We start from the raw sequence: 143,642 nt of genomic DNA, 5'->3' as shown, positions 1-143,642 counted from the left end.
GACATTTACTGTTCCCTGAATGGCATGTACTTCCCCATATGACCCCGCCCCCTTACAGTTAGTCACGTGACCAATTCTGACCAATAGGTGTAAGCAGAAGCAATATGTGTCACTTCCATCTGGAGCATTTAAAACCTAGCATGTGGCTCTCCAGCTTTTTGCTTCCTCTTCTTCAGAAAGCTCTGAAGCCGTATAATGAGGCCGTGCAACCAGCACAGCCTCTATCAGCCTGAATCTTTTAGTGACCAAGTGGAGCAGATCCTCCTGCTTACTTACAAGAACTGAGCAAGAAATGAGTCCTCGTTGGTTAAGCCACTGAGATATGGGTTTTTAATGTGACTGTGCTATTGTCCAGTTTATGCTCACTAATAGAACCACTGATCTACCTTCGATCAACAGTTACTCTCCCAGGACTCTGAGTCTTGAGTGAGTGCCTCTATGCTTGAATAAATGTTTGGAGAACATTCATCATACCCACGGTTTGTTCATTAGACTGTTCCTGCAACAAAACTGATACCACAGTACCCCCTGTCCAGTCACCCAGGGCTCGGTTTATTCCTGCCGTTTCCTAGCCAAGTTCCCCAGATTTTTGTCAATTCTGTGGGTCTCTTCATATCCCTTGAGTAAGTTCCCCTTTGCTTAATTTGGCCAAGGTCTGTTTCTTTTTGCCTTGGCAAGGCTCCTCTCCTTGGCCTCAGCACCACTGATACTGGAACTTTAAAAACACCGACCAGGGGCACCTAGGCGGCTCAGTTGGTTAAGCATCTGGTTTCAGCTCAGGTCATAAACTCACCATTCGTGAGTTTGAGCCCCATGTCAGGCTCTGTGCTGACAGCTCAGAGCCTGGAGCCTGCTTCAGATTCTGTGTTTCCTTCTCTCTCTGCCCCTCCCCTGCTCACACTCTGTCTTTCGGTCTCTCTGTCTCTCAAAGATAAATAAACATTAAAAAATAAGAATAATTAAAAAAAAAAAACACCCACCAGTGGCCCCTGATGAGACCCACCACTCCTGCTATAGATACTGCCAACCTCATGCCAGAAATTATCTCAGGGACCAGGCCCAAGCAGGGGGTTATAATTAGAACTGGTTATCTTCTTCCCCTGGGAGACCATCAGGACCAATCTCATTACCTCAGATACCCCCAAAAAGTGCCAGCCTCCCAGACCATTCCTGACTCATCTGATGCCCACACAGCCCTGGGTATTTCTTAATGTGACTCAAGCTGCCAACCCTTCCCAACCCTCAGGTTCTTCCCGCATACCTCTAAAACTCATGTTTCATCAGCAACAAAATCCCCACTGTCCCCAGCCTCTTCTTTTATTACCGCCTGCCTTTCCCTGCAAATGTGGTTTCCCTAAAGCCCTCTCCAATCATCACTGGCTTTATCCTGGAGGCGCAGGGCATTGTCCTCAATTCTTCTAGACCACTACTTTCTATCCCAGCCCCGCCTCCCCATCCTGCACACCCTCCAGATCACCGGAAGCACACAGACCCACTCCTTTCCTATTGTGCATATCTACCAGCCTCCAAGGCATGTCTCCTTATTCAGGGAAGAGGAGAACTAGCTTGGCCCAGGGTGTTTTTGCTCCAGCACTCCTCGTCAGCATTCTTGGAGGCTTCAGTACCTATGTAGATGGTTCAGCCAACACTCCGGCCTCTCAGCTCCCATCCTCCATTTATCTTTTCTCTCATCCTATCTCTGCTACCTATTTCCAGAAACATATTCTAGACTCTGACATGATCAATAACTCTACTCTCTCCAGAATCTGTTTCAAAAAACATCCCACTTTCTAATTACATCCTCCCATCTTTCCATCTCATTCTTTCTATTATCCTAAGTCCAACCTAACCCTTCAGTTCCATTGGCCCTACAAAGTCTTCCCTGTCCATCACTTGCTTTGTGTCTCTACTTCCCTTCTTACCCATCTCTCTAGCCCCTCTCTTGTACAGATCATCTGGAGAAGCATTGCGTTAGCAGCACAGGCTCAGAGTCAGACTGCCAAGATCAAGTCCTGGCTCTGTCACATATTAGTGTGTGTCCTTAGACAAGCTACTCAATCTTCTGTGTCTCAGTTCATCATCTATAAAAGGGGACTGGGGGAGGGGTGTAAACAATAGTATCTGTCTTTCTCATAGGGTTGTTATAAAGATTAAATGGGTTAATATTTAATATTAATATTTAATATACAAGTGCTTACATATGTCTGGTACATAGGAGCCACTATATAAGTGCATGTGAAATAAATTTTTAATATTCCTCAAGCATTTTTTAAAAAATGCATCTCATTCTCTCCCTCTTACTTATTTGGCAAAAATCAAACTCTTGGATAAACCCTATTCCCCATGTACTCCATATATGCACCTTCACAACTACAAATAGCTAGAGAAAAACACACAGCAATATTTTACTGTAAATTTATAAATGTATAACCACATACCTCATGTGGGCTCAGAATTGTGCCTCATTCCCTAATGAATAAATTCTTCAACTCTATTTTTAAAGCATTCTCCTCTCTCTGTAAATCTTTAATATTCCTACCTAACCTTTAGCTGATGACCTTCTTTCTCCTTTCATGGAGAAACCAAAATAGTTAAAGAACTTTCTCATATTTCAACCACCATATCAACCAAGCCCTTTGCATCTCTATCTGCCTACTCTTCTGTTTCAGGCCAACCCTTCATCTTGGGCACTAGAACCCACCCTCTCTTCTCTACTCAAAGACATGCTTTATGCTAGTATTTTCCTCCTCCACTAGAATGTAAATTTGTCCCCATCAGTGTTGTGCATTCCTATCAGTGTAAAAACATGCTCTGATATTGCTCATCTTTTAAAAAAGACTTAAAACCTCCCTAACCTGCAGCCACTGCTGTCTCATTTCTCTCCTGCCTTTTTAAGCAAAAGTCTTTGCAAGAGTTGTCTATATCAGCTACCTCTGCTTTCTTATCAGTTCTCATCTCCTCTTTACTGCACTGTATTTGCTCTTGTCAAGGTTGCCCAAGACTTCTGCACTGGCCAAAGTCAATGCACCCGCATCCTTCTTGATCAACAATACCAGCAATTTGGTGAGCACTGCCTTATTCTTGAAACATCTTTCCCTGGCTTCCAGGACATCACTGCCTTTCTTGTTTCTTCTCACACTGGTCAACTCTTCTCTGTCTCTTTTGCTGGTCTCTCTTCCTGACCTCTGCAAGTTGAGAGTCCCGGGTCCTATTCAGTCTCAGGATTCTAAATACCAGCCGTACATTGATGCCTCTTAAACTTGTACTTCTATCCCCTCTCCGCTGAAATCTAGACTCCTACATTCACCGACTTAACTAAAAACTATATTTTAATTTCTAAATAGTCACCCTGAACTTAAAATATCTAAAACATAACGCTCTCTCTGTACTACCCTACCTCCAAACCCATTCTTCTTATGTCTTTTCCAGTCCAGTAAATGGTAGCACTGTTGACGCAGTGTCTGGACCAAAAATCTTGAACTCAGCCTTAATTCTGCCTTTTCTCTCACTTCTATATCCAATCTATCCCAGCAAGTCTTGCTGGGACTAACTTCAAAATATATCCAGAATCTAACATATTCTTGCATGCCCTTTGTTACTACGCCACTCTAAACCACCATCATCTCTCCCCTGGATGACTAAAGGAGTCTCCCAGCTGGTCTCTCTCCTTCCACCTAAACTACTTCTTTCCTCTCATTCATTTTTCACACAGCAGCCAGTGTGATGCTTCTGACACCTGAGCCATCTCATGTTACCCTTCTGTAAGAGCTTCTCATCACATTTGGAATAACGTGTAAAGACCTAATCATGACTTTCGAGGCCCCTGGTAATCTGACTGTATCCCTGTCTCCATCAACTGCCTCTTTATTCTATTGCTCCTTCTTCTTTAGACACGTCCCCAGCATCTGTGACCCCTTTGTTAATCTTCAGACAAGACACACTATGTGCATTACATCTTGAGGCCTCTGTCCCCATGGTTCTAGGGGGTCTGTCTCCCCCCTCCCCACACACACCCATCTTTGTCATGGCTCAACCTTTCTCATTTCAGCCTTTTTCAAATGTCACTTCCTAAGACCATTACATCTAACACAGCCCACTCCCTATTCCAGTCACTCTCTGATGCAGACAGTTTCTGACAGTGGCTGCCATCAATTCTGCCCATCAGGAGATGGAGGCTTTTTGCCCGCCCTTGAATAGCGGCTGGTCTTGTGACCTGCTTTGGCCAAGAGAACACAGAGGAAGTGATGGTGTGCCAGTTCCAGGACCCATCTTTAGCAAGCCTGGAAGCTTCTGTTTTCTCTGGGCAGGCCGTCTACCATAATGTGAAGAAGATTATGCTAGACTACTGAATGACGAGGCACAATGTAAAGAGAGAAAGGGAACACATGGAGGACCATGGTGGCATGAAACATATGAATGAATTCTTGGATTTTTCAGCTCATTCAGCCAGTGAATATGGGTCAGATTGGCTAGCTGAACCATCCCCAAATCTCTGACCCATAGAATCATGAAAAATAATAAGTCCTTGGTGTAAGACCACTAAATTTGGGGAGAGTTTGTTACCAGGCAATAGATAACTGAAATACTTTCTAATACTTTACTCTGTGCTATCTATAGACAAAATGGGTCCTCCCAAATTCATATATTGAAAGCTGTTCTCTATTATGATGGGGAGGTGAGGACCCTGGGAAGTGAATAGGTCATGAGGGCAGAGCTCTCACAAATGGGATTAGCACCCTTATAAAAGAGATCCCATGGAGCTCTCTTGTTCTCATTCCACCGTGTGAGGACACAGCAAGAAGACTGCTGTTACAAACCAGCAAGTGGGCTCTCACCAGATATTGAATCACCAGGCACCTTGATCTTGGACTTCCCAGCCTCCCTGACTGTGAAAAATAAATTTCCGTTGTTTATGAGCCACCCCATCTATGGTATTTTGCTACTCCATATTATGGTGTTTTGTTATAGTAGCCTGAACAGACTAAGACACCATTTATTTTTCTTCATAGCAATTATCTCGGTAAGAAATTACACAATTATTAGTTTTTCTGTCTGCTGTTTATTATCTGTCTCTGCCTCCAGAATATAAACCTACAAGGAAAAGGGCTTTGTCTTGTTCATCACAGCATTCCCGGTGTTTGGAACAATCTCTGGCCTATTTTAGGACTCCATAGATATTTGTTGATTAATTAATATACCAAGAACCCTAACTGTTACATGAGCCTTACTTTTCAACAAAAATCATAGCTATTCTTATGGAAACATTTTCCTTTAAATCATAACATCCAAATTACGTTGGCCTTTTATTTTTATATTTTTTTACATTTATTTTTATTTTTGAGAGAGAGAGACAGAGTGCAAGCAGGGGAGGGGCAGAGAGAGAGGGAGACAGAATCAGAAGCAGGCTCCAGGCTCTGAGCTGTCAGCACAGAGCCTGATGTGGGGCTCAAACTCACCAACTGTGAAATCATGACCTGAGCCGAAGTCAAATGCTTAAACAACTGAGCCACTCAGGTGTCCCTACATTGTCTTTTAAATCAGAGATCTCCATTAGGTTGCTAGGAAAACATCAGACTTTTTTTTTTTTTTTTTAAATTCCAGAAAATACTTTGGGTCAAGATCTACACTGCATTTGAAGATGACTTGGGCATTGTTACCACTCACTGGATAGTGCAGAGCAATCCTGTGGGCTGGTTAATGACAAAGTACTACTTAGTCCCCTTATCTTCTCAGGACAGACTTCTTGTGCCACCCAGCCCCTCCCATTTAAATACATACAAGTCTCCATTTTAGGACAGAACATCCAAGCAGGGCTGATAGTTCTTATTAATTCCTACAATCCCACCAATTTTTCCATCAGTGCAACATGAGAACAGCCCCCTCTGTGTTAGTCATCGAAGATCATTTTCTGGTATGTTTCCTCCCTGACTCACTGGCCCTCACCCCACATAAGATAGCGGACATCGCCACATTGGGCAATGCCTTTCTCAGAAATAGGTTTACTGTGACTTTCTTCATGCCTGGTTGGAACACGGAGTCATAATTAGAATGAGGCTCATTGTTCTGATGGTTCTAAATTGGTTCACACTATGCCATTTCTTTCTAAATGAATAGAACCTTTGCCTTTCTGATTGTAGACATGTGAGACTGACCACCGGGTCCCTGACACTTCCCTGTGACTATCATTTTCCCTGGTGTTTTCGGGTACTCTGTCCTATACATTTCATTTGGGGAGCCACATTGCTAGGTTGTAATTTAATTTTTCTAAATTTAGTCTGTAGAAGGCTCACGGCCAATGGAAGGGGATTATAGCTTACTAGGAATCCACATTTAAGCAGGAGAAAGTCCTCTCTGGGGATCTGGATTTATTTACAGAGTTTGGGGACTCAAGTGAAGACCAAGTAGACTTAGCAGCCACACTTCCCCAATTCAATTTAACAGTCTCTTAAGCACAAAATCAAACACAATATAAATAAAGTGGCTTGAGTCTTTCCTGAGTGTCTTACCTTAACTTCCTCTGCCGTCTGTCTTGCTATCCCCTAGATGTCCCCAAAGACCCCCGTCTATCTTCTTGAAGAACTGTAGCTTTAAGGAGAAACAATCACATCTCCTGAAATGTTTTCTGATACCTCACGAGCAATGCTGCAACACAGAAATAATTATTAAAAGATCAGATCTGTTGAAGATCTTAATTAGAAAAGGTATGCGTTGTGTGCAATATCTTACAGAAAACGTTATGTGCCTAAACCTGTACTTGGCATTATGGGAAATAAAGAAATGAATCAGTTTTATATCTTACTCTCGGCTAATAAGGAAGTTAAAAAGACAAGCCATAATATAGTAGAGTAGTTCAGAGCCTATACTGTGGAAGTAAATTGGCTGTGTTAGAAGCCTGGCTAGAATCCTGTTAGGATACTTAGCCCTTCTGTGCCTCAATTTCCTCACCTGTAAGTTGGAGACAATAAGAGGAGGTATCTCATAGGGTTATTACGAAGATTTAAGTGAGTTGATAAATTGAAATGGGTGAGTGTCTCACACGCAGTAAGTGATTTTGATAGATAGATGGATAGATAGATAGATAGATAGATAGATAGATAGATAGATAGATGTGTGTGTGTGTGTGTGTGTGTGTGTGTGTGTGTATGTGTGTTATTTTCATATAATGTGGGAAATACTATTGCAAAGGAGGGGCACATATAGTCCTATCAGAATCCAAAGGCAGGAGAAATCATTTGCAGCTGGAAAGAGCTAGGGAGGCTTCCTGGAAGAATGGTAAAGATGATCATGCTCACTAAATAGTATACTTGCTTCCCCCACTTCCCAGCTCTTTTGTCAGGGTCCAATGACAAGTTCGGGCCAGTGGGATGCATGTGAAAGTACTGGGCTTAATTGGCCCCTGCCCTTCTGCTGCAGTGAAGGAGAAGGCTCTGCATCCTGGATGGTGCAGGCACAGATGGTGAAAAGTTTATCAGCCTGGGTTCCTGAATGTCGTTGTCAAGTAGAGACACCTCCTCTGACTGAAACCCACACATTCAACCCCCAAAATGGATACATAGCATGGCCAAAGAGAAATCTTTCATATGAAAAGGCACTGGGGGTGTAGGCTTCGTTCTTCCCTGCAGTGTAACCTAGCCTGTCTTAACGATGTATATATGTCTCTCTCTTTGTATAATATTGTATGGGCATTATATAAGTAGAAAGATAAATGTAAATATATAATTAGAATTCTATAAATTTCAAAACTATATGCATAAAATAGTGATGGGACAACACAAGGAAAAGAAGGAAAGTATGACAAAGTTTACAACATGCTGAACAAATGTTTGTTTGATTAGAAAAAAGCACTGGGGACAGATTATGGAGGGCCTTACAGTTCAGATCAAAGAGTTTAGACTCTATTCCACAATGCAACAGGGCACCATTAAGTGTGTTTCCTGGGATAATTACACCAAGCAGGCAGCACCAGTGAGAGCTCTTTGAAGAGCAAGAGGCTTCCATGAGGTTCGATAGTTTCAGGTGGTACCTGCTTTAGCCAGAGAACCCCTTCCTTCCCCAGACAGTTCAGAACACTACAACTTTGTTCTACACGTCAACACCAGGAACTGGGCACCAAGAAGAACTGGGGGTTGTGATCCCTAAGGCAGAAATACTTTTATCATGATTCTTAACCCTTCTCCATAAACTCTCCCCATCCAGGGTAGCGGGATGCCCCTTCTGCATTTGCTGTTGGAAGTGGATCAATGTCTCAGTATGACAGCTTCTGGAAAGAACAACCAAAACTCTTATGCTTCCCTTCATTAAGTGAGGACTTTGCTGAGCGAGAACATTTCTGGAAGTGGAATGGTTTTAAATACCTTGGCAACCAAAATTAAAAGAGGGTATGTTTGTGTCCAAAGTGGAAAAAAAGTCAATTGCTTAAGAAAACCAAGAATTGTAGCTTTTGCACTTTTTTCAAGAAATACTAAAACCTGTAATATTGGTTAAAGTAATCATAGCTACTATAGTAGATAAACTCCACACTAGGTAATGGCTCAAACATGGTAGACATTGATTTCTTACGTAAAATCCTAAAGTGTTTCTTTTTTTTTTAACATTTTTATTTATTTCTAGGAGAGAGAGAGAGAGATAGCGTGAGCAGGGGAGGGAGCAGGGGAGGGAGATACAGACTCTGAAACAGGCTCCAGGCTCTATGCTGGCAGTCAGCACAGAGCCCGACACGGGGCTCGAACCCACGAACTGCGAGATCATGACCTAAGCGAAAGTCGAAAGTCGGACGCTTAACCGACTAAGCCACCCAGGCGCTCCCCTAAATGGTGTTTCTGATTGATAGGTGACTTCTCTTCATGCACAGCCATGCTTTGAATCTCCAAGATTCAAAGATCATGGTTCCTTCTATCTTGTGGCTTCGTCATCTTCCAGATGTAGTGCCCAAGGTTACCATGCTAACTAGCATCAAGTTGGCACAAGGGGAGAGAGAATGGAGGGTCATGCCTGGAGGTTTAACGGACCAGGTCTTAAAATGACACGCATCATTTCTACTCACTTTCTACTGGCCAGACCTCAGTTATAGGGTACCCCCACAATTGTTAAATACAGGTAAATGTACCCACCTGTCCATCCAGGAAAAAGAAAAAAGGTGTTTGGGGAATAATAGCCACACCTGGTATGGTTGCTCTGAACACCCTTTCCTCTTGATCTGTGTCTATTAGAATGAGCTGGTGAATTAAACTTCTGGTTTCTCATTCTTTGAACAGATATTTATTGAACATTTATTGTGTTCAAAGCACATGCTTGGTGGCTGGGGTTCAGGGGATGCAGACAATGTGACAGAAAGCCTCCCTGGAAGAGCACATGAGGCAGAAAATGACAGTTTCCAGGTGAGGTTCAGATGGGCTTTTCAAATGTTTGGCAGAGGGAGGGGAGAGGTGGAGGCTTCTGCAATGGTAGTGAGTGTCTCAGGCTAACATGAGCAGAGGCACATTTATGGTGATTGCGGAGTCGTCACGGCAGGAAGTGGGAGTTCGATCCGACCAGAGCGAGGGGTGTAATAAGGGGAGAGAGCAAGTATAGTTTGGACAAGTTTGTCAAGGTCCACTGCCCTCAGATGCTCACTGATCACAGGTGATGATGTGCACTCCTGAGAAAGGCCATTCAATCACCTCTCTGGTTTTCATTAAGCAGGTACCCCACTCCCTTTCCACTTGAAATAATTATAAAGATGATTATGGAAATGATAGTGGTGGTGGTGGTGCTAATGATTAGGAGGGAGAAGAGATTTTGTAAAAAATTTCCCAACCTACTCAGAAATCTCTGTCTCACTCAGAAGACTCTTTGAGATCATCATTCACGAGCTATCGTGGGTTGATTTCCACTCCCTAGGAGCTCACATGAGAAAACATCCAGCATATTCGGGACTGCTTTTGAGAATCAGCAGAGCAGGGGGTCTTGGCCATCAGTTTGGAAGTCACAGAGGAGCACATTTAGGCCACCTCTGAATGGGCCCAGACACCTTCCCCAGACCATGGGACTGAAAACCATTGATGTTGAGACTAGTTTTTTCCACCCTCAGCCTTTCAGAAAAACACCCATGGATAGGAGATAGAGCACTATGCTAATCAGGGTGCTTATTCTTCATTTATGCAGACAGACTAGCTAAGTGCATGACACGGTGGCAACCTGGCAGATGGAGTTTAGCAATAATTCAAATCATTTCGGTGGATTACAAGTGTCACCTAAAAAAGGGAGGGGGAGGGGTGTGCTTCCCAGCCTATTCTGTGGAGTGCAGTCTGCTCCTCTTATCTCCTGACTGTCTTCCTTTCTGGACTCACGGCAGCTCCCAGATGCATTAAGGGATGACAGGAATATAGCTCTATTCTGGGAAGACCACAAGACACCTGTCTGCTGGCTTGCTCGGTCAGGCTGCCACAACAATGTACCGCAAACTTGGGGGCCGAAAACAAAAGCAACGTATTCTCTCACAGTTTTGGAAGGGCATTCAAAATGGAAGACCCAAGAATTGCTAAGGCTTTGGGAATGGAAGGTGCATGGTCAGTGTGGTGGCCATTCAGAAAGTGGGAGAAATACAGAGGTCAATGCCAAGCCTTCTTCCGCTGCCTATACCATTCACTGTATTGGCATTCCTAGGCATCCTTCAAAATCAACCTGTCCCCACTTCCCTTGATTCTGCCTCCATCACTGCCTCCTCCTTCCTGGATATCTACTCTGTCTACACACACTCCTAATCTTGACGTCTTTGATGCCAAAACATCCAACATATGTATCTCCAGGAAAGCACCTAGCACGTTGCTTTGAACACAATAAGCACTGAATGGTGTTTCCCCTTTTATCTCTTAAAATCCTTACCACAACTTAAGGGGTTTTCACTGCAAATCAAATCTGAACTGAGTTTTTAGAGAAGACCTGGTTTATGTGCAAAGACACAAAGGTACAATAGAATCTTTTCAAACAGCTCTCTTGCTAATGCTAAATCATATGGAATGGTGCATTTCCTGACATTTTCGGATTCCCAGACCAGAGGTAAAATATGATCAAGTGGGGAATAGGGGTGAGCAGTTTTATAAAAGTTCTTTTGTCCCATCCTTCTTCTAGACTATATCTTTATTTGTGATGCAAAAGGAAGGAATTCACTTAGCGTTCATGGATGTGCACAGGGGTGTGTGCCCTGACTTTGGTCCAAGCCAAGTCTTACCTAAGGAAAATATACCTGCCCTGTAAAGAATCTAAGGAACTCTAAAGAACTCCAGGGGGATAGAGGATAGTCTGTGTATGCATATGTGTGTGACTGTGAGTGTGTGGTGAGAGAGAGAGACACAGAGCGAGAGAGCACGCAAGCTTGAATTTGGGTATGTCGAAGAGGGGAGCAAGTGGTGGATCAAGTTTACGTAAGGAAATTTAATCCGCATTTACCACTTAGCCAAATATATAAGCAGTACCTGGAGAATGACATCATTATAGGGGAAGGGGATGGTCTGTAAGTGGAATACTTTAGGCTTCGAGAAGTTTCCAGCACCTGCTTTAATCAACCTTAAAACTATTTTTATGAAGATTTATACTTACAGAAGTTTGAGTAGTTTTCTTGAGTTCCTTCCTTTTGCTTATAGTTTGGAACTTTTCCATGTTTTTGGACGCAAATAAATGCAGCTGTTTGCTCTGCGAGAGCAAGGGAAAACATATATTTATGCTGCATTTGTAATATAGAGAATGTTCAATTGAGACTGGATTTGGCTTCTTGCCTTATGTTTCAACTTTTCTTTTTAATAACATAAGATCCTTTATTCATGCAAATGATGCTATTGACTCATCAGCATGGAAAAGCAAAAAGAACAGGGGTCTGGGCATAAAAACAACTGAGCTTCAGTTCTGCTGTGGCAGTAATGACCTTCCTGGATGTGGCACATTATAGTTTCCAAAAATGGCCCCTAAACCTCACATCTGTGAGTCTGTGTCCCGTCTTCTACAATCCGAATGGGCTTGCCACTTCCCTGTAACCAAAAGAATGCCATGGAAGTGACCACCACGTGCCACTTCCGAGGCTGGATCATAAAAGTCAGTGCAGCCTCTGCCTTATTCCTAGAACGTGAACATCAGGAGCTGGATGGCCATGTGGAAAGTTTGCCTCTCCTGAAGTCGTTATGCTGTGAGGAAGGTAAGCAGTGTGGAGTAACCACGGATAGGCACTCCAGTCAAGAGTCCTGTTCTTTGGGGTGCCTGGGTGGCTCAGTTGGTTGAGTGTCCAACTTTGGCTCGGGTCATGATCTCACAGTTCATGGGTTCAAGCCCCGCATTGGGCTCTGTGCTGACAGCCAGCTCAGAGCCTGGAGCCTGTTTCTGATTCTGTGTGTGTCTCTCTCTCTGGCCCTCTCCTGCTCACACTGTCTCTCTCTCTCTCAGAAATAAATAAAACAGTAAAAAAAACATTTTTTTTTAATTTTTTTTTTTTAAAATTTCTGAGAAGAGACAGACAGCATGAGCACGGGAGGGTCAGAGAGAGAGGGAGACACAGAATCCGAAGCAGGCTCCTAGCTAGCTGTCAGCACAGAGCCCGACAGCACAGGCTCGAACCCACGAACCGTGAGATCATGACCTGAGCCAAAGTCGGATGCTTAACCAACTGAGCCACCCAGGCGCCCCTAAAAAAACATTTTTTTAAAAGTCCTGGTCTTTGATGCCTGATACGTGGAATTGTTGAAGCACTATATTGTACACCTGAAACAAATAAAACATCGTATGTTAACTAACTGGAGTTAAAGACTTATGGGGCACCTGGGTGGCTCAGTTGGTTAAGCGTCCAACTTTGGCTGAAGTCATGATCTTGCAGTTCATGAGTTTGAGCCTTGAATCAGGCTCTGTGCTGACAGCCTGGAGTGTGCCTCAGATTCTCTGCTTCCCTCTCTCTCTGCCCTTCCCCCACTAGTGCTCTGTCTTTCTCTCAAAAATAAATAAACATTTTTTTAAAAACTTGAAAAGAGTCCTGGTCTTTGAAAAAGACAAACACCATATAATTTCACTCATATATAGACTCTAAAAAACAAAACAAACGAATAAACAGAGCAGAATCAGACCAATAAATAAAGAGAACAGATGGTTACCAGAGGAAAGGGGTTGGGGGGTGAGCGAAATGGGTGAAGGGGAGCAGGAGATGCAGGCTTCCAGTTATGAAATGAATAAGTCATGGGGCCAAAAGGCACAGCATAGGGAATACAGTCAATGACATTGTGATAGTGTTGGATGGTGGCAGGGTAGAGACACTCGTGGTGAACATAGTGGAATGCACAGAGAAGTTGAAACACTAAGTTGTACCCTTAAAACTAATGTAACATTGTGTGTCAACTATGCTCACATAAAAACTTGTTTTTGAAGCCCTGGTCTTTGAGCTCTTGCAGCCCAGGTGCCAGACACATGATTGAAGAAGCCTTGGGATGATACTAACTCTCAGTCATGAAGCTCTGCAAAACCTTCAAGTATTTCCAGCTGAGGAACCAGGCAGGCCAGAGACCAGCAGCCCTCTGTCATGCCCTTTCTGCCCTAGCAGGCTGTCATGGGAAGGAGAAATTAAATTCCTTCTTATTTGAGTCCCTGTATATTTGGCTCTCAATTACTCAATTACTCAAGTACTCAATTACTTTAATCTTAATACACCCTTTAAAGGCTGCTGGTACTTGTATGATAAAGTCCCACTTCCAGAACGTGGCTAGGGCTCTGGTGCCTTCCTCCAGCCCTATCTCTTCCCTCCGCTCTGTGCTTGGGTTCAGTTAGTCTTCATAAAGTTTCTTTGTTTTTGTACAGTTCTTTCTGCCTGGGTGGCTCTGCTTCTCAACTTGTCCTCTTGCGTAGTTAACCAAGTCTTCAGTGTTACATGACACTTAACATGGATTCTCTATTATCTACTCTTACAGCGACCCTGTATTTCTCTTTCACGATATTTATCACTTTGGTGATTAAACAGTCATTTGCATAACTGTTCGCACCACTACACTGTAGATATTATGGGGACAGGGCTCATGTCCCTCATGTTTCCTGCTCTTTTCCCAGCACCCAAACAGTGCCTGGCACATAGTAGCTACTCAAAGAGTATTTGCTGAGTTTTATTGAATGAACTTGCAAAATAGCTGACCAAAGTTTACAGGATAGGTTTGTAGCCATGGAAGTAAGCAAAAGATGAACCTGCCCACATTGGGATCAATCTACGACCTTGACTTCATAGTTATTATGCTCACAAATCAACTGAACTCACCCCACCAGGCTGTGGGCCTCCTGAGTTTGTTCCCCATAGGCTATCTTGGGTGTCATCAGGGACACCTCTGATAATAGAATCTCTCTCTTTAAAAAATTGGTTTATGGATGAAAAAGCCCCAAGTATATAGGATGCTGAGTTTAGCAGAATCTGTATGTAAATTGGTATTTTGCTGGTGATCAATCTTGTGCTAAAAATGGAAAATCAATAAAAAAAAGAAAATCTAAGGGGAAAAATAAGTTGGAGACATTTTTGGTCCAATGAGTTTCCAAGTCCGAGGACACTGCATCTGAGACCAAGGTTACTGTCTATTTCGAACGAGTGTGCAAGAAAACCGGACAACCATCTTGTATACACAGAATATGGCTGAAGCTCTCAGTGAAAGAAAAGTTCCAAAGACAATGCTTCCTATCGCACTTCCCAGGAAAGGCCTTGGCAGTATCTCCTTGAGACTGAGAAGGAATTCATCATACATGAACAGCAGTTCTGGAATCTCTTGAGCTGTAGAGTTCACACAACTGTTGAAGGACAAGAGCTGACCTCATGTACCACGTAGTGGCTGCAAAAGCAGCAGTGAACTTAAGGACACTGAAGTCGCACCAAAAAAAAGTGATAAAAAATCAGTAAAAACATTTCTTCTCAGATCTTTCAACTAGATGCTAAAATGGATTGGCACAATGGAAAGATATGGATGGCACTGAGCAAGGGCAAATGTTGCCGAGTAGCATCAATTCAAGCCAATTCTGACTGAAGTAAAGGGGAAAACTTTGGGGCTGGTTGAGCATTAATGGGGGAGCTGGTAGACTTTCAGGAGCTTTCATGAACTTTCTCCAGATAATTTATGTAGACACCTAATTAACTTTGTTCTACAGACATGGGGAAAGTCTCAACAACAACAAAAATAGTTGTTATGAACTGAACTGTGCCTCGTCCCCCAAATCATATTTTGGAGTCCTAACCGTCAGTACCCCAGAATGGGACTTTATTTGGAAACAAGGTCATTGCAGATGTAATTAGTTTTTAAAAAATGAGGTCATTCTGGAACAGAGTGGGTCCCTAATCCAATATGACTGGTCTCCTATTGAAAGAATTTGGATGTAGGGAGGGACATGTGTAGAAGGAAGACGATGTGAAGAGACACAGAGAGAATTGGTCACCTACAAGCCACCGAGAGAAGCCTGGAACAGATCCTTCATGGCCAATTTTTATTTCACACCTCCTGACTCCACAAATGTAAGGCAGTAAATTTCTGTCATTAAAACTCCCCATTCTGTGGTCTGTGGTTATAGTATCTCTAGCTAACTAATATAGTAGCATAGCACCATAGCAGAATGCACGGAGCTAAGAAAAGGTTCTGGATCCACCTTTACTGGCTATATGATCTTGGTCAATCATTTAAAAATTCTTTAAAATTCTTGGCTTCCTCTTCTTTCAAATGTACACGATCAGAAATGATAGTCAAAATATTTAGCAACCCAGAAGGTACACTGCAGAGGATGCCACTCCCACAGGTGGCCACGGGAAAGCGACTTCAGATGCATTCATTCGCTCTTGAAGACTCATTCCAGTCTTGGACAACTAGATGGACACCAAGCACTTACTGCCACCAGGGCTCAGTCTACCCTTGGTCAACTCTGGCCAGGGAAACACACGGGGATTGGAGCCACTGTGGGGAGCCACACAGGGCTCTCAGAACATGATGAGAGCTCCCTGGCAGTGCCCACCTGGGTCTCTGCGGGGCTAGGCTATCTGGTGAGGGGGAAGTGTAAGGTACCCACCTGGATGGAAGTATTTTACAATTTCAAGAAATGATAGGACCTCCCTGGCTTTTACCTGCTGCATATCAGATCTGGGATAATTAAAGATATTATATGGTTTGTGAAATTTAGGTGAAGGGACATGTGTCAAGTGCTCAGCAAAGTGCCAAGCATATGGCAAATGCTCAATAAATGCTAGTTTACATTATCATTGAGAAGGATGGTATTTAAATAGAACTCAAGGAATGTTTATTTAGCACCTACTATGTGCTGTGTTCTGTTCTGGGCACTAGGGTTACAGAAATGAATATGGTCCAGTCCCTGTCCTCAAGGAATTTATTTTTATTTTTTTAACTTAAAAAACTGTTTATTTATTTTGAGAGAGTGAGAGAGATCATGAGCAGGGGAGAGGCAAAGAGTGAGAGGGAGAGAATCCCAAGCTGGCTCCACACGCTCAGCCCAGAGCCTGATGCAGGGCTTGAACTCATGAACCATGGGATCATGACCTGAGCCAAAACAAAGAGCTGGATGCTTAACTCACTAAGCCACCCAGGTGCCCCTCAAGGAATTTATTATATTCTTTTCTACTTCCCTGCTCTTCATAATGAAAGGAGATGAGTCTTTCAACGTTTCAGTACCTGTCTTTGTAGATTTCACCTTCCTTTCCACACAAGATGTACTCATACCTTTAACATTTGAGTATTTCTTTAGGGACTCTCCTATGCCATGGTTTGGCTTAAGAGATTCCTGAACTGATAGAATCTCAACAAAACGAAACAAAGCAAAAAATTTATATTGAGGTGTCTGAACTCAACTGATTTTGTTTCCATTAAGGTAAAAAGAAAAAAAGTCAAGCTTGGGTAATACGTGCCCACTATTGTTTTTTCAGACAGGGCATCAAAGGATCATTTGTGATAAAAATCAGAATTGCTACCGTGTTTCCAAAGATGATGGAGTTCTTTGGAATTCTTCCATCCCTATAAACACATGGATGGCTCCATCCCATCTTTATCTAGACACGGGGTCTATTACTCTACTCTCTTGAAACTGGGTTGATTTGTGACTACTTTGGCCAAAAGGTTGTGGTGAGTGTGATTCTCTCCCAATTCCAGGACTGGCCTTTTATAGGACCAGCAGTTTTCACCTTGCTATGGTCTGGATGTTTGTGTCCCCTCAAAATTCACCCCAAGGTGATGGTGTTAGGAGGTGGGGCCATTTGGGAGGTAATTAGACCATAAACACTCAGCCCTAATGACTGGGATTAATGTTCTTATAAAAGAGACCTCAAAGGCCCAAAGCCCCACAGTGTTACATCACAGTGAAAAGATGGTCATCTAAGAGCTGGCCCTCTCCAGACACTGAACCTGTCTGCACCATGATCTTGGACTTCCCAGCTTCCAGATCTGTGAGAAATAAATGTCTGTGGCTTTTAAGCTACTCAGTTTATATTGTTCTGCTATAGTGTCCTGGATGAACTAAGACATACTTCTTCCTTGGAGCACTTGCTCTTGAGAAGCTCCTTCTGGGAACCTGGCTGGCATGTAATGAAAAGCTCACCATGGAGAGAGAGGAGTGGGTGTTCAATTTGCCAGCTTCAGCTGAGTTCTCGGCTGACAGGCAGCACCGATTGCCAACATCAACTGCTGGCCACGTTAATGAGCTGTCTTGGACATCCAGTCCAGTTGAGCCTTCGGGGAACCACAGTCCCAGCCTCCATCTGACCTACACACAGGAGACTCCATGTAAGAACAACCCAGCTGAGCCCAGTCAACCCACAAAACCCCAGGAGACAATAATCAATCAGTGTTGGAACCACCTGGGTTTGGGGTGTTCTGTTGCATAGCAATAGGTGACCAGAATTTCAGTCTTCATTTCAAATATCCTCAACTTCAAAGCATTGTGAAGAAGCCAGAGCATGGGAATCTGAAGCTGGACTGTGGGCACAGCTCTTTCTCTACAAGTTCTGTGACCTTGAACAAGGTACTTTATCACTTTGGGTCTATTTCTTCTCTTGTAAAATAAAGGGTCCAGATCTCTGAGATTCCTCATACTTCTCTCTATGGGGCTGTAATCTTTCTTGGATGATGTTAAAACAGCACCTTCACTAACCTTTTGTACAGAGTCCCACCCAAATATAAAGTTCTGCTTCATCTCATAGAACTGTAGACCCTCAAGGTCATCTGGCTTAATCTGCTCATTGTATAGATGAGGACACCAACTCACAGATGGTGAAAGTGTCCCAACTCTCACACTCATTGCTCTCCTTTTCCTGCTTTAGTCCAATAACGACTTCCTTAACCTTGGAAAGGAGTCACTGCTTCATCTTTTTCAAAATGATCTGGGATTTGGTGAGTAAACTCGCCCACTCATGTTTTCCGTAGTCTTTGAAACTGCCCTCTCACAGTTTTCCAAATGGACCTAGTTTTTCTTTTTTGCATGTTTTTAGGGGTTTTTTTTTTTTACTTATTTTTATTAGAGTAGAATATATAGAACACAAAATTTGCTGTATTAACCATTTTTAAGTGTACCAAATGGATCTAGTTTTCATGATTCATTCCCAGTTCCTGAAAAGGGTGACTATGTGACATAACATAGCCGTGAAGGACGATTCTGGAACATTCCTCCATGTTTTTGCAGTTTCAGCTGCTGGGGGAACTTGGCCACTAGACTAAGAGCCTTGAGGACAGAAGACAGGGTCTTAACCTGGTTGTTAGAAGATCCTCCTAAGATCTCTTATATCACCTTACGACTGCTTTTCCTGTCTCATGAGAACAAACAGGGTCAATAAATGGCAACTCCTATGTCACATGAGGGTATGTATGTCCCTTTTCCCCCAAAGATAAGCTACTCAATTGAATAGCAAGGACATGGTAAGCTCATAAATACCCTTGTTGACAGTCTCTCTTTAGAAATTGCATCTCCTTGCCAAGTTGTGTTTCTGCTAGAGAACAAAGAGGAATCTGCCCTTTGGTGACTGAATGAGGTCAAAGCATTATAATCAGTGTCACCAAGGGCTGACAGTTTCTGCCCCGCGGATGTAATAAAAGTGAGCAGATCACTGCCATTCTTGGCAACATTTGCTCAAGTATACCCACACACCGTGGCTGTGGGACCGCAGGCAAACACCTCTTTGTCTGCCCCCAGACCAGGGAGGCACAGCAGCTCAACCGTTCGGACTCTGAAAGGAATCACAGCTTTGGTGGAAAGCAGGAACCGGGGCTGGTACTATTTGTCACCGACGGGAATGGAAGGGTGATAAAACCCTTTGCTTGGCCTTGTATCTTGGCGTCTTGAATCTCCTTGTCTCACTGCTATTGCAAGTTGAAGAGGAAGGCTGGGCTCAGAGAAGCTATTCTCAAACTGTGAAGGGTTCTCTTTGGGGTCACGGTCATGTCCAGGCTGGGGAGGCTTCTACCAATTGGGAGAGGCACATCATTAGATAAATGTCATGACCCCGTATGAAGGGAAAAGATAAAAATCAACATCCAGGGTTCTGAAGGACAGCCTAATGGGCAATAAATATTTTACCAGCTCCAGCCATTTATAGGGAAGGCCACCTTTTCACCCTGTCAAATTGTTTTCTCTGCGGGTTTTTTTCCCCCTCCCCGACGTCCCATTACTCTTCCGTAGTGGGGAAGGAAGAACAACATTGTTGTAACTTGACTTGTGAATTCTGCACACACAGTAGGTTCTAGATAATGTTAGCTTTTCCTTTGGTGTCTCTCTGCATTGAAACAAGACTGCTCATCTCTACCGGGTAAAAACTCCCCCCCCCCCCCCAGCAAAATCAGACCTGAGGACAATGTAGGTGATCCTATTTTAGACAATCATCAGACTTTTTTTTTTTTTTTTAAATAAGCCTTGCAGAGCGACAAGGTCACTGCCTGTTTTGGCCTGCAGGAGAGGCCAGTGGCCCCCAAGTCAGACGTTTCTATTTTCGGCTCCCCAAGTCCAGAGAGCACTAACCTCCAGTGCGCTGAGGGCCAAGCAGCCAACCCGCCCCGCGGCTCAGGCCTGCAGCCTCTCTGCATTCACATTTCCATAAATTTACATCGAATTTGTGCTGAATCATATCCCCCCCACGCAGAAGAAATGAAATACATTATCAATAAGTACAACAAATTTGAATAATCTGAGAGCAGAGTGACTCTCCCTGTCCCTTTTCGATTTAACTCCTTCCTTGGGCCACGTCTCACACCACAACCAGCCAGGGCCATTTTTCTCCCTACCCAGCCCTGCGCCCGTTTTCCGCCCTTCTGCCCCACCTTTCTGGTTTTCTGGCCTCCCATCAGGCGCCCACTGGGCCCTGAATCTCCCTTGGTCCCTCCTTTCCTCCTTCGCCTCCTCCAGGCCTGGGCCCTTTCCCTGGACCGACTTCTCAGTACCCCTTCTCAGAACCCTTCCCTCGCAGGAGCCGCCCCTCTGCCTCAGCTCAGCCCCACTCCCTGCCCCGCGGCGCCCCAGCCAATCACGCCCACGCCCGCGCCCCTCCACGATGGCAATTGCGGGGTCCTGGCCTGCCAGGTCGTCATCAATCCCACTCAGTCATTTGAGCACCTCAGCGGTGGTTCAGCGGGGAGTGGAACTTCCTTCCACCCCCTGCGGCCCGGCTGATTGGCAGCCAGCGGGGCTGGGAGGGGGAGGGAGCGGCGAGCGTCTGATTGTTTGCTGCTGGGCTAGCAGGGCTGAGTGGTGGCTGAATGAGGACCCAGGAGCTCAGAAGGCTAACAGCAGAGGATGCTCAGAGTCAGGAACCCCCGGACAGAATCCAGGTCTGTCTGGCGTCTGGCTGCTGGCCCTGCTGGGGAAATGATGGATGGGGTGCTTTGCAGAGAATCCCCAGGTAGGAGAAGAGAGGAGGCTTATCTTTTGTAGACTTGAGGCCAGTGGCCCAGGGGACCTCAGGTCTCACGGCTCTGTAGGAGGCCTGAATGCCTTAGACACTAAGACCTGCAGTCCTCTGTCCTTTCCCGTGAAAATCAAGAACAAAGAAATGCACTCAGCAACAGGGTCGGGGGGGTGGGGTGGGGTGGGGGGGTGGAGGGTCCTGGCAAGATCTAAATGTCTGTCCTTTGATAAAGGCCAGAATTGGGGACCTTCGCTCATAGGGAGCTAAGTTTTAAATTATATAAATATATAATGCATATATATGTGTGTAAAATACATCACTGTAAATCACTATCGTTATGAATCATTTTCTTCCCAGGCTCATCAGACTGGGTTTCCTAATTCAGGCCAGAGAAAGGTAACAGGGGGAAGGAGTGGTCGTGAATATTGCCCCAATTGTGTGGTTCAGAGAAAAGCTAGCCAAAAATGTCAACTGGAGACTTGCTGAGTTTCCTTCAATGAGAACACTGACATTTTTGCTTGGGCAGCCGGAATTTGAATTGAAAATACTGTCTGGGGTAGTTGTATCAAAAGCTTTAGGGCCTTCCCGTGTGTCTGGGGCTGTGGGGACTTGGCCAAAGTCATCCTGCAAGTCAGTAGAGATGCTGTGACGAGAGGCTAGGTTTCTAACAATAAATTCAAGTCGTCCTTTCTTTCCCAGTCTCTCCAGAGATTTTTGTTTTGTTTTGTTCTGTTTGCATCAGAATCTGCTGGCTCCGTTTCTCAGATTAAGGTATCCTGGAATTGCCATATCTACAACCCCCTCAAACTTTTGAAAGTGAGAAGCATCACTCAGAAGCATCCAAAGCACTCTCTTCTAACACTCCGCGTACATATAAATAAATAAAGACAACTGGCCCTGGGGCTATGAATAAATATGGAAAGATTGGGACCCTGGAGATTTTCAGAGCTAGAGGAAATAGAAGCTGAAGCCATCGTTTCATTCCTTAGTGCCAGGGTGGCGAATTTAAGACAAGGGCACCTGGTTTTAAATGGGTCCCTTGCAAATGGACTGTGGGATGGAACATTTAATGTACTGCTTTTTATCAGATATGAGGATGGTTGGTGAGCAGGGTTTTTTTTTCCGTTGACCAAAGTTAACCACAATATAATTAGCTTTGTTTTCATCAGCCTGGGCTGCTGTTGATGAGGTATCTAGAGGCCTTCTGGTATAGGTGCCTAACAGCTTAAACTGCATTTAATTATTATTATTACTCAATGTCAGGCTACATAAATGAAAAGAGATAAAAAAAGAATCGCTTGCAGCTACATTGCCTTGGTTTGTGATTTCATCACATCTCACAAGCTAAGCAGGTTCGCGCTGGCACTTGGGGCACCAGACCTCTAAGGAAAACCCAGGCAACTGCCATTTCAACTGAGCCGGAAGTTTCTCCACACGCTGGGGAGGGTAGAGGCTTGCCGCTCTTTGATTTTCCTCCTCAATGTTATTTTTAACTACCTCAATACCTGGCTGACTTTCTGCAGAGAAGAAAAGTACATAGGGGAAACAGAGTCACACAGAGAGTTGTCTTAAAGGTACATGGTCTCTCATGTGAAGATTCCTGGGCTCCGAACTGCTTACTGATTATTCTGCCGCCTGAAATACCAGCGTAAGATGCCCAGGCAGCAGTGGGACTGTAAGCCTCCGCTGCACATGGTAACTGGAAGGGAAGGGCTGCTTTCCTACCTGAATGCGCAGACCAGGAGACAGTGGAAGGCAGATGGACCACATTATGCCTGCTCTTCCTACAGTTTATTTCATCGACAGGTTGGATGAAACCAGATGGTTTGCCAGAGGGCAATATATTGGCAGCCAGTACCTTGATACGTGGCGTGAGGCATTGATCAATGCTGTTGGGAAGAAGTGTTTGGCACTGAGTTAACCCTGGACATTCAACTCAGGGCTGAACCTTCTTTCTATCTCCTTGGATTAAAAAAGAGAATGGATTAGGTTGCCCAGCATGGTCAGAAAACCAGAAGCCTTAGGCTACATTCCAGTCTCTCTCTCTCTCTCTTTTTTTTTTTTTCTCTTCTTGTTCCCTAGAACATTTGCCTGCAAAGCCTCTACGGTAAGGCTTACAAACCCTCCAGGCCAGGGGCCATGGTCGGCAATGTCACTGAACATTCCCAGGATGTGTCCAGTATTTGTACACAAAAGGCACTGAATAAATGTGCTACCCGGTAAACTGGCTCCTTCTCATAGCCCCTGGCCTGTGGGAATCTGTTGTAGAATCGTTTTTAGATGAAAGCCCAACAGGTCATGACGCCAGAGGCTGCTGCTTTCTAAGGGCTGCCAGGGAGAGTTCAGAACATCTGGGCTCCTCATCGGGAGTATCACCATCCATGTCAGTTACCTCTTGATATGTAGCAAACCACCCCAACCTCAGTGGCTTAAAACACAACAGCCATGTGTCTCGCCAAGTGATCTGTGGGTCAGCAGATGGGGCAAGGCTCCAGCTGGGTACTTCGTCCGCTGGTTTCAGCTGGGATCATGCCTGGATATCTCATCTGCGGCAGCTGGGGGTCACTGGCTTTGCTCACAAATGTGGCGCTTGGCTGGTTGATGGTCGTGAGTCCATCATCCAGCGAGCTCTTCAGGGCTCATTTCCGTGGTAGTGATCACAGGTTCCCAAGAGCATAAGCAAGGAGAAGCCCCACTACACAAGCCTCTTCGTGTGCACGGTCGCAAACACTGCATTAGCTGAAGCTAGTCACAGGCTTAGCCTGGAGTCAAAGTTATAAGACAATGGCTGGAACACCAGCAGGGAATTATTAACGCCGTTTTCCAAACAATCTACCCTGCCAACAAAACAAGGCCGACAATAAAATGCAATATTTCCATCTCCCAGGTGTAGTGCTTCATTTTCAGGTTTCCAAGGTGCTGAAGAGGCCCTTGGGGAGCCAGAAGTCCTAGCTGAGTCTCTGTTTCTCCATTTTTTATATGTCGGTTTCCACATCTGATAAATGAAGATGGCATCCATCTCACAGGTTGACCCAGGATCCACAGGGGGCTTAAAACAGCAAGTCAGCGCTAGCAGTGATGCTTCTAGAACTGTACAATGGGTTCACAACTCCTCAGCCCACCTGCTCATTTCCACAGGTAGTGCTGCTGCGACTGGAAAGCTCACCATTGGTGGTGGTCCATGAGAGGATTTTAGGAGACCTGGGAAAAATATCTTGAATAATAATGACTCGTTTGTTGAAAATTCCCCGCCTTCTATAAATTCTCTTCAGTCCTTCCTCTCAGAAGAAAGTCTCCGTTTGATGCCAGTAGGTTTTTTTTTTTTTAAGTTCATTTATTTATTTTGAGAAAGAGAGAGGGGCGCACTGGGAGAGAAAGGGAGAGAGAGAGAGAGAGAGAGAGAGAGAGAGAGAGAGAATCCCAAGCAGGCTCCACAGTGTCGTTGCAGAGCTCCTTGCGGCCCGAACCCACCAACTGTGAAATCATGACCTGAGCCAAAAACCAAGAGTCTGAGGCCATGAGGCCCGTAGGTCTTTACACACCTCTGCTGACACCTGCGCAGCATCGTGCTCAGAGCTTTTGGTCCTATTTAGAATTCAATATTGTTTTATTTCCAATTTTTTCGTTTGCTTCCTATTTATGACAGCTGATAATTTGAGAAATAAATATAAGTAAACATTAGTAGCTTTAAAAACAATGTTAAATATATAATAACACGTGGGTTTGCTCATCCTTGGGACCAACACGTATTTGCAGAGCACCTACTATGCGCCAGGCCCCTATACCTAACATTCATTAGAAAACAAGGCCACTAATCTGCCCGGGTGAGGCTTACTTTTTGGAAGTGGGTCAGGGGCTGGTTAGACCGGGGTGGGGTAGGGGGGCCGGGCCTGGTTCTTGCAGGGGACACACAGGTGTCTGTTGAGCCCGCCTCCCGCCCAGGGAGAGCCCGAATCCAGGAGACAGGCGCGACCCGCAGGCGGGGACACCCCCCCCACCCCCCGGCCTCCGCCCCTTCCCTTCGAGGCTGGGCACGAGCCCAGGGGCTGGCTCAGGAGCCAGGGGTCCCGGCGCGGGGATCAGGGGTCGGGGGCTGGGGCCCGGCGGGGGCTTAGGGAACCAGACGCAGGAGTGCGGGGTCCCGGCGCGGGGGGCGGGCCGGGGCCGGCGGGACCCTGGCTGCGGGCGGGGAGGCCGCGGCTCCTCCTCCCCTTCCTCCCGCGGAGGCGGACGTTGAGTCCACAGCGCGGGCGGCCGCAGGCGGCGGCGGCGGCGGCGGCGCGGCGGCTCGGAGGCGCCCGGCCCTCTCGGGGCCGCGCGGGGCGCGGGCGGCGGCGGCGGCGCGGCGGGAGGAGGCGGAGGCGGAGGAGGGCGGCGGCCACGGAGCCGGCCCGCGCCTGCAGGAGGAGGCCATGAACGGCGACCGGACCGAGAGCGACTGGCAGGGGCTGGTGAGCGAGGTGAGGCCGAGGCGCCCGCCAGGCGGGAAGGGCCGGGCCGAGCGGCCGCCCGCCCCGCGCCCGCGGCACCCCTCTCCCCGCGCCCCCCAGGGGGGCCGAGCGCGGCGGGGACGCGCAGGGGACGCGCTGCCCGCCGCCCCCGCCAGGTGCGCCGCTCCTCCCGCGCTCCCCCGGCTGGCCCGGCGCCGCTTCCCCGCCATCTGGTGCCAGCTTCGGGGGAGGGGCCTTCCCCCTCCCGCAGGGTTTGGCCCCGGATTGGAGAGCGGAGCGCGGGGGATCCGGGAGGAGAGGAGCCAAGCCCCACCTGCCTCCCTGGCCACCACCGCTGTGGAGCCCAGCGATTGGACGGCCAGTGCTGGAGCGGAAAGGTGGTGTCCGGGGCGAATCCGGGCCCGGGGGGTTCCAGGTGGAATTACCTTCAGCGGAGGTGTGGGTGGGGGCAGTTCCGGGGTCCTCCGTAGCCTTCATTCACTCAGTCACTTAATTCTGTCAACCCGTGCGGTTTGCGGGCCTACTCTGTGTAAGGTGGAGAGCCGTTTGTCAAAGTCAAAGACAGGTGCGGAAGGCACTCGATTTGTGCAAGCAGAAAACACCAGCCCTCTCCCCCCCACCTCCTCCGTCCCAAGCACCCCTGGGTGGGCTGTTAATCTCCCGGGCCTCTTCAGCCCAGCCTGCCTTGTTTGGCCTGGGAGGGGGTGTCCGGCTTCCCCAGGTGACAGTGAGGGCTGATGTCTCCCCGTCACAGGTAGGTCGCTTGTCCTGACTCACCACCATATGTGATGGCAGTTGCCCACGCTACCTAGCCTTGCCGAGCACCCCCAGCTTTCCATTCTCTCCTTCCTGAGAACCATCCCCTTTGCCCAAAGCCAACTGGGGCCTCTTTGACTTTACTTCTGGGCACCCAGGTCCGGGTGTGGTGGTTTGCTCCTTCCTTCCCTTGTGGGATGTTGGAAGAGAAACCGTTATACTGTCTTTCTCCTGTAATCGTTTTCAGGGCCCCCAGGTCAGTCGGATAACAGTACTTAACATCAGTTGTGTGCAAAGCATTGCGTTTCTGAAGAGGAATAAGATGTCCTAAGTTCTCCCTGGTTTAGTTTGTTTACTCTTAGTCTAGTAGTTGTAAGCTCCTAACCAGACCGTGTTCTGACGCATTGTTTTGTGGCCTGCGCCCGACTGTCTCCTCTAACTATCCGGCTTTATGTCAAGGGACAGATCCCCCAGGGAACTTTCAAGAATCAAGAATCATACCCAGTAGTCAAGGATCCCGGGGGTGGGGCTCTCAAATGGCGGCAGAATGCTCTCTACTCTAACAAATATGCATCGAATGTCTGTTAGCAGCCAGGTACCTCGCTGGGTGCTTGGGATTCAGTGGCGAAGAAGACAGGCAACCCTTTCTGCCCTCAGAGTATTTCTGGAACATATGGTACAGTTTGGGAGAGTCACACGATAACCATGAAGAGAATGCTAAAGGGTGGAAAACCAGAGGAAGGAAGTGCTGGATTGCACTTGTCTCTACATCTCCGAGGTGGGCTTCCTCCTGCCTTGCACAGACCACACTGTACTGTAGCCTGGTGGGCTCCCCACTGGGACGTGCGTTTTACTTGGCTTTGATCCGGGTTCCTATACACTGAGCTCCATACACAGCAGGGGCTCCAAAAAGGGTTATAGAATAAATCCAGATCCTCCTGTGCCTTTCAGGAGTTACCTTGCCTTTGCCAGCTGGATTTTTTCAGGGTAATTCATTCTTGCCTTCCACAGACCCTCATTAAAGGCTTTAGGGTATGGAAGGCGCCCCGCAAGGAGCCCTCTCCTAATAGCTCATGGCTGTTTCTTGAGTCCTTCATCAATGCTAAGTGTTTTACATAGCCTCATTCTCATAATGTTATAAAGTAGGAATTCTTCCTTATTTGACAGATAAGGAGATCATGGCTAAGAGAGGCTACGATATTACAGCTGGAGTGGGTAGAATTTGAACCCGAGTTTGTCTGACTCCAGAGCTTGGAATCGTTAGGCCATACTTTGTATTTTAATCATTGGTTCATCTCTAGTATATCTTCACCTAGATACAGCTTTTCCAAGAGTGAGGACCATGTTTTGTTTCCCTTGAATCCCCAGTAAATCAGTGTTTCTCTGAGTATGATCTACCATCACCTGCACCACAGTCATTTGGGGAGCAAAGAGTGCAGAGTCACTCTGCATTTTGGGGGGAAAGTGCAAGTTTTATTTATTTATTTTTTTTAAATGTTTTATTTATTTCTAGGAGAGAGAGAGAGAGACAGCGTGAGCAGGGGAGGGTTAGAGAGAGAGGGAGTCACAGACTGAAACAGGCTCCAGGAAAGTGCAAGTTTTAAAGTCTCTCCCCAAGTCTACTGGGCACTTCCTCCTCCTCACCATGGACACATCTAAGTCCTAACTCCCCAGTAGCTGTGAATGGGACCTTATTTAGAGATCGGGTCTTTGCAGATATAATCACGTTAAAGACTGTGAGGTGAAATCATCCTGGATTTATGGTGAGCCCTAAATCTAATGACTGGAATCCTTATAAAAGAAAGTAAAGATAGATTTCATACACAGAGATACGAGGGAGAAGGCAATGGGAAGACAGACACACAGAGAGGGAGGCCATTTCAAGACAGAGGTAGAGACTGGAGTTGCACATTGAATATCCCAGAACATCATGGTTTGCCAGCTGCCACCAGAAGCCGGAAGAGGCACAGAACAGATTCTCCCTTAGAGCCTCCAGAAGGAATCAGTTCTGCTGACACCTTGACTGTGGACATCTGGTCTCCACAGCTGTGAGAGAATACATTTCTGTGTTTTAAGCCACCCAGTTTGTGGTAACTGGTTACGGCAGCCACAAGAAACTGATGCACCAATGTCATGAAAATGCCCAAGGGTAGAGCCTAAAATCTGCTCTTCTCAGAAACTGAGCCACCCAGGGGATTCCTCTGCCCACTCAAGTTTAGCCAGCCGGGTGTGGACTGGCTCTGGTGTGGAGATGTCTGATACACAGCCGATAGGAGTCAAGGAAGAGAGCGGTCAGTGGCTGGTGGTGTTTCAAAGTGATTTTGGAATCCAGCCGAAGGAACTGGGGAAGACAGTCACCAGACATCTGACCTGAGCTGAATGGGCCATTTGACAGCTCACATTGATTTCTGCACAGGACTTGGTTTCTGCCTCCCGCCCTGGACGTGCACTCCATTACCTTCCTGCCTAGAGCCTGTGGTCTCTTTCCATCCGTCTGCTTCCTCGGCTTGCCTCTACGAAACACTCTTCACTTAAAATGATCCTACAGAGAGACGTTTTATTTTCATATTTTAAGTATAACAAGCTGAAGTTACAGCCTACTCACAGGCCCCGAAGTAAACACGGCCATGCATGTGAAAGAAGCCTGGCTGGTGTTCTATTTTAGAAATTAAATGTCTGGGGAGGGGGAAATGATCTTCCTAGCAACACCTGAGGTGATCTTTCAAAATCAGGGAGAGATCTTGAAGTGTAGCCGTGCAGACAATCAATACTTTTTTATTTCTAAAATAAAAATGCTGGCCACCTCTCAGCCTGCTGCCTAATGATAACCCAAGCCTTGTTCAATTTCACTATTTGAAGTTTGGTTAATTAATTAGATAGTGATCAGTGTCGTCTTCCTTGAGCGTGTTGTGTATCCCCGGGTCTCCCCCCGGAGCAGAGCCGCTGACATTGGAAAGAGAGAGATTTAATAGGCCCTGTGGTTAACGGTGTGGCTTTGGGTCTCCGTTGTTGACTGAGATCTGGGGGTGAATCTTGGCTCTACTCTTCTCTGGGTGCAAATGATCAAAAACCCAACCCAAAGTGGTTCAGCTCGAGGAACTTATTGGCTGGCATTTTGAGTTGAATTGTGCTTCCCAAAAACATATGCTTCAAATCCTAACCTCCCAAAGCTGTGAACATAACCTTGTTTGGACATAGGCTCTCTGAAGATGGAATCAAGTTAAGGCGAGGTCATTAGAGTGGGTTCTTAATCCAATGACTAGTGTCCTTACGAGGAGAGGAGAATTTGGGATCTAGGGACGCACAGAGGGAAGACAGTGTGAGGTCACAGAGGGAAGAAGGCCATGTGGTGACAGAGGCAGAGACAGTTCTGCAGCTAAGGAGTGCCAGAGATGCCTGGAAACTACCGGAAGCTAGGAAGAGGCAAGCAACAGTCCTCCCCTGGAGCCTTATTAGGGAGCGTGGCCCTGCTGACGCCTTCATTTTGGACGTTCAACCCCCAGGAGTAACAGATAATTAATTTCTGTTGTTTGAAGCCACCCAGTTCATGGCAATTTGTGACAGCAGCTCTAGCGAGCCAACACGGCTGACCTGCCCAGTAATTCCAGGAGAGGAGTGGCTTGGGCCACGGCTGGATCCCACACTCAGACAGACACATTCTCTCTATCCATGGGTCTCCTTGCTGTTCGTCTTCAGTCTCAGCCTCCCATCCTTTCAAGTTCAGAGAGGAAGACAGCAACTCTCATACGGTACATCCCATAAAACCACAGGCGTCCCTCTGTTTGAACCCACTTAGATCACTCAGCTGCCCTGGAGAAAAATTGCTCAGGAGTGTGGTGATCTGCTTGTCTTAGGCCCTGCCCAGGAGGCCCCATGGCCTGAGAGTGGGTCAGGGCAGCAGAAGCTATTTGCCTGAAGCAGAAGGCACTTAAAAGAACCCCTGCACCGTGCAACCTCTCTGAGCCTTGTTTTCCTCATCTTCAAAGAGAGTGATAAAGTACCTACCCTGTAGGTGGTGTGAGGGTCAAGTTGAAGTAATGCTTGTTAGTCTTTAGCCCTCTGCCTGGCAAGTGTAAGTGTTTAGTGAACGTTAGTACAGTGAGCATGAACCTCAGGACAGAAACTTAGGTGTTCAAGAAATGAAGGCGTCTGTGTTCTGCTACAACGCGTGACTTTTGATTACACATGGTCAGGGTGGTGGAAATGTAATTTGGATTGGACTCATGCGACTCCCTTTCTGCCAGCTGTGATTAAGTCGTTGGGGGCTTAAGTGGCTCTCAGCTGCTAGCAGGGGTGATGGGTAAGGGTTATGCATCCGGTCTGGGCTACTCTCATGTAGTCACAATGTCCTCATTTTTAGTCTAGTATCTGGTCATAGGTCACTGTGGTGTGTCTCCTTGTCCCCCTTTCAACAACGGCTTACCCCACCCACTCCACTTTGGGTGAATGCAGAACAACTTGATATATTTGCTCCTTCACAGCTCTGAGCATGGGGGACCTCACTCTCTTGCCCAGGGTAAAGGCAAGGGATTCATATTCCACTGTCCCGGAATCACTCCTGAGCTGATGGAAACTTTTGGAAACCATTGTGCGGTTGTCTGCATAGATTGGAAACCATTGTGCGGTTGTCTGCACTACACGGCACCAGGCTGGGTCTTACATGCTTGGGATTAGTGTCTACTTCCTCTTTTTTTTTTTTTTAATATTTTATTTATTTCTAGGAGAGAGAGAGAGAGACAGTGTGAGCAGGGGAGGGTCAGAGAGAGAAGGAGTCACAGACTGAAACAGGCTCCAGGCTCCGAGCCGGCAGTCAGCACAGAGCCCGATGCGGGGCCCGAACCCACGAACCTCGAGATCATGACCTAAGTGAAAGTCAGACGCTTAACCGACTAAGCCACCCAGGCGCCCCAGTGTCTACTTCCTCTTAAAGAAGCGTACATCTCTTAGGGTAAAGTTTAAGCTCCTTTAACAATGATACCTCCCCTCAAAATATGTTGTTTTAAATAAGGTGGATACGTTGGTCTCTCTCATGTTACAGTGTGGAGGTCCAACCTGGGATGAGGCCCTCCTCCTTGAGTCATTTAAGAACTCAGATTTTTTTACACCTTCTTACTCCAGTGTGTTTTAGGGGGTGGTCTCCAACTGTGTGTGTGAAGCTGAGTTGTTGCAATGTTTTTGTCCCAGCCCATAAGAATGGGGGGATACAAAGGCAGGGGGGTTCCAAGGTGAGGGGCTTTTTTTAAAAATTAGGGGTGACTTCTCATATCCCATAGGTCTGGCATAGTCACGTGGCCTCCCCTAGCTGCTAGGGAGGCTAGGGAATGGAACCTTACCTGTCTGTGCCCAGCTTGTACCTGGGAGGGTTCTCTTATCATCACCTGAGATGGTTTGTCACCGTTTGGGAGGTTCAAGAGTAAGACGGGTACACAGGACACGAGAAACATAACCATGAAAGGAAAAAAGGCTAAATTGGATTTTATCAAAATTTAAAATTTCTGCTCTTTGAAAAACTCCTTTAAAGAAAATGAAAAGATAAGCCACGGACTGGGAGAAAACTTGTGCAGAACATATGTCTTATAGCTAGAACATATAAAGAGCTCTGACAACTCAATAATAAGAAAACAAGCAGCCTAATTTTTAAGATGCCGAAAGAGGGGCACCTGGATGGCTCAGTTGGTTAAGCTTCAGACTCTAGAATTTGGCTCAAGTCATGATCTTCGGGTTCGCGGTTCGTTAGTTTGAGACTTGCGTCAGGCTCCATGCTGGTAGTGTGGAGCCTGCTTGGGATTCTCTCTCTCTGTGTCTCTTCCCAGCTCTCTCTGTCTCCAAGTAAATAAATAAACTTTTGTTTAAAAAAGAAAAGAAAATGACAAAAGAGTTAAACAGATATTACACGCAAGAGATTTGGATGTTGGGGCACCTGGATGGCTCAGTCGGTTAAGTGTCTTGACTGTTGGTTTTGGCTCAGGTCATGATCTCACAGTTTCATAAGTTCGTGCTCCACAAGTTCGAGCCTGGGATTCTCTCTTTCTCTCTCTGCTCCTCTGCCACTCACATTATCTCGGTCTCTCTCAAAATAAATAAAATAAACTTAAAAATTTTTAAAAAGATTTGGATGGAAAATAAGCACTTGAGGGGCGCCTGGGTGGCTCAGTTGGCTGAGCGTCCGACTTCGGCTCAGGTCATGATCTCACGGTTCGCGGATTCAAGCCCCACGTCGGGCTCTGTGCTAAGAGCTAGCTTGGAGCCTGGAGCCTGCTTCAGATTCTGTATCTCCATCTTTCTCTGACCGTCCCCTGCTCACGCTGTTTCTCTCTCAGAAATAAATAAAACATTAAAAAATTTTTTTTAAAAAAGAAAAGAAGCACATAAACATATATTCAACAGTATCAGTCATTAGAAAAATGTACATTAAAATCACAATAAGGTTCCCCAACACACCTATCAGAAGGGAAATGCAAACAAATAAAAAAACGGATACACCGAGTGTTGCCAAGGATGCAGGGAACTGGAAGCCCCATGCGTTGCTGGAGGAATAGAAAATGGTTGTGGCCACTTTTGAAAACAGTTTTGCAATTTCTTATAAAGTCAGGCATACGCTTAACCAAACAACCCAGCAGCCCTGCCCCTAGGTGTTTAGCCACGAGAATTAAGGACACACGTCAACAGCAAAACCTGTATGTGAATGCTTATAGCCGTTTTATTTATAATCACTGAGAATGGAAACAGTCCAGCGTCCATGAGCTGAGGAGTGGATAAACCGTTGTGCGTCCATGTAATGGAATCCTGCTCAGCATTATGGTGGCTCAGGGTACTGATCCATGCAAAAACATGAATGAATCCTCAAAACATTTGGTACACCTGAAGCTATATAACATTGTGTGCCAACTATACTAAAAAATGGGAAAAAAAATTGGCAAGAGATAGAAACCAGAGGCTTGAGCCAAGTGTACCTACTGTAAGATTCCATTTATATGAAATTTCTGGGGAGGCACAGCTAAAAGGGCAGGAAACAGATCAGTGGTTGCCAGAGCCTGGGAGTGGGGTGAGCAGATTGGCAGAGGGCACAGGGGAACTTTGTGGAGTGATGGGCATATTCTGTGCCTCAACTGTGATGATGGCTGTGTGACTGTACAAGTATGCTAAAATTCATAGAGCTGTATACCCAAAAAAGATGAACCTTTCTCTGTGTGAATTGTGCCTCAAGAAATTGAGTTTTTAAAAACTCTTTTTTAATGTTTATTTTTGAGAGAAACTGAGAGACAGAGTATGAGTGGGAGAAGGGCACACAGAGAGAGAGAGGGGGAGACACAGAATCCAAAGCAGGCTCAAGGTTCTGAGCTGTCAGCACAGAGCCTGACACAGGGCTTGAACTCATGAACTGTGAGATCATGACTCAAGCTAAAGTTGGATGCTTAACCGACAGAGCCACCCAGGTGCCCCGAAATCTAATTTTTTTTTTTTAAAGGGGAGGGATGGATATTTGAGATAGCCAATGCTCTGGAGAGCTTTATTCCTTACTTCTACACATCCCGTCTCATCAGGTTTCCAGCACGACTAGCCACGTTCCCTACCCTGGTCTTGGGTTCCTCTTCCACCGGCCTCACCCAGGAGGATTAGGCAGGGGCTCCGTGCTCATTCTTGGAGACTCACTGATAACCAAGCTGTCCTTCCTTGCACTCTGATTCTACCCTTTCCTCAACTTTGGACTTTCCTTAGTCTTTTGGGGAGCCATGGGGGAGGGAGCTACTCGGGAGACTCTTCCATGCCCTGATGTCTTAAAGTCCAGACACCGAACAAACAATCGATTCGTTACCTATGTTTTGCTGGGTGCTCCCTTCCTTGGAACACAAAGGCAGAATGTCTGGCTTCTTAAAAAGGGAGAGAGATATGTAGGGAGAAACAAGGTAGGAGTTATAGGAAATGGAGGCAAGGTGGGTAGATAGGACATCAGTTAATATTTCAAAGTAGTATTTATATTAATACTTTTATTAAATGAAAAAAAACCCTGCACAATAATGGGCACATATGTAGATGGTCCGGCTTGAGAAACGGGGGAAAAGCTTCCTAGCGGCAATGGAACTTGAATTGGGTCCCTCCCCTTTGGTTGAAGAGAGCATGGGTGATCATGACAAGCAGGCATGAGCACTGGGCTGGCAGTTGACCTTCGAGGAAATGCTTCCGACCTTTGAGGAAAGGCTGGGTCTAGTCGGTTGAAATATAGCTGACATTAAGGTTGGAAGAGCCATGGTGGACCAGATGGTGAATGCCTTCAAAAGCAAGACATAGGGTGTACTCTAATATAGCTAATATACTCTAATATAGGTAGTAGAGAGGCACCGAATGCTTTTATAGCTGGAGTACACATTGATGAAAATATTTAGGACCGATTTATTTCCACTGAACTCAGGGATCACTGAGCCTTTAACAGAGTCTGCGAGGCACTATGCCAGGCAGCGAGGCACTGTGCCAGTCAGTGGGGATATATTTGGTAAATTTGCCAGGAATCAGGGAAAGACAAGATGAGAGACTAGTGATCTAGTGTTTTCTATCACCATCAACATTTCCGATTACTCCTTTGGCACCTAAATCATACCACTTACGTGGTTTTCTAACTAACTGTAACTTGTCTGTGTCTCCACTGAACCCAAATAATCTTGAACTCCTTGAGAGTAGGGACCATGTGTTGTTAATTTGTGGCCTTACCTTTCTTTGCACTGTCCTTTGCCCTTTGTAGGAATTAGGTAATTGTAGGACATATGAATCTGGATGTATGAATAAATGAAGTGGTAAGGAGATAACAGCGTCCGTGGGAATAGAGGATAAAGGATGGCTAAGAGAAAGATGTTTTAAAATGACCCTGACAGGATTTCATAACCAACTGGATTGGGAAGATGAAATAGAATGAGTCCGAGATGATCTGTGATGGGTGGCTAGAGAGAGGCCATGCTGGGCATGATAGAGGGTTGGGAGTGGCCGAGTCTAGTGATAAGAGGAGTTCCATTTAGAATTGTGCGTTGTTCAGAGTTTCCTGGGAGCACTTGAACTCTTGCAAGGCAAGCTTAGTGCTTACTGGGAACATTTTGGATGAGCAGCTATCTGCATAGTGGCAGGCTAATTTCAGAGTAAGTTTATTAAAATTAGCATGTGGGGGAAAGTGAGCACAACTGCTATTTTTAACTAATAGGATTCATGTTCTCTCCTGTGCAGGGAAATTCGCATATGTGCTTCTAAAATTGACAATTTCTACTCTTATTATGTTAAAAAATTAATTTAGTGACTTTCACATTGAAGAAAATACATTGGCTGAAGATTAGAAGAGGACTTTGGCTAGTCCCTGAATGAAAATGACCAGAGTGAATGACATTTCTTACTCACTGCCTGGTTTTCCACTAACAAAGCCCCCTGGAGCTTCGGGTACCTCATGGCAGAGGACTTTGCTTAGTGGAGAATCTTGATCTCTCTGTAGCCCATCAGGTAACATGGCATCCGTGGGAGGGGATACCTGGTTCCCAAGGAATGCCAGCCTTTGGTTGGTTTTTGTTTTGAAGGCTTCCCATTTTCATTTTCTGTATAAGTTTGTTCAATAGTCTACTCTGTTTCCATTGCCTTATGCTGTTTTATTGTAACAAACATCTTAGTTATGTTCAGAATATCAGATCTTTTTTTTTTTTAACTTTTAACTTTTATTTATTTTTGAGAGACAGAGCATGAGCAGGGGAGGGGCAGAGAGAGGGAGACACAGAATCTGAAGCAGGCTCCAGGCTCTGAGCTGTCAGCACAGAGCCCAATGTGGGACTCGAACTCATGAACCATGAGATCATGCCCTGAGCCGAAGTCAGACGCTTAAGCGACCGAGCCACCCAGGTGCCCCAGAATATCAGATCTTTTTCAAGCGGGTCTACCCTCTATACAGGTAACCTATTATGCCACCTTAAAAGGAAAAGCACTTTTCACTTGGTCTTCTTACCCAGAAACCTTCTGTGGCTCCCCATTATCTGGTATTGAAAGGCTCCCCTCAAACTGGCCTTGACCTTTCCAGTTTTATGTCCCATTGCTCCCCTCAGAAACTGAGTGTTCCAGACAAACTGATCTGTCCTGCATCCTGGCTTCTACCTTATTCTCACATCCTGATCTCATCTGGATGAGGCTTCTACCTCTTCCCAGACCACAGCCTTTGCTAGTCCTCCAAAGTGGAAAAGAAGCCCACATCCCTCATAAAATCATCCATAACTACCCAAGTTTGAAGTGAGCTCTTTGGCCTGTTGCCTTATGTAGCTTGGATTCCAAGCCACTTGTACAGCATGAAAATACTCCCAGAGAAAGGAAGGGACCTTCTCTGTGTGTGGATCTCAACTCCTATACAAGTTAGTGAGCTTCTAAGAGAAGGGAGTGTGGCCAGCTATGTCGGGTAGGTAGGAGATAGGAATGAATTTCATGCTTTGACTCAAGAGGAGCAGGAACTGAGTGAGATACTGAATAATACCCAAGAACCAGCCTAGTTCTGACCCGTATATAGGACCTCTACTTTGGTTCCATGTTCTCACTTATGGAAAGTGACTCATCAATGTGCCTGCCCTCCTATAGCTTTATTAATGATCGACACACAAGTAGAGTGTGAACTGATGACATGATTATACACTTTGAGCAGGGGAGAAATTACCTGGATATGGTGGGAAGGTAGCTGATCCGCCGGGAGTAAGTGTGAGAGGGATGAGGGTTGAGCAGAACACAGGAGCCCACCTGAGCCTCCTCCTCTGGCGCCTTGCTCTGATCCGCTCTCAACCCACCCGAGTCTGCCTTCTGCCCCTTCTTTGCTCCCGCAATGCTCTTGCCAAGGCCATCCAAGACCAGACTCATCTCTGCCATGTGCAGTGGTCTGTCCTCAGGTTTCAGCCTATGTGGTCCTGACTGTGCAGCCTCTGACACTCCACTCTTCTTTCCCCACCTGCTGGGCTTCTGCAGGCAGAAGCTGCTGGACATGTCTCCAGGCACCCCACATTCAATATGCCCTAACCTGAATCAGTCCCCTCTGCCTTCCACCTTTCCTATCTCTCTTACCTTCTTCCATCCTATCTCCATTAATGACGTCACTCCAGTCTTCTTTGATCCTTCTTGCCTGCTGAACCCAATCTAATTATTCATCAAGACCCATATTTTCTGCTCTTGAACAAGTCTTTAATAAGGGCTGTAAGGTTGCCATTTCCACTGTCCCTCCACAGCTCAGATTCTCATCCATTGTCCTCAGAATGATCTGCCACATCCTGCAAGATCTTTCTTCTGTGTCCCGTCATCCAGCTGGAGTTGTTACAGGCACTGAAATGATTTACCACTCCTTTGCCTCAAGCTCTCTGATGGCCCTTAGGGGCCTGCAGAATGAAGGCCAGTCTCTCAAGTGGCCTTCAGGGGCCCTGCTCCCTCCTCACCTCAGTGACTCCCTGGGCCCCTTCTGTCTATCCCCTCCCTCACTCTCCACAGAACTCCTAACAGATACCAGATTATTCCATGTCCTGAGGCATCTCTAGGTCTTTGTTTCTGTCCAAGGCACCCTCCTATGCATGGTTTAAGGCCCATATCAAATATCACATCACATGAGCATCCTACCTCCCCTGGGCCTGATATGTTTTACTTGGGAAGTAGATGGTATACTTCAGTTGGGAAGATGGTGTGGGGAATTGTCCGTAGCATCACAAGGAAAGGTAATGGGGTTCCTGATAATGGGGGCCCTCAGAGTGGTGGAGGCCAACAATATCTAGTACAATTCCAGGCACATGGTACTTGGCAGGCACTCGTAGCAGGAAGGAAAGAAGGGAGGAAGGAAGGGAATCACGAGAGGGAAAGAAGGAAATATAGTTCACATTGCCATTTCTGATATTGTCTTTGAAGCCAGCCCTGCTCAGCTGCTAGGGGGCCCCACTTCCAGCCTCTCCCCCAGACTGATCGTGGCCCTGAAGAAGCTGAGAGGGAGTGTCCACATGGCTCAGCACACGATGGTATCCTCCCTAGCTGAGTCTTCAAGCTCCACCAGTAGGTAGCTACTTAGTGTTGGGCGAATCTCATGACTTCTCCTCAAGTTTCTCTGGACTTTATGCAATGAGGATGACAATATCCATCTTGCATTTCTCACCTGAGATGAGACTAGAGTGAGGTGATATGTCTGAAAGTGTGTTTTTTAGTCCCCGACCCTCTGCAGCCTAGGTGGGTGGTCCTGTGCTTGCCTGGCCTTGAGGAAAACCCTTCCCACCGCTTCCAAGATGCTCCTGCAGAGAGAGGTGATGTGTCAGCTGCTGGTTGTCAACATGATGGCATTGAAAATTCATATTGATGGGGTGCTGATTGACATGCCTGCTCACTCTGTCATCTGCAGGCCCACAACCAAGGCTGTATTGGAGGTGGCAAGGATGGACCTCCCCCTCCCTTTTTTTTTTTTTTTAAGCCAGTACCAATTTGTTGTTTAATTTGCTCCAGTCTGGTGAGTGCCATTGGGGTGAGTCTATAACCTTTTGTTCTTTCCCAGTATCTCCAGCTTTGCCAGACCTTCCTGCACATTTGCAGGCTTACTCAATCAGTTCCTGGGCAACTTCCACTTCCTTGGCCTCTTCTGGGCTCCCCTTATTCACCCTCTGGCTTTGTACCCTTCCTGTTCTCCCTAAGTCCGGTGTCTTGCTCCTTCCCCTCTCTGGTCTTCAGAGCCATCTGCTGACTACTTCCCACGTTTGTTGGGGTCCTGAATAAACCTCTTAGTAAGCTGACGTCAGTTCTCAGGACATAGCACTTGCTCACAGAGAACTAACAGTAACCTCCTCCCTGGAAGATGTGCATCCCCCATCAGCCTCCCTGCCCCCCTTTCTGCCTTTCCACCTCCTCCCTCACTGCCTGGTCAAGTGCCTGGAAGCAAAACAGGGACCTGACCCTTCCTTGATCAAAAGCCTCCATAGCCCCTGCTGGCTCTCACTTTGTCTCAGACTTTATTTTCCTTTAAGACCTTTCTTACTTTCATCCAAACCAAATGATCCAGCCTTATTTTGAATGTCTCCATTTCATGTGTCCTATGCTCTTGTTAAACAGAAGCTCTCTGAGTCTTTGCTAGAAGCCAGTGTTTCCACACACCTGGCATTTGCTCAGGCTGTGCCCTCTGGCAAAACCATGGTTCTCTTCCTTCTTCTCCTCCTTTGAGGCTCAGTCGTACCCACCTTAACCTCCAACTGGAAGGTCTGTGGCCTTCTGTGATTGCGTAGCATCCAGGTGCACCTGTGTGACCAGGTTGGAATTATTTATGTGTGTGCCTCATCTCCAGTCCAGAGCAGGAATAGGTGGCTACTTTTATGAATCTGCCATTATACCTAGCACAAAGTCCTGCTTGTAGTAGACAAATTTGAAAGCGATGACAAACGTATCTGGTTCTCAGTTAACACTTGCATTGAAAAACTACTGAATTAAAACAAGGACATTCTTTTTTTTTTGCTTGTCAGAACAACATTCTCATTTGTTTCTCTTCCCGAAGTCCCCTTGTATCCATTTGATCTCGCAGACCTTCTGACTTTCAAAATACAGATTGTGATCTTTTAAAGGTAGTAAGTCAAATCTCCTTTTAATAAGCTTCAAGAGATTCATGAATTCACCAGAAGTCATTCTCTCTCTCTCTCTCTCTCTCTCTCCCTCTCCCAACCTCCCCTTCTTTCCCTTCTTTTCTTCCAAACTAAAATTTTATCGTATCGGATATATTGCTTGAAAAAAGGCAGAAGCTGTGGGTGGGAAATCATTTGGTTATAAAGAGCTGCTTTCTGTAATGGGACCTGACCTGTGTTCTCATGCGTCATACCCAGCCTCTGCCTTCGCTTTGGACTAGAAGCGAGGTTCGCACCAGCGTTGTTTTTGCCCACCGTTGACTCTCATGCAAAGAAGTTATGCAACTGCTTTGGCCTCTGTGGTCATCTCATCACAGGAAATAATAAATAAAAACAGTACCTTACACCTGTCCTTCTTCTACTGTTGCTTAAAAGGATTAACTCGGCCTCAGGCACTTGGCTAAAAGTTGGGGGTCAGATGCCAATGGAATGTTGTCACCTTCTTCCCCTTTCCCTTATTCTCATAATTGCCTTGTCGGTTAGAATGAGTAGGGGGTACTTCCTTTTATAAACGAAGACTTGGAACTTCAGAGTCCTTATTGATGGTCACTTGGCAAGAAACGAGTACATGGAGCCAGGCCTTTTAACTTTAAGTTAGATGTTTTTTTCCCACTGGAAGGCTTGGGTTCATATCTTCTGCACATTTGTGCCAACTGACCTAGATCTAAGTCCAAGAACTTGAGCTGAGGTGGAGACTTCTGGGGTCTGGCTCCACATCCCTGCCCAGACTTCAGTAGAGGCTGGAAGTTGAGCAAAAGTGGTGTTGGGGATACCTGCAGATGTGGCCCTAACTGGAGGACAGTCAGGATACCACCTCTGTGACGTAGGCTGAAGACAGATGCACCAGGTGACCCAGTCCTGTCTAAGCAGGGGCTGCACAGGAGTGATAGAATCTAATAATCCCCCGGATCCATCTCTCCACACCCTGCCTACTTGACTCCTTCACAGAGAGTTCCCTTGGGCAGCTGTGGGGGCCCTCCCCTCAACGGCCCAAGTCTGTGAATGGAGAAAGGGTGGGTACGAAAGGTGAGTGGCTGAAAGTATTACCTAGAGATGGCAAAACTTTGGATCATGATGGATTTGACTTTAAATATCTGAATAAATTGAAGTGGTCCCCAAATTTAGAAAATATAGGTATATTTCTTTAATGTTTATTATTTTTATTTTGAGAGAGACAGGGAATGGGGAAGAGGCAGAGAGCGAGGGAGAGAGAGAATCCTAAGTAGGCTCTGTACTGTGAGCACAGAGCCCAGCGCAGGACTCGATCCCATGAACCATGAGATCATGACCTGAGCCAAAATCAAGAGTCAAACGCTCAACCGACTGAGCCACCCAGGTATCCCTAGAAAATATAGGTATGTTTAAAAGAAAATAATTATAATTCTGGTACCCAGAGCTGACTACTGTTAATATTTTAGTGTATAATCTTTCAGATATTTTTCCAGGCCTTTATTTCTTAAAAAAAGGAGTTTATATCATATGCTACACATGTACAGTGAACACACAGAATGAATGCTTGACATTTTTGCATGTGCACCATCCCAGTTCAAGATATAGAACATTCTCAGGTCCCCAGAAGGCTCTGTATGCCTTTCCCAGTCAACTCAACCCCCCACCCCCCATTAACCATTATTTTTAATTCTGTCACTGTATTGCTGTTTTTATGACGTGTTCTTTTCCTTACTCAGCAAGAAGTCGTGAATAGTTTCCACGTTACTAACTCATCTGCATCGCCATCAGTATTGTGGCAGCGTGGGATTCCACAGTATTGACAAACTATACATTTGCTGGACTTGGAGCCTATGTCTTAGAAATTCTTAACTACATTGTTTCCCACTGTTGGGATGCCCAGATGTCTGATATCAGGGTTCTATTAAACTCTAGAGCAGACTGCAGGGACAGTGACTTCGAGGTTCTCCTGTGCTTTTTCATGGCCGGCTTGTACCTTCCCTCGCTTATGTAGTTTCTGTGAATGCACACAATTCTGCTGAATGTCCTAATAACTCCCCCTCCCCCCCTGCATTGGGCAAGGGCATCTCACATCTTACAACGTGTTGTAAAGGTTTGTACAGGAGAGCAAACCTGTACAGGAGAGAGTAGGGTTTTCGTTCATCCTATCCATCAACTTCTTTTTAAAAATTCATTTTTGAAGGAGGAGAGGAATTTAGTGGACAATTTAAACACCTGGGTTTTAGAGATTCTTTTAAGATGATAAGATTGCTTGGTGAGCAAGGAAAATAGCTGTTTTGATAACTGGAAACATTCGTGAGGATTCATGAGAAAAAATCCACACTTCTCCCAGAAACAGTCTCCGACCTAGTGCTGAACAGTTAAGTTTTGATCATATAGGCATTAACCACACACATTTGGGGATCTTCTTTGTTTTCACCCTGTCTGTTTAGCTTTTGATTATTTTACTACCGCTGTTTCTACAACCACTGCTGTGATTGCTACTACTCTCTCAGTATCATTATTATTACTAACAGCAGTACGATTATTCTTTTCATTGTTTTGTTTTTAAGCAGGCTCCACACCCAGCAGGGAGCCCAGTACAGGGCTTGAACTCACAACCTTGAGATCAAGACCTAAGCTGAGATCAAGAATTGGATTTATAACTGAATGAGTCACCCAGGTGCCCCAGTGAAGTTATTCTTATATTGCTTCCATTTATTAAACCTGTGTGCCATACATATAAAAGGTTCATCCAAAGTTTGGCTCAGGCACATATTTGAAGGAAAAAGGAAACATTTATTGGTTACTCATGCCAAGTCCTGAACACTTTATATATGCATTTCATTTATTCCTCACAACAGCCTTGAGAGGCAACTAGAATTACTACCATTTCATTTGCTGTGATCAATATGGCTAAGAGTTGATAAGGAAACATAAGGGAATATGCCGTTAATGCAAGAGCTGGGATTTGAACTTGGGTTCTTTTCATTACAAAGTCTATGTTTCCCTCCCCTTCTACCATAGCCTCACCAAATGGATGAGTGAATGAATGAATGAAAACACAAGTAAGCAAGCCTGTTCTAGCATAGTGCTCATTTTTAGGTGCGTAGTTTGAATCATCAAGCTGAAAGAGAAGTAGTCTTTCATTTAAACTCTATTAAAACCTTAATATAGTACTTACACAGTTTTGTGTCATGGATATCCAGTGACACCTGTCAGTGGTGATATAGGGCTCTCTTATGAACTCAGTTACATATCTTACATTAGAAGGTGCCAAATTTCCTCAGTATTGGTTGTTTGGGTGTGTTGGCGTATTATTTAGGATTAATTTTAATCTAATACCAGAAACAGCAGTGGTTTGGATAAGATAGAGTTATCTATTTCTCTCTCAAGTACAGTGAATTTAGAAGAAGACAGTTTAAGGCTGATACGGTGGCTTACAGTTTGTCAGGGACCCAGGCACCTTCTGTTTCTTTTATCCACCGTTCCAACAGGGGAGCTTTCCATGTTCAGGATGACTATTTTGCAGGAGGAAGAAGACATGAAGATGAATATGTGCCTTCCTTTAAGGAAACTTTCCGGAAGTCTCCTGGAACAATTCTGCTTCCCTCTTATTGGCCAGCACTTTATATAAGATGCAAGGGATCGTAGTAATTACTACCTCCTAGGGCCTCATTGTGAGGACCAAATGAACTGATGATGAGTGTGAAGTGTCTGGAACAGAACCTGGCATACTGTCAGTGGTAGTGGAGGTCTGCCATCGGTGTTTGGTCTGATACATCCATGGTCATATCCAGGGTCTAGGCCCATCAGGCTTCATAGGTCTTTCCCAAGGACTTGTTTTAACTCCTTTGGACTTTCCATCTTCCCACACAGTATGGATAGCAATGGTCCTAATGATAGCATGAACATGATGATGGTGGATGGACCTTGTTCCATTATCTCCTTTATGTCACAGACCCTATAAAGGACACACTACCATGGTCCCCATTTTACAACTAAGGGGTCTTTGGCTCAGCAAGAGATGGATTAACTTGCTCAAGGTGATTCCGCTACAAGTGGCAAGGCAAAGACTGGAATCCAGGGAAGTCTGACCCCCCCCCCCCCCCACAACTTACTTGGGATACCCACAGCTATCCATATCCTTTTAGATCTCTCTGCCTCTGAAATTTCATCTCCTTTCGGAATGGTTAGCCTGGTCACATATTTATTCAGTCCTATTGATGCTACTGTCTATAGTGAACTTGATTATCATTGAGTTTCCTTACTGAAAGAGAAATGTCCAGGCCTTGACACTGCCTGTGTAGTGTCAAGACTATCAGCGAGGTCTTCTCCAAAGGAATCCTTTACCTTAAGTGCTGGGTCTTGTTTCTGTACTTGCAGAGGAATAAACTGAAACAATCTATTTTATTGTCATTTAAATGTTTTTCTGACGAACCATGATTGTGGTGGACAAATGGGCTGTCAAGAGAAGGCATAAAATTATGCCCAGTATTGGCTGGTGGCTCATTGGTGATGTGGAGCCAGTGAGGATTTTGCCATCCTCCCTGAAAGCCATAGTGAATTCAGGTCATCCATAGGAGCCCTTTGCTGGCATAATTGACCCATTGGCATCATTCCAGCCAGGGAAACAGACGTGGGCAGAGAGCCCTCACCTTAAGAAAGGTTTATAGTTTAGTCTGTCCTCTGAAAAAGCCTGTGATTTGAATCACCAGAATTGCACATCCACCCATGTTCCAGAATGAATCTCCACCTAACTTGTTGCTGTGGGGCTGAGTGCTGAACTGACAGTTCTTGTTGAGGAAAATTTCTAACTAATCAGCAGTGCCTGGAGGTGGTGGGAAGGCACTAATAATGACAAGCACAGGAGCAAATTGACAGTGCTCAGGAAAGTATGAGCTAGGCGTAGAGAGAAGGCAAAAACACTCCCAGTCACAAGCTTCAGCTGGGGACACCTTCATCCTGTAGGTGGAAATTGGGGCCCAAGTAGCCTTTTAATGGTGACTCCATGGTTCTGCAGAGAGAACCTCTGGGGGAGCCGTGATGATCACAATTGGTTGGCATCTTGGCAGATGGTGGTAAGAGCTCTATTTCCTTGGATAATGAAAATAGTGATGGATTTGCAGGTCTGATTTCAAGATCTCTAGTCTGCAGATGACTGCCTTTGGGGGCAGACAGGGACGGAGCACCTCCCTTGCCTTGGAGCATCTGCACCTGACTCAAGTATCAAAACGCTGGGAGCCGGGGAGTATTCCCACAAATGCTCCATCTTGAGTTGAATCTTCATCTTCAGCACTCTGACCCTCTTATAGAACCCTTCATCCCGGCAGGGAGATGCTATTTTTCACAAAGGCATGATCTACTGACAAACTTAGGAATGGAGATTTGCTTTCTTTCTTTGAATAGGACAAACTCAGTTCTTCGGATTATTGTGATTATTAATAATCACAATTGTGATTGGTGCCTTTGGAATTTATTGAGTGCTTTTTTTTTTTTTTTTGAACATGCATTGTCTTACAGAGCCCTTATGACTCTTCTGTGAGGGAGGTGGGGCAGGCCTGGGTTTAAATGCCACCATTGCCAGGGTGCCTGGGTGCCTTAGTCAGTTAAGGGTCCAACTCTTTTCTTTTTTTTAATGTTTTATTTACTTCTGAGAGAGAGAGAGAGACAGCGTGAGCAGGGGAGGGTCAGAAAGAGAGGGAGACACAGAATCTGACACCGGCTTCAGGCTCTGAGCTAGCTGTCAGCACAGACCCCTACATGGGGCTCGAACCCACGAACCACAAGATCATGACCTGAGCTGAAGTCAGACGCTTAACTGACTGAGCCACCCAGGTACCCCTAGTGTCCAACTCTTGATTTCAGCTCAGGTCATGATCTCACATTTCATTGGTTCAAGCCCCTCATCAGGCTCTGTGAGGCTTTCAGCACAGAGCCTGCTTGGGATTCCCTCCCTCTCTCTCTGCCCCTGCCCTGCCCTGCTCTTTCTCTCTCTCTCCCTTTCTCCAAATAAATAAACATTAAAAAATAAATAAATCCCACCATTGCCACTTACAAGTCGCATGACTTTTTTCTTAAGTTGATTTATTTATTTTGAGAGAAACAGAAATGGCACAAGTTGGGTAGGGGCAGAGAGACAGAGAGGATCCCAAGCAGGCTCTGCGCTGAGAGGGACTTGAACCCACGGGACTCAAACCCACAAAATGTGAGATCATGAACTGATATCAAGGATTGGACGCTTAACTAACTGAGCCACCCAGGCGCCCCACAAGTTGCATGACTAAAAAAAAAAAAGTCTCCTAAGGCCTCTGTATCTTCATCTGTAAAAGGGAGTAATGTCTACTTTTTGTCATTCTGATAAGGATTAATGACATATATGCAAAATACCGAATCACTTTTGGACACTGAGTAAACTCCACGGTGGTGACCGTCATTCACACAGCATTTTTTAAGAAGAAGCTGAGATAGAGAGGGGGTGAGTGGCTTCTCATGGCCAGTGGTAGGTGATGGCCATGAAAGCCACATAATTTCACTCTAAATCCCAGGTGCTATGTTGTGTCTATCAATAGTGCCTTTGTCTCTGTGCCTTCCAAATTCCCTTTTGTTAAAGGATCCGTAGGAGTTCTGAAAATGACTTGAGTCTCATCTGTAAAGTGGAGGCACTGCTATAGGTCCCCACTGCTTCATGGTGTTTGGAGGCAGATCTGAGAAGTCAGGAGCAGATAGATATACAGTGGTCACTATGGCTCATCAGTAGGTAGGATTTTAGGTGTTTTTTTTTTTTTTCTTAAATTTTTTTAAGTGTTTATTTATTTTGAGAGAGAGAGAGAGTTCGAGCAGGGGAGGGGTAGAGAGAGAGGGAGACACAGAATCTGAAGCAGGCTTCAGGCTCTGAGCTAGCGGTCAGCACAGAGCCTGATGTGGGGCTTAACCTCACGGATTACGAGATCATGACCTGAGCCAAAGTCAGAAGCTTAGCTGACTGAGCACCCAAGCGCCCCAGTTTCTTTCTTTTTTTTTTTTTAATGACTTCTTTTTGAGACAGGGGAGGATGAACCACAGCAATTTTACAGCTTTCAAAGACATTTTGACCAAAATGTTGTCCATGCTTTGTTGGCTTTTTATTGCTAACCAGCCCACAAGAAAAGCTTTCTGCAACTGAATTGAATTATCCTATAATGAAGTGACTAGTGGATCTATCATTACATTCCACGCGTGACTGTTATATGTTATAATACGTCATGGCATATGTGAGTGCTGTAGCTAGTGCACCCCAGGCCCCTGGCAGCCTGGCTGGAAAAGGGCGAGCCTCAGATGCATGGGTGATTTTAGTGCCCCATCCCCAATCCTGGATCTCCGTCTGTGAAACAAACCAGAATCGCTCGCCTTGCCATCAGCATCTTGGCCAGAGGCAAGGTTGCATCAGCCTAGCACTGGGGAGAGAGCAAACTCACTCTAGGCAAGCAATAGATTTTAAAAATATATGCTGTCTTCAGCAGGTGAGAGGGATTTCCTAGCCCATTTATGGCCAACTAGAAGGAAAGCAGTCTTTTTTCCTTGCATCGCCTCCTGATCTTTATTGGCCTGAAAAGAACAGGGGCACACTCAGACGGTGCAGAGACTGAGAAGGGGAGGAGACGGAGGAAGAGAGAAATAGCAGGAGGGAAGGATTGAAATAGATACTCAGGCAAACCCTCCTTATCCCTAACTTCAGTTAACCAAGACTGTCAGTGAATGTCACATACCCCTCAGCTACTATAGTTCACATTATAAACTCTTCCAATTACCTGAAATCTCACTTAACTTAAATTTCAGCACATCCCCTGGGGCTCTCAAATCATCAAAGTTTGCCTGTCGAAAGTAATACTGAAGAACGGGAAGCCGCCATGGTGACTTGGAGAAAGCTAGATCATAAAAAAAAAAAAAGTCACCTTAGAGAATGGCATTAGAGTCATTAAGTTACCAACTTGGAATTGCTGAAATGGTATCTAAAAATCACAGAGGCGAACACAGATTTGGAACAGGGCTGTGGAAATGCTTAGGAGGCACAGGGCGTGATCGTGGCCAGCAAAGGCTGCTTCCGTGGGTGAGTGAGTGTGGTGTGGTCTGGGTGGCCATGGGCTGGAGGACCTCCGTGAAAGGACTGTCCACATGGGGTTGGCCTCACTTGGCTTCTTACTCCATACATGCCGAAACTCTGTCTGACAAGGTTCAGTGTGTCTCTAAGTGATAATCCTGTATATCTGGAGCGGTCAATCTGCAAGATTTCAGAGAATGAAGGTGTAAAGGAAGTTTGTGCCCCTCTGATGTGGGGAAGCGCTCATTTTAAGCAATAAAAAAAATGAGGTGCAATACAAATGCCGTTATGGTGATTCTATAGGAACTCTCTTGTGACCTCTCCACATGTATCAAGTTTTCACAACCAGATTTCTTTTTCTAAAATTTTTTTTTAATGTTTACTTTTTATTTTTGAGAGAGACAGAGTGCAAGTCGGGGAGGGGCAAAGAGAGAGGGAGACACAGAATGTGAAGCAGCCCAGGCTCTGAGCTGTCAGCATAGAGCCTGATGCAGGGCTTGAACCCCTGATCTGTGAGACCATGACCTGAGCTAAAGTTGGACACTTAACCAACTGAGCCACCCTGGCGCCCCACCAGACTTCTTTTTCTAAATGATGCTAAAATGGACTTTAGAAAATTAAGCTTAACAATAATTAATAATTGATTAGCTTACTAAATATAAATTACAAATAAGTAAATAGATATATATTTATGCTTAGTGGGAAACAAAATTCATCTACATCCCAAATATTTATCGAGCACTCACTCTCGGTCAGGAGCTTAGCTCTGGACACGCAGAGGTGAGTGAGTCAGACCTTGGCTGCAGGGAGGCCTCAGTCTGTGGGGAGGCAGATGGTGGGCTGGTGGCTGTGATGCTCTACTTAAGGTGTACTTGGAATGTCACTTGGCTACAAGGAGTCAGGCAAAGGGCAGGGGGGTGGGAAGGGGTCTATGGTGGACCGTGGCCAGGTGTCACAGAGCTCTTGTTCGCCAACCTCCTTCACAGAGATATTTTTTAAAGACGAGGGAGTGACAGGACCTGATTTATGGTTTTCAAAGGGATTGGCATCCGGGCCAGACAGGTAGGGAGATGAGAGGAGGCTGTCGTGATGGTCCCGGCCGGACATCACCGTGGAGAAGGACCAGAGGGGTAAATCCCTCTAAGAAAAGAGGGAGCCTATGGTTGAGAAGTTTCTAAATTATTCGTGGACATGAACCCTTCAGCCGCATGAGTTTATCAGCACTTTGTGAAGCCTTTGGGGATTAGCAGGTTATATTCTTGCAGCGGCTAATGAGAGCTAGCCTGAACCCATCGGTAAAAATCACCAAGGACCACGAGTCGCTGTGTAGGGGAGGGAGTCACTCAGTGGAGAGGTTCCCTCCCTGACACTCTGGCTACCTTTAACTCACATCACATTTATCTAGCGGTAAAGCCACCTAAACAGTAATGTAGTATGTCAGATCATCGTTTAATTATTATGATCTTCCTTGTAGCAAATTATGATTTGCTTTATTGCAGATAACAGTGAGTGGGTAGATAAAAGCCACTCAGTAGTGAAAACTGTAGGTCTGGGTTCTTAGGGTGAGAAGCACAAGGCTACCTAGGTGGTGTTTGCACGCAGGTGTGAGTTAACATCGACAAATGGCTTGTGAGTTGTGCTTTAAAAATATAATTGAAATGCAATTCAAAAGAAGCCTATCTTTGGGAGGATAATAAAAATATTTCATGATGTCTAGTATACATGCTGAAAACTGGGCATATTTTACTGTTTATTCCATTCATGTTCACCAACTACCCTGTATATGGTGTGTGGTTTTCTCCTTTCTCCAGATGGTGGGTGTATACCCCACGGCAGGCTGTACACTCCACCACCGTATATGTGTTTCTCGGTGTGATTAATAGAGTCTCAGAGATTAATCAGAATAAAAGGAATAGTTATTAAATGCCCACTGTTTCTTTTTCAACCTTTATTCATAAGCCACCAGAAGAGGGCCCTTAGCAAAGTGGAGGAGTAAGCTCAATGGGATGGATCTACCCAGGTTCATGTGGTGAACAGTCATTGTTTTCTCCCTCCCCAGCGTTCATGTCTCTTTGCATCAGCACCCTGGGTTGCAGGGCATTACCATGGGGTATGATCTGCAGGGACAGAGCACAGGACTGTAATCTGGGTGTCCTGTGCTCCCCCAGGCAAAGGACGCACAGGATCTACTTGAGGCCAGCTGGAGACCCCCTTGAGGTGAGAGATAAAGAGGCTGAAACGTAATGGAGTTCAGTTCTACCCTGATCGGTGGCCTCTGACCTCATCTCTCCTGCACTGAGACCCGGTGCTTCCTTGTCCTGCCTCTAACCTCCAGAGTCACCTCACTGCTTACCCGTTTCTAAGTCGATGTCTCTGTCCTTCCGCCAGTTCTGTGAGTGCCAGTACCCTTCCAGTACGTTCCTACGTTAGAGTATCAGTTACTGCCACTTACAGCCAAAGGGTCCTGTTGCTTAGAACCAAATGCAAGAGTCGTCTGGCTCTGCTACCGACTACTTTAGGAATGAAGGCTAAATTGACCCATTGAGCTCCACTGTTTTCTCCTCCCTGAAATGGGGGCTAATCTTACAAACTACTTCATAGGGCAGCTGTATGGATTGAATATGTTTCAAGGTGATCATTTAGTACAGTTTAGGAAGTAACAATTACTATTGTAATTAAATAAAGGTCTATTTCTCATTACTATTACACCTAACAGTGCCTGGCACATAGTAGATGTTCAAAAAATACTAATTTGTTTTCTCCTTTTCCTTTACTGAAGACAAACCAAAACCCTCTTTTTCTTGGGCAGGGAAAAGAGCAAATATCCCTGGCCCCTACACCACCGGTGAACTTAACAGGCAGAACTACACCTGGGCTGGGGAGCGGAAATGGAAGCGTAAGGAGAACGAAGTGCGTGTCCCCTGGCCAGAGTGGCGCGTTTTCATGCGGTTTGTCCTGCTCGGCTCGCCTTTGACCTGCGGCTGGGCGGCCACGTGACCCATCCACCCACTGATCAGCTTCCGATCCCAGCTTCCATGGCCGAGGCTAACCCCATGCATGCGTCTGGTTGCCTGGGTAGCACCGTGCCTAACAGAACTGCGTTAGACAAGGTGATAACAGAATCCACATTAAGAAACAGCAGAGCCAGTGTGTTCTTTATAAGCCTGACAGATCAGATCAAACTGCAGGATCCAGAGGTGTGTCTGCTAAGCGGGCCCTGAACCCCAGCTGCCTTCCCCTCCCCCTGCGAGCCCGGCAGCAAATCTTACCCAAGCTGTATAGTCAAAGGTAATTTACACCGCATGATATCAGGCCGAAATTGTCTTCCTCAAAGGATTCTTAATGTCACCCCCCCTATTCAGAGACCCTCGGGGCTCCTGCTTGCTGGAAGAATAAAATCTGAACTCCTCAGCACCACTTCCAGGCCCCTTCTGACCTGACCCCTCATTTGTCTCTCTTTCCAGCTTTATCTTTTGCAGCTTTCCTTCGCTCTCCTCCGCCCAAGACAGCCCAGCATGTTGCTCGCTATGAGGACCGCACGTCTTCTGGCGTCTCACCTTTGAGCTTTGCTGGGGCCGTTTCCCTGCCAGGAATACTGTTTTCCCATCACCACTACCTGTCACGACCTCAGCTCCCCCCCAACAAAACGAATCCCTCCACCCGTCCTTTGGGATCCATTTCAAACGTTCACATCTTCCTCTGACTCTCTGAGCACCTTCTTTGCTGAGCTGTGATCCTCTCCTTGTGATGAAAAATAGAATAGCATTGCACATATGGCACTTACTATTGTAAGTATTTCACACATACTAATTCTTTTAGTTCTCACATTCACCCTGTGAAGGTACTGTAATCATACCCATTGAACAGATAGAGATACTGAGGCAATTGATCGCATAGCTAGTGAGTGGTAAAGCCAAGATCTGACTGCAGTATCCCAGCTCTTCTGCCATGCTCTCAACCATTGCTTTAAGCTGCCTTTCCCTGTGTTTCTGGGAACTTTGTTCGTATGTCTTTATAGCATTTGGCATACTCTAGTTTGTGACTATTAGCGAATGATGATCCCACTGCTTACTATCATCTATTACTGTCTCTTTTATTTTAATAATTTTTATTGCTGTGAAAAGTACCAGGCACCGTTCTACATTTATAGGCATTTATATCTCACCAGGGATGCATACCTTAATTTGATGTGTGGAGAGAAACGCACTGGGCTGACGGGAACCCCAGCTTAGGGTTTGGCTCTGGGTCCCACTAGCCAGCCCTGGGTAAGTCAGTGCACCATTCTGAGTTCCTGTTTCCGCATCTGTATACTTAGGGGTCTGGTTAGATGATTCCTGAGGTCTTTACCAGCTGCGAGTTTGAGAATCTGTAAAACGGGGACAAAAGCACATGTGACACAGACTTTTGAGGCTATAGTAGGGCAATGCATGGCATTTTCTCATTCGTTATATGCATGTATTGAGCACCAGCTACATACCATGCATCATTCTAAATGTGGGGCATCTGGAATGCAAAAGCAAAGCACTTGTGGCTACAGAGAGGGAGATGTTGAAAATAAGCCAATAGTTATATAATTCAAGATCAAGGATTACGTGCAATAAAGGGAAGTAACACAGTGTAAGAGGATTGAGAGTCTGGGTGTTTACAGACAGGGATGAACTTCCTGAGAAGGAAACGTTACAACAGAGATCTGAAGGAAGCCAGGGAACAAGCCTTGCAATCCAAGCAGAGGAAGCAGCAGTGCTTCCTGAGGTTGGAGTGGGCTTGATGTGGTCATAGACCAGCAAGGAGGCCAGTGAGGATGAAGTGCAGGGAGCAAGGGTAAGTGAGAGGACTTGGGGTTTTGTTTGAATAAATGTGATAGGAGGCCATGGGGACTTTGAGTCACTGCATGTCACCATCTGTCTTCCTTTAAGAAGCATCATTCTCATTACTGCATGGAACATAGACTGTAGGTGGGTAGAAGCAGACTGTTTGAAGGAAGAGGCTGGGACCACAGTCTAAGCAAGAGAGGATGGTGGGGGGGCCTCGGTGGCTCAGTCGGTTAAGTGTTTGACTCTCGATTTTGGCTCAGGCCATCATCTCCTGGTTCATGAGTTCGAGCCCCACATGGGGCTCCATGCTGACAGCATGGAGTCTGCTCGGAATTCTCTCTTTCTCCTTCTCTCTGTTCACTTCCCCAACTTGTGCATGCGCTCTCTCGCGCGCGCGTGCTCTCTCTCTCTCTCTCTCTCTCTCTCTCATACTAAATAAATAAATAGATGATGGTAGCTGGAGCAAGAGTGAGAGTGGGGGAAGTGGGTGAGCAGTACCTGATTCAATATATCCCGTAGAGGTGGAGCCCAGGGCATTAGCTGATGAATTAAATGAGGGCTGGGAGCAAAAGAAAGGCATCAAGGATGACTCCAAGGTTAATAGAAAACCAAACATGGTTTGTACCACTTACCAAGGGGGAAGATTCAGGGCAGGGCAGGTGCAAGGGGATAGTGAGGGTTCAGTTTAAGCTGCCTCTCCGATGTTGAGATGGAGACACACAGTTAGAGATGAGAGTGAGTGCAGGTGACACCAATTTGGTGAAATCAGCAAGAGGTGATGGGAAAGCCATTGGACTGAAGGAGATCCCCTTGGTTGAGGGGAGTGAGGTTTTGAGTTTGTGAAGAGCAGAGGGTCGGGGTCCCGAGTCACAGCTTACATAACTGTGTGCAAATGCCATTTGAAAAACTACATGTCCATCTCGTACACATGATTCAGCCGGTGAAGAGCCCAGTGTGGTCGTCAACACGGAGGCAGCCAGAACTCTTGGGGACGGAGTTGGCTGATGATTGTGCAGACAGCCGGGTGACCTCTTGCACCTCAGTTCTTCCCCATGGAATATGATCAGAAAGGGTCCCAGGAAGGCTGCCTGTCTTCCAAACGAGGCCTCCACACAGTGTGAGTCAAAATGCACGACTCTCAGTACACAATTATCTAAAAGAGTGTTTTGTTAAAAATGTGGTCAGACCCTAGGGTGCCTGGGTGGCTCAGTCAGTTAAGTGTCCGACTCTTGATTTCAGCTCAGGTGATGATCTCACGGTTTCAGAGTTCGAGCCCCATGTTGGGCTCTGCACTGTCAGTGCTAAGGATTCTCTGTCTCCCCCAATCTCTCTCTGCCCCTCCCCTGCTCGCTCTCTCTCAAAAATAAATAAATAAATAAATAGACATTTTTAAAAAATGTGGTTAGATCCAAGAGAGGTAATATGTGGACCTGCTAATAATTTATCCAAGACCAATATAGAATAGTAAATAGAGCCTGGAATTTGTACTTCAGAGTCCTGGTTTGAGGTGACAGTAGTTAGATTTGTTACTCTGGGAAAGACCATTTCAGCCTTTTTTTAAAATTAAAAAAACAATTTTTGTTCCCACGTGTCATATAATGTTGATCCTCACATGATAGAATGTTTGTGAAAGTGGTTTACTTTAAATGCTATAAACATAGGACCTTTAAATTTGAAAAAGTTTACAAAGTCCAGTTTTAGCATAGCACCTTCCGTGTCAAGCTCAGTGAGGTGGGCAGAGCAGGTATTAATTAATCAGGTTGTGCCTCAGTCCTGAAGAACTGACTAGTTATCTCCATGACATAATGGCCTTTATTTGGACACCACGATGCCCACTCAACTCAGAAGTCCTCAAGCGCCGTCTCCTCTATGTAGTTTTCCTCCCCTGCCCATAAACCCAGCTCCCTCCCACTCTGGCCTCACTTGTGACCTTCCTGAAATATCTGTCCATTGAATGAATACATGTGCAGAGTGGCTTTTTACAGAATAGTGGTTTGCAGGCTTTTAGAGTGACAGTCTGCACTAAATGTGTGAAAATATGCAGATATGTGTGTTTATTCCTATATACATGTTCAAAAAGAAAAGTTTGGTGAAACAATACTTTCCTTCACTACATGGATGCACGCTGATATCGTCTGTTCTATTCTGCATCTTTTTTATTTTTTAAGAAAAAGAGGGTTGCAAGTGAATAAATTTTGCTACCCAGCCTAATGTGTCATGACCCACCACTTGGAAAACACTAATAGGGACTCTATGGCAGCCAGGACCCTTGTTCTTTGCAACTGGGCAAGTTGCTTGGGTTACCTGTGAGGTTTATCCCAGCTCCAGAATTCAATGCTAATTCTAAATAATAAAGAAAATCGGAGGCTATGGGAATATACACATAGCATTATGGCAGCTTGGAGATTTTCTGCATGTAATGTACTTTTAGTTTTTCCTAGCTTATGTGAGGAAGTCAATATCTAGTAAACGCTTGGGTTTAGGACAATTACTGTTCGAGAAAGATTGGATTTTAGTCACACGCATGCCATCAATTCTATGTAGAGATTTGGAAGGGTGACTTTCTTTTAAAAAAAATTTTTTTTAATGTTTTATTTATTTCTGAGAAAGAGACAGGCAGCGTGAGCAGGGGAGGGTCAGAGAGAGAGAGAGAGACACAGAATTGGAAGCAGGCTTCAGGCTCTGAGCTAGCTGTCAGCACAGAGCCCGACGCGGGGCTCGAACCCACTAACCGTGAGATCATGACCTGAGCCGAAGTTGGACAGTTAACCAACTGAGCCACCCAGGCGCCCCTGCAAGGGTGACTTTCAAATAAAAGTCAGGTTCCCTAATCTGAACTCCTTGGGCCCCAGTGGCGCTTCAGATCCTGGAGTTATTGGAATCTGAGGGGAAATACCTTAAGCTTATGATACATTATGTATCGGCCCCAGCAGACTCCAGAGCAGTGACTAGTCAATAATCAAACACATTGATTTGTCTTTAGCAAATGTACGAATATTCACATTTAGTGGCATAGAGACCATAAACACCCTCACGTCTGGGATGCCTGGGTGGGTTCATGAGTTTCAGCCCCGCATCGGGTTCCACACTGACAGTGTGGAGCCTGCTTGGGATTCTCTCTCCCCTCGTCTCTCCCTCCTCCCACCCTCTCTCTGCCTCTTGTGTACATGTGCTCTCTCTTTTTCTCTCAGAATAAATAAAACTAAAAAAAAAAAAAAAAAAAAAAACCACCAAAAAAACCCCACCATCCTCAAATCAGCTGAGGTCACTAATGGGATGTGAACATGTTTTCAGTTTTCAGAACGTCGGGGGATTCAGAAAAACCCGTAAGGGATTGTGGAAATAAGATTTGTTATCCAGGTACCATGTTCTTCATTTTCAAAATCAACAAGACTATCGATCCCTTTGGGAGACCGGTGTTTGACTCAGTGCCTCCCACAGAAAAGGCACCTAGAAAATGTTTGTTGAATGAGCTATGGCTTATAGGAGACTGTTCCGACCAAGCCTCTTCGGAGGAAACAGCCCTCTGGTTCTTTTCTGACACCCTTAGTTTATCCCATTTCTCGTAAGTGGATAGAAAACTTACTGCTTCTACTTGGTTCCGTCTCTAGAAGCACAGGGGGGAGACGCCTGTGGATCCTCTTGGTTTTTTCCCCCTTCTTCCTTCAGGCTCCGAATCTGAGGAAAGAAGAGGAAGGCCTCCTAGATCTAGAGGGAAGTGGGTAAAGACATAAAGGTTCCACTCATTTGTTCCAGGTCTAAAAAGTAGCCAAATTCAGAATTGCCCTTCCGTAGCTTCCTTGTGCTGGAAATACCAACTCAACATAGTAAGTTAATAGTGATAATAACAGCAATGTTGTGCCCTCATCCTGTGGTGACTCAGCAGCAGCTGGTTCGGGTAGGGGTGGAAATATAATGTCCACCAGGCTCCCTGTGCTCATGTTCTGTGATCTGGACTGTATGAGTCAGGATGGGCTAAGTTATGCTGTGGTAACAAACACGTCCCCCAAATCTCTGTACCTCAACAACCACAAAGTTTTATTTCTTGATCATGTAAATTCTCTGTGGACCCAGACGACTCACCAGGGCAGTTGTCTGCCACATCGGTGCCACACTCCTGGTTCCTTGGTTCTTGTGTCATCTCCATAGCAATATGTGTTGTGTTGGAGGGTGGGGAGAAGGCGTGGCGATTCTTACCTCGACTCTTCAGTACTTTCACCCTGGGAGTCCCTCATGTCCCTTTCTGGCCCACTTTGCTGGATAAAGCAAGTTACATGGCTCTAGCTCACTCCAGAGCATGACAAGGGACAGGACTGCCATGTGCCTGGAAGGAAAGGAGACCTGAACGTCAGAGGGGAGACTCTAACTTCGACCACATAGACCTTGGCCTTTTCTCATTTTATCGTAAGTCGTTATTGTATCGTAAATCATTATTGCAAACACAGCTTCAGCCCAGCACCTGGTATCCTGTAGCCCCTGCTCTACAGAGCTTCTGGAACTGCCACTGTCATGGACGATCTCGGGAAATCATTGAGCCAGCTCTGTCCTAAGAGCTGGCAGAGAAGAGATTTCTGGGTGCTTGCATGAGTCATACTTACTGGACTGGAGCCCCTCACTCCCAGGGTTTTCTCAGACACTCTTTACCCCTGATGTTATTGGATGGTGGCGTTAAAATCGTGGGTTGCTCAAGTTGCAGGGCACCTGGGAACCCCTCTCATTTTCCAAGGGAGGAAACTGAGGCCCAGGCAGTGTGTGTTTGTTCTGTGGCTCTCCCAGGGTCCCCATAGTTCATGAGTTGCTCCTCGCTAGACCTTCTTCTGGATGGAGCCCTTCTGGCTCTGCCTGGTGATTTTCTATTGTCTACACTTACCTCTCCTCCTTTGGAGCTGAAGTCTCAAGGACAGTAACCTGTCTTGTCTGGCTTTCTGTTCTGATTTTGGTTCCCATACACTCCCTCCCACCACCACCCCCAACCCCGGCCATGCACTTGCTGGATGTTCAGAGCTGCCAACAAGGAGTCTCTTCAGGACCTTTTCCTTTCCTTTCATTTGTTGTTGTTGTTGTTTGTTTCCAATTAGAGGGATAAGAAATGGGTCATTTCAACAGCTGTCATCACAGGGACTAAAAACTACCACCATTTTTGAATGAGTACAAGAAATTCCATCCTATTCCCCAATGTCGTCCCCTCCACCCACAGACCCCTCCCAGGGTTTTCTATTGTTATTTTTTCTTAAGTGTTTATTTATTTCTGAGAGAGAGAAAGAGAGTGGGGGCAGGGAGGGCAGAGAGAGAGAGGGAGACACAGAATCCAAAGCAGGCTCCAGGCTCTGAGCTGTCAGCACACAGCTCAATGCAGAGCTTGAACTCGGGAACAATGAGATCATGACCTGAGCTGAAGTTGGATGCTTAACCGACTGAGCCACCCAGGAACCCCTCTATTGTTATTTTAATAATATATTTAGGCTCTTTGATCAGATGCAATAAAACACAGTCCATGCTTGTACTTGTTCAGAACCCCTCTGTGCTGAGGTATGTGGCTCAGATGTCCCCAGAACAGTCCTGAGACCATGCCTTGCCCTTGGATCTGTGGGCTGCTGCTGGCCTCTCAGGCTCCCCAGACTGCTGTAGTTAGGGCTCTAACTTTTGAGACACCATGAGACTGGAGGTCCCTAGAGCCTGTGTTTTCCAAGCGTAGATGGACTCAGAATCATCTGTGCCATGTGCTAACAATGCAGATTCCTGAGCCAGTATCAGATTCCAACTCAGCGAGTCTAAGCTGGGGCCAGGAATGGGCATTTTCACGAGCATCCCAGGGTGACGGAGAGCAGCGTTTTCTGGTGTTCCTTCTCGACGCTGCCACACCAGGGTCAGGGGACTTGGGGGGGGGTCCCCACCTTTGCCAGGGCAGCACCACTTTGAACTGCTTTAGAAATGAGGCTGAGGGTCCTATTGATCAAAATAAGTGACACAGAACACAACCTTTGCAGTTTGTTGTTCTAGACCATAGTCAGCAGGAGGAAGTGGTCCAGCAGTGGCTTCCTAAAAACCGCCCTTCTGTTGCTGTGGCTCTAAGTTCCATACAGAATGTGTTTGTATTCTGGAATAACTGTCCTGTTTTCCATGCCCTGAAGGGACTAGAACTGCAGGATTCTGCTCATAAAATCCCAGGTTACTGGGTCTTGGCGGAGGCTCTGTGCCTGCCTCCTACTGGCACCTTAGACTCAAGCGAAGGGAGTCCTCTTACTGCCTTACACAGCTTCCAAGGCCATTTGGACCATGCCTTGGGAGAGAAACAACTTCTCTCTTGGATCCTAACAGACTGCAGTTCAAGGTCAGGAAACTTGAATTTCTACTTTGCCATTAGGTGGTGGCCCTTCCCTGTTCTCATTCAGTAGACGGGACGTTACAGCTAATCTTGCCTTCAGCACCTTACAGTGTCTCCAAGCATTTGGGATTTTCTTCCCCAAAGTTGGAAGACTGAGTATCTTTGGGGCCTCAGATTTGGATCTGATCAATTGAAGGGACAAAGGTGGCCATGGTTGTGCCACCAGTACTAATAGCACTGATACCCTAGGATGCTGATCTCGGCCAAAGAAGCGGAGGCTCAGGGCAGATCTGCTAAATTGTGTGTAAATGGGATTTTTTCCTGTGAAATCTCAATACCTCCCTTAGGACATTGCAGTTTAGGGTTTTCGAGCCTCTCTCCTCTGATATTTACTTGTTGGGGGTTTTACTCTTGAGAAATCACAGTGGCAACACAACCATTTTGCTTCCATGAAGGTGATGTCAAAGTCTTAAAAATCCAGGACATTTTAAGGCAGGATTCCAACCTCATTACTGCCAGGAATAAGATTCACCCAAGGTGGAAGTGTCCTCTCTTAGAACGCAAATCCGTCTCAGAATGGCTTTTCTTTCCCCTTTGTTTTTAAAGCTAAGCAATTACTTTTTTTTTTTAAGGAAAAAAAAATTGTGCTAATGCACAAAACTCTCTTTTTCCTCTTTCATTTATTTGAAATTGAACTTAACAAAGTCAGTTCCAAGCAAGCACTATATATGAGTAATGCTTTTTGTCCGTAAAAGAGCATTGACTCCAATGGTACGGGAGCGCTGATTCTCTCCCTGCTTTGTGTGAGCATCCATAATGACAAAGTGCTCATGTCAGAGTGTATAATGAAACTATAAATTGTTTTCATGAATGCTCTGAATTTGGTCTTTTACGGGGCAAATTCAAAAGGTATTTAATGCCACATTTCACATATGTGAATAACGCCAGACGGTGCAATATATCCAATAAAAGTAAAGAGTCCCAGTCCGGCTCACAGTGGCCCCGGGTGGTGGATGATTATCAGGTGAGGGTGGTGCATGGTCAGGGTTGGTTGGGAGGGGCGGGGGGCAGGTGATGGGGAAAAGGAGGGACAAAGATATCCTGTATCTCTGAGGAAGAGGTCCGGCTAGGTACACTCAACTGTTTGGGGGTAGTTCAAAGTATGGCTAAAATACTTAGGTCACAAGGTGGGTCTCTGGGTAGTGGATCTCTGGTAGTGGGTGCTTGCATTGGAATCATGGAAGTTGTACATATCTTGGTAGAGTTAGTGAACAAAGGTTCTCAGGTGAGAAAATATCTGCCGGGCTGAATGGGCAAGTGAAATCTATTGCAGTGATGTATAGTTCAATTAAATTTTAATAGGGGTGTCTCGGTGCCTCAGTCGGTTGGGCGGCTGACTTCACCTCAGGTCATGATCTCACGGTTTGTGGGTTTGAGCCCCGCATCGGGCTCTGTGCTGACAGCTAGCTCAGAGCCTGGAGCCTCTTTCAGATGCTGTGTCTCCCTCTCTCTCTGACCCTCCCCTGCTCACGCTGTCTCTCTCTCTCAGAAATAAATAAAACGTTAAAAAAAATTTAATTATTTTTAATAACCATTTTTGTATTTTTTTAAATTACAGAATAGTCATATGGGCTTAGTCTAGAAAATTTAGAGAACACAGAAAAGCATAAAGAATAAAATCTTTAAAAACACATGCAAATAATTTTGTTACCAGGAGTTATTAATAATATTTTTACAAAATTTGTATTGAATAGTCTGTGTATATCATTCCATTACGTCTTAATATGATTTTACATACTCTTATCTGGATATATAAATCCCTTGAAAATAAAATTTGGGCCTAACTATCTATCTGTGTCATTCTTAAAAAAATATTTTGCTTTTTTTTCTTTATATGTCAGTTAAATTATCTTATCTGTTTATCCGTTTGCCAAAGTTCGTGAACTTTAAGGTTTTTTGGGTCTGTCGCAAGGGGAGTACATCATGTACCGAAGCTGTCTTTAGGTGCACACGTCATTCACTGACTGACATCTCTGGGTGTATCATCTCTAAAAATAAAAAAGGTGACAAAACAAAACCAGCCCTGCAGGGTGTGTTAAATACAGCGTGTGTCAAATGGGGGTCTATTGACGTTATTGACCAATGGCTTGGATTTGTTTGTTTGGCAGTACCTGGTGTGTAAAAGAAAGCTGGAGAGTAAAAAGGAAGCCCTGTTGATCCTCTCCAAGGAGCTGGACACATGTCAGCAAGAAAGGGACCAGTATAAACTCATGGCCAATCAGCTTCGAGAGCGCCACCAGTCCCTGAAGAAGAAATACCGAGAGCTGATCGTACGTGTTACGTCACAATGACGTCCTTATTTCCTCATTAAGACACAAATAAAATGTCTGGAATGAAAATAAAATAAAATGATAAAATAAGATAAAATAAAATAAAAGTGGGGATTTTGACATGCTTTTCTTAAAAAAAAAAAGGGGGGGGATTGCATTCAAATAGTTCCAAAGTGGCAAAATTAAGAAGTGGAAGTTGTCACCCTTATTTCATCCACAGCCCGGCCCGAGTCGCTAGCTGATGTGTATGTGGTTCCAGATGGCGTGCTCTAGCACCCGTGAGATAGCCACACAAACATATGTGTTTATATGTACTTACTTATTAATTTATTTGTATGGGGGTTTTTATCTGTTTTTCCCCTAGTAATCTGTATACCAAAGGTGGTACTCAGACTCACCACCTGGAGATCAATAGTTGCATGCTCTGACTCAGCCAGCCAAACACCCTTGTATGGAGCTTTTAAAATAGGATTCATATTATAAACCTGCACTAATCCAGAAGCCACTAGTAACATGTGATTATTTAAATTTCATTTCACATTAATTAAGATTCAATAGAATTGAAAATTCCCTTTGTCAGTCTCACTCATCACACTGCATGGGCCCAATCACCATAGGTGGCCAATGGCTGCCATATTGGATTATGGCAATATAGAAGATTTCCATGGTGGCCACTTTATTGGACAGTTGGATCCAGGGCATTTCCATCATTGCAGAGCACTTTTGGACAGCGGCGTGTGAATCTTCCGGCATTTGCTCTTTTCACTCAATACTTTATTTGGGACATCTCTCTAGGCTATACATACAGATTTAATTCATTTTTAAAGAACAGTTGCATAGTAAACTTTCCGTAATTTCTTTAGCCTTTCCTTTATCCTGGACATTTAAATTCTCTCTGGGTTTTCATGTGGCAAGATTTTTAAGGATATGTATCATTCTGAAATGGAGGATACCAACTGCAGAGTCGTATTTTGGATCCTGCTTTTTCCTCTCACAGATACAATCTCTGTTTTTGGGTGCTAACACTATTGCTAACGTTTAGCTGTCTGCACTGGGATCATTGTCCCAGAACATAAATAGAATAGAAAGATTCTGCAGGTTGAGGTAATGTCAACTTCCATATGGGCAGCACCAGATAGAAGAGTTTACTGAGCATTCACATGTTCACCTGAACTTGAATTCTTTTTATTCCCAGGTGACACAAGAGGGAGAGGCATCAAATCCTTTTAAGACAGAAAGTCTGTTGGGCTGGAAGATCACAGTTAATTCTTGTTTATTTTGAGCATATTGTATCCCTTCTTCCCTTCCCCCTGGAAGTGATCCACCAGTAGAGAAAATTCAAGTATGTGTGGGTCCACTACTAATCTTTGGATCTAACTATTTAAAAGAGGAATTCGGGCACCTACATGGCTCAGTCAGTTAAGCATCCGGCTTTGTCTCAGGCCATGATTTCAGCGTTCGTGAGTTTGAGCCCTGTGTTGGGCTCTGTGCTGACAGCTCAGAGCCTGGAGCCTGCTTCAGATTCTGTGTCTCCCTCTCTCTCTGCCTCTCCCCCAATTGTGCCCTCGCTTTCTCTCTCTCTCTCTCAAAAATAAATATAATAAAAACATTAAAAAAAAAAAAAAGAAAGTATATAGGTTTGGTCCTAGTTGGAACTGATTTCCTAGAGGTTTTTCCAAAATAACTGGTTCAATTTATACTTTTTAAAAAAAGTATATTTGAATTTGGTTCAGCACACTGTTGATTGCAAAGGGCAGGAGTGGGTGGGTCTGAATTTAGTTCATAGTTTGGTTTAGTTCTTTGAGCCTAAGCACATCTATTGTTTTTAAGTAAAATGTAACATTTGTTCCTTTGTAGGATGGAGATCCGTCACTTCCCCCTGAAAAGAGGAAACAGGTAAGACTTATTCCTGAAGTTTAGTAGCTCTTGGATTTTTCATACTGATGCCTCACAATGATTGGGGGAACCAGGGAATCCCAAAAATGTGTAGAGAGCTTCCTTCCCAGCAAAACTCCCAAGCCACTTATGTTCTTTTCTCCTAAATGGTAGTCAACATTGTTTATTGATGAATTCATTTCCCCCCCACAGATTTTAGGTGCTTACTTTTGTCATTGAACGAATCCTTATATATTTGTGGATCTGTTTATGAACTTCCTGCTCTGTTCCGTTGAGGTGGCTGGGTAGTCCCGGGGTCATACCACATGACTCTAGTTGTTTTGGCTTTATAATATTTGTGACATCTGTTTGGGTTAGCCTCCTTCCCTTTGCGCTTGCTTTTCACAAGTTTCTTATTTGCTGCTTTTTCAGGATAAAGCTTACATTTTATCACGCCTTCCTCTGATCCCACCAAAGCAAACAGACCTACTGGTATTTTGACTGGGGCTTTGTTCAATGTATAGATTGATTTGGGGACAGTTAAGATTTTCATAACATTATGTTCAGGAATATTATAAATCACATTTCTTTTAATCCAGTCACATACATCCATATATATATGTATATGTATATATACACACACACATATATATATACATACATATATATACATACATATACATACATGTGTTGTTTCCCAAACGTCCTGTTTTTGTTTGATGATATTCTTGGCATCACATATAAATGCATTGGTTTCATTTCTTTGAGATTTTTGGTGCTGAGTAAATTGTATGCCCAAGACACACGTGTGCGCACGCACGCGCGCGCGCACACACACACACACACACACACATACACACACGACATTTACCCTTAAACATCAGCTCAGTCCTATGGTTACCCATTTGGTTATTTGGTTCTGCTCACTCCTATACTCTCTTCTTATTTTATTTGATTATTCTAAAATGCTCCAGGTTTGGTTTAAAGGCAAATTTTGCTATGGAGTTAATGGACTTTTTTTTTTTTTTCCTAAATAAAATTACAAGGAGATTTGTCATGAATGGTTTAAAATCGGGATCCTCAATCTGGAATTGCTAGATTTTTTTGTGTTTTTGGTGTCTACGATCAGTCATCTTTGTTGAGATTCTAAGTGTTTGTTAGTATTCATGAAGGGGTTTTACAGTTTAAGTAAAGGCGCATTCCATGACTTTATAATAAAAAATTTACATTGACCGAGGAGAATCTGATGAATTCCAGTAAGTCTGTCAAGCTGCATTCTTACGGCTCTGAAAAAAAAAAAAACAGTTCAAGTCCTCAGCACTGGCCTTTTTAGATTTGCATATGGCATTCAGTTTCTGTCCCTTGAGGATTTGTGTGGTGGCATGACTTTGGCCATGCATCCTTCCCGCCTGGCTTAGGGCCTCTGACTTGCTGCATGGGATAGAATGCGTTGGGGCACAAGCGATGGAAATTCCAAAGTGTTCAGACTGTAAAGAAACTGATGACCTCACATAACCAGAAGTTCGGTAGTGTAGTTTGGGAGGTAGTTCGTGCTACTTCTTTTCCGTTGCATGGACACCTTCTCTCCATTGCGCCACACTTAGCAGACAAAAATACAAATAAAAAGACAAGACACCTGGGAAATTTGAATTTCAGATAGACAATTAATACTTTTTTAGTATAAAAGTATGACCCCCTGCAGTATCAGGGACAAATTTATGCTAAACATTATTCATCGTTTATCTCAAATTCAAATCGAACAGGGCTCCTATATTTTTCTGATCACTCTACCACTGGGCCAATTTTAATATCAGCTTTCTCTTGACCTTAGTATCAGCTTTCTTCTCAGGAAGGTTTCCCTAAGGAAGAGAGGCAGAAACCCCAGCCATGGAATAGACGTCCTTCTCTCCAGGCTGACTGGGCGAGTTTAGAGCATGCTATCATTCCTGGTCTACTAACATTCGCTAGGAGAGTCTCATATGTTTTTTTTGTTTTTTGGTTTGTTTAATTTTTTTAATTTATTTTTTGAGAGAGAGCACAAGCAGAGGAGGGCCAGAGAGAGAGAGGGAGAAAGAGAATCCCAAGCAGCCTCCACACTGTCCACGCAAAGCCTTACGCGGAGCTCGAATTCACAAACTGTGAGATCACGACCTGGGCCGAAACCAAGAGTCGGACGCTTAACCGACTGAGCCACCCAGGTGCCCTGAGAGTATCATATGTTAATTGGCTTAGATTGATCACCTAGTATAGAGGGCTGCTAGGAAGCCAGCAGTGACACCCACTAAACTCATTGTGTGGGCTTGAGAAGGTTCCTTTACATGTCCAACTCTCAGCTTTCTCATCCACAAAATGGGAATACACATGGTACCCACCACACAGTGTGGCCATTAGGGACAAATGAGAGAATGCAAGCAGAGTCCTCACCACAGTGCCTGGCACCGAGTGAGGACTAATAAACATTTATCATCCTTTCCTCTTCCTTATCCTCTTTACTTAATCAGTTGTATACTAGTGTGTTGAATCTATCTACCACTGCCGTTGCCGGGACCCTTTTGTTTACACTTGACAGCTTGAAGTAGCTTGGGCCACAGAGGAGGCTCCTGGCTCATAGGACCTCAGAGGGGTTGGTAATTAACTGGTGTTGGAGCCAGAGTTTGAACCCCTGCAGTTTGCTCAGAGCTCGTGCTCAGAGCCACCGTGACTCAGTACCTATTTATTGAGCATCTCATGGGTGTCTTGTGCTAATTTAGACAGTGGGGACACAGATGTGAAAAATCAGATGCAAATCCCTGAGCCTATGGAACTTGCATTGTAGTTAGAGTGAGCATACCTTTGTTTTCCCAGGGACGGCTCCAGTTTGTCCCGGCGTAATCTGTATCAGCGCTCCTTTTCCTCTCCCCCAAATCTCTCAGTTTGGATGACACATAATGTCATCACCTTAATCCTAGTATGGATGCTGTGAACAAACAGTACAAAAAATAATTCAAATATATTGGATATTAATGGCCATTGATGCAATGGGGTGCAATGAAATGTACCGCCTAAAGCAAGAGTACTTTAGTACTGGCTTAGTACTGCAAAAAATGTCTTGATAAATAGTAGGGGGTGAGGGGTGGGGATAGTTCCAGTATTTGGAAAAATAAAGAATTTTACCCATTCAAAATATATTTTGTTAATTTTATTTACTTTTGCTTACTTTTTTTTATGAAAGTGTGCGACTGGTCTTTGGGGAGTGGGTGTTAAGATGCCTTCTTCATTAGCTGGGGAAGAGAAGGCACCATTAAATGTTTAGTCACCGAGGACAGTGAAACTTCCCATTTAGCTGGAAGCAAACAGCTTTGGCATACATGTGACAGGATTAGAAGGAGAGGCACAATGATTTTCTTAACTTTCTCCTCTGGCAGGAAGGGGGTAGAAGCGTGCACTCTGAGGCAAACCAGTGGGTCAAGTATTTACCCCTCTATCTGCAAAGCGAGCGCACCTTACATAGGCAGGAGACACTGAGACAAGAACAGGCTGTCGGGTTAACAGGTAGGACATGGAGGTCAAGACATCCGCGTCTCGGAAAAGGAGGAGATGCCACATTGACCACTCATCGCCCATCAGCCCTGGTTCTTGATTCAGGAGGAAGAATCTCTCTGGCCTCTACTTACCGCTGTTCGTTGCTCAACTCAGAGGGACAGATGGCTTGATCCTTTTGTTACGGACAAGACGTTTGTATCCCCCCCCCCAAATTCATATATTGAAATTCTACTCCCCGGTGTGACAGTATTAGAAGCTGGGGCCCCTGAAAGGTAGTTGGGATGAGATGAGGTCCTGAAGGTGGAGGTGTCACTAATGGGATTAGTGCCCTTACCCGAGTCATGACAGAGCTTGCTTTCTCTGCTCTGCTCCCCACCCTGTGAAGATCCAATAAGGAGTCACAACCAAAGCGGGCCCTCGCCAGAACCTGACCGTGCTGGCACTCCAGCCTCAGCCTGTCAGCCTGTAGAACTCTGAAAAAATAAATTTCTGTTGTTTTCAAGCCACCCAGACTATGGCATTTTGTTATCACATCTTGAGCTGCCTATAACTGTATTCGAGGGTTCTTCTCAGATGTAGGTAGAAACAGTACCACATCCTTGGCCTTTGTAGTGCTTTGTGCTTTTCAGAGAGACCATACAGGCTCGCGCTTTTGTACCGACGTGATCTCCTGGCTCTCTCCTGAAGTCACACTGGCCAGTTAGGTCTTCCACAAAGTTGCAAGGTCGCATCATTGTGTAGCAGTAGGTGATGAGAGCCCGAGTTCTGGTGTCCACTTGTACACCCTTCCGCTTGCAGGCTGGGTGATCTCAGGCAAGCTGCCCAACTTTTCTGAGACTCAAATTCCTCCTCTCCAAGATGAATGTAGTAATGAGGTGTATTCGCAAAGTTCTTCTGAGGCATCGATACGATAACGCTTATAACGCTCGTTGCCTGGTACTTGGTGAGGGCTCGGTGAGTGCTGGCTGATTTTTATTTTTCCTGTGACTCGTCCAAGGTCACACGACCAGTTAACAGAGCAGAACTAAAGTCCACATCCGCTAACTTGTAGTTCAGTGCTCTTGTTGAGGTCTTTTTGTTCCAGATTCGACTCTTAGACTGAGTGGGGAGGAAGCATAGTCAATTTATTCCAACCCATTTTGGAAGTCCATACGTGAAGGTGCTTTCATCAAAGCCCCCTCCTTAGAGGTGGTGGAGAACCAGAAGCAGCTAAGAATTTCTGCCTGATAAGCCAGTGTTCTTCCTTGGGGCAGCCAGTGTCTGGGTGTAGATACTTGCCTGCTTCATCTCCTCCTCAGAGGACAGACCAGAACTTTCATGTTTGTAGTTCTAGAAATATAGCTGTCGAGGCTAAAGAAAGCCTTAGAACTTAGACTCCTTTTTAAAACCACTCAACTTCTGGGGTGCCTGGGTGGCTTAGTCGGTTAAGCGTCCTACTTTCGCTTTGGTCATGATCTCTCGGTTTGTGGGTTTGAGCCCTGCGTCGGGCTCTGTGCTGACTGCCAGCTCTGAGCCTGGAGCCTGTTTCAGTCTGTGACTCCCTCTCTCTCTGGCCCTCCCCTGCTCACGCTGTCTCTCTCTCTCTCTCTCTCTCTCCTAGAAATAAATAAAATATTTTTTAAAAAAAAAACTATAAATAAAATCACTCAATTTCCAACAGCAGACTCCTCGCTTCTCCTGGGATGTTGAAATGGAAACTTCTTGATACCCCAGGCAGATCTGTACACAGATCACCTATCTGCACTGCAGTGAGAGATCACCAGACGATCTCAAACAGCCTTTTAAATATTTTTCTTTTGTTAAACAAGCAGTTCCTCCGAAAGAGACAAAGAGAATTTAAATTATCTTGGGTTAATATTCTTAGAAGATGGGATTCTTTGGGGTCACTGCAGCACATTTTCCCCATTCGAACTCCTCCTTGAATAAACAACCAAACACATCTTTGTCTTCCCCTGTTTTGATTTCAAGCTGACACATCAGGGGAGGTATTCCTCCTGGTTTAAGAGGGAGCCTCTGCTTTCTTCCCTTGTAGAGTGATGGCTTCCTTAGACAGTGACATGTGCCAGAACGCCGACCCTGGAGAAATCAGAGCACAGAGTGGCCCTCTGTGGGATGGGAGGGAGTCTTTTACTTCAGTAGAACAGTCTTCTTGGTCAATCTTATTTTTGTTCCCCGGTGACTGTACCTCAGAGCAGCTTTGTATATGCATCCTGGTTTGATGCTCAGAACCTAAAACTTCCTTCAGAGATCTTGAGGGCTTTGAGATGTTTCTTTTCATGACTCTTTGAACACCATGACTTTCCTGTTCACCGGGGAAACTGGGAAGAAAGGCAGATCCAGCCTGTGGAAGCCTTCCCAAATCTTAGTAACTGGCAACTGCATTCTGAGCACCAGTGCATCCTTGCAAGGAGCTTGGGAGGAAGGAGAAAGCGCCCCTCCCCAACCCCCCAGTTTATAGATGAGGAAATTTAGGCTCGGCGAGTCTAGAGAACTTGAGAGTTATTAAGAGGGGGCACTACGTGGCAGTTGCAGAATCCTAATGGCCAAGATGAAGCAAACGTTTATTTTAACAGCAGCCTTCAGGATCTATTGATGAGTTTGCCTGTGGGCCAGGAAATGCATTCATTCGCAAGTGTGTGCTTTGAGATTATGAGGTGGGAGTAGGCTGCTGAGGGCTCCTTGCACAGCCAGAAAATATGTATGGAGTGAGCCCTGGCTGGTTTTTTTTTTTTTTTCTTCTGTAAATAAGAAAACTGTCACTGCAGTGGAGGTCATCGCTTTGGCAGTTGCTATGAATAGGGGGCCCTTGCTCAGCAAAGCACGGTTCAGTCTGTTATGTTAACACAGGAGCCTTCATAGACCAAAGCAGCAGAGTAGAAATTGCAATTAAATTCGCTATCAATCACACTGCTCAAGTATACTTGATGTTTCATCAAACTTTTTTTTTTTTTTAACATATTCTTCTTTAACCTAGTACTTTCCCCTACCAGAGGTGTGGGTGTAAGGAGTCCAGAGCCTCAGACTTTTTAACAACTCGTGTTAAACACCAGCAGTGTTTTCTAAGTCTGGTCTCAGTCTCTTTCCATTCACCCACTCTTTCCCTTACTGTTCTCCGGGAAGTACATAGGTCAAGGTTTTACCTCTCTGTCTTTTACTTATTTTTTCCCCCTCCCACTTTTATTTTTTTTTTTTTACAAATAGTTTATTGTCAAATTAGTTTCTACATAACACTCAGTGCTCATCCCCAAAGTGCCCTCCTTCATGCCCATCCCCCCCTCCCCCCCACATCCATCCCCCTCCCACTTTTAAATTGCCGTTTTGATATGTCAGCCAACTGAGAAGTGAGTTTGAGGACTTTCCGGTATACATCATTTTTACATTATGATGTAGACTAACTTTTCCACGGCTAGGTTACTGCAACACTGGATAGCTAATAAATTACAGAGATTGAGGATGGCTGAGGGATTGTGCCTGGAATGTTGCCACTTCTCCTTGTTGCTGATCTGAATCACTTAAGGACTCAGTTGGAAACATGTGGCCCTCCCCTTTTTCTGCTCTTCCCAGCGTGTGGGCTAGCGCAAGGTTAGATGGTTAACCTCAAGCTCTTTATCACTTTCTTTTATTTTGTGTTGCTTTTCCTCTATCTTAGGCTCAGTGCATGAGGGCCTGCAAATTCAACTAACAAAAGACAGAAGAACAGAAGTATACAATGTTATGAATTTTGCATGACTGGGAGAGTTCACAGAAGAAGTGAGACTCAAAGAAGTGGTTGGTTCGGGGGCTTATATACTATTTTAATAAAAGAAAGGGTGTTTGGGCTTCCAGGGATGAAAAACTGTGGGAAAGTGACTAGGAAATATACAAGGAAGCTAATGGAAGCTAAGGGTTATTTTAGTAAGGTTGGTTTATGCAGACTCATCTGTGTCATAAGTTGCTCTCTGGTGATGAGTAGCTTTCTTCTTCCTGGTATGGAAGAAGATGGGACATTTCACAAAGGGAAATTTATGCCCTGCATTTAGGCGGACATGGGGAGGAGGGTAGAGAACTGTCTATATCTGTTGACTCTCAATTGCCTTCAGCTCACAATACCCTTATGGCCAAGTAGAATATTTTGGAATGGCACATTCTGATTCCCTTCATATACATCTTTTCTTTTCTTACCTTAAGAAAAATGGTATATAGTGGATCCTTTTTTTCCCTGTTTAAAAGATCCAAGGCTGTTTCTTACAACTAGTATCCTAAAATCCCTTCCTTGGGCACCAGTGTTAATCACTTGATTATTGAAAACAAGAGTCCTTAACAGTGATTGTCTTTGCCAAATGATACAGCAAAATTACTTTTTAAAAAATCTCCCTCCCATCACTTCTTATAAGTGTAAAAAAAAGTGTATTACATCTAGAGTGTAAACTGTTCTGATGTATTTTATGGCATATACAGGGGAATTGAGACCTAGTGGTAGAGGCCCCACACTAAGCTAGAGCTTAGGATACAGGGGACTTGAAGAAAGCCAGAAGGATGACTCCCCCTAACCATGGGACTCTCTGCCTTGGTGAAAATTTCTGCCCCCCAAAGGCGGAAAGGTTGGGGTGAGATGCACACTGCTCGTTGCCTTCATAATAACTGTCAGGATTAGTGGCTTTCATCTCTGTGCAGAAAGAGTTTCCACGAGCGTCATGGCGGCCACACCAAGGACTGGCTTTGGAGCACGCCTCTCCAGATGTTGCTTGTGATTGGGCATTGACTTGTTCGCTGACGCAGGTGTGTCAGAATGTCCCGGCTGTGTTCTCACCAAATCTTGCTCTCCTCTCTTCTCCATCACTATTTTACTAAACTTCCAGCCAGAAAGGGTGACTTCAGTATATGGGTCCTACCATACATTCTGCTGTATTCATTCCCCTATTATCAGAGCTAAAATGTCAACCTTTCACATCGGCCCTGGCGAGATCTGAATATTTAAAAGGAGCTTCTCTTTAAACCTTTTTATGGTTTGCTATTTATGCTACCTCCTGCCCCAGAGATTTAGAGGAAATAATTTCTCAGTTTGGTTTTCCTTCCCACTGTTAGCCTGTCTGCCACGCTTTCTCTGACATTTCCTTTCTGTACAGCTGCTGTTGCAAACTGATGGTCACAGAGTCCTTCTCAATAACACGGAGACAGAATGCTCTGCATAGCTGATAAATTAGAAGCAGGAGCCACGTGTTAGCTTGATGGATTGTTATAGTGAGTGTGTGTGAGTCATGGGTGTTATTTTTGGTCAAAAGAATCGTGTGAACTTTTCTCCTCTATTTTGAGTGCCTTGAAATGTACTACTTTTCTATCTTTTCTTTTCTTTTTTTCCCTCTTTAAGGTATATGTCAAGGAATTAGGTACCATATCAGAGCAGTCATGTTCTGGTTCCCAAAGTTATTGTTTTGGAGTTAAAGAGGTAGCAGGACTAAATAGACTGAACAGGAAAAAAAAAAGTGTGTTGACAAGAAACTCAGCCTGTGAAATGTAAGATTACAGTCCCCAGCTTTGAAGCAGGTGCCTCCCCCACCCGGCCCTCCCACAGTCAGTTGCAAAGCTGGGGTAACGTTACTAGAACCTAGCTGGGGGTGCTTGGGTGGCTCGGTCAGTTGAGCTTCTGACTCTTTATTTCCGATCAGGTCGCCATCTCAGGGTTGTGAGATCAAGCCCCGAATTGGGCTCTGTGCTGGGCATAGAGCCTGCTTGAGATTCTCTCTGTCTGTCTTTCTCTCTCTCTCTCTCTCTGTCTCTCTCTCTCCCTCTCTCAAATAAAAAAATAAATTAAACATTAAAAACCTAGCTTGCAAACTGTGTGCTCCTAATTAACCACTGTTCTGCCCAACTGTAGAATTGCATGGCTTCATTTTAGTAGATTTCTTTTCAGCTGCTACAGGGTAAATAACTGTCCCCTCACTGGCTGTGCCAGTCACTGCTTCCTAAAGCAGCCCTGTCCTCTGCTTCCTGTAGCACTGGAACCTCTCATGTGTGTACTGGGCGTTTGCCCTGTGCTAATGAGAGCTGGTGGGGCTCAGTGCTTTTCAAAACGAGGCTCGGGGACCAGGCCAGACTGCTGGCTTCAGGTCCCCGATAAGCACAGAGATTGAGAAAGTGTTCAGAAACTCTTAGGGTGATTTGGCAGCATGATTTTATGTCCGTTGAATCCCACAAACACTTGGACTTTTATCCTGACGTCTTCTGAAGTTGATTTTCCTAGCAATTGATTGATTGTTATTGTATTTTACAAAAGTCCTGGTCTGTGTCAGGTTGGAGGTTGAGACGCGGCCGTTCGCCACTGATGGATCGGGCTGTACTGGCGTAACTGCTACATCAGGCTGCCGAGGGGACATCAGGGTCTTCCCACTCCCAGAGGAGCTCCAGCTGCTGTTGATCCAAAAAGGAAAGACTTTTTTGATGGTGGTGGGAGGGGGGGATGGTCTTTTTTTATGTTGCCACTGATACTCTTTTTTTATTCTTAATTCTAATTTTTAAAACTTTTAATGCTTGTATAATTAACATGGAGTGTGATATTAGTTTCGGGTGTTACAGGAGTGATTCAGCAATTCCATACATTACTCCGTGTTCATCATGATAAGCGTACCCCTGATCTCCTTCACCGGCCCTCTTACCAGCATTTTTTTCCCATCACCTCTTCCGCCCTTAAGAGGAGGCAGGTCCTGTGAAGGTGAATTCTGCTGTGTCTCCTGCAGAGGGGGTGGGAGACACCACTTCCCTGCCCCTCCCCCGGGGCCTGTCTTTCCTGCCGGGTGGCAGAGGGATTATGCTTGCTGAGCTCATGTCTAGGAGACGTTCTGGGGTTCTGTGGAGGGGAAGCAGAGGCAGTGCACCCCGGGTACCCTTGCTGGAAGGAAGGAGAGCTGTGGGCGGAGGGGAGGAGCCAGCAAAGGAAAATCAGCAATTGAATCATCACTTCACTGCCGGCCCCTGGGGTCAGCCTGCCCTTGTGGCCTTGAACTGCCCACCAAAATGGAAGTCTTTGGGGCGTCTGAGTGGTTCAGTCGGTTGGGCATCCGACTTCAGCTCAGGTCGTGATCTCACGGTTCCTGACTTCCAGCCCTACGTCAGGCTCTGCTGACAGCTTGGAGCGTGGAACCTGCTTCAGATTCTGTGTCTCCCTTTCTTTCTCTGCCCCTCCGCTCTCACACTCTGTCTCGCTCAAAAAATACACATTAAAAAAATTTTTTTTTAAATGGAGATCTTTGATATGATGGGAGAGGGAGAGAGAGAAGCCAGTACCCTTCCCCTATCTGGGACTTTCCTCTTCCTGTCCACAAGGCCCTCGCTTTCTCTCTCTGCTCGTTTAAGTCTTGGTTTAAACGTAGCCCTTTCCTCAGACCCAGTCTGTTCTGTCTGCCTACCTCATTTGTCTCCATAGCACTCCTCATCCAACCCCTGGGTCATTATGTATTTTATTACAATATAATATAATTAATATCATCTATTAAAATGTACATTTACAAGGGGAAAGTGTTTTGTCCTTACTGCTCACTGCTGTATCTTGAGAGTCCAAAACAGTGAGTGGTACATGGTAGGTACTCAATAAATACTTATTGTATAAGTAAACGGATAGACAAGGAACAATGAAGGGGCAGGATCGCAAAGGACCCAGTTGTGTCCAAAGAGCCATTTGGCCACGTCTACCCAGCTGTCCACTGAGTGGCTGAGTAGGAGCCACTGGACAGGCACAGTGAGGGGGAGCTGACCACCCTTTACCCAGCACCTACTCTACCAAGCACTGCGGTAGGTGTCCTGTGTTCATTATTCATTGTAGGGATCACATGAATGTATGGTCAGCTGCATTTACAAATAGTTCATTGTCAAATTGGTTTCCATATAACGCCCAGTGCTCATCCCCACAAGTGCCCTCCTCCATGCCCATCTCTCCTCCCCCCCACATCCATCAGTCCTCAGTTTGTTTCTCAGCATTCAAGAGTCTCTCATGGTTTGCCTCTCTCCCTTTCCCCCACCATTTCCCCCCTTCTTCTCCCCCTTGTTCCTCCGTCAAGTTCCTCCTAATCCTCCTATACGTGCAAACATATGATATTTGTCCTTCTCTGCCTGACTTATTTCGCTCAGCATAACACCCTCAAGGTCCATCCATGTTGCTACACATGGCCAGATTTCATTGTTTCTCATTGCCATGTAGTATTCCATGGTATAGATAAACCACATCTTCTTGATCCATTCGTCCATTGATGGGACACTTAGGCTCTTTCCATGTTTTAGCTATTGTTGAGAGTGCTGCTATGAACATTGGGGTACATGTGCTCCTATGCATCAGGTCAGCTGCATTTACAGACGGGAGACTCGAGGCTGAGGGACTCACCCAGGGCCACTCAGCCAGGTAAGTGGCAGAACTGGGATCCAACTTAATCTGTCTGATTTCCACAAATTTCCAAAAGTAGCCCATTGGTCATAGTACCTCTTGTCTTTTTGCCTTTTTACCTATAATATGGGAATCAATTTTCCTGGTAAGAATGGAAATCTGGGAAAATCAGAATGCAATTATAAAATATGAACTTTGCACACATGCGGTTGAAAATTAGACCACATTGTGGAGTGACATGGGGCTTGGTTAGATCCAGCCAGTGGGGACAAGTCCAGTTTTCACATGGGACTCTGTGCTTAGCACTGGCTTCAGTGTTGGTACGTATTGTTGTTATTCTAGACTCCACCCTAGGCCGAGACCACAACCTCCAGACTCAGCCTACTGTCTCTCATTTAGAAAATATTTATGGAGCACACCTACTAGGTGCTTGGGGGTAGATCCGCCCAGAGAACCAGGTTCCTTGTCCTTCATTGATTTTTTTAAAATTTTTATAGTTTATTGAAAAAGTTGGTTTCCATATAACACCCAATGCTCATCCTAACAAGTGCCCTCCTCCATGCCCATCATCCATTTTCCCCTCCCCCCACCCCCATCAACCCTCACTTTGTTCTCAGTATTCAAGAGTCTTTCATGGTTTGCCTCCCTCCCCCTTCTTAACTGTTTTTTACCTTTCCCCTCCCCTATGCTCCTCTGTTAAGTTTCTCCTGCTCCACATATGAGTGAAAACATATGGTATCTGTCCTCTGCCTGACTTACTTTGCTCAGCTAACGCCCTCGAGTTCCATCCATGTTTCTACAAATGGCCAGATTTCATTCTTTCTCATTGCCATGTAGTATTCCATCATATAGATAAACCACATCTTTCTTGATCCATTCGTCAGTTGATGGACATTTAGGCTCTTTCCATGATTTGGCTATTGTTGAGAATGCTGCTATGAACATTGGGGTACATGTGCCACTGTGCATCAGCACTCCTGTATCCCTTGGTAAATTCCTAGCAGTGCTGTTGCTGGGTCATAGGGGAGTTCTACTGTTAATTTTTTGAGGAACCTCCACACTGTTTTCCAGAGGGACTGCACCAGTTTACATTCCCATCAACAGTGTAGGAGGGTGCCCGTTTCTCCACATCTTTGCCAGCATCTATAAGTGTCGGAGGCCACGCCGGCTGCGACAGGTCCAGGGGTCCCTGAAGGATGGACGGTGTCGGTGAAAGAGAGTGAGAGAGCCCCGAGATTCTTTCTGATCACCAGGCAGGCATCTCTGTCCTGTCGGTTTTTTTGTGTCTTTATTTAAAGGTTCAGCAACAACATGAAGTCAGAGAAAGGAATTTCTACAATGGGAGGCCTTTTGCGATAACAAGTTTTTGATATTTTGCAGAATTATCTCAGTCATAGTGAATTTACAACCAAGGAATTAACAGGATGCTCTTAGTGATCAACAGGATAATATATAGGTTAGGTTGTATATAGATAAGCTAGGAGTCATTCTGTCTGGCTCTTAAGAGGATGAATGTTTCTGAATTGGTTTGTGTGTGGAAGTCCTCATGGGGGCCCTAAATGTGTCCATCTTGGCACCTGGGTTTATGTTTTAGCTACTCTTATCTATCCTCATCCCAGTTGCCAGTGTAAGGGAGGGTGTTTGTGGAATGTAGGCCTTGAGGAAGGGACTGCCATACATCACCAATTAGTAAGTTATGTTCTGTACTTATCTGTACCTTAACTATAAATCAGGCTCTTCTGATGTGGGACCAGGCTCAATAGTAACTCTTGTGTTCTTAACCCCCTTTATTATCTAAGTCTTGGATCTGCAAGGCCCATAGGAAGAGCCTTTTGACAATCGCCCATAGAGCTTTCATCTAAAGTCTCTTTCATAAAGGCAGGAATATGCTTTTCCTTATGAGGTATCTGTATTCAGAATACGGGTCTGATATGGAATATTGGGAGGCCTGGTCAATACCAGCAGGCTTATATCCAACATGAGCTAATGGTAGCAGAAGGAGATACCAGTTTTCATTTCTCATGGGAGGAGCTGCAAACATTGTCACTTCCTTGCCGTGATTGCCATCCAGAGAGGCCGGCGCGGCTCCCGGCATATAAGTCTCCTGATTTGTTCATTTTAGCCACTCTCACTGGCATGAGGTGGTATCTCAGTGTGGTTTTGATTTGTATTTCCCTGATGATGAGTGATGTTGAGCATTATTTCATGTGTCTTTGGCCATCTGGATGTCCTCTTTGGAGAAGTGTCTGTGGAACTTCTATTTTTGTAGAGAGAAGGAGGCAGGAAATAAGTAGTCGGCAATAATCCATGAAATAAATTACATGGTGTGTTAAAAAGTGGCGTGGGCTATGAATGAAAAAAAATAGTGTAGGGGGAGGGGCTTGGGAGATCAGGGTGGAGGTGAGCAGATTGCAGTGTTAGATCACTGGTCTAGGCGGCTTTTGAACAAAGGCCTGAAGAAGGTGAGAGAGGGAGGAGCCAAGTGGTGTTCTGGAGAGAGAGCGTTCTCATCAGAGAGTACAGAGCAACAATGCAGGGATGGGAGCAGTCCTGATATGCTTGGGGAACAGCGAGGAGGGGAGCTTGGCGGGGAGCTGGAGTGGGGGAGACCCTGAGGGTAGAGACAACCTGATACCCCAACAGATGGGACATGGGAGATGAGCTAGAGGGCAGACACGGGTGAGCCAAGCCAAGGATTAATCTTCATATTCTCTCACGTTCATTCCTTTTTTCTAAAGTACCTGACATAATTGAGTATTCTCAAAAGTATTAGCATTTTTATAAACCAACCTTCCTTCCTTCCTTCCTTCCTCCCTTCCTTTCTCTCTCTCTCTCTCTTTCTTTCTCTCTTTCTTTCTTTCTTTCTTTCTTTCTTTCTTTCTTTCTTTCTCTTTCTCTCTTTCTCTTTCCTTCTTCCCTTCCCTTCCTGTTTCCCTTCCCTTCCCTTCCTTCTCTCTCTCTCTCTCTCTTTCTTTTTCTCTTTCTCTTCCCCAACCCCTCTTTCTTTCTTTTTTAAGTAGGCTTCACACCCAGTGTAGGTCTTGAACTCACAACCCTGAGATCAAGAGTCGCATGTACTAACTGAGCGAGCCAGGGGCCCCTCAAAAGTATTAGCACTGAGCTTTTTGGAGATTTGGCCACTGAAGTTATACCAGTCCCCTAATGCCTCTGGGTGTGGGTTTCATCAGCCATAACATGAGAGGAATTTTCTAGATAATCTTTCAAATCCCCTGTACGACCATTGCTGAATGATTCCCTTCCAGGAGTCACGTTCTCCTTACTTGCTTCTTTCCTTCCTTCCTTCATTTACTCATCATGAGTCTTTAAAACATTTGCTGGAACACAAGCCCTTCCTGGATGCTGAGGAAGTAGAGAACCAAATCTCTGTCTTCCCACAGCTTGAGATCTTCTTGCTGAGGTTAGGTAAGGACACTATAAGCAAGGCGAGAATCACAGCAAGTTGCAACCAGCCACGTACATACAGTGCTGTAGAACAAGCAGCCACGTGACATTACCTCCAGGTTCGGGCCCCCTGTGAAAGGGGTAAGTGGTGCTCACGTGCTCCGGGAAAGGGGGCAGTGATGGTGTGAGGTGAGGCTGGCTTGAGAGGGAGAAGCTGGTGAGTAGAGAGCCATCCACATGGGCCAAAAGGATCTGAGTCCGTGCTGGAGACACATCCTAGGGAAGGGGTGACATCCCGAAGCTGGTACTATGGGAGTAGAAGAGGAGAATAAGGAGGTGAGAAAACCAGCCTAGGATGCTGGTGGGTGACCTCTGGACCCCACTTTCTGAAGTGGTTGCTCACCCCTCGTCTCCTGTCTGGCTGCCTCATTTCATGATTGAAATCCTAGACATTGAGGTAGCAAAGAAAATCTCATTAAGTTCTATTTGAAGGGGAAGAAAACTACCTGAATAAGGAAGTGAAGCTTTTCCTGTATCGTTGGTTGGCTCAACTTTTAGAACTGACTTCTGTGGCCATTGCAAGATTTTTGGTGCAAGAGCTCTTAAAATTGTCCTCTAAAAAGTCGAATATGATTGACTCCTCTGTTATTTGTCTGTGAAGCCCTTCTGGGACAAAGCATGTCCCCATGCCAAGGTTCACGGCCAACTTCATTTCCCTCCATGCAGCTGTAGCGGTGTGATTTGTACACTCGCTGCATTCACGTATGCATGTACCCTAATGGGCTTTGTGTGGCTATGTTGGTCCCGGACGCCAGCCTCGGTGAGGCTCGCCGAGGCCCACGTTGATCTAGTCCTGTGTTTCTGAACGTATTTCATGATATGTTGATATTTCCAGGCTAATCTTGCACAGCTACTGAGAGATTCTCAGGACCGAAATAAACATCTGGGAGAAGAAATTAAAGAACTTCAGCAAAGGCTTGCAGAAGTCCAGGGTGACAATAAGGTACCGTGAATATTTAACAGGAAAAAGCTGTGCCGTGTAATCGTGCACTAGAGGTTTATGTAGAGCACATCAGAAAAATGTAATGCAGCATTTGCTGAAAAATTTGTTATAGATTTTTACATTTGCAATGAAAATTCACAGTTTAGCATTTCTTATCTTTATTACATTGCCTTTGTGTGTGTGCGCACGCGTACATGCGTGCTTCTGGGTTGCTGTAAAATATTGCCACGACCCATTATGGAAGTTTCATTATGTTCAGCTTGGTGGTGAATAACATTGCAGTTGAGGGCAAAATAAAACCCCAAACGCTATACTTTCCCCCTTCTACACAAATAATGGATTTGTGGCTCAGATGATTTGGAATTATTCACATTCAGTTTTGAATTTTAAGTAGTCATCCTACTAATTATGTTCACATAACCAATTTATTTTATTGCTAAATTTGGCAATTTGTATGGAACATTGCTCAAAATCCACTGCGTGGTATTAATCAAACTCCCCTGTTGGCAACGTTAATTATAAAATATGAACTCATAAACTCCAAACTGAATGTCTGCACTCTCTCTCCCAGCTGAAGCTATGAACAAAAGTACAATGGAGAGAAAGGAAGAGAAACTATTGAAGTTTAATTCTGTCCCCCCTCCCAGCCCACAAATAATTTTCTGTTTTGCCACAATAGATTGATTTTCAACTCCTTGCCAGAGGCAGCTTTCCTGATAGAGATGGCCACTGGAGTTTCACTCAAGAAAACTGTGTGGCAGGGAGGAGGTCCTTTCTTGGGAAATGTCTTTTAAATATTACCAAATTTCCTTGACACATGGTGGTGGCATTCACTGTTTCTGGGAGTTGTTGGTTATTGGAAGATGCCATTTTGAAAGATGCTGGCTTGTTAAAAAAAGCATGAAGTGTCTGGGTTATCCAGAGTTTTCTTTTCTTTCTTTTTTTTTTTTTTTTTGGTTTATTTATTTATTTTGAGAGGGAGAGAGAAAGAGAGAGAGACGGAGCTATCAGGACAGGGACAGAGTGTGAGAGAATCTCAGGCAGGCTCTAAGGCTCTATCTATCAGTGCAGAGCCCAATATGGGGCTCAAACTCATGAACCATGAGATTATGACCTGAGCCAAAGTCAGATGCTTAACTGACTGAGGCACCCAGGCACCCCTCTGGAGAATTCTTCATAACAAAACAGAGAGGGTTTTATGTTACTGCTGGTTTGAGAGGCTCAGTCTGAGGGCCAAGTAGGAAGTCTTCCTCTGTAGCCTCTTCTCCACTTAATCTGCCTTTAAGTTTTTCTTTTTCTGAAACTTCTTGGATTTAACATATATTTGAAAAATTAGGTTTTACTATTCTGGGTCATGAAATTGGGGGTGGGAGAGAATGCCTAAGGAAGGGTTCTAATTAACACTGGACAGGCTAATCAGGCCTCTAGTGTGGTTTTATTCACCATTAAAAGGATTTAAGTTCTGTAACCTAGGTGTTTGGTCCATAATTAAAGGCCAGACCTTCTTAGTCACTTCCTCAAGTGGTAACAGCAGGACAAGGTTTTCTAGAGAATAAAGTGAGATGTGTTTAATCGTTTCCTTTAAACCCATAAGAATACTACAGGACTTTTGGAGACATCATAAACCCACAGAATACTAAAACATTTTGAAGATGTGATTTTTGGATTCGTAGTCCTTCTTGATTGATTTTTTGTCTTATTTTATTTCTTCCCCCCCCCCTTACATTACCCAACCCCTCCCCCAACTTTCCTAAATATACTTCTACTTATCTTTTGGTCACTTTTAATTCTGTCACCTTTTAGACACATGGTATTTTAAGGGTTTATGTTTGCAGCCGGTATTTCAAGGAAAGGGAGGGCCTGTGTGTGTGTGAGTGTGTGTGCACGTGTGAGTGTGTACAGGGCTCAGCATGTGTATGTGCATGTGTGTGCAACACTGAGCACAGGACCGGTGCCCCTTCTGCGTTGGCACAATCTGAACTTCGTGATTTGTTTGTGCTCTGGGCCTTTATTCCAGTAGCTGGACACATTCATCAAACTTTGCTTTCTTGCCCAAGGTTTGGAGTTTAGTGACTCATATTCATGGCCTCTGAAGTAATCCACCTGCCAAAAGGTCCAGGAAAGATGTTATAATGTTCAGCAGACCCCCATCTCAGTATCTAGCCTCTCTGCCTCCAAAAAAGACCAACTGCAGTGAGCCCCAGAGACTCCATTTATTCTCATTTGCATCTAAAGTTATAGGGCTGATTTATTTTCAGATCCCTGTGAGTCATAGCCACCTTCCCCCCACCCCCACCCCCAGTCGTCAACATTAAGGCCAGATTACTCATTCGATAATGACACCAGGCATCTTGGGAAAGTCAGAGGCCCCTGTTTTTAGGTGTGTGGTGAAGAATGGGTTAACCATTTGTTTTTGGTTTTGTTTTGTTTTTGTTTTTAATTCATTATGTCACTAGCTGCTCCAAGCTTTCTATTGCCTTCCAGATCCAGTCAAACCTTCTTGCCATGGCGGTCTAGGCCCTCCAGTATTTGGCCCCTACTGATTTCCCCAGCCACATCTCTTGCCACTAGTCACCCCGTGCTTCAGCTCAGCAGCACTAATTTCCGTCCCTTTGTTGAGCTATACTGCCTTGTGCCTCAGGGCCTTCACACCTGCTTTTTGCTCTGTCTGGGATGCTCTTCCGTTTTACTTCCCTCGCAAACTCATGCTCATCTTTTAGGTCTTAGGTCAAATGTAGCCTTCTTTGACTCTTAGGGGCAGGTCCTGTGCATCCTGCAGTGCTCTGCTTTTTCCTTTCTGCTTGTTCTTGTGTGGCACCCTCACCCCCAAGGGTAAGTAAGCTCTTTGCAGGCTCAGTTCCTGACTGGTATACTGCAGTAGTGCTAAGAATTAGCGCTCTTAGTTCCTGGTACATAAACATTATTTAATAAATCTTTATTGAAGGAATGGAGTGGAATAAATGAATGAGTGAATGAATAAAATGAATGAGGGGAACGAAAAGAAGAGCAGAAAGGTTCAAGAAAGAGGAAAAGGAAGACAAAAAGGAAAAAGAATACAAGAAAATATGCATACTGAGAAAACAAGCCCTGGTTGTCATCAGTAACTCTGTGGGGTGGGAAGTAGTTTAGACATTTGGAGAAAAGCGTAAAAGCAACACCAAACCAAACCCCAGGTACGAGACCTTGGGAAGCCCTTGTGGAGAGAGCAGAGGGTCTGAGGCTGAGCCATGGTGGGCTCAGGGTGAGAATCCTGCTCAGAGGCTGGCTCTTGCCCGTTAAAATCAAGAACACGTAGTAACTGCCGTTGGACTCCTGACTCCTCCCCCAACCCTATTCCAAACAGAAGGGCCCATGGCATCATTTTATGAGCGACTGTTAAAGTAGAGAATTTTTATCTCCAAGTTGCCATTTTAACTGATGACCCTTATCCATATTTTGGGAAGCTCAGATTCTAGATGTTAAGTACATTTGGGAAACAAGGTGATAGGAAATTACTTGCCTTGGATATTTTAAGGTAGACTAATTTTTCCATTTGTTCAGCTAGAGCCTTGTAACCCTATGTGCCATAAAGCATTTTCAAACAGCCTCTTGAAAGATTTGTTGCTACCCTGGCTTATAAGCAGCTTAGCCCTCCCATGGGGCTGAGAGGGTGGGGGGGTTTGTGAGAGGGTGGGGGTCCCATGATCAAATACCACCTGCCGTCTCTCTGAACTGTGCCCAAGAATTTCTCAGGGCTCCTAGATAGATGCAAACCCCTCATCCAAGCTTGAAGAGAGGTGTGAAAAGGGAAACCTAGCAGACACCCTCCATTTCCCTGATAATTCTAGTTCTGAAAGGTTAATGAGGAAAGAGGAGACACGTGGGGAAGGGAGGCCTCACACTTCCACAGATCACTGTGGGAAAAGCTTTTCATGGGTGGTGGATTGCCCTCGGCTCCCAGTGTGTCAGTTTGTCTCCTGATGAGGAAAAACCCAGACAATGCTGGGGCCCCCCGTCTAAAAAAGCAGCCTGCTGAGAGAACCATAGCTTTCTTTCTCGCCTCAGAAGTCGGCCTGCCCCTCTTCTAGACATTAAGAAAAGAGTGGATTCAGAGAGAGGGGACCAGGAGGAAGAAGGGGTTCTCTGAGAATTTAAGGATTAGTAAGAGGCAGTCAGCAAAACTAGCAGAGCACATTTGGATCGGAGAGCTGGTAGACCAGCTCTCTAAGAGAGGAAGCCTGCCTAATAGTGCTTTGCCGATTTCCAGGGCAAATAACGAGGCCACCAAAGTGAAGGCACTGAGCTGGCAGTGGGAAAGATTGGCACTCCCAGAAAGGCCAGCTCCAGCCTCACCACTGTCAAGTGGTGTCAAGAAATTCAGTCCAAGGGGTCCAACTTTGGAAATTATGAGGCCCAGATTTATTCTCTGGCTCTGCCGGTTTTTGTTTTTATAGCCTCAAGCAAGTCGGTTTTCTCTCCTAGCCTCAGTTGCCTCATCTGGAAAATGGGAGTAATCATACCTCTCATAGAACTGTTGTTAGGTTCTATCTTTTATTCAACAGTGCATGATTGGAGAATTCCTACGTCCTGCTTAATGTTCCAGCAGCTGTGGGTACATCAAGGAATGAAAAAGACAAAGTACCCATTCTTGTAGAGATTATATTCTAGTTGGGGAGACATACAGTAAGAAATAAAATACGCAAGACCATCAGACAGTGGTTAGTGCTGGGAAGAAAAGAAAGCAGGGCAGTGAGATTTAACGTGTGTGCCTGCGTGCAGGTGCGATACCCAGTGTTTGTAAAGGGGGCGGCACCCAGTAAATGTTCCAAGAAAGGTAAGTGTTGCTGGTAGTTTAGCATGACCCATGGCCAGATAGGCTTACAGTTTTTTGTGCAAGTTTTCTACCAGGAAGCTCAAGGTCTTCCTTCCTGTTGATCAGCTGTTTCCAGTGCACTGGGTACATGCCTCCCAGTAGAGACAGAATCCGTGGTAAGGAGCATGGCATCTGGAAGGTGGATCCCCAAAACTCAGCCCTCCTTGTGGCCACCCCAGACTTGGCCAGCACCAAGCAGGTGCAGAGCTCCTAGAAGCTTCCTTGGGGTTTTTGTGCTCCTTGTAGAGTAAACACCTGACAGAATATGCCAGGAAGAGGAAATCAGGTTCCGGTGAGGACTTGGTTTTCTTATTTTTCTTCATTTTACAGAGATGACACTCGGATGCAGAAGAGCAGTAACGCAGTGCGAGTGTGCACAGGCAAGGAGGTGCAGGTGGACAGCTGCGCCCAGCCGTGTCCCGCATCCGCGTTTCCTGGGCCCCCGGCGGCCGCTTTAAATGTAGCTGTTTGTATATTGCATAGACACGAGGTTTTGCCCTTAATAATGAGCTTTATGTTACACCAGCTGACGGCCTTTAAGCACCTCTGGTTTTTTTTGTTTTTTTTTTTTAATTTTTTTTTTATGTTTTATTTATTTCTAGGAGAGAGAGAGAGAGAGAGAGAGACAGCATGAGCAGGGGAGGGTCAGAGAGGGAGTCACAGACTGAAACAGGCTCCAGGCTCTGAGCTAGCAGTCAGCACAGAGCCCGACGCGGGGCTCGAACCCATGAACTGTGAGATCATGACCTAAGTGAAAGTCAGACGCTTAACCCACTAAGCCACCCAGGCGCCCCTAAGCACCTCTGTTTTATCTGGTGTTTGGCACCATAAAAAGATAGAGCCCTTCTGTGAACATACCTCTATTGACGTGGGACTTTTGGATGGATTCGGAGAGCAAACCAATTAAGTCAAAGCCACGAGCCAATAAAGACAGATCAGTGAGCATGCAGGTGACTAATTAAAGTATACTTTGTTTTAAAACAACAACAACAAACGAGTGCTCATCTGTGGCTGTTTGTAACGGTCCGGGATGAGGAATCAGAGAGCCCTTTGTCACCTGTTCCTCTTTAAGCTTCAGAGGGCCAGAGAGATGTCCTAGTCCGTAGAAACCCAAACGAAGAGAGCACGCTAATGAAAAGCTCTTGCCTTGGGACATTATAGAAATTAATTACAAAGAATTAAAATGAGTAATAAGAGCCCTTCACCTGCTTCAGCCCCAGCATATCATGCTGTAACTGGGATCTTGATTGCGCACCATAGGCAACGCTCAGTTCAGCAAGCAGCTGATTCCCCCATGTTCAGGGTTCCCTCATGTTTTGCTGCCAGATGAATTAGACACATTTGGTCTCAGAGACTGTATTTGAGCCCCTGCTGCCGTATATGAGCGTGTAGCTTGGGGGGCCCATGAGACCAGTGGTTTTGAACAGTCATCCCATAGACTGTGCATTTGTAGTTACTTTTTAGTAGATGGCTGGTTCTGAGAGATGTCTCATTTTCCAGCCCACCATATCCAAACTACACTAAACTACAAAGAAATTGAAGCAGCCTTAAAACTGCCTTGTGGGACCCTATAAAGATGGGGGCTCCAAGGTTAATGTGTGCGGAACTGTCTGAAGGTAATTCAGGGGCTTCCTAACTGTGTGATTTTGGGCCAGTCACTTGACTTCTCTGTGTGTCACAGTTATTCTCATCTGTACAGTGAAGATACTAGTAATACTGAGCTTACAGTGGATGGCTCAGGTCGAGTCATTTCAACACATCGTTACTGAGGACCCAACTATAAGCTCTATAGATAGGGCAGCAAATAGGGATTCCCTGCTTCACGGGCCTTCCATTCTAGTAGGGAGAGATGAACAGTAACCAAATAAAAAAATATATTGTATTTCACAGATTCTGAGATGCAGTTTTTCACATTTGAACATCTCTGATGTACACTCAGTGGTATCGTGTTGTTACGACTGACAGTTTTAATTCTTTTTAGAGGCACATCATGGTGGGTCTTAAAAGTTGATAGTGTTTTATATTTGATGAAATATGGAATGAGATGTCAGAGGAATCTGCTATGGAATGCAGCCAGGGCAGAAGGGGGACACTGTTTATATCAGGTGGGGCAGGGGGGAGGCGTATCTGTCCACATGCCCTTTGCCCAGAAACCTGAAGGGTGTGTGGTGGGAGGTGGTCAAGTAGCCGAGGGAGGAGGTGCAGAACCCTGAGGAAGGAACAAGCTTGGGATGATAGAGTCATAGTGGGGAGACCATTGCACCTCTTATGAGAATTAAGTATGAAAAGTCATAGAAACACTTGACATGAAACAGGCTCCGTTGGGGGAACGCTGTGCAGTGGCTGCCGTAGTTGTCGTGGAGAGAGCCAGCGCCGCATAAACTCCAGAACCCTGGGCTGCCAGCCAGGCTTGACCCCCCGGACCTGCCGTTTACAAGGCTGGCAGTGTGGGCAGGCCCCTTCACCTCATCTGAAGATGGGGACATCACAGTACCTCCCCGGGGGCCTGTTGGAGTTAACTGGGTGCATGAGTGTAAGCACCGAGGCTGGGAAGAGCTGCTCGTGTGTTTGCTGTAAGTCTTAGGAGACTAAAATCTTTGGAGAGGGGACTCTGTGGCCCACCAAACTGAGCATGGACTCTGGGCAGGGACCTCGGCTTCACAGCCTGCATCAGCCTCTCTGGTGGGGGAATGTCTCCTTAGAGGATGCGACAGTGTCTGTCTTCTGGAGTTGTGAGAGGCATTGAATGAGAGGCTTCCTGTGTTGAAGAATTATTCAAGGAACCCCACGGTTAGCCAGACACCGCCATGGGATGCTGGGTATTCCAGTGCGTGTGATAAGGGAGGTTCCTGGTGGGGTGGAGCTGACAGTGTGGAAGGCGCGAGATAATTTCTGGTTAAGTACGATAAAGACAGTGGGGCAGGGAGGTGTGAGGAAGAGCCATGTAGGGGTGAAGGGCTCCAGCAGTGGTATTCATGGAAGACTTCCCAGAGGGTATGACATTTGACCTGAGACCTGAAAGAGGTTAAAGAAGTGGGTTTTGGACAGACCAAGAGGATGTGCAAAGGCCTGGAGGCAGGCCCAGCCCTGTGTGTTTGAGGCATTGAAAGGAAGCCAGCCAGGCTAGAGAGCAGAGCAAAGGCACGTGGCTAGAGACAGAGTCAGGAGGTAGATCAGAGCGGCTCAGGTCCTCATGTTGTGCCTCATCAGCCCAACTAAAAAGTTCAGTGTCTATTCCAGTGCAGTGAAAAGCCACTGAAGATAGGATGTGTGAGGAAAGTTTCTAGCACATTGTTGGGTACTGAACTTGGGTGCTGGTTGGGTGGGAGACACTGATATACATAACCTTGGAAGGAAGACAGTGAAAACTGTATTTTTTTTAAGTGACAGAGTCTTTTGTTTAAAGCTAGAACTGGATTGTCATACAGATCTAGGAATTTGGGCTCTGGTAATACATAAAAGAGTTGCCTACTGGAGCCTTTTTAAGAGATTATGTCCAGTTTTATCGAGGGTATTTCAAAAGGTCAGGGGGCAGGTGGAGAGCTATGGAGAAAATCAACAGGAAAAGTAAAGACAGGCAGGGCCTTGTTTACTAGGTCGCCCTGCACAGCACCATGCCAGATGAATGTTTAATAAATACCTTTTGGCTCTGACCTCTCCCTAGGTGTGTTATTTGCAGCAATCATGAGAGCTGGGGGTGAGGGAGGGCCAGCATTTACTTCCTGTGAGCCGTTCTTTCATCTGACCCTCCCAGTAACCCGGGCAAACAGAGGGTCACTACCTAAGAACTGTAACCATCCCAGCTGGGACTGGGGATTGTACTCTTGAAGCTCTTTGGAGAGTTACATCAGCTGTGATCATTGCATTATATCTTCACATTGTGGGGATAGAGACCGCCCCCCACCCAGAGTTGGCATTGTGCAGTACGCAGGATGGGCAGACATATGGAGCCGTCCTATCTACAAAATGGCTTTTATCCTTATTATAAATTGAAGGTGCCCCCCTACCCAAATTCGTATTTTGAAACCTAACCCTCAGTGTGACCGTCTCTGGGGGTGGGGCCTTTGGGGGGTGATCAGGTCGTGACAGCACTCATGGATGGGATTAATGCCCTCATAAAAGCTCCAGAGAGCTCTTTTTGCCTCGTGCAGACACAGGAAGAGGATGGTCGTCTGTGAATGAGGAAGCAGGCTCCCACCAGAAACTAAATCCCCTCATGCCTTGAGCTTGGACTTCCTGGCCTCCATAACTATGAGAAATGCATTCTTGTTGTTCACAGGCCACCCAGACCGTGGCATCTGTTATAGCAGCGCGAACAGACCAAGGCAGGAATTTGTACCAAGAAGTAGGATGTTGCTATGACAAAGACCTAGAAATGTGGAAGTGAATTTGGAGCTGTGTAGTGGGCAGGGCTGGGAGAGTTTGAAGGTGATGAAGGTGAATGCTACATAGAGCCTATGTTGCTGCAAATGGACGACCAAGGGCGATTCTGGTGAGAGCTCAGGAAGAAAAGGGGAGAGCTGCAGAGAAAGCCTACGTCTTCTTGGCGAATACCGAAGGAATCCTGGGCAGAATGTTGGTGGACCTGTAGACAATAAAGGCCACGGAAAACATACTGGAAACTGGGGGGAGGGCCTTCTTTGTTATGAAGTAGCCAAGAACTTGGCTGAATGGTGTTCAAATCCGTTGTTTTATGGAAGGTAGAACTTGTGAGCAATGAAATTGGATAGTTAGCTGAGATCTGTAAGCAAAGTATTGGGGACATGGCTTGGTTTCTCCTGATTGCTTATAAAATACAAGAAGAGAGAAATGATTTGAAGACGAAATTGTTAAGCAAAAAGGAACCAGAACTTAAAAGATTTGGACAGTCCTCAGGCTGTCTGTATTACCAAAGACAGAGAGAGAGAGAGACCACCAAGCGTGTGGCCAGGTGACCATTTGATAAGGAGCTTAGTCCTGATCGGCCGTCTTGGGCAGAAACCAGATGCCGTTCTCCACGGCAATGGAAGAATGACCATGAAGGCAAATCAGAGGTCACCAATTCTGCCTGGTGTTCAGGGGCCTGGAAGTCATAGCAGCCTACACCTGTGGATAGAAGATGGGGCCTCCCAGAACTACAGGGCCAGCAGACAGACACTGTGGGGCAGTCCCGCCAAGTCAATGCATCACGGGGGTGAGGTTGCCATCCCAGTGGGTCCAAAGGCAAAGCATCAAGCTAGAGAGAATTATCCTTGAGCCTTAATCTTTAATGTTGTTTGCTCTGTTGGGTCACCTGGGACCTGCCACCCCTTTCTTCTTTCCTATTTCCCCCTTTTGGAATGGGAACATCTATCCTGTGCCTGTCCCTCCTTTGTATCTGGAAGCACATAGCTTGTCTGGTTTCCTGGGCTCACAGCTGGAGGAGTCTGCCTCATGTCACATCATACCTAGGGTCTCACCCGCATCTGACTTAGATGCCATTTCATTGAGGCGTTGGACTTTAGAGTTCATGGCTGAATGAGTTAAGACTTTGGGGGCTGTTGGGATGGAATCAATATACTATATAAGTGAGAAGAACATGAATTTTAAGGGGTCAGGGATGGGATGTTATAGACTGAATATTTGTGTCCCCCCCATCCCAAATGTATATGTTGAGATTCTAACCCCCAATGGGATGGCTTTTGAGACACCCCTCGTGACCGGAATCAGTGTCCTTATAAAAGAGGCCCCCACAGCTCTGTCATCTCCACCACCATGTGAGGACACAGCAAGAAGATGGCCATCTGTGAACCAGGAAACAGACACCAAGCCTGCCTCCACCTTGATCTAGGACTCGTGGTCTCTAGAACCACAAGAAATAAATGTTGTTCATACGCCACCAGTCTATGGTAGTCTGTTACAGCAACCTGGATGCCTGAGACAATCCCCATTTCAAAAAAAAAAAAAAAAAAAACAGATGTCCCCTGGGGCCCAGCAAAGGTTGGGTGACTTGCTAAGGATGTATGATGAGGATTAGCAGCATCAGGATCTGAACACAGGTGACACCCAGGAAACAGCAGCCATGCCTCCTTCTGGCTACCTCTTCCTGTCTTTTGGGAAAAATGGATTCGGGCCAAGTGAAAACTAGGCGAGGAGAGGATTTAAAGGGCCATGAAGGCCGAAGCCTGAGAAGAGATCACAGAAAGGAGTGAGTCATTCCAACGGGGGGAAGGACGACCAGAGTCTGAAGGGGACCTTGGCTGGCGGAGGAATCGGACTCAGTGGGCAGAGTGGGGGAAGGGCACCCAAGAGTCATTTTGCCGCATGGTTTTGTGGCCATGTCCCCCAGCCACATCCCTGCTGCAGCTGCCCCTCATCCACAAGCTGACGACTCACACCCATAATTCATTCATGAATGTTTATTTCCATCTAAATCAGCAAATGAATATACATCTTTTGGTGGCAGGCATGTGCCTCGCAGGCCTGCGATCCACTTCAGGGACTGGCTCAGGGAGGCTGGCCATGGGTTTGGGGGAATTAAGTGCCCTGAGCAGTTGCAACAAAATAGCCATTTCCAAAGTGGGAAATCAGCATCATTGCCTGCCGTGTACAGATAAAATTGGCTCCCGAGCCCTGCTTCCTCCAGCTTTGGGGAAAGATTGGACTTCCCCAGCCGATGAGTGTGTGGGGGATACTCACCTGGAGGATGACAAAGATGACCCTCGTAACAATAATCGTAATAGCAGCTAACACTTCTTGCACACTTCTGATGTTCCGGGGGCTGTGCTAAGCATCACAGAGAAATCCCATCCTCTCTTAGGATTAGATTCCGAAGTCAGCATGCGAGTGGCAACAACTTGTGTCTAGCCACAGCACCCCCTGCTGGTCCCTGAAATTGTCCATCAAGTTCAGGGCACATGGCATTTATGTTCCCAAAGGGTGTTATGTATTCATAGGAACAATGCGATTGTACCTGAATGTATTATCAGCCACTCCCCCACCACCTCTGTCCCGGACATTGAAAGCAAGAGGTGGGTAGTCCCCCAGCTTAAAAAAAAAAATTATTTCTCTCTCATCCTGTCATCCTTCTCTTTTTTTCTTCCCCTTCTCTTTTCGCCAAGGACGTGTGTTTGAGCCTCTAAGTGAAGTGCTTACTTAAAGCAATTCCGTTCCTTCTCACTGCATGCTTATAGCAACCCTCCAAGAAAGCTATACTATTACTCTTGTGTTGCTTCGGTGCAAGATACTGCAGCCCAGGGAAGTTGGGCCATGTGCCCGGTTGCACAGCTAGCAGACTGTGAAGCCAGGACTCAGACCCCAACCAAGTCAGGCTCCAGAGCCTGCGAGGCTAGCACCCTGGAAGACGGGAGAATTCTTCCCTCTGCATCCCTATCACAGCCCCCTCCTCGGACCCCATGCACTTGAGTTTCAGACCAGCTAAGGATCCAGCTGGTAACAGTTTGGACCTCACTTTTAAAAAAAACAAATGTTTCAACCAGTCTAGCCCTGCCATTTAATAGACAATATTGTATGCATATTAAACACCAAATGGTTGTTAGCATATTTATTGAAGCTTAACAGGCATCCAGCGTATAAAAGATGACTCTCTTATACGGCTGTCAGACCTCAATAAACATGCTTAATAATTAATTGGCATTAAGCAAACATAATTGTGTGATTCTAAATTAGGTGTTCAGTGAAGCGTCCTGCGAGTGGAAAACCACCGTAGTGTTTTATTACTTAAAGTTCTGGCTGTCAGTCTGGCTTTTCACATATCAAGAGAAGTGCCCTGCGTTCAAAGCCGGGTCAAAGGCCACCTGTTGCCTGGGGCCAAAAAAGGCACAAGCCTTCTTGCCCCTAGACTCTTTGCTCTGAGAAATGGTTCTCATTTGGTTCGCTGTTTGTCTTTCTGTATGCCCACCTGGGGTTCCTGACGTTTGAGGCGGGGAGTTATGCCATGGTTTCACATGTCAGCTTTCAGCTGAGGTAACCGATTCTGCCGGAAACTCCTGCTTCCCCTAATACTGGCGATTCTCATTACCTGCTGTCGTTCTGCTCTCTAAATTCTCCACGAACAGTGAATTTGCAAATACTGAAGCATCGCTCCTAGGGGAGACACAAGACTATGTTCCTTTGAGCCTCCGACCACAATATTTTTTTTATCAATTAACACGTAACTTTGTTTTCTGTGTGATTCTGTTTGAAGCCACCTTATCTAATGTATAGTCTTGATTCTTTAACATTGAACTCCGGGCCTGTCACCTGGATGTAACTCATGCTTGACACATAGTCTCCGCAAGGCACCTCACAGCCTTTTGGTGCATAAGGATGCTAGACAGCCCTTCAGCACTATGCATCTTAAATAGCAAAACACCAACAAAACCCCACGACGGGATGAACAGTCACGGCACTAAATAGACCATGAAAGGGCTATTTGTTCGCCGTACGAGAACTGAAATAAGAAGGGAATATGTGTTGCCTTGTTCTTCCGCAACTGGGAATGCGCCTGTTGGATGATTCACGTTTTCTGCAACTCTGTTCTCATCTGCACATGTCTGCCCATGATGCGAAAGCACCGTGCATGTTGATTTTGAGATTACAAATAAATTTGCAGTAGGCAAATTCACAAATGCAGAATCCTCAAGGAATGAGGATCCACTGGAAGCAGATTCCATTAAGTACAGCCATCTGGATACCTAAGGGCCATACGTCCTCTGCCAGCTCTCTGTACAAACTGCCTGGAACATTGCTCTGTATTGGTGATGCTTTAGCTTGTAGTAGGTGCACAATAAATATCTGTCACATTCAATTGAGTGGTTTTCAAATAAGGACCCAAAATAGATGTCACTTGAAAATATTCTTTGCAGGGCACCTGGGCGGCTCAGTAGGTTCAGCACCCAACTTTGACTCAGGTCATGATTTCATGATTTGTGGGTTCAAGACCCATGCTGGGCTTCTCACTGACAGTGCGGAACCTGCTTTGGATTATCTGTCTCCCTCTCTCTCTGCTCTTCCCCTGCTTGTGCTCTCTCTCTTTCTGTCTCTCTCTCTCTCTCTCTCTCAAAAATAAATAAAACATTAAAAAAAAAGAAAATGCTCTTTGCTTTTCTTTGGGCATCATTACTTTCAACTTTCCTGCTAGTGTATCTTGTTTCAATCTTGTTAATACTCTACCTTGGCTTTTACCTTTCTATCTCTCACCTTGCCCCCAAACCCTTTAGGGACTCAAACATCCATTTCTTCACCAGCAGCGATGCCCTTAAGATCCATGCTGGAACAAGGAAGAGCATGCCCCAAGCAGCCCCTGATGGCTGGGTTGTACAAACCTGTTTCCAGTATCTCATCCATTGATGAAGGCCACCCACGCACAGCCCACTGGGAGGTGGGGCGACCGGGCTTACTAGCCTTTCAGAAGAAGCATCAGGAAGCAGGGCCATAACTTGAAAAACTCACTCTAATAGCAATGTGTTTGGCACTGAGATAGGTACCTAAAGGGTGTTCTGGCACCATCAGATCATCCTGGGATCACCGTTCCCATTGTGGCTTTCCCGGAAGGTTTGTGGCTGCACGTGGAGCTAGTCTCCAGATGCTGGGGCCACTCTAGGTTCCCTAGGGATCCTTTGGAAAATGACATTTTGAAGACTGGAATTTTATCTCTAGGGATTTTAGAGCAGGTAAAGAAAAGTCTGTTGGGAAAGGTGTGCGTGCTTATTCGAAAAGTTAGAAAACAGAGACCCGAACAGAGAACGTACACAGCCTCACCATTACCTAGACATACACATTGAAAAATTTTGGTGTATTTGGTCATTTTTTCTTTTGTGCGTGGGTTGTTAGTATCATTTCAATTATGCCGCAAATGGAAGTTAGTCTTCTGCTTTTTGTTCCCCGCATAGCATGCGATCATAAGCGTGTTCTGTGTTATTACACAGTTCATCACCCTTTTTTCAGACAGCTGCAAACTAGCCCACTGACGGGTTGCACCACAGTTTGCTAGCCATTCTACTCTTGTTAGACTCTGTTTCCCGTTTTTTAGATCTTTCTGTGAAGGACTGTGCCAGCTACTTTTTCTTTCTTTTTTTTTTTCCTAGAGCATGTTGCCTGTGTGCGATTGTTGTTAGCCCAGGTTTTCAGAAGCAGGGCTACTGGGTCATCAGTGAGAGCCTTCTTAAGGCCCTTGATGATGTAGGCTCAGTGTTCAGAGTGTGGGAGCATGCCCGACTTACCAGACACTTCCTAACCTTGTGTTACCATTTTTTAATCTTTGATCTCCGACCCAGGGTGTTTTCCTCACTGTGGCAGTGCTACAAAAGACGTCCACCTTCAAATGCCCAGGACTGTGCTCTGTTAGACTTATACTGTGTATGCGTGCACATGCGTGTGTGTACAAAATACAATACATATTATATTTAATTTTGTTAAATTCATGATACTGTCAAGAAATTTCTTTGTCTTGCACCTTTCCTTAGTATTTCTTGAAGAGTCTTACGTTCTAAAACTTTCTGCCTAATATGCTTGGGTATTTGTTTGGATGTATTCATTTTAACACACATACACACCTATTCATTCTCATTCTCTCACTCTCTCTCTTTCTTTTCCTACTAATGGAAAATGCAGCTCTTGAGAATGACAATTGCCAAACAGAGGCTCGGAGATGAAGAAATCGGCGTGCGGCACTTTGCAGCTCACGAGCGTGAAGACTTGGTTCAGCAGCTGGAGAGAGCTAAGGAGCAGGCTAGTGCTGACATGTGTTGAGAGTGGGGGATGCATCTGTACCGTTGGACTCTGCCCCCTGTTTCTCAGAGAGGGTGACATGCCTGGGATGCTAGTCAGAGGCAGAAGGAGGGTGTAATGGATGCTTAACTTCCTCTGTGCTCTGCGAGTTCCCGGGCCACTTCTCAGGGTCCTGGCTTCCTGCACATGTGCCCTCCCACTTTGGATACCAGTGTCCTGAACACAAGAAACATTCTCCCCCTCCCCCCAGCTCAGGATAGACAGGGAAGGAACAAAATGTGACAACCTGGCCTTAGTTTGCAAGTTTCCTGAAATGCTGAGCGATGCTTTTCAGGTAGAATCTCAATGGTTACAGAGCCCTAGTTAGGGAACGAGGAAGAGAGCCTTGACTTCCTTTCTTTTTTTGCTCATTGGTTTTGAAGAACAGAACTAGATTTCTGGGTCTCGAGAAGCTTGAAGAAGTATGTGTGTGGAAGACCCAGCTGCGGTTCTCAGCATCTGGATCCGCCCACCTTGAGCCTCTGGCTTGGGGGCAGGCTGCCCTTGGGAGGGGATGGGTGCTGCTCCCAGCTTGCTGCACCCATCCTGACTTAGACATAATGAGTGTCTGGCAGGAAATCTCTCCCTTCCCTTAAGCTCTTATCCCGTGGGGTGCTTGCAGTTTAGTAGCATGTGGGTGGCAGGAATATGCTCTGTAAAAGTCAGCCAAGCAGAAGGCTCCATCTCCAGCCTTAAAATGACATCTGAAGACCGTCTGAAGTAAGGACCCTTCCTTGGTTTCAGATTGAGTCTCTGGAGCATGATCTGCAGGCCTCGGTGGATGAGCTTCAGGACATTAAAGAGGAGCGGTCTTCCTACCAGGACAAAGTGGAGAGGCTCAACCAGGAGCTAAACCATATCCTGGGCGGACATGAGAACCGCATCATTGACGTGGATGCCCTCTGCATGGAGAACAGGCAGGTGGCCGCACCCACGCATGCCCTCTGGGGCCATCTGAGCCTTGTTGACGTTTGAGGGAGTTGCCTTTCAATGGAAGGAAAGTCTCAGTGGTGATATTAATGTCATGTATGGGTTCTAAAAGTCAGAAAGGAAGCACCACACACCTATATATATACTGACTATATATATACTGACATACCCCTTTCTCTCTCTTCTCTCTCTCCCCCTAGCCTCCCCACTCTGCAGTGGGCAAGAAGGGTAGGGAGCCAGCAAAAGCTGCTTGGTATTTCTATCCAGGAGGGGGAAACGAATAAGAAAATAAATCAAGAAATTCCCATAGCTGTTTCTTTTTCCCCGAGGCAAATTTCAGTGTGTGTGTGTGTGTGTGTGTGTGTGTGTGTCTAACAATGTTATATCTGGTGTCGCCTCTTTCTGCCTGTCTTCCCAGTGGAATCATCTTAATGAGAATTATGTGGAAACTGTGTTGATATCCCTTAGGGGATCTCTGCAGAAGGCTGTTCTGAAGTGGGGTTTCTGTGATTTGGGCATATTTGACCTTGATCGCATCCATTTAAGAAGAGGTCACAGAGATGCATTTTTCTCCTCCTTTTGGTGGTGAGAAGGCATTATATGTAAAAGATGGCTCTTGGGATGTGTCCTTTTCTTTTTTTTCTTCCCCCTCTCCTACTTGAGTTTATTTTTTTTTTATCTTGTCCCCAAACACTCCCTAGTTGGATGTTTTCTTTTCTAGGTACCTTCAAGAGAGACTAAAGCAGCTTCATGAAGAGGTCAACCTCCTGAAATCAAACATTGCCAAGTACAAGGTAGAAAGTCATCATGACAGTAGTGATGATTCACTATCGTGCATCTAAATGCCGTTCTATTTTAATTCCCTTTTATGTGCCAAAGACGTTTGAGTACTTGCCTGTCCTTCCGGATAGAGTAAGAGCTTTAACAGAGGTAACCAGGAAGAATTATACCCCGAACGACAAACATGACAGAAATGGCTTTTGCAAGAGTCCCTTCTGTTGCTGTTAACCTGGACAGGGCATGCAGAGACCACCCGAATCTGGACAGGGCCACTTTACAGCCTCGGTCCACATAGAATTAGCTTTCTTTTCCAGCTTTTCTATGCAATATTCTGCCATCAGACGCTGTTTGTCTCATAATCATCCCTAACAAAATGGTTTCCGAGCGAGAACGAAACAGAGATTGGGAAATCACAATCTGAGAGAGAATGTTCACGTCACACTCAAAGGACCAAATGTTTAAATTCTCCCACTGTTGTTTAGACTAATTCCGGCACCATTAGTTTGATAATATCTATTTCTGCAGATGTTCGTTGTGAGCGTTATAATTAGAAACATCTCCTGGGCTTCTCTGCTTTGAAAATAGATTGATTTCTCTTCCTGAGGGTGAAGTTTTACAGCAGTCTAGATGCTTGGGAGAACCTTCTCGTTTTCCTGGCTTTTGACGTTAGCTGTTTTCCTCCGAAGTCTCTACCTTGTTCTTCCTTTTCCATTCTGGGGGGTGAGGGGGACCCTTTACGTCAGTCTATATATACACATGGAGCCAAAGAAGAAGACAGTTCTGAATGTTGTATAATTAATACATACATTTAAAAAATGTGTGTATGCATTCATTTAACAGCCTTTATTCGGTTCTTCTATGTGCTAAGCATTGGCTAGACAGTGCATATCGATTTTAATGTAAGGGTTTATGGTAGGAATGGCACTCTGGTGCACATTGACACCTCCTAGGCTTGTATCCGTGACAGATATCATTCACTGGTCATGCCTTCTTCTAGCCCAGCCATGGAAGTCTTGCAAATACTAATGACGATCTTTTGGCATTGCTGTGTGGAAGTAAACCTGTTCTCCATCTCATGTCTATTCAGAAGGGGTTTCCATAACTAGTGACTTCACACATTAGATGGAATTCTTGTTTCAGATTTGGTTTAATTTAGCAAATATGCATGGAGTGCCTTTATATATAGGAGAAGGTAGTTGCTATCATTCTGCAGGGCACCAACTTTAAAAAAAAAAAACCTCTTTACCAGATCCATACATTTCATAACTCTTCGGCAGAGACTCAGAATTTTAAAGTTGGGTCATCCTCTGGAGTTTGCCAAGCATTCTTCTTACGTGCCATAAGAATGTGAGGATGCATCTTCTCTAAGGAGGTATTTTTCTATTCTTTGGCTTTTTTGATAGAGATCTGTATTTTCTTCTCATGCTGCTTTAGAATGCTCTCGAGAGACGGAAAAACTCAAAAGGCCAGAGTAAATCTAGCAGCAGTGCGCTGACCGGAGTCTTGTCTGCAAAGCAAGGTAGGGTTCAACCTCTTCTGACCATCCGGTGCCGGCGCCGCGGGTCCACATCTCAGCGTGTGGATTGGGAACCGAGTGGTTCTTAAAACAGCCTTCGCACACCTCCATCTGCATCAGCATTGCCTGGAAGGCTTGTGAGAACACAGATTACTGTCCCTTCCACACACGGAGATTTCGATTCAGTGGGTCTGGGGTTGGGGGGGGTGGCAGGCAGAGAATGTGCATTTCTTAAGTGTTCCCAGGTGATGCTGATGCCGGTCCCAGGACCCTGCTTTGAGAACCTCTACATTAGACGCTTTTCTAATGACGGGACCCTATTTGCATCTGTCCCCTACACGGTGCTCTTCTTTCAAGAATCCTTTCCCTCCTCTCATCACCAGCTTAGCATCACTGAGTACATTTTCCAGCCTCGTCGAGTCTCTCCTTTTCCTGGCCTCTGTGACCAGAATAGAAAAGTCTCATAGCTGTCGAAATCATTTTTATCATGGAACATGTGCCTTTCTCCAAGAAGCGTTTATTGATTGCAATTTTGTTCCTCCTCCTTGTCGATTCTGATGAAAAATAATGATCTTCCAGGAACAGTCCGGGGGAATAAATAGCAGAGAGCTTGCTTCTGACACTTAATATTTGGGAATTCAGTTCTCAGCGTAAGCCTCGGGTTGAACACGCTCGACTGGCCCACTTTTGGGCTGTCGGCTGTGCAGACCAACAACGATCAGGTGGCAGTCTTAATCAGAGCTACAGTGGCTGGGACAAAAAAAAAAAAGTGCTGAATCTCCAACCCACCTAATAACCAAGGCACTTGTCCAAGCAACTTCTGCTTTTCCACTCAACTAAAAAAAGGATACCGTAGAATTGTTTTTAAGCAGAAAACCACAGTACTCCACAGAAATATGAAGTAGCCATGTGAGTTTGGCCCTGGATAGCCTTGACAACCAAACATCTTTGAATGGCGAGAGCCAGCCTTGTCACTGATGCGGGCAACGCCAGCCACGGCCAACTGGTAAACCTGGCACAGCCTTTATCTAGAAAAGCTTTGGCAACCTATATCGAGAAGCCTTGACTTCATCCCCTTTGAGCAGTAATAAACAATGTAAAGACGTCATACAGATGTATGAAAAAGTTATTGCTTGAAGAAAGCTCTTCCTATGTTACTTTTAATGAAAAAACATAGGAAATAACATAAATGTCCAGGAGTAATTAAATAAGTTATTCTATATTTTACATAAGGGCCACCAGGAAGCCACTCTATTTTATGTTTTAAAAAATATTAATGATGAGGAATAGGGGTAAGTGCAAAAAGAAGAGCTTTTTCCCATTTTCAAAGAAAAATGTATGAATTTGTGTATCTCCATATAAGCATATAGGGAATGATGTTCAAAGGTAGGCAGTGAGATTTCTTTCTTTCTGTCTGGTAGGCAAGTACAAGTGGTGCCTCTTTTGTGGTAACTCTTAGTTCCTAAAAACATGCATACACAAAATATATTTTGTATTTTAAATAATGCCCTATATGATCTTGCCACCCACCAGGCATACCACATCACAGGAAACTTTGTCACAAAGTGAGGAGCTCAGGACCAGACTCCTTGCCATTTGCATGGCTGTGTGACCTTTAGCTAATATTTTTAACCCATTAGCACCTTGCATCCCTGTCTGCGAAACGGGAATACGTAATACTTACCAGGTGAGGGCTGTTTTTTTTGTTATTAATTTTCAGCCTCAGATGAGTTAGTGTGAAAGTGTTTTGAAAGGGTAAAAGGCTGGACAAACACATAAGATAATTATTATCCTTTTAAAAAAATTGTTGGTAAAAGTCCATGAGAACTGCCTCCTTTCTGTTTACCCCTCATGCTGAATTTTATCTTGTTTTACTTTCGACACTTGATGTGGATTCTTCAATACAGCGTCATAGCATTTAGAGCCTGGGAACCTATCCCAGCTTTGTTATCCAGGAAGAATGGACATTGGTTTGCATTCCAGAGTTCCAGAAGGACTGAAGACTGAGTTGTAAACCTTAATCCTCCCTAGTTCAGGATCTGTTATCTGAGGATCACGGGTGCAGTCTCCCAGCGACTCCACAGTCCATCTCTGATCTGAAATCTCTGGCAACGGCCCTACTGGAGACAATCCACGAGAAAAACATGGTCATCCAGCACCAGAGACAGACCAACAAGTAAATAGATGGGCCCTTGGGGGGGCGGTGGGCGGTGGGCTGGAGAGATGTGGGACGCGGGCTACCTACCAGCGGTGGGTGGCGGCCAGGCGGGTCTGCGGGCCTTTAGGGGAAGCGGTGGGAGCCCTCAAGTCTGGAAGGAAGCTTACTAACCTGGAATGGTCCATCCGTACCATGACAGCATCTTGGCCATTCGCCGAAGTTGGGTGAGGAAATACTACTACCTATCGTTACATATTGAACATTTACTCCGAGGAGCCACTCACTGAGAAATGCATAGTACAAGGGCAATTTGGGGAGTGCAGTTGCTGGGGTAAGGTTACCTACCTCCCCTGCAAGGTTTCCTTCACTGGCAGGGAGGAGCACCTCCTCATTACCATCTTAACCTCCAGCATGACTCTGAGGGGTTCTGAGATCAAACATCAATTTCCATAGGCAGCCAGACTCAGAAGGGAGTGTCATGTCACTCTTCCAGATAAGCAAAGAAGGTGGTGTGACAGAGGTACAGTTAAAATAGAGTGTCTCACTTGGTTTTTGTAAGCATATTGACTATGAGGGGCACCATCAAGCAAGTTAAAAGAGCAATTAGAGACGCATGAGAAATTGGAGGTGCTCAGACAATGGCGAATACACAATAAATTAAAGCAACAAACGTTGCAAACAGAGCTGGCTCCAAGGGCAAGGACCAAGCTCGGAAAGGCCCCACGCTTGGTCCGAGGCTCCACTTCTTGAAATCCTTCATCGTTTTCTAACAAAGAAGCCTGCATTTCCATTTTGCACTGGACCCCAAAATTACATAGCGGGTCCCTCTTATAAAACCTGCTTGCAGAACCAAAATGAGGGTGTGGAAGGAGTGAGCAGGCACCGAAAACCTGAGCTTCCAGCAAGGAGGAGACGGATGAGGGAATTGGAGTCCTGGCAAGGGTGGGGGACGCAGGGAGAGAGGCAACCGGAAAATGATTGAGAGTATTGTAAAAACAAAATAGAAAAAAAGAGAGCGAGAGAGAAGCAGGGAATGAAGGGAAGATCGCGCAGGAGATGAAGATATATATAAAAGAAGGCAGAGAGCAGTGGAGGGAGTCTGGGCAATCTCAGAGGGATGACAAGGGTAATTTATTGACAGAAGAAGTTTTTAAAATTCTTTTAAAAGAAATCTTAACCAAGGAATGAAGCAGTCAGGTGCTAACAGGCAGATACTTCTCAGGGGAGGGAGAAGAAATGGAAATCTCCCCAGAATAGGCATCAGGTCTGTTTTATTCAGGAAGAATCCCCTGCAGCCGCCAGTGTTCACATGAGCCTTCTTTGTCCTCACTGACTTCCTATAAAGCACCCACTGGGCCTCTTTCAAACCTTCTCAGGTCTTCTAAGCCCTAGTCTATTCTCAGCAGGCAACCTCAGCTTCTCTTTTACTGAGAAAATAGACGCTACTCACCATGAACCTCCAGACTTCTCTCACTTGGGACCAGTGCCTTCCACCCTCCCCCTCCCGTCCCAGGGAAGCACATTGGCCCAGCCTCCTGTGGGTCCACACCCGCTCCTGTGCGCCCCTCCTCCCACCTGTGCAACTTCTGCCCCTCCTCTGGCTTCTCGCTCTTCACCCAGAAACCCCACAGCTCCCTGAACCCCCAAAGCCTTTCCGCAGCTCTGCAGCTCCCCTCCTAACTCCACTCACCTAGCGTCCTTGTGAACAAAATAAGATACTTTTCGTTCTCTAACAGCCACCCACTCAAAGTGTGTTCTGGGTGGGGGAGGGTTGGGGAGGGAGGCACCTATGTCAGAATTACCTGGTCTGCAGGGAGAGGGCACGTCAGGGTTCTGGATCTTAGGAGGCTTCGGGGGGCTGCCGTGCGTGGAGAAGAAGGAGCACCTCGGCTTCAACGCCTCCCAAGGACTCTTCCCAAATTTTCCACAGCAGGGTCTCTAGTACCCGTCAGGCCCCACTTTCTGAGTCTGGTTCTTTTCTAACTTCTCTGCCTCCCAATTCCTGTCTTGCACTCCTCTCTCAGAATTCCTCTGACTTTCTCTGCTGCCTCATCTCCTTTATTCACTCCCACCCTTCCCTTCCCCCTCAGGCCCCTGCCAGGTCTTCTACTCTCCTTCCCTACCTGGGAAGCATCCCGCCCCCATTTTTGCCTCTCACTCTCACAAGCTCTTCTCAGAAGTCATATCCCCACCTTGCCTTCAAGAGCAAAACCCACATGTCTAGCTGCTAGGTTGAACGCCTCCCCCTGATACCTTTCAGCTCTTCACATTCACCAAGTCCAGACTCTGGGCCATCCATTCCTTAGTACACTTCAAGACCCTTCAGGGACGCCTGGGTGGCTCAGTCGGTTAAGCACCTGCCTCATGATTTCCAATTAGGTCATGATCTCGCAGTTTGTGAGTTTAAGCCCCACATGGGGGCTCTGTGCCAACAGTGTAGAACCTGCTTGGGATTCTCTCTCTCCCTATCTCTCTCTCCCTCTCTCTTTCTGCCCCTCCCCTTCTCTCTCTCTCTCTCTCAAATAAATAAATAAGCTTAAAAAAAAAAGAACCTTCAAAATGCTTGTGCCCTTTTACCTACATGGTCTGCATGTAGGAAATTATCCTAAAGGAAAAAAGAATTGTAATGATTCCCTAAGATGCATAAGGTGTTCACCATGGATTCGTTTATAAGAAGGGAAAAAAACCCAGAAACAACCCAAATGTTTTTTAAGTTGGACACTGGTTAGGCCTAAGAGGAAATATTACCCGGCCGTTTACAGCATGATTGGAAGAATATTTAATGGACTCTTCCCACCATCTTGATATCCTGATTCAACAAACCTCCACATCATGCAGGTTGAAGCATTCCCAAGACCAGAATGTTTATCCATTAGAATCACTGGTCTCCCCCAGGACGTAGGACAGTGCTGGGCTCACAGTAGATGCTTATGATTATTTAATGAATGGACGATTGAACCATCTTCTAATCCTTTGCTCCCATTCTCTTAATACTCTTTATGGTTTTCATGCATTCAATATGTATTTCAAGTCCTTGCCGTGGGCTTCAGTGCGCACCTCCTCCCTGCCCCACTGCTTAGTTCCCACCAGACCATCACCTCTTCCTTGGGAAGATCTTCCCATCCATCTTCCAACCTCAGACCCCAGATCTTCCTCCATGGCCCCCAACCCCAGCACTCTCATACCTGCCTGCCAGCTACAGTTCTGAACACATCACAAGCCTCCACTAAAAAGCTGGTCTTTGATTATTTTGCCTGTTTGTTTCAAGTTTTTATTTAAATTCTACTTAGTTAACATATAGTGTAATCCTGGTTTCAGGAAAAAACTGGACTTTTAGCTTAACGATAACCCACAACCCTCGGACCAATGAAAACTGGACTTTTAAAGCAGAGTCCCGCTGCCTGCCAAACTCAGGGACCCCAAGCCTGACACTCCTGCCTCTTGGGACAGACTGATTCCCTAACACGTTCCTTCCAGATCCCATGCAGCTGACATCCCCCCAGGCTCTGTGAGCTCTCACCCTCCGTTGAGAAACAGACAGGTTCATTTTGCCAGATTTGAGGTTGTTGTAATGTGCCTTTTCCTTTTTAACTATTACTTAATAATTTTGTGCCATCTCATGGTTCAAATTTTAAAAGGTTAAATAACAATATGTCTCTAAACCACTACTATCTCTCAGCCACCCAACTCCCTTCCTGGAAGAAACCACCATCTCTCTGTTTCTTATGTATCCTTTTCAAGGATACACATATAAGTAAATGTGTATTTAGACACATATAAATACTTGTGTATATTTATATAAATAGAGATATTCTTTCCTTCCCTCCTTCATTCCTTCCTTTTTACAAATGGTAGCCAGTATTCATCAAAAAATGGTTTTTTCCACTGTTTTGCACCTTGCCTTTTCCCCCCATAACAATAGATCTTGAAGATTGCTTCATACCAGTACATAAAGTACCTAATGTGCCATTTTTAATACTTAGAAGGTCTTAAGTTTCTACTTTCAATAAATGTTTTATTTGGGGGCATGTAAAGGAGCTAATTATACAGCAAATGGAGTGGGTACCAAGAATAGAATCCAAATTTGGTCTGCTTGTTTTTATCCCCCTTGATTGAGCCTTTTGTAACTAAAATATGTGTTGGTGGAGCATTGTGAGAATAAAGGTATCTGTTCGGTAAGCGTGTACGCCCCCTACTGGCTTTCCACTGCCTGACAGTTTCCCCCCACCTTGAGAAGGCCCAGTGGGAGCCATCTTGAAGAACTGATGAATCCAATTTTGCCAGAGGTACTTATCACCAAAGAGCTGGCAGTTGTCTGACTATTGCTACAGAAGGGATGAGGTTCATGTGACCTATCAACAGGTAGCAAAGCAGGAATAGAAAGGGCAGGTGTTGAAGTCCTGTTTTCCTGAATACAACATTTAGTTTTCCAGTCAGCTCTTTGCCAGTGGTTGTGTGGTGGTGTTGAATAAATGAGGACGTGCTGGTCTTTCGCTATCCTTCCTGCTGTGCTAACACTGTTTACTGCTCTTCCCCTTCCCTGGCCAATGGCAAGTAGCTTGGAATCAAGATATTAGTAGCAGTGTGAGCTCTCATGGATCAGAGTAGAGATTCAGGAGGCTACCTGAGGTGGAGGTGGGGGCAGGGATATCTCCAGGTGTGTGTAGAGTCTTCCTCTTTGGACCAGGCTCTCCCCAGGGACCCTCACTCAGGGATTTCTGCTCCCTGTGTTGTCTGGAGATTAAGAGCAGATGCATGGTGGCGGTCAGCTCCAGAGCTAGTTCTGTCTTTGTTGATCCCCTATGATGTTGTTACTGTCAGAAAGTACTACTGAAAATCTGTCCAGAGGCCTGGCATCTTGGGGAATTTCCTAGACTACTAGGTGAACATATGCCAAAATCCCTCCTAAAACAAACCATGGCTAAATAAAAACCATATGGTAAAATCTCCCCTATCCTACAAAAAAAAAAAAACCCACGAACCCCACCTCTCTCAAACCTGTTTATGCCTCAAGCTACTGCCCTAGCTGCCTCCTTCGATTCCCTGCTAAACTACTTGAAGAGTCATCTGTATTCATTGCCTAAAGTTTCTCCTAGCCTGCTTCTCTCAACGCTGTCACTTGGATTCTGGGTTTCACCCCCTCCACCGTCCTAAAACATCTCTCCCAAGGGTCAGGCACATCTCCTAGGTGGACTTCTTTTTATCCAATGTGACCACTTTCTAGAATAAGACGATCCTGACCACACCGTCCCAGCCAGAACTCTCTCTCCTCTTGGCTTCCAGGTCCCACATTGCCTGGTTCTCCTCTTCCCTGTCTAACTTTGTCTGTCTAGTCCTTTCTTCCTGTTGTGCAGGAGGTACTCAAGACCCCTATTCTTCTCGCTTCTCACACTCTGCTGGTGAGCAGGCCCACTCCCCGGCCTACATGCTCCTCTCTGCCCTCCCAGACTTTCCTTCTCCCACTTGGCCAGCTGTCTACATGGATATCCTGTCGGCCCATTCAAATTCCTCACTCACCTCCATGTTATCACTCCATTCGGTTGACTTCCCACGTCCCCACGGGCTTGTTTGGGCCGCCACCATCACTGACTTGAGCAACACCCTTCTGTCTGGTCTTCCTGCTCCCACTCATACTGGTTCCAGTCCATTCTCAACTCTGCATCAAGAATACTTCTCCTCAACTTCATTCTACTGCTTCTATGCTTAAAACCTTCCAGTGTCTCACTGTTGCCAATGTATAAAAGTCTCACCGTTCTCAGTATGGCCACAAGACCGTTCATGAGCTGGGTCCCTAAAAACCACTCCGGGTCCATCTTTCATTGACTCCACTGCCTGTCTACACTTCTACATAACTGCTTGTGTAACTTCAGGCCCACATTCCGATTCTGGACCTTCCCCTTACCAGCTGTGTCACCCTGGGCAAGGTAGTTGACATCTCTGAATCTCAGTTCCCTCACGTACAAACTAAACGTATTAAGAGCTGCCTCACCGGTCGTTGCAAAGGGCTCAGGGAGGTAATAGCTGTGCAGTGCTTAGAGTAGTACTACTGGAAGAGAATAAGTGATTGATAAATGTTATGCCAGCCTGCAACAGGCTCTGTACATGTGTGTGTTTCTCTGTGTACACGGCTCCCACCAGACTTTTAGTCCCTCAAATACAGGGACAGAGGCTGCTTGTCTTCATTATCCCCTACGGCCTCAGTAATCGTGTGTTGAATTGGTCTAATTGAATCCAGGGGACCCTGTTCCTACTTTTACTGTCTTCATCTATGCACACGGCCACCTCTCCCCCTGGGCTGCCCCACAACATGGTCAGCGGACCCCCTGAAGAGGGAAGTCAGTCAGGAAGAGCCTTTTTGTCATTTGAGGAATCTTGTGTTATATTGTTCGAGTCAGGCCAGCTGCATCCATATTTGAATTATGAACAGGTTTTAAGATTTTTTGCTTTTTTATGTTTGTTTATTTTTTGAGAGTAGGGGATGGGCAGAGAGAGAGAGGAAGACAGAGAATCCCAAGCAGGCTCCACGTTGTTAGTACAGAGCCTGATGCGGGGCTTGATCTCACCATCCATGAGATCATGGCCTGAGCTGAGACCAAGAGTCAGATGCTTGACCAGCTGAGCCACCCAGGTTCCCTGTGAACAGTTTTTAAAGAGTCCGAGTTCCAGACACAAGAATGCCTATTTTAGATTTTTTTTAAATGTTTTATTTATTTCTAGGAGAGAGAGAGAGAGAGAGACAGCATGAGCAGGGGAGGGTCAGAGAGAGAGGGAGTCACAGACTCCGAAACAGGCTCCAGGCTCTGAGCTGGCAGTCAGCACAGAGCCCAATGTGGGGCTCAAACCCATGAATCGCGAGATCATGACCTAAGCGAAAGTCGGATGCTTAACCGACTAAGCCACCCAGGCGCCCCAAGAATGCTTATTTTAAAGTGCCCTTATTAGGTGTTGGTTAAGAGCCTGCACTTTGCCAGCAAACTGAGTTGTGGATTCAAATCTAGATTCATCACCAGCTGATTCTTGCTTCTGCTTTTGGTCACAGTAACTAACTTCTGCACCTCTATTTCCCAATGGGAGTAGTAGAATGGGCTGGATGAGAGCACTGGGGGTTGGCAAAAGTTACACTTTGGAGATAAACTGTGTTCTTGGGCAAGTGGCTTAACCTCTCTGTTCCTTAGGTTCAACATGTGTAAAAAGAAGGTAATAACACTACGTACACTGCAGGGTTTTTGTCAGGTCAGATGAGATCATATAAGTTCAGTAGGTGTTCAGCATGGGCTCTGACTCATACCCAGGACTCGGGAAAGATTAGTTTTGCTGTTCATGCTCACGGTAGTGTGGTTGTTATTGTTATTGATGATGTTATTGTTACTGTTACTACCAGCACGGTTTCCATTTGGTCCATTTTATTACCTCTAGCTCTGTATCAGATGCTTATGTCAGGCCAAAGAGAACAGTCACTGCTGACAAATGGGCAGGGTCCCTCAAAGTAGGGGACACCAACAAATTCACCCCAGTCCATTTCTGGGAGACAGGTCTGTGTTATCCGGGAACATCAGTAAAAAAAGAACCAAATGTCTCTTCGCCACGCCTTCAAACGTTGCTCTGACAGCATCCTTCAGTATACACAGAAGAGTTAAGCCTTGTCTTTTGTTTCCAAGAGACAGCCACATACAGATGATCTGATCTTGATAAGAAACAGGCATCAACTTGAACTCTGCTGTGATTGCATCTCAAACCCATCAGCTGGTGAAAAGGGAGCTTGGATCAGAAGGTCTGAGCAAAATATTGAAGGCGAGATTACGAAGAATGGTGTTTATTGAGGGGTCAGTGGCACGAAAGCAGAATAGACCCAACAAATAGGGTGAAAATGATAATTGATAAAGACTATGCAGAATATAAGACTTAAGGAAAAGAAGAAAAGCTCCAGGTACCTCGGTGAAGAAAACCACATATAGTAATGTCAGAGTTTTCTGTGGACTCAAAGGGAATATTAATTAAGATGCTGCAAGTCAATTCAGGTAAAATAAAGATGGATCCGAAGCCATATATATATGTGCAGATATATACATATTCATGTCTCTGTATGTATGTGGGTGTGTGCAGCTATCTCTGGAATATAAAGAGAGGTAGGAGAACAATTCTGGCATTCTGATTTCTCCTGCTGAAAGGAATCGAAACATTGCTATGAAGGTGATTTCTGCATCACTTTAGCACAGCAATGCCAAGAAAATCCCCCAAATAATATAAAGACTGGTTTTTCAATTTCCAGGCCCATGGCAAGTGATCAGAGTTTTAGATGACTGTGAAATCATTTCCCAACTATGTTTAATTTTGCATAGAGTGAAACATGGGAAATATATGCTCACGTTCATGTCTTTCCATGCATGTAGACAAAGTCTGGCCTCCAAGTAAACAGCATAATCTTTTCAGATCGACATTCCAGAACTTATATGTCACAATGAGCCAGCATGGTCACCTTGGAAAGCAATATAATTAATTATTCTAGTGATTCTGCAATTGCAGAATCTTTGAAATGCCTGTTCTTTTGAAATGCCTATTAATTCCTTCCATAGATAATTACAAGCCTTGAAAAAAGGAAAGCATTTTATGTAATCAAATATGTTTATCGAACACCTGCCATCAACCAGGCATTATGCTAGGTATCGAGAATAGGGATATCAGTAAGATGTAGGTTAGGTAATAAGAAGGCAGATCTTACTGTTTTATTGACTCAAAGCAACTTTACCGAGCATGTTCACCTATCTTATTTGTTAGACTTGGTTGTTTCCAGAACTCAGATCCATCCTCAAAGAATCAGGTGTGATAGTACTAAGGATATTCAAAATGAATTGTAATCTTTAGCAATGAGAAATTCCCATATAGAAATTGTGTTAAAAAAAAATTGGGGCCATGATGAAATAATTGTTTAGCTTCCCAGGGGAACTACCTATGTGGGAGAGGACTCACTTGAATGGCAACATTTTAGTATTTTTTTAATCACTCATTTTATGTTTTCATATGTACTTTCAATAGAGTGTGTATGTAAATAATATATATTCTTTACACACACACACACATACACACACACACACACACATTTTTTTTTTTTTGCATATATCTTAAATCTCAAAACATTTTCTATCAGGGCACTACTGGGTTTCTTAAGTAGCTTACTCACAGCCCTGAGAGCTGATAAGATACTCATTAATCTGTCTGTTGCCATTTTCTCCTGTTTTCCAGAATCCTAGGGAACCGGGTGGCTGAATTGGAGAAAAAGTTAAGAACTCTGGAAGTTTCTGGTTTGTGGAGTCTTCCAGGTAAGCAGATCTTCATGAAAATTCTTTTCTTTTTTTTAAGGAAGCCCTCACATAATTTGCAAAGAAGATTCCACTTTTTAAATGTCCTTTTATTTGAAGATCATTGTGGAGAAATCTACAGGCACTTTAAACTTCGAGCCATCAGGGTGCCTGAGTGGATCAGTTGGTTGAGCATCTGACTTCGGCTCAGGTCATGATCTCACGGTTTGTGGGTTTGAGCCCTGTGCCAGGCTCTGTGCTGAATGCTTGCTCAGAGCCTGGAGCCTGTTTTGGATTCTGTGTCTCCTTCTCTCTCTGCCCCTCCCCCACTCACACTGTGTCTTACTCTGTCTCTCAAAAATAAATAAATGTAAAAAAATTTTTAAAAATAAACTTAGAAGCAATCAATTTTGAAAAAATCTGAAAACCTCAATAAATATGCAAGTTTCCATCTGTGGAACTATGAAGTTTTACTAACCTAAATTCAGAAATTGTCGTTGTATGTGTCTGTATATGCTTTATTTTTCACCTTTGTGAATATAGTAAATTGTTTCATTTTTTTAACTCATAGGTACCTTATAAAGATTTGTTCTTTTTATTTTATTTTTTTTAGCATATTTATTTTGAGAGATACAGGGCATGAGAGCAAGCAGGAGAGGAGCAGAGAGAGCGGTATAGAGAGAACCCCAAGCAGGTTCTGCGCTGTCAGCGCAGAGCCCGACACAGGGCTCTAGCTCACGAACTGTGAGATCATGACCCAAGTGAAAGTCAAGAGTCGGGTGTTTAACCAGCTGAGCCACTTAGGCACTCCAAGATTTGTTCATTTTAAGTATGATCCCTAAAATGAATATAAGAATGTACACTGATTTGTACAATTTAATCATCAATCCTACAAATGAATGTAAGAACTGACAAAAGTTTGTTCTGTTTATCATTCCTAAAAATGCAAAGAAGGGCTAACAGTTGTTCTAACCCTAATGCGCTATACAGCCTTCTTCCTCTCTCTTCCTCTATCCCATTTTTTGTGCAGCTTGAAAATCAAAATTTTCTTTGGAGATCTTTCTTCCACAGTTGTACTCTGCATGAGGAAACTGATGTTTCACTTTAATTAGCTATACTTATCCTGTTTTCTTGGTAAAATACCCCCTTCGTGAGACCCCCATCAGCTATTCCCCCTTTCTTTAAACTCTCCAGAAACTTGTATTTATCATTTCCCACCACCTCCTCTTTCCCTGGAAGCAACATTGTACACATATTTTTAGTTACTTAACCTTTCTGCACAAACCAGCCTCCTCTACCCTTGAATCATATCAGTTGCTTCCCGGTAACATACAAGAAATGAAAATTGCTATAGGGACTTGGGCAACAACACGTTTTCTTAATGTAAATCTGAATAGCTGCCTTAGGTTGTCTGCAAGTGCGTTTCATAAATTGGAATTTTTAGCAGAGATTCCTTGAACTTGATGTCAAAAGACCTAACAGAGCTAATTAGTGGCAATTGCCATTCTGGGGATTTGAATGATCCATTTTGCACAAGAACCTTTTGATGCAGTTAAAACCTTATCTTCTTTGAAGGACTTTCTTGCATTGCATTGAATTTCAACACAGGCAAATTTATTGTTTATTTTGTGCAGTCAGATTGCTATTTCTGTGCCTGTACTGGAGTTTTGATTTTTTTTCTCCAAATGATTTAGTGAAATTTCACAGTGTTTTATTTCTACTATTTATGTAAAAGGAATGCTGAGAACTTCCTCTCTCTGGTGTTGTTTGGTCTGGGTTAAATGCCATATTATGCATTAACAATTCTTTCTTTCCTCCTTTTTGCTGCCTGAAGGCCTGAGCTACAATGTTTCAGTAGGATTCGGCAGTACGTTCTATTTAAAATATCTGTGTTTGTGGCTAGTATCAGCAATGCATTAATAACATCCCTGCATGTAAATAAATAGGAATGCATTTTCTATGTATCATTGCACTTTTCTGATTAGAACAGTCAATTGAAATAGAGAATTCAATTAGTACAAAGCAAATATTGAATGGTAAAATTAGTTTTGAGGGACCCAGCTAAATGGATTTTATGCCATGGCCATGTTCGTTCTAATATCCAGCCCCCACATAGACACAAAGTTGGGGTGGGGGGGACAAACAGTGGGGATTCCCCAGATCCAATACAGTTTAATGTAAGGGAAAGAGCATTGCTCTGGTACACTTATGAAGGGTGTTACAATGAGACATGGCTTGCGATCATTTCTAAACCTTGGTGAAAAAATAGTAAGGGAAGGGCCTCTTGTAGTATAAAGCCAATCAGCTCCTTCCATCTGCTCAGCATTGGTGATCAGCATTTAACACACTAAAGAGCGGAGGAAGGGTCACCCTCTGCATCCCTCCCTCCTTTTCTCCTCTTCCTCCACCTCCACCTCCACTTCCTTCTCATCTTTTCTCTTTCTCCACCCCTTCCTCTTCCATTTTTTCCTCCTCTTCTTCCTCTTCCTCTCCCCAGGGAGAAGCTGTATCAGTGTTTCAGCCCCTTGGAGGGGACTGAGCCCCAGTAGTTTCAGAGAATTGCTAGCTCTCTCTCATTTACTAGCATCTTGAAAGGATCAGTGTCTTCTCCAACATATCAGCCCATCAAGGTGTTGATACCTTTTTGAGCATCACCTTTGTGAGTTCAGTTCTGTATGGGGCATTCTAGACATGCCCCTTGTCCCCTCCAAGAATCCAGAGTCCCATCAGGGAAGCAAGATGCACACGCATCTAGCAATGAGAAGAAAGCACGCAGTGATATATAAACTAAGTGCTGAGTGATAAAGGTGTTAGTGTGTGAGTGAACAATGTGAAGAGTCGTCAAATGCCAGGCCTGGAAGGACAGCTGAGAGCGAAGGGTTCAAGGATGGCAAATACTTGGTGTGTATTAGAAAACACCCATCCCCACGGCAGTGGCAGACATTACTAATTGATCACATGGCTCTTCCATACTAATCTCGTATGTGGCCTTCAGAACAGACATCTACCCTGGCTTCCCAGGAAGCCACCTCTTCGTGAGAGTTGACATGTGAGAGAAAACACTTCCCCTTTCCTGATCTAGTCCAATCCCCTCCATTTTAGATGAGAAAACAAAGGCTCAGAAAATTACAGGACACTTAAAGCCACCGAGGCTGGTATTAGAACTCAGGAGTTTCCACCTGTACTGGGAAACTGCAGTTCAGAGAAGAGAAGAATGGGGTGAATCAGATCACCTGGGGACTGGATTTCAAAGCAAAGTGGATCCAAGAAGAGGCGTTCAGAGCCAGAACAGTCTGCCCTGAGACTCCGAAGGGCAGTGGTGAATTCCGCCTCACTCCATGCCAGAATCGTTGTTGGACTTTGAGCATGAAATGGGTTTTCTTTGAGTCTCTTCTCCCTCCCTCCTCACTCTCTAGCCAACAAGATGCAGATCTTGATGTTGTTTGATAGAATTGGGGAAGGTTTGTGATCTTGCTGGGAAGTAGGCAAGTTTGACAAATGTCACAGCCCGCATGGAGAAATGATCTGGATAGCAGAGAGTATTCCAGATTGTTTCATCAGTTCCTGAGGGGTGAAAAGACATGGGGCTTCTGTGAGAAGGAGGAGGGTGCGGACCTGATCCCCCAGGTGGGAATGACACCCCAGCCCTCCAGCCCTTTGCTGGCCTCCTCAGGGAGAGTGGGGTCCTTATGTTTCCTGGACAAGCTCTTACTCTAAAAAGGAACACTGAAAGACAAAACAAAACAAAAAACTGGCAAAAGTCGAGCCTGGCTCCTTGAGTTTTTTATTTTACTTCCCTCTTCTCCGCTCTAAGCATCAGCCTGAGGAGGAAAATGTGCATTTTGAAACTACTTGGCACATTTTGGAGAAGGGCAGGAGGGATGTTGTGTTACAGGGAATCAAGAAGGCTTCCAGACACTCATGCCCGGTGAATGGAGGTGCCTCCGTGGCCTTCCACACTGCCTGCAGCTTGACTCCTTGTGGGTCACCTCGCCTTACTCCTCCTCCTCCAGGTAGATGCACCATAATGAGATAATGAGATAGGAGACCATCAGAGTAGAGCTCAAATTCATCAGCATAGATGGAATTCAGACTTAGAAATGATAGGACCACGTTCTAATAAGCCTTTGAATCCTTCAAACACTGCAAGAATGACAAAATCGCGGCATTTTACCTTCAGATTAGGAAATGATCTCTCCAGGCAGGAATTTCAGAAAGTATTTATCTTCTCCCCAACCCCCACCTCGGTTGGCCATGGAGAGCAATAGCTTCAGTTTCTCTTCGCTAATGCTTGTTGCTCAGATCCTTGGAGAGGTTTAATGGTGCTGGCTCCACATTTTCGAGGAGTCACTATGGAAAGGATGATGTTCTGTGGCTGGAGAGGGCCATGGAGGCATTGCACCCTAGAGAATTCCTCATGACAGGAGGAGCTGAGAGCCTCCCTCAGGCCACCGTAGCCACTTGGCTGCACCCAGCTCCCAGCTCTGTCCATAATTCTGATTCTTCAGCCACCAGGGCAGTGGGGACTTGGAAGACTGGTCAGGACACAGAGTGGCAGGGTGTCTCTTCCAGGAAGAAGAACTGGTCTACCTGCTAGAGAAAGACAGTTCAAGAAACGCCCTTCTGCTCCTGACGTGAAGACGGTAACTGTTGCCTTGATGGAGAGAAACAAAAGTTCACCCTGAGGCGTCTGCTGTGGGTTCATAGTACCCATTACTCCCTCAGATTGGATATTTGCAGCCCAAAGGGAGACCTGATGGTCTTTATTTCATTTGAGAGCTTCCTAATAATAATATCCGAACCTGTAGATCTACAGTTCTCTTTGGGACACGTCTCCAGACCGTGTCCCTATAGAGTTTGGAGGTTTTCCCACGTGAGATGCTACCTGTGCTGGTGGAGAGCTTCAGGATTGGCTTCCATCAGGTTTCTGTTCTTCTGGGATGACCCTCAGCGGGAAGCAGAGTGCTGTGGCCGCTAAGAACATGTGCCATCTGCCTGAGGCAGGAGCAAACACCTGTGCCCACCGAGACATCAGAAGTCCCAAGAACCCATTTATCTAGACACTTATCAGCTATTTATTAAGCACCTACCGTATGCTGGACTCTCTACTACAGTCTTGGAAATGAAGTTCCCACCTGGGAAGATAGTATTGTAAACAAACTGAGGGCTCAGAGGTACAGTCCAGGGTTCATCTGGTTCTCCAAAGGAGGGACCATCTTTACAGAAATACCATTCTATATCTGCTGAACCTGAAGCAGAGTAAAAGCACAGAGCTTTAGGGCCCCTGATGTGAGCTGCAGAGAGTGGCTTGGCTTTAGCAAAGGTCTTGCTCAAAGTTGGACTGCTCAGCTGGAGCATTGGCTGTATCCGAAGCCCTGGGGTTTTCATTTGTGGCACTGCGGTTCCCACAGAGGGAGTCACAAGGCCTCGTGGACAGAAGTCTGGGATCAAAGCCTGCTTGGTGTGCCCTCCTGACCCCTGGGCAACATCCCTTTATGTCCATGTGTTTTGTGTCTGTGCGTCTCTGTTCATGATGCTCGTGTTTCAAAGCCACACTTCCATACTCCTAATTTCCAGAACTTTCCATGACCTTAACATTAATAGAGTTGTGATGGTCTTGTTTTCCTCAAACTTTCTCTATCCACTTAGGGAGTTCATACTAGAAGTTCATAAGAGATGAAAGGGTTTGGCTAGTATGGGACTAGATATTCTAAGAGAAAGTTTAGCTGTGATAATTTGGGGCACTGGATACTACCTTCCATGTGACAGATTAGTACTCAGTCTAAATGACCAAATTGAATTAAGTCCAATATAGTGTATATGGCGAGTATAGTGTAAGTGTGTAGAGTGTATGTACATAGCTCCCTACACTGTAAAGTAATAATTTCAATATGTGACATTTCAGTGAGAGCTGATGAAATGCTTCAGTGCTTTACGTGAATCAGTTCATTCCATCACAAGCACCCAGTGAGGCGGGTTCTTCCTTATTTTACAGAGGAAGGCTCCGAGGCTTAAGTTGCTTGCCCGAAGTCAGCCAGCTAGCAAGTGATGGGGTCCAGGACACAAACCCTGTAGAGCGTGGTTGCAAGCTTGCCCTCCCGAGCACCCTGCAGTGGTTATCCGTGCTCTCCTCTCACCCAGATCAAAGCCATTCGGTTTGTGGCCAACATAACAAATGGTGGCATTTGTTGGCAGCCATGTCCCAGCAGACTCTCAGGACCGTTAGAGAGCTCACCCTGGACCTCCCTGCCTGATCCTCATGCTACAGAAGGGGCCTGCTGGCCATTTCCCTTCCACGGCATGACCTGTGATTAAAGACAGTGCCTTGTTCACCTAAACAGCCAGGCCATTGTGTGGGGTGAATGGAGCCATAACTGCACTGGTGACGTACGGTGTCCATTATTCCCTTTTCTGCAACAGGGGGCAAGGACACCATACTGTTCAGCGACCCCGCTCTTCCCACCATACAGAGATCAAGATCTCCCCTGCTGAAGTTCATCGAGCAGCCCGCTGAGAACAAAGCGAATTCCAAGGACGGTCAGTAAGCACACCTTGATTTCCCTGTCTGCCTGACGTACGCCTGGCACAGAGGAGGGGCTCGGTGGGCATCAGTTCTTCCCCTTCCTACATCTTCTGTGGCACCGTGGGGTCTTTCCTTACATTTCCTCTTGTTGCTTATATGGGTTTGTCTTGTTTGGGGCTTCCAGCAGAAGATTGCAGGCCTCTGGACTCAGCACAGTGGCATCGAGGTTAAGAGCAAGGGCTCAGGATATGAACAGTCCAGGCTCATATTCCAGCCCCATATTGTGTTGGCTCTGAGACGTTGGAATGGTAACCTCTGCCTGTCTCCTTACCTCTAAAATGGTGAGATGATGGTGCTAACCTCAGGGAAATTTTGGCCCATTGTCTGGCACCAGGTAAATGTCCTGGGAATCCTTTAGATGGGGAATGAAAGCTTCTCCTTTACCAGAGACACTTCCCTGAGGCAGAGTGTTTTGAAGGCACCGTTGAGGACGCCAGAGGAGCCCCCAAGTGTGAGATGCAGCCGTCTTCCTGCGTGGCAGACTTGTTTCCCCAGCTAAACTATCTCTCCTTCGTACCTTTCCACATTTTGTTTGTCTTCCCTTTTTATTCCTCGTGTGATTGCCCACTTCTGAGATGGCCCCCAGTGATCCCCATGTCCTGGTATTTATGCCTTTGAATATTCCTCTCCACATCATATCCGGGTTAATCTGGGTGACTAATGGAATACAAGCACAAGTGACCTTATGTGACTTCCTAGGTAGGCCAGGTCATAAAAGACATATGGCGTCTTCCTTGCTCTCTTTGTCTCGGGCCATCCTCCCTGGAGGAAGCCGGCTGCCATGTCTTGAGGATACCCAAGCAATCCTACATGCTGTTCATGCGGCCTGGCACTGAGGCCTTCCAGCCACCAGCCATGGGGGTGCACCATCTTGGAAGCAGATTCTGCAGCCCCAGTCAAGCATTCAGATGACAACAACCCTTGTTAACATTTTGATGACAACGTCATGAGACACTGCAAGTGAGAGCCACCCAGATCAGTTGCTCCAGGTTCCTAAGTCTCTAGCTGCTAAGTTTTGAGTTAACCTGTGGCCCAGCAGCACATAACTTATATACCCAGCATGCAGGAGCCAAGGCACTTTCCTCGAATTCTGTACGTTCTCTCCATCTCCTCTTGCTCTGAGTCATGCCTGCAACCATCACCTCTATGAAAACATTCTTGAAATATTTTCCCCCCACTGGGTCCCATCTGCAGAGTTATAGTCCCTTATTTCCCCAAAGTACAAACTTTACCTCTTAAACAGTATGTGGACTTCTCGAGTATGACATCACCAGCTCTCCACACTTCCTCCTTTTTTTTGTCACCTTCTCAGCTCCCCAGCTACCTTTGGAGTCATCATTGACCCCTGTTAGCTTTGCTTCCTCATCCATATCTGGCCTGTGGCCACTCTTCTTCAGAGCTTTTCATGCCTCCGTTCCTCCCACTTCTGGCTTGGCTCGACCCTCTTTACTTCCTGCACAGGGCTTCCTTCCCAGTTTCCCTGTCTTCTAGACCCTTCCCACTTCATTCCCACCCTCCCCCCTGCTGCTGTAGGGTAAAGCCTTTGGAGCACTGCTCCCCAACACCCGTGTACCTGCTCAGCAACCTTTGGTTTCCACTTAAAATCGGAACCCTGCAAACTGGCCTACCCAGTCTGATGATTATCTGACATAAAAACCATGCTTTTATCAAGCCGTACTAACCAGTTCGAAACAGTTGCTACCATTGTGTAACAAACCACCCCAAAGCTTAGAACTGGAAGCAAATAATCACTGGTCTTTGGGTCAGACCAGCAGTTCTGCTAATCTGAGCTGGGCTCGGCAAGGCTCACTCGGTACAGCTGTATTTTGAAGCTTGTCTCAATCACTCGTAATAGTGCATGGAATGGTCTGGTATTTCAACAAAGAGGATCCCCAAGCATACGCAGGGAGATTCTTGGAGAGAATCCCCAACTCAGGTGGGTTTCATACTGGCCAGAAGGCAAGACCGGGTCTTTCCAGCCAGCAGCACATGGCTGTTTGCAAATCTGGCCTGTAGCACATGACGGTCCACGGTGCAGTCTGGAACGTGCCTCGGCTGATGGTCACCCCGTGCCAGCATCCGGTGTCCCCATGGAGACCCGAAGCCCCCTATCTGCTCTGAGCTTGTTTAGCCCCTGGGTGGGTCCAGGCCTGCTAAACTGAAATGGAACATGAGACCGGCTTGATTTTCACAAGGGTAGCGTTAGTAATGGCCTGATTCAAAATGATAGCCTCCAGAGTTCCATCATTACCTCTCATTGTTCCAAACCTGTCCTCCACCAGTGCGGTGGGAACAAGGAAGCATTTACACAGGGGCTGTCAGCGTCTGGGTAGGTCTCGTCATCACCGCATCTCTGATTAATTCCAACTGAAAGAATCCCACGCTTGTGAGGACAAAGCCCGTCAGAGATCAGTTAACGAAGGAAGACGAATATCCCCTTTGGGCCAATGTGGGAGGGTGACACTTTTTTTAGGAGACTAACGGGCTTTCTATGAAGAGCTACTATTTCTTCGTCTTTCTGAGAAAATATTTTTTTCTTTCCTTACTATTGATATCATAAAGCAATTCTACTGGCTGATTGCCTCATCACTATTGATATTTGTTTTGTTATTAGAAAGGATTAAGGATACTAATGCTGTGTGCTAAAACAGCACAGAGGAACTGCTATTCTTTTCCAATCATATTTTCCCATGCTGAGGTAGTTCAAAAATCCTTTTTTTTTTTTTAATATTTTTATTTATTTCTAGGAGAGAGAGAGAGAGACAGCGTGAGCAGGGGAGGGTCAGAGAGAGAGGGAGACACAGACTCTGAAACAGGCTGCAGGCTCTGAGCTGGCAGTCAGCACAGAGCCCAATGCGGGGCTCGAACCCACGAACCGCAAGATCATGACCTAAGCGAAAGTCGGACGCTTAACCGACTAAGCCACCCAGGTGCCCCTCCCTTTTTTTTTTAATGGAAAGGGCAATGCTACGTGTCAGTTCTCAAGGGAAAACCCAAACTCTCACAGCATAGGAGTTAACATTCCAGAATCACAGGGTTAAGGGCAGATTCCTCACCTCCAGCAAGGAGCAGAGGTCCTTGCCATGCAGCATCCTTGGGAACTTTTCTTTGTCTCCTGACGATGACTCGCACATTGTCAGATATCTTTTAGATAACCAAAGGGAGGAGAGGATTGAAAAATCTTGCTGTTGACCCATAATCTAATCCTGGATGAAGCCTGGCCCCTATATTTTTATGGTTCCTGAGGCTCTGAAAATCCACTTTCTCAGGGGGGGAAAATAAAAGGAAGTCCCTGATCGGACCAAACAGTAGAACCATAATCTGGTCCATCTCCCGTTTACAGCTCTGTTTTGACCTCTAAGGGTGACAGCAGTGTGGCTCCCCACCCCCTCCCCCAGCCAAAAAAAGGTTGAAAAGTTCTCCCTGGTAATCTCAGAGGTTTGCCATTTAAAAAAGATTCATGCATTTGGACACGAGCAGAATGTCATCTAAAGAAATGGCACAAGGTAAAGTAGCGGCGACCAAAAGGCCCCCGTGTAATTTAGACCACCCTCACTTAGATGTAAATTAAGGGAGAGAAGATTAACCTGACCCACAGTAAAAACACCGCAAATGGTTTAGGGGTTAGGTTGTCACGGGTAAGGTTAATTAATTTTTCAGGGGCACCAGAATTTACTATTAAGTGTCCTGGAAGAAGTAATTTCATAAGAGTAATTTCCAGAAGGAGTTTATTCATCTCACGTTGGTGAAAAATTTAACTGCAGAAAGGACCGTAATTTACTCCTTTTGAATACAGCTTCCTACGCGATGCTGGAAACTTGCTCGTTTTGACTCAGTGTTTCCCATATCCCCATACAGCTACCATAAAAATTTTCTTGTTAGTGTGAAAATTATGTTATTGCTTCCCTGAGCTACCTCAGATGTCACTAAATATTTGTGTGAGTTAGAGATCTTTTTTTGCTGAGAGTGCCATTTTAAGAACTTTTAGGGTGGTAGCAACCTGGGTACAGCCTAGAACAAATACTGTAAATTCAAGGATTGCTCTCCTTTATTTATGTGTGGCATTTACATATATGTACTAATATATTCGTTTATTCATATGTATGTCCATAGATTCAAGCGTTTAATCAGCTATTTGCTGAGTCCCCACCATAGAACATTGGCCAAGTTTGAAGCACTTGGGTGGCTCAGTCGGTTAAGCGTCCATTTTTGGCTCAGGTCATGATCTTGCAATTTGTAGGTGCAAGCCCCACGTCGGGCCCTGTGCCGACAGCTCATAGCCTGGAGCTGCTTGGGATTCTGTGTCTCCCTCTCTCTGCCCCTCCCCTGCTCACACTCTGTCTCTCTCTCCCTTTCTCTCTCTCTCTCAAAAGTAAATAAACATTCATTTTAAAAAAACATAGGCAAAGTTTAAAAATCAATCGGGTAAGACTTTACACTTCAGGTGATTTTTTTATAAGCTTACTGTACATAAGTAACAAGTTAAGGCTAAAAAAGTAATAACTACAAAGTTCCCTTGGAGGTGTAGACAGAGTGTTAGGGAGATGAGGGCACCATGGAAACTACTTCTGTCTGCATGTAATCAAACAGCCTTTGTAGTGGAGGTAGAGGTAGAGCTGACTTCGAAGCTGGCCTTCTGGCTCCGTCAAGGAGTGCTGCCTATGGCAGAATCAGCCACCGAAGCAAGGACCCAGAGGGTAGAAAGGTAGATGGACATTGAGTCATCAAAGGCCTTGAACGTCAGGCTAAGAGCTTGGGCTGTGTTGCGGAGACAGTGGCAGCCTTTGAAGGTTTTAGAACAGGGGAAAGGCATGGTCACATTTGTGTTAAAGCTCTTAGTGCTTCTGATGCTCTAACGTGCACCCAGATCACCTGGAATCTGGTTTAAATGCAGGTTCTGAACCAGGAGGTGTGGGGCCGAGCCTGAGATCCTACACGTCTGACCGACTCCCAGCCGATGGTGTCTCTGCTGTTCCGTGGACCCCACTTTGAGTAGCAAAGCCTTAGGGAAGGTCCATCTCCTGACCATTTGGATTAGAGCAGGAAGAGACTAGAAGCAAAAACAAAAAACAAAACAAAAACAAGAAAAAAAACACACACCCTGTTAGGAATGAACATACATTATTCTGGCTGAGCAGATCTGAATAGTTATTTCCTTTTTTTTTTTTTTAATATTTTATTTATTTCTAGGAGAGAGAGAGAGACAGCGTGAGCAAGGGAGGGTCAGAGAGAGAGGGAGTCACAGACTCTGAAACAGGCTCCAGGCTCTGAGCTGGCAGTCAGCACAGAGCCCGACGCGGGGCTCGAACCCACGAACCGCGAGATCATGACCTGAGCGAAAGTCAGACGCTCAACCGACTAAGCCACCCAGGCGCCCCTGAATAGTTATTGCTTGCTCTATTCACTCATTTATACATTCATGAATTTCATTGTAAGCACAAGTAATGGCCTCATTTTCAGATACACTACTTCCCGGGGTAAGTGACTTCCTAGGACAGTAATACATAGTTTTCTGTGACTGAATACAGGCTTTAGAAAGTCTAAAGTAGATTTAGTTGAGCTTCTGTCCCTGGAACTTTGTGGACATCGAAAGGGCTGAAGAGAAAGAAAGTGACTTCTTCTGAATGTGAGAGGCAAATCTGTTCAGAAGAACCAGAGGCATGGGTTTGGGGTGTCGAGACCGTGGTCAGTATTGCGCTGGTCCCTCCGTGATCCGTCTGCCATGCGTCACACTGACCACGTCTGTCTACCACACTCTCTTCCTTCACCCCTCCTTCATCTCGGTTTCATGTGAGACTTACGGTACATCCAAGCTCACTAGTATTTCATCTCTCCTGGAGTTTCTCAGAGCTTTTACCAGGGGTCAGCTGTTTTTTTAAGTTTCCTAAAACTTTTGTTATTTTCTTAATTTTTTTAAATTTTACTTATTTTTCAGAGAGCACAGGGGAAGGGCAGATTGGGGGTAGGGGGTATGGATAGAAGCTCTGGCGTGGGCTCCATGCAGATAGCAGTGAGCCCAATGTGAGGCTTAAACTCCTGAACTGTGAGATCATGACCTGAGCTGAAGTCAGACACTCAGCTGACTGAGCTGCCCAGGTGCCCGTTTCCTAAATCTTTTAAACATTTGATTAGGTTAATAAATCCTCAAAACCACATTCAGCTACTCAATTAAATAAACAGATGCTCAAACATGTACTGTTCTTAGTAACAAATACGTTTATGCATTATCTTAAAGTCAAAATGGGAAACACATTTAATAATGTAATATGTATAAAACACATAATAAGTTACATGTTGCAGAAATTCCAAGCTGCATTGTAATTGAAACTTTCTATATCTTTGCGACTTTTTAGGTTACATGTAAATAGACATACATACTTTTGAATACTCAGTCTTTCTAAATGATGTCAATAATCCTCAAAAATTCATTTAAGTCTCATAGTCACCACATAGCTATCACCTGCCAGAGTGCAGGTTTATGAAATATCAGGAGTGGTTTGCACTTGCTTTCTGAATGCTTACCTGCTCATTGGCTGATGTTAAGTCAAATCCAGCTGACTTTTAGGGGAAATGCATCTAGCGATTTATATAGAGAAGCCTTAAAAATCAGGCCATGACTAGGGACATTCTCCTTTGGGAAAGGAGAGGGGTGGTCAGATGCAAGAAACTAAGAGTGTCTTAATCAGCTCAGGCTGCTATGACAAAATACTATCAGGGAAGTGTCCTGAATAGCAAATTTATTTCCCACAATTCTAGGGGCTGGGAAGTCCAAGATCAAGTTGCTGGCATGTTCAGGGTCTGATGAGGATCCTCTTCCTGACTTGCAGCAACCACTTTCTTGCTGTGACCTCAATGGTAGAGAGAGAGAGTGAGGGGAGGAAGAGACAGATATAGAGGGAGAGAGGGAGAGGGAAAAGGAGAGAGAAGAAGGGAGAGAGGGGGAGGGGAGAGGAGAGGGAGAGAACAAGAATTCTGGTGTCTCTTCCTCATCTTAAAGGGCACTAATCCCATCGTGGGCCTTCACCCTCATGACCACATTGAAGCCGAATTACCTTCCAAAAGCCCCACCTCCTAATAACTTCACACTGATGATTAGGGCTTCAACATACGCATTTGGGTGGGAGAGAGGATACATTCAGTTCATAGCACCGAGGGACTTAACTAGTTCTTGGCAGTGGATGGGTAGGAAAAGGAAATACACTACTTTTGGTGAGTGGCTTCAAGGTCTGAAGCCCATATTACCATGAACCAGTACTGATGTGGAAGACAGGAGGACATCTACTGGGGGGAGTTCTCGGGGGGAAGGGGATTCCAGATCATCCAGGCGGGGGAATCAAGTTGGTGGCTAAAAGCCTAGGTCCGTATCTCCAACAGAAAGAGGCCAGGGCCATAGAGATTTGGGAACTGTACTCCTGGTCAGGAATTAAGGTCACGAGATGGCCAGTGAGTGAGAGTGAATGAAGATAAGGAAGACAGATGGCACATAGTCGAGGGAGGCCCACTCTGAGCAGACAGAAGGAGACAAGGGATGGACAAAGGAAGTGAAGAGGCCTGTGTAGGAGGCGGAAAAATGGCCCCCAAAGATTTCAGGTCCTAATTCCTGGAACCGGTAAATGTTCTCCTGGATGGCAAAAGGACCTGCAGGTGTGATTGATTTACCCACTTGAGATGGAGTGAGCATTCTGGATTACCCAGGTGGGTCCTAAATGCAATCACATGTCTCCTCATAAGAGGGAAGCAGAGGAGAATTGACACACACAGGAAAGAGAAGGCAGCGTGACCACAGAGAGCAGACGTTGGGGGGATGCTGTTGTGGTCCCAGAAGTGCAGGCAGATACCAGAAGCTTGAAGAGACGAGGAACAGATTCTCCCCGAGAGCCTCCAAGGGAGTGTGGCTTTGGTTCTGACCCAGTGAAAGCCATTTCGGACTTCTGAGCTCCAGAACTATAAGAATAAATGTGTGTTCTTTCAAGCCACTGAATTGGGGTAATTTGTTACAGCACCCATGGAAAGCTAATTTGGGATGCTCACCGAACTAGATTGGAGAAACAGAGGAATACGGTGTTTTGGAAACTGAAGGGAGAAACAGCTTAAGAGGAAGAAGTGGCCAATAGAAACACACTCTTCAGAGACAGGCGGGGACTGAGAGAAGAGCGTTGGGTCTGGTGACTAGAGCTCAAGGCAGCTGAAAGATCTGGGTGGTGAATCAGCGCTGGGAAGTAGAAGTAGTGGATATAGGCTCATGGGTCTACAAATTAATGCAAAGAAGGAAAGACGAGATGGTAATTGTGATAAAATCTTGGACACCGCATACCTTACCTTTTTAAACTCGCAATACAAGCACATGTTTAAAAGGTAAATGACACAGGAAGGTATACAATTAAACGTAAAGCCTTCCTCCATCTTTGTTTCCCGCCCTGACGCAGAGGCAACCTACAAGTTTTAGTGTATACCACCCAAAAACAATGTTACACCTTGGCAGGTGTATATACAATCCCCTACTGATGGGCCCTCAGATTCTTTCCAGGTTTCTGCTATAAAATACAATGTCATAGTGAGCATCTAGGGACATATGTCTTGAAATATTTGGGCTAGTGTCCATAGGTAGATTCCTAATCATGGAAATACTCGGCCAAAGGGGAAATGCATTTAGGATTGTGATGGATCCAGTCTAAGTGCCCTGTCAAAGAGTTTTGCTCTTTTTTCTTCTCTTTAGTAATACATGATTGTACCCATTTTTCCACATCCTCAGCAACACTGTGGTTTATCAAACCTTTTAAGGTTTGCCAGTCCAGTAGATGAAAAATTACATCTCACTGATGTATGATGCTGTTGTTTCTTATGTTTGCCATCCATTTGTATTTTCTTGTGAATTGCCTGTTTTCATTCAACACTTAAGTATTTGTTGAATCTCGTGGTACCTTCCAATGAAACAACTCTATAGATAGTAAGATGAATCAATCTCAACACAAAGCAATACAGACGCAACCCAGCATATACAGTGCGATTCTGGTATGCAGACCCCAGACACCAGGCAAAACTCATCTTTGGCATCTGATGTAGGATAGTGGTCACTCTTGACCAGGACGGGGGGGGGGGTGAAGCGGGGGCTGGAGCAGCAGACTAGGAAGTGTTTGTAATGGGTTGGTAATATTTTGGTCTTGTCCTGGCTGCTGCTTCCATGGGTGTGTTCACGGTGTGAAAATTCGGTGAGCTATAGACATAATGGTTTGCACATTTCTTTCCTTGAGGACCTTTTTATAAGCATTCTTGAGGGCTTAGGATGTGCTATGCACTTTGAATAGGTCAGAGGAGGCTCCTGCTTACATTCTAGAATTAGATAAACATGTAAAACACTGAGCACTCAGCCCAGCACAGAAAATCACCTACAAATCATTAGCCGGTATGATTCACTTGAGAGAGGGAGAAACCAAAGGTGCCTGCATAAAATGGACAGAAGTGAAAGAACCATGGGAAATGAGGCTGTGGACTGAGGCAAGAGCTCATCAGGTAGGATTTTATCAAAGACCTAAGAGAAAGGAGTGAAAAATTATGCTAAAGGCAGCAAGCCTCCAGTGAAAGGTTCTAAGCAGGAAAGTGCATGGTCAGAACAGGTCAATTCTCAGGGCACCTGGGTGGCTCAGTTGGTTGAGTGTCAGACTCTTTTTTTTTTTTTTTTAATGTTTTAATGTTTTATTTATTTCTGAGAGAGAGAGAGAGAGAGAGACAGAATCTGAAGCAGGCTCCAGGCTCTGAGCTAGCTGTCAGCACAGAGCCCGATGCAGGGCTCGAACCCACAAACCATGAGATCATGACCTGAGCTGAAGTCAGACACTTAACCGACGGAGCCACCCAGGTGCCCTGAGTGTTGGACTCTTGATTTCGGCTCAGGTCATGATCTCACAGTTCATGAGTTGAAGCCCTAAGTTGGGCTCCGAGCTGACAGCGTAGAGCCTGCTTGGGATTCTCTCTCTCCCTGTCTCTCTCTGCCCTGCCCTTGCTCACTCTCTCTCTCAAAATAAATAAATAAACTTAAAAAACAAACAAACAAGTCAACTCCCTTTGTCCTAAATTCTCCCCCAGTTTCCCTAAGTGCCAGCTGTCAGCCTGCATGTCTCTGATGCCAGGTCAGTCGCAGTTAAGACTCCACTACAGTCCCCTTGTGGGTACCAGGAAGTGTTCCCCAGGCCTCTAGCCCCTGAAATCAGCCCTTGGAGGCTCTTGCGGGCATTTCACCACTGTTTGGTCAGAGACCTAAGAAAATCCTGACATCTGGGAACTGCAGAGCCTTGCGTTGAACACACGTGATCGGGTGCTAAGAAGCTGCTCCCCAAGTACGTCTCAGTCCTGCAGTCTAGAAGGGACATCAGAGAGTCCTGCCCCTCATTTTGTGTCTGAGGAAAGGAGGCCAGAAGGTCCTCCTGATCACAAAGCAATGAGTAGGAAAATGGGGCTAGATACCAGTTTTCAGGACCCCATTCTCTCCCATCCCCTTCCGGTTGAGCTCGAGAATTTTGTTATTTAGAGAAGTTTGGGTGGAACAATTTCATTAGGAGGTGTAGGGAGCCTAAAGCTTCTTTTACATATAACATGTTATTGGAACTGAGGCCACATCAGTCTGCATGGAAGAATGAGGTGCTGATGGAGAAAGGGGGTTGGAGGACTCTAAATCCCTCCCAAATCCTGCTTCTCTTTCCTGCCCTGACAGCAGCCAGCACCTCTTTTCATTACTAAAGGTCCCCGGACTTTCCTGAGCTGCAGAATCTATAAAACGTTTGTCCTCAATTTAGATATTTAATGGCACACGGAACCACGGTTAGAGCATGAAGCAGGAGATAACCAGGCCCTCGGAAATGACAGGTTATGGATGTGGCCAAGGGCTCCCTTTCCCTCCATGAATGACACAGCGGTCACCAGAGCGGCTGCTTTCTTTTATAATGGGGGTCCTACGGTCCCTGCCAGCAGCATTTTCTATCTCAGAGCCCCTGTGATGTGGGCCTGGGATTGGGGGGAGAGAGGAAGGGAGGGCTGACTTCCTACCAGAGGTGTGATGCTGTCCCGCGTCTGTTTCAGGGGAGCTTCAAAAGCAAGACCGAGATGAAAGTCGTGCCGCCACCGAGGCGTTGACAGCAGCCGCGGATGCTGGACGGCCCGCCATCAGCTCCCCAGCAAACCAGAGCCACGGGAACCGATGCAACCCCTTTCATCCTTCATTACCACGGGTACCCTCCGAGGAAGAAGACATACACAGGCTCGGAAGGGAAATCATGAAACTGACAGAGACACAGGCAGCGGGGGAACCAGAAGGGGCCAGAAGAGTGGGTTCCGGGGAGGCTCAGAGGAACGAGATGGGGACAGGCACACTGGGCCTGACCTCCACGGGGCAGGCCCCCAAATCTTGCCAGGGCCGCATTGAGTCCAGCCAGGCAGCGGCCGAAGCCTCTGCTGCGGAGGCCGGCAAGGAGACCGTGGGGGCTGCAGGCAGGAAGAGCCCGGTGAAAACATGAAGGGGAGAGGGGATCCTTAGGGTGCGTGTCAGAGGCTTGGGGGGTGGTAAAGAAGGAAGCCTCACAACAGCTTTGGGAAGCGACTCTCTCCTAAGACACTTCCAAGTCTGCACGTGAGAAGAGACACGGGTCCTGTTGCAAACTGAACATTCTGATGATGCCAGCACAGTGTGATTTATTAAATGCGGGTCCTCAGGCTTCTCGGTGTCCTCTCTTTCTGCCGGAGACGCGCTGCTGTGAACGCGGCTGGCACAGAATCGCGTCCGCCCTGTGGCTGGGTTTTGGCATCCGTCTTTCTGTCGGCGTTCGTTTTATTAGAGATAAGATGTTTTTCTATTAGCGTTTAATGTTGTCGATCAAAATTATGGGAAGAGCTTGAAAGGGATGGTGTTTTGAATCAGGTCCCCGTGTTTGTAATGGTGAGGCGGCTGGAGAGAAAGGTGTAATTGAGCGTAATGGGTCCAGAGGGCCCACGGCTCTGCTCCATCATGTCAGGGCCCCGAAAGGCCTCCCAGCATGGGTGTTGCTGGCACCCTGCCCGCAGCGCTGCCTGTCAGGCGCCGACGGGCAGGTGGAAAGGGGTTTAAGCAGGCTCAGAAGGTTGGGTTTCCGGTTTGAAATCCACAGCCCCTGTTGAGACCTGTTTGCTGACTGCTAGAGCTGAGCTTTCCAGCCTGTAATCCTGAAGGATTAATCGACCTGGTCTGAGGGGGAAGGGGGGCCAGGGGTGGGGAGATAAGAAGGCAAGGAAGGGCACTCCGGTGGTGTTTTGATTTTTTGTTTCTGAGATGAGATAAGAGCCAGGACCTGGAAATGCTGGTTGTCTCCACTCAACCTGTGCTGCGTGTAGGGTTTTATGGCCATGTAGGGTTGGGGCAAGATAAGGAGTTTCCTGTGCCATCGAAGACCTTGAACTCTTCACCCTGCCTCCTCTGTGCTGCCCTGTGCTGGGATTTTAAAGGCAAGACACAGAGCGTGTGGCCCTATAGTAGAAAGAGAGAGAAAACAAAATAACTTCATGACAGCCGGTGTAAGGGGAGTGTGGAATCAGGTACCGAGGCTGGGAATGGAGGGGCTGTCATCCCTCCTGGTTCCTTCCTTAGGGATAGAACGAGCTCTCTCTCGTAGGTGGCATCTGGAGCTGCAGGAAATTAAAGGCCCATCCAGTGATAGACCTTTCTTTCGGCTGAACTCCGTGCCTTTCCAAGAAAGGCCTGAAACCAGATCCCAAAGCTCAAAACACGCCCGCCTCCCCCCCCCGCCCCGAACCAGAATCACTCCTTGGAGAGGCTCTCCTGCAGGAAAAAGAGAGGCTCCCTGGGTGGGAAAGTTGAAAATTCATCCGAAGTGTCAGCTGTGGATAGCACGCTTGTGACTCCGGGTGTGAAACCTGCGCAGGGGGAGGCCAGCCCACCCTGATAGCCTGCCGCGTCTCATCTGTGACGATACTCTGCCGTCCTGTGTGCCATCTTACCCTGCAGGAGAGCGAAGCGTGGGCCAGAAGGTCCGGTGTGGGGGCCTGGGCGGACCTCCAGTTGCTTTCTTCCCGCTCGCTCGAGGTCACCCCAGTGGTGGAAGAGGGGCATGGCCAAGTCAGCGCTCTGTTGCTGCAGACACAGGAGCTGGGATCTGGACACAACACCTGCCCCTGCCCCATTCATCCCTCTGCGCTTCGGCCCCTCCCAGCTCTCCAGACCCACCAGCTCAACTCACGCCCCCCCCCCACCCAGGGAGGTCGCTTCTGCAGCTGCAGAGCTTGCACAGGCCAGCAGCCACAGAAATAATTTTCCTGCTGCACTAGGCCTTAACTATCTGCAAATGTTCGGCACGACCGCATCGTTCGCCAGAGCCACCAAAGGAAAACACAGCCGGATTTAATACAATAACAATAAAAAGAAATATTTCTCCCCATGGAAGCTCTGGTTTTGATACACGATCGGCCAGGTGCACATCTTTAGGGCCCACTCAATCCCCTTCTGGAAAGCAGGGCTTATAATAAACTCCATCCCATTCCATCAGGGGCAGAGAAACTGAGTCTCAGAGAGGGTGGGCCTCGGGGCAAAGGTCAGAGAGAGTGATAAGCCAAACTGGGTGTGCAGTCGGCCTGAGAGGGTTCTGTGTTGGTAGATGGAATTGGAGCCAACGTGTTGATCCTGTCACACGTGTAACCTTGACAATGCCCCCTACGCACATATGATACTACCCCACCCCTGCTGTTCTAGCCCAACATGGTTCTCCTGTTCCACGGACATTAAAGAGGGTTTCAGCAATTACTTACGGTTGTCTTCTGTCTTTCTGAGAGTTGCTGTGAGAGCACACCATTCTCTCTCCTGCTCCACCAGATAACCCGGTGTCAGAGTCCTCTCAGCTACAACTCATACTTTAAGAAACTTAAACAATAGGGAAATGAATTATGTTACAGAACAAGAAGTTCAGAAGTAGGGCATTCCTGGGCTGGTTTGCTCAAGAAGTCATGGAGGATCTGGGATTCCATCTTCCCGCTCTGCCTACCTCAGTGTCAGCTTCTTCCTCAAGCTGCCAAAATGGCTGCCACAGCTCCAGCATCAGTCACCTGTTCTCACATTTGTGTCCAAAGACAGGAGGAAGTTTCTCCCTGTGTGTGTGTGTGTGTGTGTGTGTGTGTGTGTGTGTGAGAGAGAGAGAGAGAGAGAGCAAGAGCAAGAGCAAGTGGGGCACCTGGCAGCTCAGTCGGTTAAGCATACAACGTCAGCTTAGGTCATGATCTCATGGTTCACGAGTTTGAGCCCCCATATCAGGCTCTGTGCTAAAAGCTCAGAGTCTGGAGCCTACTTCAGATTCTATGTCACCCTCTCTCTCTGACCCTCCCCCACTTGTGCTCTGTTCAAAAATAAATAAAAACATTTTTTAAAAAAGCAAGAGCAAGAAATCTAGTTCTTGGCATATTTCATTGGTCAGAATTATTGCATGCCTGTGTCTAAACCAATGCCTGGCAAGGGCGATTACTGAAAAGGGTAAGATCACCATGTGAACTAGAGAGGGCCTGTCCCTGGCCACGCACACTCTAAAAGGGTGAGCACCAAAACAAAATCAGGTCTAAGAAGTACAGGAAGGGTTGGGAAGGCATTTACACAGGCTGCCGACAGCATCATCTCCGAACCCCATGTCTGATCTTGTTTCATTTTCTTCCCTTTAAAAGCCAGAATCGTGTGTTACTCTTGAGTTTGGAGATGGGGGAGGGGCGGTGGTTGTTTGTTTGCTAAGAAAAATGCCATCTTATGTCTGCTCTTCCCTGGCTTCTTTGTCATCTGTTCTGTTTTGTAGCTGGAACGTTCCCACCTTTGTTTACCTCTTCGAGTGTGTCTGTTCTTCCATTATTTTTCCGGCTCAGTTGCCAGCAGAATGCAGAGCAGTCTGGATAAATGAAACAGAGCTGACGGGGCTCTTAATGAGAGCTTGTTTGCACAGACTGCCATTCTCGTGATCGCTCTGTACTTGAGAGCCTCTAGGTGTGGATTTTTACATATGAGCGTTTGTCCTTCTTGTAATTAAGGCCCTGGAAATGGATTGGCTTTTTAAAACCAGGCATTTCTCACCCCTTACTCCTTTTCCCATGCCTCTTCTGTCCACTCTCCCCTCCCCCTCTGCCGTCTATTTCACTCGCTATTCCAGAGGCCTCTCTAGCTAGGAGGCTCCTGGTGGCATTCAGCTCGGTCCCTGCTGGAGCCTCCTCCCAGTGGGGAATCTTAAGCTAAATTCATTTTCCCTTCTGGGTCCCTTTGTGTCCTCATCCCAAACACACAGCACTGTGACGATGGGGAATTCTAGAAAGGGTCTGGGCATCAGTCATTCACATGTTGGGGTGAACCTGTGCTATTCCCACTGGGGCGTTTGTGCCCCTATTCACCATGTGACGTAAAAGGTTCAATCTCTTCAAGGAATTTCAAAGACTGTCTACTTGCTCTTTGGTATTATCATCCTTGTTTCTTTAATATTCCAGCACTCCTTTGCCACGCTTTTCTCCTGACTCCATCACTTTCCTGCAGCCCTTTGGACGGCTTGGTACCCAACTTCTCTTTGAAAAAGTCCTCTCTTTGCCCTGCCCTCTGCTTTCATTCTGGATGCCTCCATTTGGAACAATCTCTCTTACTAATCCTGAGGGTACCGTCGCACCGCTCAGTTAGGATGTCCAAGAGCCAAAACACTCCCCTTACTTAACTCACTACTTGAATATATTCCTTGTTTCCAGATGTCTTTCTGTACAGAGAAAAACTTGAAATTCCGAGATGCAGTAGAGAGCTCAGTAGTGAATCTAATTAGAAATGAGAAGCAAAAAAAAAAAAAAAAATAAGAAGGGCCTGTCTCTCGATATTATGATTGCTCACGAAAACAAAACATAACAAGTTGATACAGCATGAAGGCAATTTAAGATGATACATACAGATGTGCTGCCTTACATTTCATATCACCTCTTGACTGAATGGGATTTTTTTTTAATAGGAAAAGTTTGTACAATACTGACAGGTTAGACTTTCTGGAATCTATGTAAGCCCAGGAATATATTTCAGATCTTAGCCAAGGCCAGTGATAGCCTATTAAATTTAAAATAATTGGCGAAGGAAGGAAGGAAGGAAGGAAGAAAAAGAAAGAAAAGAAAGAAAGAAAAGAAAGAAAGAAAGAAAGAGAAAGAAAGAAAGAAAGAAAGAAAAGGAAAAGAAAGGAAGGAAGGAAGGAAGGAAGGAAGGAAGGAAATAAGCTATTTTGTACTTTAAAGACAGAAGTAACTTCTGTTCAGTTGCAGACCTTGTGTTAGTAGATTCTATGACCATCATGTAACATAACTATATCTTTTTTTGTTACCTAAAATAAACATGCAGTAATTTCCCAGATATAGATGATTATCTTTATTATTCGCACCATTCTCCCTCTCCACCCTCGCTGCAGGCCAGGCATATAGGCTGAGCGTTCCTTCCGAACATATTGTAACAACTTATCAGTTGCAATCTGTCACCTAAAATTATTAGATCGTATGGTAGTCATGAAAATTATGGAGAATGTAAAGATTTTATGCATTCCGTCAAAAATGCCAGATCTAAAATCAGTTGGTTTATTTCCTGCAGTCTTTCAAGTTGACCAAAGCACTCACTGATTTGCTCTATTTTCTTACGTTTTTAGTATTTCTGTATATATATATGCACTGAAAAGCCCCACTCGAAAAAAATTCAGTGCAATTCTGAGAAAAAGCTTATCCTAAACATCTAAAGATAGCATTTCTAATTATTGTCTACATTGTGTTTAAACTGTGCAAACTCGAGCATTATTCTCACTTTACCAGCTGTGTCTAGGTAGAGTCATTACATCAAACGCTTCTAATTTTACAAAAAGAAATCAAAACAAGTGTGTGTTTAAGTCTCAGTGACAAATGCAAACCCTGTGAGTCAAACAGGCAAACTGATTAGCAAGCTGGCTGGGAAGTCAAAACAGCGAATATAAGGAGATTAACAAAACAGATCTGGAAGATGAGAGGGGTAAAAATAGCCTCCAGGGGCCAAGCGGGGTCCAGTGGGTGGGTTTGGCTGCACGCATCAGGTTCTGTGCCCAAAACCAGGTGCCTGCGTGTACCACTCAATCTTCCTCCGTCCCAGAACTCCACCTTCCCTCTTCCAGGAGCCTGGCACCAAAGTTCGTGCCAGCCAGCCTCTTCACCAGTGCAGGAACCTTCTTACAAACCTAAGTGGAAGCAAGGTTTCCTTTACTTGAATCCTTCTAGTTAGAGGACACTCACTATGTTACAATGTAGTCCAGTCTGTTAGTATTGGACTGACATTAGCTGTTGTTATTAAGTAGACATTTATTAGATACTTCCATCTTTCCACTATACAGCTCTCACAAATAACACTTGATTTCACTCTCAGAACAATAAATATGATGATCTTATTTTACAGATGAAAAAAGCCAGGCCCAGAGGGGTGAAGTGACTCAGGTCACACAGCTTCTAAAAGTGTGGCAGAGCTAGAGTTCCAAACAGGCCATTCTATCTGAGCCTGAACTGTCAACCACCATGCTATATGCCTAACCTTGCCCTTGCAGTGAACTGTAATTCACCCTTCTAGTATTTCCTTTCTTTGTTTTTGTCGCTGGAGCCCCATGGAAGAGCTTATCAATCCAATTCCCACCAATGGACTGAAAGAAAATGGAATGGGTCTGCTAGGGTATCTCTTTAGTCTTGGCGGGGGGCGGGAGGCGGGGGGGGGGAGGGGGGAGCGGTGGTGAGGGTAGTGAGGACAGAAACTAAGAACAGAAGATACTATGACTTGAAAGTTTGTGTGTCCCCCTCCCCCATTCATACATTGAAATCCTAACCCCCAGGGATGATGGTAACAGAAGGTGACACCTTTGGGAGATCCCAAAGTCATGAGGGGGCGAGCCTTATAAAAGAGGTTCAGAGAGATCCCTAACCCTTTCCTCCATGTGAGGACACAGTGAAAGGCACTGGGTGTGAACCCCAAAGAGGGCTCTCACCAGACGGTGCTGGTGCCATGACCTTGGACTTCCAGTCTCCAGAGCTGTGAGAAATGAATTTCTGTTGTTTATAGGCCACCCAGTCTGGACTCTTCTAGCCCAAATGGGCTATGACATAAGGTCAGTAAGTGATAAGAAGCACCAGCCTCCTAAAAATAAGTCCAAACCTCCCTTGATGATCCTGAATTAATCTTATAATCAGGGCAGCAGAGTTTGAAGATGGGGTGTTGGGCATCCATCCACGGGGTGTTTGTTCCTCTCCACGGTGTGTCCTATGTGATTTCCTGCCTTGTTTTCACAACTTTTAACTGTGGGGATAGGCAAACACATCTGCTGAGGTCAAGATATTTAAAGAATCGGTTTGCTAGTTCCCTTTCAACGCTGATCTGCGCAGTTCAAGTGGATGCTTCAAACCAGTGAGAACCAGTCGGTGGAGCAAAGTCACCAGGCAAAGACCTTTCTCTCCAGTTGTCACTTGGGTTCAAGGAAAGATTTTTAAATAACAAGTTAGTCCTAGTAAGAGGTAAAAATAGCCACTGGGGATGGGTTTCTGGCGAAGGTTCCGTTTGACTCACTGCCTTGAGAGTCTGGGAGGAATGGAAGCTGCAGCTAAAAAGTGGGTCTACCCGAGGAGCTTAAAAAGTTGCTGGGTGCTTTTCTTCAATAAGTGAAGGTGGATATGCATTCTCATCTAGTTCGTGCAGAGATTATAATTTTCAAAGAGGCTGAACATCCAAGGCTCAACCAACATCAGCCTGCCCATGGGCTCCATTGCCAGCTGCCACTGAGTCAGGAGAGCCTTGTCCTCCTTCTGATTGTGGAGGAGGCCACCAACTGCAGATCCCGATGCCAATCACTCTGTAAACTGCTGTCCCAGTGCTTCACTGGCCCTCTCCCCGCCCTCTGGGGCCCCAGGCTGCCCCTAGAGCCACATGTGAGGGGTCACAGGGCCCAGTGAAGTGGCATCAGCCTTGGGCCACGCCTGCGGCCCCAGCATCAGAGCCACCAGGGAGCTGGTTCCAAACAGACGTCCACCTTGGCCTTTGGATTCCAGCCCAGGATGCCTTATTTTTTCCCCTCACTTTCCTGAGTGAACCGGGTGCCCTCCGTCTTGGGAGCCACAGAGAAGGACAGGACAACCAAGGACACAATGTCGTGGCCAGCCGCCGTGGGGAGGAGGGCTCCTGCAGGGATTTGGGAAATTATCTTTGCGTTTTCCAGATAGCAGCTGAGCCTGAGAGCAGATCCTCCAACGAACGAACAAAGTAACCAAGGCCCCGTGCACGACTGAGTTGCGGAGTTTTAATGTGGAAACAAAGATTGCCAACCGGCCCCGGAGGAGCAGCTCTCTGCGGGTGACAGCGGGCGAGCAACAGCTGAGGACACCGGGCAGGGGCTGCGTGTGCTGGCGCGGTGTGTGCGAGGTCGCGGGGTGAGGGGTGAGGGGCTAGGTAACCTCAGGGAGGGTCCCAGAGCACCTAGAAGGAATCTAAGGGGTGGGAAGAGTTGAGTCCTTTGGGCATAGCAGGATTTGTTCAGGGCTCCTGGAATGAGAACAGAAAGGAACGGGGGAGGGGGAGGGAACGGGGGGGGGGAGGGAGAGGGGGAGGGGAGATGGGTTATTTCAGTGCGTCCAGGGCTCCTCAGAGCTCGAGATGGGTGTCTCAGAGGGCTCGGCCTACTCTCTGGATGCGGAGGGGTGTCACAGCATATGTGGTTGGAGGCCTCAGGGTCGGGGGCGTTTTTGGGGAGACCTCAGCCACGCAGAACTGGGACCCCAGGCGAGAAGGTGTCTCTGGGAGCAGAAGTGAAGGTCAAGGCAGGCAGGGGGCGGGTGTCTGGCGCACGGAGCGGCGGCGGGGCCCGCAGGGGGGTCTCCGAGGGGCCCAGGCGGGGCGGGGGAGGGGAGGGGAGGGGGGCCCGGGGGGCGGCGGGGGCCGCGCTCAGGCGGCCCTGCACTCGCTGTCGCGCCGCCGCTTCCTGCGCTCGGTCTGCTCCTGCGCCTGGCGCGCCCAGGGCCCCGGGCCGCACACGCCCACCACGCAGCAGGCGAGCCGCGGGCCCGCGTTGCCGTTCTCCAGGCTGGCGGGGGAGCCGCCGCGGCCCAGGTCGTCCTCGCCCGCGTGGACCACCACGGCGCGGCCCACTATCGAGTGCGGGCCGAAGAGCGAGGCGGCCAGGGCGCCGCGGTACTTCCAGAGGCGGCCGTCGCGCACGGCGAAGTTGCCGAAGTCGCCCGGGTGCCGCGGGTGCGGCACGCCCAGCGGGTTGTAGTGCGCGCCGGCGGAGTCGCAGCCCCGGCTCAGGTCTCCGAACTGGTGCACGTGGATGGCGCGGCTGGCGTTGCTGGGCTCCGCCGGGAAGCCCTCCAGGTCGAAGAAGGCCTCGAGCCGGGCGCCGGGCACCTGCTGCCGGAAGAGCACGAGGCCGCTCACCCGGGGCTGCGCGGCGTCCAGCGTGGCCGACGGCTGCACCCGGCAGGCGGCGTGGAGCGCGGCGTCGGGGCCGTTGCCCGCCGCCTGCCGCTGCGTCAGCTCCTGCCAGATCGCGGTCACTTTCTCGTGCATGTCGCGGATCTGCGCCGCGGTGCTGGAGCCGGGCTCCTCCGGGTCCGGGTCGGGCCAGGCGCGCGAGGCACGGGCCGCCAGCAGCAGGTAGGCACACAGCAGCGCCGCCGCCAGCATGGCCGGAGTCGGGCACCTGCGGGCACCCCCAGGGGTGGGGCAGAGCGAGCCTCAGGCCCTGGCAGGGTGCAGTCTCTGGACCCCCGACCCCACGGGCTTCCTCCCCCAGCGCGCATTCCTGCCTTGGCCCGGTTCGTCTCCGGGCCTGCCATGCTCCAGACCTGGGTTAGGTTCTGTGCTTGTAAAGATGGATTTGACACAATCGCAAGCAACTCGTGGGGATCTCTTTGAGCCACCGGGGTAATCATGGTCCTCGACAGTTCTGTGTGCATCACTTGGAGGCAGTCATGGGGGAGCGTCTCAGGGCACATGAGGATGGCCCTTCCAGACCTTCTCCCTCCTCCAGTCACCCCACCTCATCCCCTGCCTCCCTCGCTGAGCATCCTCCTATCCAGACCAGCTGAGACTCGCTACCCCTCATTCTCCGTCCTTAGACTAGCCGTGCCCTCTCTCCGAAGTATCCAGCCCCTCTTCTCTGCTGCGCACAGTAGACTTGAAGACAGAAATTCGGTTTTCCTCCTCATCTGCCCCAGCACCTGGGCCCACACCTGGCTGTAGGAGACATTTACTATGTGATTGTTGAATGAGGAATTCACCGAGGGATAAGCATGTCATCAAATCATTCTGACACCATCCTGTGATTGAAGATGGATGAGCTCCGTGCTGGGGAAGGACAGAGGAAGTAGGATGCACCCCGCTGGGGGAACCCCAGGAACACTTCCCAAGAGGAGATGACGTTTGAGCTTGGTCTCCTAAGGCAAGCAGTGTTGGAGCTAACCCAGACTGGAAACTCATTTCAGGCAGGACGCACAGCCTCTGACCTGTTTCCAGCCTATGAAAGGACACAGTCTAAGGAATGGGGAGATTTTGTGTGGCTGGAACATGGCCTGTGTGGCCAGGGAGGAAGGAACATAGATCCAGGGGCTGAGGGCCTGGGTTTGCCCCCCTCCCCCACCCGGGGTAGGGGGCTAGTTGTGGGCGGGCTAGTGCTGGTGGAAATGTTAAAGCAGAAAAGTGAGTGATGAGATAGTTTTTAGTTTGTTGTCCTGGCAGGAGAAAGGATATGGGCTGGTCTTTGGGCGTGGAGGGGAAAGGGGAGAAAGAAGCCCAGACGAGATGGAGACCCAGAGAAGGAGAAGTAGAGACAGCCAGAGGGAGATGAGTTGCCCAGGTGCAGCAACCACGATCGGAACTAGTGAAGACCTTCACCAAGGTGGAGGCATGGATTTGGGAGACATCTTGGATAGCACTGCCAGCGGGGAGGGAGAGGTGGTGCCAGCAAGCCAGCATGTGTGATGACTGAGTTCCCAGCAGGGGAGACTGGGCTGGACCGATGGACAGAGGCCCTGACAGGAGGGGAGGAGGGTGAATTCAGCCCAGCCTGCTGGGGGTGAGAAGCTGGCTGGTGCACAAGTGGGGCGTTTTGTAGACATTTGAGAACGTGGGCCTGGCACTTGGAAAAGGCAGTGTCACTGGGAAGGGTTTTCAGTATTGGCTGCACATCACATTCCGGGTCCTACAAGTCACATGCCCAGGCCTCACCCAAGAAATTCTGAATCAGTGGGCATGAATTACTATTTTTGTAAAGCTCCATCAATGACTCTGGGATTCAGCCAGAGTTTTAGACTCAAACACAGATTCAAATCTCAATTCTAATGTATGCTAATGGCGATATTGTGGGGAAGTTACTGGCTCTGTCTTAGCCAACTGTAAAATAGGGTAATGTCACCAAGGATCACAGAGGGGATTAAATGAGATGTTATATGTCAGGCTATTTGCATATTTATAAGTGTGTCCTCAGGGATCAGTGCTTTCTCCAAAGAACTGGTTTGCAGGTCAAGTGCACTTTCATAGGTCTCCTCCAGACCCATAGAGGTACCATTTTAAAAGCAAATCTAGGGTTGAGTATTTAGTCTCTCCATAACCATTACAGAAAGGTGATCTAGTATGGCGATTAAAAGAAGGGATTCTGGAATGAAGCCTGCCTCTGCCACTTACTCTTGAAGGGTTTAGTTATTTTTATTGCAGAGTTAGCCTAGGAACTGCTGGACTGAAAATGAGTTGGGCTCCAGCTCTTTTCTGAGACTCAGTTTTTTTTTTCTTTTTTTTTTTTTTTTAAATATTTTTATTTATTTCTAGGAGAGAGAGAGACAGCATGAGCANAAATATTTTTATTTATTTCTAGGAGAGAGAGAGACAGCATGAGCAGGGGAGGGTCAGAGAGAGAGGGAGTCACAGACTGAAACAGGCTCCAGGCTCTGAGCTGGCAGTCAGCACAGAGCCCGACGCGGGGCCCGAACCCATGAACTGCGAGATCATGACCTAAGCGAAAGTCGGATGCTTAGCTGACTAAGCCACCCAGGCACCCCGACTCAGTTTTTTTTTTTTCTTATCTGCAAATGGGGATAATAATACATACCTCAGGGTCTGGCTGTGAGGCTTCAGAGAGACAATTCAAATTGCTAACATTTATCGAACGCACGCAAGCGCCGCTAAAAACACTTTGTGTGTATTAATTCATATAAGTCTCCCATGGACCCTGTGGGGTAGGTGTCACTAGTATCCCCATTTTAAAGCTGAGAAAACTGAGGCACAGAGAAGCAAGTGTCTCACCCGAGGTTATACAATAAATAGCTGAGGGCAAGATTTAAAAGTGTGTGGTCCAAGCCAAGGTTTAGCCACTACTCTGAACGGCTCTCAAGTGGAAGGCACTTAGCGTAGAGCCTGGTTGGTAGAAAGTTCCTAGTATATGGCAACTCGTAGCCACCAGAGGGAAACTGCTGATAGAAGTTTCAGGACAGAGGCCCCTGGGTGGCTCAGTTGGTTAAGCGTCCAACTCTTAGTTTCACCTCAGGTCATCATCTCACGGTTTGCGAGATGGAGCTCCATGGCGGGCTCTGTGCTGATAGCGTGAGTCTGCTTGGGATTCTCTCTCTTCCTCTCTCTCTCTGCCCCTCCCCTGCTCATGCTCTTTCTCTCCTTCTCTCAAAAATAAATAAATAAATATCAAAAAAAAAAAAAGAATTTTCAGGACAATCAGTTGAGAGATGCTGTTGAAGGCATGGCAGAAGGATGTGGTGCCCAAGAAAAGGCTCCCCGGAGGAGAGGCAGGAAGGTAGGAGATGCCCCGGAAGTGATGTCAAGGGTAACACCATCTCAGATGTGGCCTGGTATGGGGTTTCCACTCTGGAGCCCCAGGGAGTGGGAGCGGGTGGGGGGCTGCATCCCGGGCCTCAGCCTCAAGCCATCCACCATCGTTGCCTCCCTGACCCCCGCTGGCAGTCCTTCCCCTCAGGGGGCAGTTGGAAAACTCTTCCTTAAAAACAGAGCAAAAGCAGATTGCACGGGGTGTGTCGATGAAGCTTTCTTTCTTCAAAATTGGTTGGGTAATAATTAACATTTTAAGGAGATTCTTTTCCCTTAAAAGAAAAAAATTCTTCCTCTACCTCAGGTGAGCCGTGACTCCTGAGTTGTCAACCTTGACCTCTACCTCCTGAGGCCAGTCCCCATAAGGCTCACCCTTCTCACAAATGCACAATGTCCCCCTGAGATTGAGCTGCGAAGAACCAAGTGGTTTGGGGGGCGGGGGGGAGGGCTGCTATGTTTCTGGTCTGGAAGGGAAGACAGGTCATCGGCAGAGAGGACGAAGGAAGCCACCAAGCCTGTGCCTCCTTGGGTCTGGATCTGGGAAGACGGCGGTCTTTCTGACACCTTTCCTGTGTTCCAGTTTCTCGGCTCATTCCTACAAGGAGCCCTGGACGGGAGCCTGAGCCGGCCGGGCGCTCCCGTCTCTGCCTCCGCTGACCAAGCAGGTGGTTCTGCTGGAGGAGGTCCCAAGAGGGGCGGCCTTCCTCACTCCGGATCACTCAGTCCTAACACTAAAGTCCACTGGGACTGGCCTTCGCGGTGCAAAGGACAACAGTTCCTTTCTCCTCCGAGGCCTCCCTCCCCCGTCTCCCCTCCTCCCCCGTCATCCCCTTCAGAACAGCCAGGTTCTGTCATTAAATGTGTCCCTCTCAACAAGATGATCAATCGCTTTTCCAAGGAGAGCCCCAATGCCCCGCCCCAGTTTCAAACTCTTAAAAAACACCCTCTGAGAAGAAGGAAATGAACTCCAACTTGGCACCCACCTTTCCCGCTCTTCCCAAGAGAGCTTTCGTGCTGAGAAGTGGGGAGCAGCACCCAGCGTTCACAGGAATGCAGGCTGACTCCCCGAGGCAGGGCTGTTTGTGGGCGTGAGGAGAAGCCGGCCCAGGGGAGTGGTCACGGCGAGGAACGAAGGCCATTGGGCTGACTTAGGGACTGAAAGTAGGCCATGTCCCTGGTTGTTGAATTGCCTCACCTCTTCCTCTGACTCCACCCTCCCCCGTCTCCACCTCCGCCCTCCCCAGCCCAGGGGTTCTCTGGCCAAGTATTCCTTCCTGTGACTTCACTGATTTGCACTGATTTGTGCAGACATAGCCAGTGACCTTCAGCAGGCAGAAGGGGGTAAGAAATAGACAGAAAATAGCCTGTTTGGAGAGATGTACAATGGTCTCTTTCTTGAGCAGCTTTTTGCTCTTCCCTGATTTCCTCAACTCTTGGCTTATTTTGCTCCATGCTACCAAGAAGGAAATGGGCCCCTTGCAGATAGGCATGGTGTTTCGTCCCCGGAGCCTTTGAGAGGTGAGAGGCCAAGAGGGTCCGACCACGCACTCGGGCTGCCCCCAGGCCCAGTTGTGTCACATTCTGACTTTGCTCCCCGACCAGCTCCCCCCAGACCTCCCTTTTATCATCTGCAAAATGGGGATATGATGTCAAGCCAGTGGCTGGCACACAGTCACACTCACCACCAATCATCATCACTGTTGTGGCTTTATTATTAAAGTTATAGAGGAGTCTTTGAAAAGTATGTATCCCAGGGGACTGGGCTTTTTCCAACCCCGGTGGCCTTCCTGCCTTTGCTGCCATCATCTTTTCTCAATCACAGCAGCGCTTTTCCTGAAATAGAAGCTTTTCTCTCCAGAAAAGCCCACGTGGGAGCAGGCAGCCTTGTCTGCCTGCTTGTCCCCCCTCCAGCCTTCTTTCCTTCAACAAATGTTCTGTGGGTGCTCACCCCATGCTGGGTGCCAGCACCTGCCTCTAGGGGTTCATACTCTGGTAGGGTGCAGTGGTGTCAACAGATCCATCCAGTGCAGAGTGAGGAGTAATGCTGGAAAGGGATGGATGGGGCCCCTAGAGACCCAAACACCTAGTCCTGGCAGCCGGAAAGCCTGTTCAAAATCTAGACTTCTGGGCCCCACCCCAAGGCTGAGTGAATCAATTGCCAGCTTCCTAGTATCGTTTGTTTTTTACAGTTGGTCCCTCTGGTGGACAGCCAGCTTTGGGAACTTCTATCCCTTCTTCCTTTGCAAGAGCATCTCAGTTTTCCAAACTTTCGTTCTTTGCAGGTGGGATTGACTCCATCCCTCGCTCCACTGGTGGGCTTGTGACTCATCAAAACACGGCAATAGTTCCAGCATGATTCAGACAGAGCCCACGAGATGCAGTGCTGTATCTACTGGCATTTTTAGAAAGACTGGAGTTATTACTACTCCCTTGCCCCCACTAAGGGAGTACCCATCTGAAGATTGGGCCAGCGTGGAGGGAAGTGGAATAAAAGTTGAATGAAATCTTGACCCAGGGGCAGAGTTGACACCCCTGGATCTAGCCGTACCTGAAGCTCTGTTTTATAGGCCAGTCAATACTTTCCCATTTTGCTCAAGTTGTTTGGGTTGGGTTTTTTGAACTTGCAACTGAACACTTTGCAAAACACTTTCTCCTATAGCATTTTGTGTAGTGCTTGTAGTAATGGCGTGGGATGGGTATTAATTTGCCCACTTGGTAGATAAGGAAATGAGGTTCGGAAAGAATAAGTAATGGGCCCAAGGCTGCAGAGCTAGAAAATGGCCAAGTTAAGATTTCAACTCAAGACTCCCGATTCCTAAGTCTGCCTCCTTAATCAGTGCACTTTACTACCTCTGAGCCTGAGAGATGAAAGAAAGGAACAGGTGAGCCCGCCCCCCACAGCTGTCGCCTCACATCAGTGACTGCCTTGCAGGACACCCTGAACTGCTGACCTCTCCTTCTTTTCACATCGGTTAACGTCTAATACAACAAAAAATTCAAGTGAGTGCTGTAAAAGCAGCAGTATTAGAGAATGCACTCAGAACTACTCCTGTCTGTGTAGAAGAGATCTCTGCTAGACAACTTTGAACTTCTTTTGTGTGGGGACACCGGTTATAGTTTCCTTTTCATTGTGTTCAGAAAACCCATAGAATAAAATTCCACCAGGAAATAAAGTGGTTCCCACGAGGAGGAAACTTTTGAAAGCAATAATTAGGGTTTCAAGGTTGTGTCCCTAAAAGGATGAATTCTGTGTGATGACAGTTTACCCGACCCAAGTACTTTAGACACGCCTGAGAAAACTTCCAAGTGTGTCTTCTTACTGCTTGAAGTTGGCCCAGAAACCTTAGGGGGCGTGGCAGCGGAGTCAGGGAATGACATAGTTTAAGTTTGGATCTTGGTCATTTTGTCCAAACGCATCAGGGAAATATGGAGGCCAGGAGGTCCTTCTAAATAAGATTGGACAAAGAAGCATCATTCTTCGTAATGGTAATAAAATAATAACATCTAGCGTTTGTTAAAGTGGCTTTTGTGTGCCAGACACTTGTTAAGCAATTTGTATGTACCTTTTCATCCATTTTAATAGCACTGCTCCTCAGTGAAGAAGGGAGATCGCAT

The 143,642-nt window shown here is 46.1% G+C and overlaps 2 protein-coding genes across 4 annotated transcripts; one reads left to right on the top strand and one right to left on the bottom strand.

Annotated features, from left to right (window-relative positions):
- Window positions 1-25,242: 25,242 nt before the first annotated feature.
- On the top strand, window positions 25,243-127,893 carry CCDC149 (coiled-coil domain containing 149). Of its 3 annotated transcripts, XM_039236649.1 has the most exons (13): window positions 25,243-25,320; window positions 61,032-61,193; window positions 63,051-63,089; window positions 79,238-79,345; window positions 94,770-94,886; window positions 95,670-95,842; window positions 96,577-96,649; window positions 98,070-98,154; window positions 100,183-100,327; window positions 109,550-109,626; window positions 111,440-111,472; window positions 116,026-116,142; window positions 127,262-127,893. In XM_039236649.1, the coding sequence occupies exons 1-13, from the start codon at window positions 25,273-25,275 to the stop codon at window positions 127,693-127,695; spliced, it is 1,611 nt and encodes a 536-aa protein (XP_039092580.1). In that variant the 5' UTR covers window positions 25,243-25,272; the 3' UTR covers window positions 127,696-127,893. The 3 variants fall into 3 exon arrangements, with proteins under 3 accessions (XP_039092580.1, XP_039092582.1, XP_039092581.1); XM_039236651.1 differs by lacking the exon at window positions 79,238-79,345; XM_039236650.1 differs by lacking the exon at window positions 111,440-111,472.
- Window positions 127,894-136,060: 8,167 nt separating this feature from the next.
- SOD3 (superoxide dismutase 3) lies at window positions 136,061-141,097 on the bottom strand. Its single transcript, XM_039236642.1, has 2 exons — window positions 141,011-141,097; window positions 136,061-136,896 (listed from the first exon to the last, which is right to left on the bottom strand). Exon 2 carries the CDS (start codon window positions 136,878-136,880, stop codon window positions 136,140-136,142), a length of 741 nt encoding a protein of 246 aa, XP_039092573.1. The 5' UTR covers window positions 136,881-136,896; window positions 141,011-141,097; the 3' UTR covers window positions 136,061-136,139.
- Window positions 141,098-143,642: the final 2,545 nt, after the last annotated feature.

The sequence above is a fragment of the Hyaena hyaena genome, unplaced genomic scaffold, assembly GCF_003009895.1.
Source record: "Hyaena hyaena isolate Hyena2069 unplaced genomic scaffold, ASM300989v1 scaffold_114, whole genome shotgun sequence".
NCBI lineage: Eukaryota > Metazoa > Chordata > Mammalia > Carnivora > Hyaenidae > Hyaena > Hyaena hyaena.
The sequence above is the reverse complement of the archived record's forward strand: the minus strand, read 5'-3'. Positions and strand labels throughout refer to the sequence as shown.

Excerpts from the sequence above, each read along its gene's own strand:
- CCDC149 (XM_039236649.1), top strand. The coding sequence starts at position 25,273 with ATGAACGGCGACCGGACCGAGAGCGACTGGCAGGGGCTGGTGAGCGAG. Across the intron at positions 79,346-94,769 it reads AAGTCCAGGGTGACAATAAG|CTCTTGAGAATGACAATTGC; the intron begins GTACCGTGAATA and ends TGGAAAATGCAG. Across the intron at positions 116,143-127,261 it reads CAAAGCGAATTCCAAGGACG|GGGAGCTTCAAAAGCAAGAC; the intron begins GTCAGTAAGCAC and ends CGTCTGTTTCAG.
- SOD3 (XM_039236642.1), bottom strand. The coding sequence starts at position 136,880 with ATGCTGGCGGCGGCGCTGCTGTGTGCCTACCTGCTGCTGGCGGCCCGT.